Source organism: Mauremys reevesii, linkage group 7 (genome assembly GCF_016161935.1).
Source record: "Mauremys reevesii isolate NIE-2019 linkage group 7, ASM1616193v1, whole genome shotgun sequence".
NCBI lineage: Eukaryota > Metazoa > Chordata > Testudines > Geoemydidae > Mauremys > Mauremys reevesii.
The window spans coordinates 23,790,752-23,934,930 of record NC_052629.1 but is presented as its reverse complement, the minus strand read 5'-3'; the positions used below and the strand labels follow the sequence as shown (position 1 = coordinate 23,934,930).

General features: G+C 40.0%; 2 long non-coding RNA genes across 2 annotated transcripts; one reads left to right on the top strand and one right to left on the bottom strand.

Moving 5' to 3' along the window:
* Window positions 1-51,699: 51,699 nt before the first annotated feature.
* Window positions 51,700-124,646, bottom strand: LOC120368732. Its single transcript, XR_005582750.1, has 3 exons — window positions 124,588-124,646; window positions 108,916-109,066; window positions 51,700-51,784 (listed from the first exon to the last, which is right to left on the bottom strand). It is a non-coding gene; the product is annotated as an uncharacterized LOC120368732 (long non-coding RNA).
* On the top strand, window positions 124,454-131,063 carry LOC120368730. The gene is made up of 3 exons (XR_005582748.1): window positions 124,454-124,555; window positions 128,634-128,800; window positions 130,808-131,063. It is a non-coding gene; the product is annotated as an uncharacterized LOC120368730 (long non-coding RNA).
* Window positions 131,064-144,179: the final 13,116 nt, after the last annotated feature.

Below are 144,179 nucleotides of genomic sequence, written 5' to 3'. Positions count from 1 at the left end.
CAAAACCCCTATATAAATATAAGTATATACTGTTACTTTTGGGTTTGAAGGGCATTTCTGTGTCTGAGTTGAACATCACCACAGCAAAAAAACACTACACAGCTGTGATTGCAAAGCACTGTCTATTATCTGCACAATCTCTTCCTAAGATGGGCAGGAATTCTTCATTTCATGCATCATTTAAAACTTGCTACAGTGATCCCACAAAGTCAGTAGATATGCTAAACACAAAGTTTAATAGAGTTGCTATCTAGGCACATAGGGCACTAATTTCATTTCACTACATGCTCCAGCATTGGCAGATACAGTAACCTGAAATGTTGTAATCAATGCAACAAATCTATTCCAACCAAGAGCTACAAATGCAGCCTTGTAGTTTCACGTTTGCACACTTTTGTGTGATTTATATCTTGATGAAGTCTCATCTCCCAAGCCTACTGCCATAGGCTAATAGTCTGTAACAATGCTCAGTCTCAAAAATGTCAAACATAATGAAAAAGAGAAAATCACAGAAGAGAAAGTTGGCTACAGTCATTCCTAAGGGTCCCTGTCTCAAAGGCTCTGCACCTTCTTCTGGTTCACAAACTAAACCCAGGTAAGTGGTATACTACCATACTGTATCTACTGACTAGTAGCGCTGAAGGAGCTGCCACCAAAAGAATGCAGGTTTAAAACGAGAAGAGAGCTACTGCTATCTGTCTATCCCAGGAAAACAGTGCTCCTTTTCTTGAGGCAAAAGCAGTTAAAGGAAAACGGCTACAGAATCTACAACAGGTTGTACTATCTTGAAGGTAGTAGAGATTCTGATAGCGCCTCAGAGCCAGGGAAGAGAAGACAATGAAACCTGTCCAGGTTCTCATATTGGCTTTCCTCATTGTAGCATATGAACATCTATAAAAAGTCTGTGGCACAGGGAAGAGTTCAACCTAAATTCCTGCTTTAACCTCAAGACCATTGTTCTCTACCCCATGGCTAGAGGAAGTAGTCTAGAATTATTGATGGATACCTGGGTTAAAGTGTTGGATTAGGTCACAAGTAAAAAATGAAAAAAATTGTCATTCTTGCTTACAAAGGGTTTTGTTTTATATAATACTTTCAGGTGGAACTCAGAACATGGCATGGCACTTATTTGAAACCTCTATTTACTTCTGTCTCATGCAAACATCATGTTGTTTCACTGTTAATTTATTTACTGATATAAAAAATCAAACTCTTGAAATTAAGATTACAGTAAACTTTATACCTGATAAAAAAAATTAGCCCACATTGTTTCCAGCTTCTTCTTTTTGGCCTCTGTACCGCATTTTGAGTCTTTGTCACACATTAGGGAGAAAGTGTAGCTTAGCAGTTGGAGAAAGGGATGGGAGTTGGGACATTTAGGGTTTGATTACAAGATCTATCTCTAATTCATTGTCTGATCTTGTACAAGTCACTTAATCTGTCTTTGACTCAATTTTCTCATATGTCAAATGCGTGCAACACTAATACTTGCCAGCTCCCCTAGGACGTTTTGTTGTAAAGTGATTGACATTGCCAGATGAAAGACGATATTAAGTGCAAAGTATTATTAATTATTATTATTATTTATTATTCAGAAGAGAAAGTGTCACACACTTGGATCTTGGAGGGTTCTACTTGTTTGGCATCGCCAATCAAGAAAAGTTCTTGGGTCAAGAACCAGTGCAGGTATGGGAAGGGTCCTTTTGAGAAAGGTCTACAGGGTTTCCATTCACTGTGTCTGGTGGCTGCCAGTGGTATAGTCCTTTGTTCTAATGAGCAACAAATCCATGTTAATATTACATAGAAAAATACTATATTATAAGAACATGTTTATGGTTACAAAGTCAAGCACTCAGACATTAGGAAATGCCAGCATTAAGGTTGCCTGTGCTATCCGACTCGCCTATAATAACAAGGAAGACTGAGGTCCAGATTCCCTGTCCCTTTATAATGCTTTTGGGGGCGTAGAGGGTCTAGATTCTGACCACAGATTGCCAGCAGAGAATTCCTTTGGTGTAGGGGAATTCTGTGCTGGGATACCTGAGCTGGATTCATGCCCTGGACCTCTGCCTGGTGTAGGAAGTCGGGAAGAGGCATGGCAGAGAGGAACTCCACCAAAGCAGTCCTCTACTGGGGTAGGGTCTATTGGAGGATCTTATCCCAGTGATGGATCTTAAAGCTGCCCAAAAGCGGCTCTATATATTGTCAGACCCAGGCTGGCCCTGAAGATTAGGAAATGAGAACTGGTTCCCTGGTGTACCCCTGCCCTATCCTGAGCCAAAAAGAACCGTGGTGCAGTAAAGAACCTTCCCCAATGGCTGTTAAGCAAGAATTACATTATTGAAATGAATGTCAGTGGAAATGGAAAATATACACAAAACGTCATCTTTTGCTATTTGAAACAATGCTGGCTGATATCATCCTCCTCTCCCCTCCCTCTACCCACCTCACACCAAAAAAAGTCTAGTTTCTGATGGGTTAAGATAACAAATTTTAATTCTCTTCCAACAAACTCTGTGTATATGTACCACTGCTGAACCATGTGCACAGTTGCCAACTACTTGTACTAAGATTGGGAGGGAATTCACAAAAGAAAGAAAGGGATTCATACCTGCATTTTTGTGTCAATGATCTGTGATTTTCCCATCTGATCAGGTTTGCTGTGTTCTTTCCTTCTGGTCATTGTAGCATTGATGCTGATGAGACAAGACTTGCTACAACAGAAGACACTGTGGACTAATGATTAGAACAGAGCACCAGGTGGCTCTCTCAACCTATGGGGTTAATCGCTTCATTTCTCTGTGCCACAGTTTATCCATCTGTAAAAGGGGTGTAATAATACCAAGAAGGTTGTGCTTATTTTATTGTGAGCTGTAGTTAATTAATGCTTATAAAGTGCTTTTAGGTCCTTGATGATATATGTTATATAATTACATATTTATGGCTATTGACTTCGAAGATGCTGTGTATGGTCTACACTATCCAGTTTCAGTATTGGGGGCTAATTATTATCCTGGGCATTCTGTTATATGTATTATATGTTTTAAATTTAATATTCTATGGCTGCATATAATTATCAGCAGTTTCACATACCATGGCTATGTAGTTTCAAGGCTGTAATTGGGGATAGAATTTAGAACCTAAAACAAATAAAACCATAGACTCCTTTTGCTGAGGTAAGTAGAGTGTTTGGAGTGAGCATGGACCCAGTTTTGAGCAAAGACGCCCTTGTATTGAAAAGCGCACCTTGAAAGTGCCTACAAGCAAATAAATAACATTTTCTGTTTTTGCATATTTTTTATGTAAACAGCCATTTTGCCAAAAACGTCACCTAAAAGGACATTTTCAGGGTGTGAATTTGCACAGAACAAAATGGCAAAAATGGGTACACACAATTCCGCAAAATAATGTTGGATGTCTCACAGCTCTGGATTAGCCTAAATCTGTGAGATGTGAAGCTTGGCCCACTCAACAGCTCACAAAAGACACTTTATACTATGTAGGATTAGGTCCTTTGAAAGCCAACCATTAAATCATGATATAATTAATAAATAACATGGAAGCAGCTCTAGCATTCCATCAGCTAGAGGATGGTAATACTATTACATACTAGTCAATACATGTCAGTAAAACCCATGCAGAACCCCCCCACACCACAAAAAATACCTGCTGGTTACTATATTTTCAGCACTAATTATTTCTTTTTAAATTCTATCTTTTTACATTCTTATTGCACAAGAAAGGCCAAACAGATTTTTTCCTCCACTAATTTTAATAAAAATTGGCTCCCAGGCTGCAATGTTGCATGCCAAATTTCAACCTGAAAATGCTGGCATACTCATCATCAGAGCGGTGCCAACAGTGGTGCTACAATTATCCGTTGATCCTCTGTTTAAATATAACCCAGCATGTGAGATGAATACAAACAGATTGAAAAAACTGTGAACAGGCAAGATTCCTTAACAAATCTAAAATGAGCTTAGGTCACAGCATACAACTTGTTTGCTAAATTAAAACATGCAAAACCAAAACAAATTAAATGCAGAGAGTAAATGAGATCAAAAAGATGCAAATTCTTTCACTGTGTAGGAGTAAGAAATCATTAAAACAAACTTATATTTGTGTTTTAAGAATCTGTGCACCTTTGATCTTTCTAGAAAGATGGTAAGGTGATTTTTTCCCTTCCTTGGAAAGAAAGGAGAAAATGGATCTTCTGAGTTATACACTAATATGTTAGACTTTTAGAGCCAGCTTTTTGGCTTCTCTGTACTCAGTAGTGGCTAAGTGCAGGGCAGAAGTGCCATCAAGTGAATTTAACCAGCTTTCTAGGCACAGAGGGAAATGGCAGTGCAGAAATGCTTAACCAGCTTCCTAAGCATAGAGTGAATCACCTAGTGGCATACAGCCAACATAACATCTCTGCCCTGTTCCCTCTTGGTGCCTGCCATAGAGGGCATGGCCAGAGTGCTACTATATTCAACCATCCCTGGTTGCTGGATTGGTGCCGTGAGCGACTCAGAGCCACCCTAAAGCTGCTTTAACTTTTATCAGATGGCAAACCAATCTCTAGCCCAGGGGTCTCAAACTCCTGGCCTGTGGGCCGTGGCCTGCAGAACTCCAGCAGTTATGGGGTGGGTTTCTCCCTTGGCCCCACCTGCCGCCCCCAGGCACTCCTCCCTCTCCCCCCCCCCCCCAGGGCTACAGCATCTGCCTTCTTGCTCCAGTGGCTGCCGGCCCCTCCTTGCGGCCCAGGGGCAGGGTGGGGCTGTGCCTCTGTGCGCTGCCCTTGCCTCAAATGCCCCTGCAGCCAATGGGACGCTGTGGGGGCAGTGCCTGGGGACAGAAGCATGCAGAGGCCCCCCCGGCCTGCTCCGCCTTGTAGCCCCAGGTATGTGCTGCACTCCCGACCCCCTCCCAGAGCCTACACCCCCACCTCCTCCCCACCCATATCCCCTCCCGTGCCCAAACTCCCTCCCCGAGCCTGCACCCCCTCCCTCCAAACATCCTCCTTCCTCCAAACAGTGGAGATATACCTATCTCATAGAACTGGAAGGGACCCTGAAAGGTCAAGTCCAGCCCCCTGCCTTCACTAGCAGGACCAAGTACTGATTTTGCCCCCAGATCCCTAAGTGTCCCCCTCAAAGATTGAACTCACAACCCTGGGTTTAGCAGGCCAATGCTCAAACCACTGAGCTATCCCTCTCCCAAACTCCCTCCCAGAGCCTGCACCCGCTTCCACATCCCCCCAGCCTCCAAACTCCATCCCAGAGCCTGCATCCCAGACCCCCTCCCCCACCCAACTTCCGTCCCAGAGCCCAACCTCTCACCCCTTCTGCACCCAAACTCCCTCCCAGAGCCTTAGGCACGTGGGAGGCAGAGTTTTTTGGGGGGGCAGAGTTTTGGGGGGTGGGTTCTGGGCGGCATGAGTGACATTGCCTGATGGGAGGATTTGACGACTGGCACTGGCCCTAAGGTTAATTGAGTTTGAGACCCCTGCTCTACGCAGTCCCATCATTGGAGACCTACAAAAATGGCATAAAGCCATTTTGTCCCCAGTTCCCGCTCTGGAACTGCATTAAATGCAGCTCAGCCAGACCAGAGAATCTGAGCCATAGCATGGTATGTTATATCAATCCTTATACCAATGTTAGAACATGTGGTCCTTGATTTTTCTAGTGCCATGTAGGGTCATAGATAAATAATAACAGAAGAGCCTCAAAAAAGCTTATAAATTGGAAGTATCTCTGTATACAGTATACAAATCCCACACTGACCTGGGGGTTAATGTAGGGTTCTCAGGGGTCTGGTTTTGGACCGTAACACCCAGTCAAAAAGGGACCCTGATGACTCCGGTCAGCACCACTGACTGGGCCATTAAAAGTCTGGTCAGCGGCACAGCGGGGGTCCAGGGCTAAGGCAGATTCCCTGCCTGCTCTAGCTCCATGCAGCTCCTGGAAGTGGCAGCTAGCTCCTAGGCACATGGATGCCAGAGAGGCTCCACGCACTGCCCCTGCCCTGAGGGCCGGCTTCGCAGCTCCCATTGGCTGGGAACCGTGAGGGTGTGAGGCCAACGTGCGGAGCCTCCCTGGCCACCCATGCATCTAGGGGCTGCAGGGACCTGGTAGCTGTGGTAAGCGGTGCCGGGACCCCCAACCCCCTCCCGCACCCCAACCCTCTGCCCAGCCCGGAGCCCCCTCCCGCACCCAAACTCCCTCCTGGAGCCTGCACCCACCCCAACACCTCAGTCCACCACAGGGCCACAGCAGATGTTGACAGGACATGCCAAAAGGCTCCACCATGCCCAGCCATGAAAGGGTGCACCAGTGGTGAGCAGACTTTTCCATTTTCTCCTTAATAGAGAGTGATAAAGTAAATAATCTGGTAAAATGCTGTTGAGGCATCCCAGCCAGCCTTGGCCGGCACAAAAGAGTGAGCAGTAGTGAACTATGGTGATTCTGACCCCTTTAAAATATCAGAAAAACCCTGCTCCATGTACCATCCACAACATGAAGACCTAATGGGCATAAAAGTCTACGAGTTTATGTTTTCACATGTGTATGGTCACTGAATGGCAAGAACTGCTATCCATAATTATTCTTTTGTTACATTAGTGGGAAGGGATGGAAGGGGGTTATTCATAGTCAGAAGATAGGAACTCACAAATGTTGATTTTTGCATTGTATATTTTGTACTTCGGAGGTGAAGTCTTTCTCTGCATAAGACTTATCCAGTTTCCCTGCATAAGCCAGATTGGGCCCAAAGGTTGGTATTGTGTAGCTGGCTGCCCTGTGATAATAGCAGTCAGCTCCATTGTCATGGTATTATTGTCTGATCTTTTTTATAATGTGCTTTCCCCCCTCAAGCCCAAAACAAACCAGTAGTGCTGAAGTGTAACAAAATACACAATAGAGGATATGTGAGTGGATATAGGTTTCCAACTTCCCTGGAAAACATGCTGATCTCCAAACTGTGCTAGGAGAATCCAACACATCATGCCAAGAAATGTATCCAAAAAAACTCAGATGCCTTTGGTGTTTTATTACATACAATGCTGAACAGCTAAATGGTTCTTACGGTAGTATGCAGTAATGTTGGGAAATTGCAGACACATACATACACACAATATGCAGGTTCTGCCACTTTAGGATCAGTCTCCATAGGCCTTACCAACTGAGTTTAATAACTGTTGTCACACTGTTAGAACTGGGTGAAAAATGCTTTTCAGCCTCATAGCCAGGTTATATAAGGTATCATATGGACTCCCTTAGAACCACACATACTCACTTACTGATGTATAAAGGAGCCAAGTTAGGGGAAATTCATGCCCAAAGGGCCAAAAGCTAAAATAGGGGGTGATCTAGTATAACATATACTTGCACACCCCCTTAAGGTCAGACATCATGAAATTGCATGTGCTTGTTAGGGCCTTGGGAGTAAATGGGCTTGTTACAATTAGGCTTTTCTGGATTGAGTATAGAAAGGGGTGACAAGCTGGTGAAAGTTCAGGGCAGCTGTTGCATTCCCTCTTCACTGATGCCAGGATAAGTTACTTTGTTTTGTTATCTTAAATTGTTTTAAAGTTGCAGCCTCTTGGGCAAATGTATTTTTGTTGCATTGATCCTCAGTGGCCCCCAATGACCACAAAAGTATCAAGTTTCCCCATTTTCCTCTATTATATGTGCAGTGTATAATTATCAGATCTGATATTTTTCAAAAAATATAATTCATTCCAAAAATACTGTAAGTAAAATGAGTCAAGGGCTTTCTCTGCCTTTGTATCAGGATCCAGTCTTTGTTCAAAGTATTATAGTTTCATAGATTATAACCGTCTCAAGGATACCAACATGAAGAGCTAACTTTGTTGGAGGTTTGTGTCCTACACTAAGGAGCATGTCCCTTCCTGCCCATAGCAAAATCAGGACCTTTTCACCTCTATAACCACCTCATATAAAAGATGACAAGAAAAGGAAACGATTTTACAGCGAAGTACTATCACTGCAAGATGAAGATGTACCCTGCTATTACCACGTCCCATTGATTATCCTCATTCCACCAGCTTTCCATGATGCCTATTATATCAATATCCTCATTTAATGCCAGGCATTCTAGTTTACCCATTTTAGTATTTAGACTTCTAGCATTTGTATAAAAATACTTTTACATTTTGTCAATATTCAGTTGTGTGCCTTCATGTGTTATATTCAAATGGCACTCTTACGTTTGACTGTTCCTCATTAGCTCGTACTTTACCGACTTCTTTCCTATCCTCTTTTCTAGGATATAGGGTGGCCCCTTTAATAAATTTGTCCCTAAGGGATGTCTCCACCAAATTATGTGCTCCTCTGCACCTGTTGGATTTTCCTGCACCCTTAGTTTAAAAAATCTTCTACAACCTTTTTAATTTTATGTGCCAGCAATGTGGTTCCATTTTGGGTTAGGTGTTGCTCATCCTTCCTCTATAGGCACCTTCTTTACTAAAAAGATTCCCCAATTCCTGATAAACTTAAACCCTTCCTCCATATACCAATGTGTCATTCACACATTGAGACCCTGAAGTTCCGCCTATCTTTCTGGCCCTGCATGTGGAACTGGAAGCATTTCAGAGAAAGCAACCATGGAGGTCCTGGACTTTAATTTCTTACCTGGAAGCCTGAATGTGGCCTCCAGGACCCCTCTTCTAACTTTCCCAATGTCATTGGTACCTACATGTACCATGACCACCAGCCCTGCACATAAGTCTATCTAGATGTCTCGTGCGATATGCAGTCTTTTCACCTGGCAGCCAGTTTACTATGTAGTTCTCCTGGTCATCACAACTCAACTCTGTATTTATAATAATCAAATCCCCCATTACTATTACCTGACTCTTCTTAGTAACTGGGGTTCCCTCCTCAGAATGGGTATCCTCAGTGTGAGAGGATACCAGGACATCATCTGGAAGCAGGATCCCAGCTATGGGACTGTTTCCCTCCACTCCATCTTGATGTTCTCCTTCTTGGAGATTTTCATCCTCCTTAAAAGCACAGAGGTGGTCAGATTGAGAGTGGAACCACTCTTTTGTGTTCCTGAAAGTCTCATCTATGTACCTCTCTGTCTTGGTTCATGCACTCTGGCCTCAAGCACCAGTACTGTGTGTCTGAGGGCCATGAGCTGCTTGCGCTCTGTGCACACCCATCCCACCCGCCCATGAGGCAGGTAATCGTACATGCTGCATTCAGAACAATAAACTGTATAGCCACCACTCTGCTGCTGGACTTCTGACTGCATTTTTTTTTACTCTTGCAGTTTTATTTTTTATAACTACTATAAAATGGGGGTGGTCACTAAAGACATCAAATTCTGTGCTGAAAAGGACAAACGTGTCTTCCCTTGCAAGTGGAAACAGCAAGATTAATCTTTAATTGCTTACCAGATGAAATGTTCAGCCCATCTCCAGATATTTTATTGACCAACACAATAATTAGGTAAAACTTAGTTAACTGGAGAAATGAAAAGTGCAGCTGACCATGAGCAGCCAGAATATATGTTCTTTCCTTTTTAACTACATTTTTTAAATGTAATATCTTTATCTAGGTGTGTGCCTCACTATATGATTGTTCAGTCCATCAAGTGGTTAACAGAACTCTCCACTTATACATGTCTTTACAAGTTCCAGTAATATTTATTTCTTTGGTAAACCCTGTAGAAATGATAGGTTTTCATGAGTTACACCTTCAACATACTCATCAAGTTATGCCCTAGTCTTTTAAAAAAGAACTGAGGGATCTTTCAAATTAATGGCATCTACAGATAAGACAAAGGATCTCAGTTTAATGTTCTGTCTAAGATATAACTTTTAACTGGTCAGCACATTCAAATATCAGTCATGTAAACATTAGATTAGAGCCCAAAATACAGGTGTAGGATATTAGCATGCAGCATTCTGGCCATAGATAAGTGCTACATTCTGCAATGTGCTCATATTCTTCTGGATTTCCTGTACTGTTGTTCTTGGCTTGCATAGTAGCCTTCTTTCTCTGAGAATTTCTTGATAAGCCTCTCCATAACTTTCCATCACGACTGTGCAATCAATGAGAGGAGTCACTGCAGCATGATGTGCTCCCATTACCTATTTCCTTCTGTGAGCCTGGGCAGCTGTAGGACCAAAACTAGGAATCTGACCCAGGATAGTGCAGAACATGGATACTAAGCACCGTAATACGGTAAAAGGATATATTCAGAAGGCGAGTGCTTACCAATTTCTGAAAATCAAGTACATTTAAAGTGTCAAGTTGAGCATCCATATATCAAGGAACCCCAAAGTAGTGTGAAAATCTTGGACATCTTATTTAAGAGTCTGTTCCAGTTCCGTTAAAGACCGCTAAAGACTTCAGTGGGCATTGGACTAGGCCCTAAGTCCTTGTGTGGTCTCTAACACAAAAGTCCCAAAGATTTGTTCAAATAATTGTTGAACAACTTAAAATATATATAGTTCCTAACACTTATATATGTTTGGCTTGATACCAGGTTCAGTTTTTAAGTTACTTCAAAACTGTCTAAAATATGTTTAATTGTTCATCATCGGCCTAATGCAGTGTCCTTTGGCAGCAATGGAAAGATCCCCATTGGGCTTTTTATAAGGTCCTAAACCATAGATACATATTTATAGGTATCCATTGTGTTCAAAAGTTTTGAGTTTCCAGACACAAAAAAATAAAGACTTTCCTTTATCTTTGTTTCAATATATAAACCAATGAATATAATTTATATGACTTAGTTTTGGACATTTATTTTTCTGTATCATAGTATATCAGGCAGATGCATTTATCTTTAGCTATTATTTGTCTGAGTGGTTTTTTTAGAACTGCTTGTTCTAGTAAAACTTTGAAAATCACATTAATTAGATCTTCTTCAAAGCCACTTTAACTCTACTCATGTAAAGAACACTCCTGTAAATAAATGGCAGGATTTTGAATGGATTTAATCAGAAATAGAGATCAGAACCAAAGTGAACCACTTGAGGTTAACTATCTGTAAATAAAAGCACATATAATATTATGGTTTTATTGGCAAGGTATTCATGCATCTTAGAAAACTCTGTCTTCGTTTTTTCCATTATAGCTTTCTTTTAATGTTCAAAACTCCTTTCTTTTTTATAATCAGTATTCTAATGTCTTTGCATCTTGTCGTCTGACCTCTGCAGTTGAAAATGATATAATGGTATATCACTGGTAAATGTCACAAATGCTGAAGAGATGTCAGCAGACCACAGTTGAGGGGTCTGGAATTCAAATCAAGAGAGGCTGATCTTTATCTCAAATGATGTGTTGTAAGATTCCTAACCAACTCCAAACATGTTCAGTCTTATGCACACTTTTTTAAGGCTACTATAGCATTTTCTCTACCCATAAAGACTGTAAACTATCAGTAATTGAATCCAATTAGGATGAGAATGTCTTACTTTAAATGAATAGAGAACTAGGAGAGCATTCTCTTGTGAGCTGCAAATTTTATGAGTTGGTACTTTCAAATATTGTTCAAATCTAATGCATATCTAACTTCAGGCCAAATATACTAAAGCTCTGCACCAATTTAAAGGTGGATGAAAACTGCACTAAAAAGGACAGTTAGTGCTATTTTAGGACCAAACAACTTGAAAATACCAGCTCACTACACAGGGTATAGTATAGTCAGATACTCAGCTAATGGATCAATATTGACCGGGCCTGTTTGCCTAAGTGGGGGAAGATAAAGCAGTGTTCAATGAAGAGAGCTTCTAATTAATGAACAGGAGACAAGATAAATTTTTACATTATATTTTTTCATTTGTTTTTGTATGTTAACGCAAAAATGTTTCCATGGAAACTGTAAATGCTTTTAATATGTATGGAATTACTTATTATAGCTTCTCTGAACTCAAATTGTTCAGATTTACAGTTGGTATGAATTGTCATAGTGTAATCTCCACTGATTTTAATAAAACTACCTTTCTCCAGGTGAGAATCTGGCCCAAATTGTTAATTTTCTATACCAGAAATTTCAATTGTGTTGCCCCTTTCATTTTGCTGTCCAATGCCCAAGCACATGCGCATTGCCAGGTGCTGAGCCTTTGGCTGGGCTGTATTGTCTGCCCAGGGCCGGCTCTAGACCCCAGCGTGCCAAGCGCGCGCTTGGGGCGGCATTTTGCCGGGAGGGCGGCAGCCGGCTCCGGCGGACCTTCCGCAGTCATGCCTACGGTAGGTCCACTGGAGCCGCGGGACCAGCAGACCTCCCGCAGGCATGACTGCCGAGGGTCCGGGGGTCCCGCGGCTCTGATGGACCTCCCGCAGGCATGACTGCGGAGAGTCTGCTGGTCCCACGGCTCGGGTGGACCTCCCGCAGGCATGACTGCGGAGGGTCCGCTGGTCCCACGGCTCGGGTGGACCTCCCGCAGGCATGCCTGCGGATGCTCCGCCGGAGCCGTGGGACCAGCGGAACCTCCGCAGCCACGTCTGCAAGAGGTCCCCCAGAGCCGCGGGACCGGCGACCGGCAGCACGCCCCCTGCGGCATGCCGCTGTGCTTGGGGCGGCAAAATTCCTAGAGCCGCCCCTGTGTCTGCCTTCACTTTTTCTCTGATATCCTCACTTTTTGTTGGAAGTCCTTGCAGGACTCAGGTGGGAGAGCCAAATGAGTGGCATCCCCTGACTCCGCTATCATTGCTTCTTCACAAATTAGCTAACAGATGGAAAAAGCTACAAAAGCAGCATGGAGAGAAACCTTCCTGGAGATAATGCACATTATTGGCTATTGACGAAGTACATTTGAAGATGTACTTGGTCACCACCACAAATCCTGAAGTCTTTCTATAACAGTATTGAATTGGCTATAGGTCATCTGTGATAGAGACTTTTTTGTTTGCTAACTTTCTTAAAGGTGAATTTGGAGTTTCCAAGTCAGGAAAAGAATACTTGAATTAAGGCACTGAAGATGGTCCTGAAAAGAAAATATTTAGGATCAGATCCTCAGCTGGTGTAAATTAGCATAGCTCCCTTGACATCAATACTGCTTTCCTGAACCAGATCTAGTGCTGTGCTGGTAGTAAAAACCACTTAACCTTTCTAAAAGGCAATTTTTGGGGTAATTTGAAACTTTAAAATATTTGCATAACCTTAATCTTCTGGTGAACATTTGCAGATCCTACACTATTGCTTTTAGCCACCAGATAGCTAACAAAGTCCTTTTAACTATGTACTTTGTGATTAACCAGTAGTAGCTGGAATAATAATTGGTCATGGCCATCCATCCTAGGGGGTTGATTAACTGGGAATAAGCTGAGCATTCTATTTTTTTTTCTGAAAGCTTTTCTGTGGTAATTCCACCATTCATTAGCATGGAAAAAACTGGCATTAAACCAAGTACTTCTGCCAAAGCCATTATTTCCATCATCAGCCTCTGCATCAGTCTGCACTGCAGCCTTGTGGGAAGACAATATTCTGTCCCCTTGTGGTTCTTAAGTTATGGGTAAGGAGCTTACATATATTAAAAGGAGGGTCTTCAGCTAGTCTCTTAATCTTTATGAGCACTAATAATAGTCAACTATGTTTCCAAAATTTAGAAACACATGCTTTCAACATAGAAAGGTTGCATAGGTTAGAAGATAAGTCACAGTCCAATAAAGTTCAAAGGTACATAGTTGTTTTTTTCAAATGTCCACACTTTTTTTTTAGTTTTAAAAAGAGGTCCTGTAGCTTTAATGCATATGCTTTTCTTCCTATATTTATATTCTGTATCTTTAAAAGGATAATTGCTGAATTGAAATTTGAGAGTGTTATCTTAATAACCAATTACTCAAATAACTTTGAAATTGGCTTAAATTGGCTCGTCATGCTACATTTACCTGAATCTTTTTATGGGAAAGTTAGGGGGAAAAAATCTTGGCAGTCTGATTTGTTTAGTATTGCTGAAGGTTCCTGTTTGCAGCAGGGAAAGTGGCCCAGTCTAACCTTTCCTTGGACCCCCTGCCTCGCCACCTCCTGTAATACATTGGAATGTAGTGATAGGGCAGATCTATTGAACTTTGTCAGACATAGTAACAGTACAGCAATACAGGGACCGTTCTCTGGAGTTTTTACAAAAATAAAGCACACTGACTTTTAACCCACTGTATGTAGAGGAGGAGTATTTATATATGCTATGACTACAAAAGAATTTTTCATCCCTTTGCAACACATTTGTATTTAGCAGTTCCTCAATTTGTAAGGAAAAATATGTATTTGTTCAGAGATCAGTTTAAATGTATCATTACAATGCTTATGAAAACTTAGAAGTGAAAAATCAGTATCTTTTTATTTAAAGATTTCACACATTTATTAATATTTTTGGTAGATGAATAGATGGCTGCCTGTACCACATATCTTTTTTATATAGCTGTAAAGCTGTGTAATAGAATACTAGATCTTATTCTGCAATATATACTTATGTTCTTTCATCTTTTTCATGGTATAAAATAGCAGTTGTGTTAAATGCTGTTCATGAAAATACAGCCTTTAGTTTGTACTAATAAAACTGTTACATTTTATAAATATTTTAAAGCACATTTTAAAGACCCCTCATTTACTTTATTAGGGATATTTGTCTGAGGATCTCAGCTTGTCATTTATTTTTCTCCTTCAAGAATGACAGGTAGGGTAGGATTCAGAGTACAGGTTCAAGGGCAAATTCAAACTTAGATTTGGAATTCAGCTGTACTGAAATCTCAAACTGTTCTTGTGAAATTTTGTACCCTAAATCAACTGTTCTGAAAAAAAACAGGAGTACTTGTGGCACCTTCTTAAATAAATTTGTTAGTCTTTAAGGTGCCACAAGTACTCCTGTTTTTTTTGCGGATACAGACTAACACGGCTGCTACTCTGAAACCTGTTCTGAAAAAAATTCCCACAATTTTTGGATTAAACAGATATGCATATGGAGTAGATCTTGAAAAGAGTCTTCTTCAAGTTTTGGATTCAGTCTGGAAATGAAACTTATGGAGCATCTTCAGGAGTGCTGGAACAATACGTATTGTGGAGGGGCTGAGAGTCACTGAACCAGACTGTAAACTATGTATATGACGGAAACCACTTCGGGTTAGGGAGTGCGGCACCACCCCTACTTCCACAACCTATGGGCATGTTCAGATGTGGGGATTTGAATCCACACCTCATATTACTGCCCCAAGTTCAATGGGATTTAGATTCAAAACTTCATTTTGGTGCATCTATAATGTTTTGATGTTTACTTCCAAGTGTTGATTACAAAATCTCATTCTTTAAAACACAACAGGACTGATATCAGTGAGCCTTATGCTCCCATGACTTGGCTGCCACAGAATGAAGAAAAGTGTTGGAGTTTAATATGTCTAACTAGAATATCCCAAACTAAATTTGAAACCTCCTTCATGGTTTGCTGCCATACCAAATTACCCCTTAAAATGGTTCCATGCTGAAGATCTGCAAAAGAACCACAAATTACAAAAGTGAGCCCGAGGAAATGTAGGAGTGTGTAGAAATGTAGAAAACACAACATAAAAGAGCAAGGTAATTTACTACAGGAAACAAAAAGAAATGTATTGGTTCTTGCAAGAGCAGTAACTTGTTATGCACAAACATTGGTATAGCATAATACAGCATACACCTTGCAGCTAATTATTGAGCTATTATTGTATCTTCAAAAAGTACTTGTATGTGAAATAAATATAGTCTGTGACTGCAGAGGGCTCAGAAAGGCCAACTGCAATCTGTATACACGTACTCTAGCATCTGCTGTATGTGGAATAGTGCATGCAACTGCCTTAACAAGATATATACAATTCCTAGTGGGTTCTGTCTTAGCGGTTGTAAGTATCTGCAGGATCAGTCCCTTAAATAAGAATTAGTATGGAATGCAGTGCAACTGTTCCTCCATGGATGAAAATTAATAATACACTGGTTGTCCATATTTCATTTATCATTTATGTACATGAATATGTACTCACCTAAATTCTATACACATGTCCTTAAATGCCGACAGAAATCTTTGATTTTTCCTCTTCAACTACAGGTACAATATGAAGTCTGCTTTCTAGGCAGGCTTCATAAAAAAAAAAAGAAATTAGAGAAAAATATGGACTTTCTCAATCCTTAGGACATTCTGGTGATGCAGAAAATCAATAGAGAAGTGCACTGTGCTCAGCCAAACCCAGTTTTCTAGTGTCCACATGGGAATGTACCATAGGCAAGTATGACATGGAGAATACAGAGTGTGAAGGGGGCAAATAGAGGAGCAGATGTGCCTTAAGAATGGGTGGAGGGATGATTGGCCTATAAAAGTAGGGTAGGTAGAGAGAGCTGCTGCCATGGGCTAGCCTGTAAGGATGGACAATGGGACCCTGACAAGAGAAAACAAAAACCAGAGAAGAACCAAAGGATCCAAGGCTAGGTGATCTGTCCAGCTTTAAGTGTACGAGTTCAGGCATTTTATGCCACACAATTTAAAGGAATTTATTATTCAGATTAAAAAATCCCCACATGGACATATTTTGTTGCATTCTGAGCAACTGTCCGCACAAGAATAGATTAGCCTATTTTTGTAATATAGTGAAGTTTCAGTGTTGCTAAATCTTGTAGTTTCATTGTTGAGACTCATACTATTTTGGATGAAATCCTGGCCCCAATGAAGTCAGGGACAGGATTTCATCCATGGAGTTAAATGGTCACATGAGAATCTAAGCTTTCATTTTAAACAAGTATGTTTCCACCCCTCATGATTGCACAGAAAAACTTGAAAATAGGAATCCTAAAGCTCAAATACCAGAATGTGAATAACCCAAGGGATGTAGAAAAATGTAGGACACCTCCCCTGGGCTTCCTTAATGGCCCCCATGATAGCCAATCACATGCAAATCAAAATTGTATCCAATTTAGAGCCCTAAAATTAGAAGCCACTGGTGAAAATGTTGGTTTACATGGCTCTATTGTACAAGGATAAAACTATTTAGAAATGTGTCTCTTCATTGAAATGTTTGCTGGCCTTTAAGGGCTTAAGCCAAAGTTAATTGAAGTCAATGAGATTTTTTTCCATTGAATTCAATAGGTTTGGGATCAGGGCTCAAGATATATAACCAATTGCATTAGTGCTTTACGTAGTATGAATGGAGTTCTTCGTGAGATTTTTCTTCTGCGGTTCATGAAAAAGAAAATTCTCATTCATCTCAATTGATAGCATCACTGAAGGAAAGTTGCTATACCATCTTTCCCCACTGCTGTTTTTACACATTACAAAGCTCAGATTCTTCTCAGACTCCATGGGGTCAACCAATGGAAATCAAAATGAAGTAATTGTAGTTATGTTGTCTGAGATACTTTGGGAATGGTCACAAGAGCAGAAAGGGTCAGGAAAAGCTACCCCTCTGCTAGTTGATAGCATTCAGAATAATTGTGATTATACATCAGCAGAATAAAATCCAACACCAATATGACATTGGAAAAATTTCCATTTTAAGACAATGAGTGACTACAACAGACTATATACTCCCTCATTGCAGTAAAAGAGCATGCAAAGGTCACATATTCCCAGAAATCTAATTAGAAAAATTAGATGCCCAGGTTAATAGTATAATATGATATCCATCCAGGAGACAAAAAAATAAATAAATCTTTGCAGTAACTGCCAGTATGCATGATTTAAAAAAAACAACATGCAAGAGTGATAAAACTATTAGTTACAATGAGTGGTTTGTAGAGTGAGAGAATTCTCAGTTTATCTCCTATCCTAGGACATGTTCAAACAAATCCCATTTTAGAGTGGGAGACCTGCTATATTTAATACAGATGCAACCATCACAGTCACACCACCTCTCTAGCCCCCATGTCCTGTAACTCATGCTGAACCAAATTCCCACCAGAGAGTCAGCTAATAATAGTCCTGTAATATTATCCAATACAATACATGCAAAGCCAAGAACCTGATCCATGATCAAATCACAGATGGTGGTAAGTACACTTGCTAATCACTAAGGATGGAATCCACAAAGGTACTTAGGTGCGTAAATCCCATTTTTAGGCACCACTGTGATCCATAAAACTCCTGCTCAGCTGCCACCTAGCTTTTTAGGTGCCTAAAGTCACTTGGTGCCTAATTTTTTGCAGTAAAAGTTCCCTAGGTGCCTACCTTTCTGCCTCTGAGCATAAGCACTGCTGCCCCATTCTAGGCATCTGGGCACCTATCTCCTGCCTAAGACCTTGAGTGACTGGGGGGAAGATAAGCATTCAGCTGCCTAAATCGTGTCTTGGGCCCAATCCAGTAGGCATGCTCAGCAAACAGCCGGGGAAGGTGAGGAGGAGAATTTCTGTTATGACCCTTAACCCCATAGTTAGGGTACTTACCCAGGATGTAAGTCTTTCTGTTGCCTGATGAGGAGAAGGGAGTTGGACAGGGAATCTGCCTCCTCTCAGGTGAGATCCCTAACCACTGGACTATGGAATATTCTGATGTGAGTCTCCCTCAGTCTCTCCTATTGAAGTTGTTCTGCTTTAATTAAATAATTGAATAATTAAGTATTGATTGGGTCAGTGTGTAGGAATGACTCTGTAGCCTAGTGATAAATCCCTGTTTAAACCCCTTCTCATGAGCTAGTGCGGGGACTTGAAACAGGAGCCTTCCACATCTCAGGTGAGTATCGTAAACATTAGACTAAAGATTATAAGAGAGGCCTTTCTCCTGTTCAGCTGTTTTGTGGAGTTAGTTAGCCTCTGTGCATGGCTACCCAATTGGACCCCTCATACGACTTAGGTGGAGGAGTGCCTTATCTTCCACCAGATAGTTAACAGAGATAGGCAACTCCTGGCAGCCCGGACTTAGGCACTGAACTCTGAGAGAGGGGTGGGGCTTAGGACATACTTTTCTCCCGTTGGCCAGTTTAGGCAGTTCCCTGCCTAGTATTCTGGCTTTGTGGATCACAGTGGGTTATAAGGAGCCTCTCTCTGCCTATTCACTGTATAGGGGACCAGGCATCCAGTTCAGGGTTTGTGTATCACAGTGTTGTTCCTGTAATTTTTCTAGATGCCTGAAAACAATGTTCAGTGTTGCAATGCCTAAGTCCCTTTTCTGGATCTGGGCCTAACTGTACTTTAAACTGGAGAGTAAGACCCCGTCATCAGCACCCTGCACACCTAAAAAGAGACTCTAGACAAGACCAAAGGGACAGATATTAAATACCAGACACCCGGTTCACCCCTTAAGTGGTTGCATCTTCTTGTCTAGTCTCCCTTTGACACTCTTGACACAAGTTTCCACAACTAATCTCTTCACAGACCTCTATATCTTCAATTCGTGATAGTTCTACTTAGTCCTGATAGTCCTCTTATGCTTATGAAGGATGCAGCTGCCACAGCTGTGTTAATGAATAACGATCTCTGGGGCAGGCTGAAAACACCGTCTAAAGATAATAAAGCTCCCAGCATAATTGCAACATGAAGTCCTCCCCACAGCAAAGCCTCTTGATGGGAAGAAGGGTCTCTAACTCTCACAAGAGATTAGGTAGTTACCATCTCTTCCTATTCTCTAGCCACCCAACAATTCCAAAACTGAAACAATCCCTCTAGCTCCATCACTGAGGCAAGGTGTATGGGTCAGGATATGTAAGAAAATAAAAGAAATATATTCTACAAATGCACACACGCATAAGAACCCTCCCCTCACCAAACAGAGAGAAGCCTTACCCTATTTAGTAGTGTAATCTACCACATCTCCCCTAAACAACATAAGTCACCCCTATTAGCTAACTAATCCTCTCTCCTTCCCTTCAATCACCCTTTCTCTGACTCTCCCTATATCAGAGCAGAAAGTACAGAACCTCAAAACCCCGCTTCATTCCTCTCCCTCCAAACGAATAGTCTATTGTGGGAATAGGGGCATGTTTCAAAGAGTTTTGTCCCTTCCCATCTCACCTGCCAGAAGAGCATGTGGCCAGGTATGGGGCCTGGGCCTCAATACTGTGAGAGAGGCCGTTCTTACATTATTTAAGGCACAATTAGAAGCAGGAAATACTGGAAATCTTACAAGAAAGCCATTTTTCTAAGATTTTCCATCCCAGCTTTCCAGCCCCCTGAGGCTGAGATAGCTGAGATAAGATAAGCATCTGAACTTTGGGTTCTCATCCAAACTGAATTGAACCTCAAAACTTTTTTTTGCTGGGATCCCCTTTGAAAATATTTCAGTCTTTGACAGACTCTCCTCAAAAGTGATGACTCCTCCATACCATGCCATCTTTACTTCTGTGCTGTTGATGGCAGTGCTGACTTTAGAGTTGGGCATCTGCCAGCAGCTGCCACTCTTACTACCCCCCCCCCCAATAATCTTGTGACTCCCTTTGGTTCTGGACTCCTAGTTTGAGAAACGCTGTTCTAAACCAACTGAGGTTCTTCCATCTCATTCACAGATAGGAGACACTCCCTCCCTGTTTTTAATTGTATGTTAGCCCTTTAATAGATTTTCACTGGCTACCTTGGATGGAAATTTGACTATCCATGCAGTTGTAGGAGACAAATGGTTAAAGAACCCTAATAATCTGACTGGCCTGGAAAAAATACAGTGTGCACCAGTTTCCCATAAATGTGCAAAAATTTAGTTGTATGCCATATTGTTATAGCCATGTTGGTTCCAGGATCTGAGGGAGACAAGACAGAAGAAGTAATATCTTTTCTTGGAACAACTTCTGTTGGCTGAAGGGACAAATTTCTGAGCTTCACAGAGCTGAAGAACAACTCCAAGAATCTCAAAAGCTTGTCCTTTCCATCAAGTTGGTTCAAGACAAGGTATAACCTTGCCTACCTTTTCTCTCTCAAAGATTTTATTATTTATAAGGAAAATGAGGGTAGATGTGGTTGCTGTCATTTTTATTCATAATGGTGGCTAATAATTAGGAGTGGAATGCCAGACCATGAACATAAAGCAGTTTATGCTTACCATGGCCTTTGTTTCTGTTTTTTTCATTGGATTAACTTCCTTTTTAACCAATAAAGCATTCACTCCATATTCTTTACATAAAACACTCCATGGCGATAAGAAAACATAATTGGATATGCACTGTACAGTTTGAGCTTCATAAATATTAAGTCCAACAACATGGTATAAATAATACTGATACAAAAGATTAGCTCTATTAACCTCTTAACTGAGCTGGAAGCAGTACCCTTTTCAAAAAGAACTACTACTACAATTATGCACACACACAGTCATAGTGCCTACATTTAATTTCCATACAGCCTGTGGTGCTGTATGATTGAAATATGACCATTTATATCATTAATATTGCCACTGTTAGACAATTGTAGCAAAACTGGTACAAAGTATATCATGTAAGGTGTCAATGGAAACGTTATGATTCGATAAAGATGATTATCCTGTTTAAATCCATGTCTCATCAGGGAATCTGAAGTCAAGAATATTGGCTATAGATCTGTATCCCAAATGTGTTTGTTCCTGGGGTAACACCCACCAGGTAAGATCTACATTGAAGACAGACAGTTTTGTGTTGATGGCCTATCAAAGGCAATTAACTTTCTGAATGGGCCATAGAAGAAACTCATTCTGCCCAGCTGGCTCTTCCTGCAGATGCCTTAGTTTCCAACTGGCCAATGACTGCCCCTGTGAGTCAGCAAGACATGTAAGGGCATGTGACATGCTTATGTGACCCTGGACTCCATCTTGTGCCAGTACTTTTCCACAAATTATTCCATGGACTTTGTTTGGGACAGTAAAATTCCATCCGCAAGGTCGATTTATATAAAAGACCCTTGGAACCTCTCCATGTTGCCTCTTTCCTGCCCTGATTCTCTGGACTAAGGATTTACAACTAAAAGGAGCATTCAGATCTATGGACTGAAGACCTTCCAATCTTCTGGAATTACCAGAGACTTTACAAGCCAGCAGTCTATAACATCACTGCTACAAACCTAATATAAGAGTTTTGCAGTTATTGTATGTATATGATCTATTAACCATTTTAACTTCTTTTCTTTATCAATAAACCTTTAGATTTTAGTTGCTAAAGGCAGGGCCGCCCAGAGGATTCCGGGGGCCCGGGGTCTTCGGCGGCGGGGGGCCCTTCCGTCCCGGGACCCGCCGCCAAAGTGCCCCGAAGACCCGCGGCGGGAGCCCCCCGCCGCCGAATTACCGCCGAAGCGGGACCCGCTGCTGAAGTGCAGCCCGGTCTTTGGCGGTAATTCGGCGGGGGGGAGGGGTCCCCGCCGCGGGTCTTCGGGGCACTTCAGCGGCGGGTCCCGGAACGGAAGGGGCCCCCCCGCCGCCGAAGACCGGACTGCGCTTCGGCGGCGGGTCCCGCTTCCCCCCCGCCCCAGCCCCAGCCTCAGCCTCTTACCCCGGTTCCCTCCTCATGCGCAGTCTCAGCGCCTCGCCGGAACAGCCGCAGCGTGTGGCCGGCGGGGCCTGAGCTCCGTCCCGCTCCAAGCTGCGTGGTGAAGGGGCGGGGCTGGGAGCTCCACGCCGAGCGGAGGGAGCTGAGCTCAGCCAGGAGCTCCCAGCCCCGCCCCCTCCCCACGCGGCTCTGAGCGGGGCGGGGCTCAGGGGCCCCGGCGGAGACTCGGCGCTTGGTGCGCTGAGGCTCCAGGAGAGGGGCGGAGGCGGGAGCCTCCGCTGTTCTCTTGGGGGCCCCTGCAGAGCCCGGGGCAAATTGCCCCCTTTGCCCCCCCCCTCTGGGCGGCCCTGGCTAAAGGATTGGTAACAGCATAATTATTGGGTAAGATCTGAATGATATATTGACCTGGTTATGTGGCTGATTTCATGAGAACAGAAGAACCCTTTGTTTGATTAAATTGTTTTTCAATAACCGCTCATCATAAAGTCTAGTGTCTGGGTGATGAAATAAGTGCTGGAATGCCTAAGGAGACTGCATTTGTGACTTGTTAACCAGAATGGTGAGACAGAAGTTTGCTTTTGTTATTGGCTTGGTATATCTAATGTTAGAATAACCACAAGTTTGTGGTGAATCTGCCCTATTTCTCAGCAGTTTGTCCTGAGTCTGGTATTCTCAGCTTTTACCCACTGAAGCACAGTGTCGTTGCCATTTTCACATCACCGCTATAAAGCTTCCATGCTCCTGATCCCTCCCATGTGAAAAATGCACAGTGGCAGATTGACATATTGAGCTATTATTAATAATTTGTTATATGTGTTGTGGATGTTGCATAAAGGAATAGTGTTCTATCTCTATTTTTTTTACATTGGGGCTCTTGGAGTGGCAGGCTAAGACCCAGATCTGTCTGCAACCTGCCCTGTTCTAGCAAGAGAATTGCCCCTTATTGCAGAATCACATTCTAACTCGCGTAGTCAATTTTTCAGATGTTCTTGCTTTCCTTTTTCTTGTTGCTGCACTCAGACTTCTTATGGCCACAATGATGTGATGCAATTTTTTATTCTATACTTGACACTCTTATGGAAGGCAATGTGGTTCATTGATTCCAAACTCCACAAAGGTCAGGGAACTAGAAAGAAAGATTTTTTGGAAGCAGCCCAGGAAAACTTTAAACTTGGACTGCATATACCCAGGAAAACAGAACTGTTAATTGTTATCCCTTCTGTTGCTATTAAGCTTCATCTGAACATTGAGCATATGTTCCATGATCATGTACTTTTATATTAAAACATTATTGAGTCACCAGGTGAAATGTGTATCAAGTGCACAGCTGAAAATAGACAGTAGGTTTAAATTTTGACAGCAAACAGCTGTAAGATTTCAAAAACTTAATTCAAATAATGTAATCAATAGGTTATGCTACAGTTTCAAGTTTCCCCAAACAAATTTATATGAAAAATGATATTAATTTATTTGAGATTAGTTCGGCTAAAGATAGATTTTTCTCTATCACCTCTGAAACATAGATAGAAAACAGAATTTGACATGTTATAAGAAGTGTAGCACATATTTTTTTAGTTTAGCACACCACAAAATTATGCGTATCTCTCTCCACTGTAGATTAATAATGATTACTCACTGTGCTATTTACTCATTCTGCAGCTGTACAGGTTTGAAATACTAATATGTGAATTATGTTCCTATTTTATCATAAAGTTGGAGAATGGTTCAAATCCAAACATAATACATATGCAGGCAGAGAGCCTGAAACTTTTCATGTACACATAAAACATACCACATAGCAGTTTAACCCACTACTGAACAACATCGGTAAGAGTAAAATCTGAAAATTTGTGATCCAAATTTAAGTTAAATTATTAAAATAAAACTCAGTGTGAGACTTAGTTCAAATTTATACTGGATTTCAGTCCAGTTTTCTGCTGTCCAGTCAGGCGGTTTTATAATGTTACTGACAGAGCAAACATAAATAGTAGCAACTTTTTTTTATTAGTCACTGTTCTGAAAGTATCAAGGAGGACTGAAAAATGCTGAGTATAGTTTGATATCCAACTCTTACCTTGCCTGCCTACTTTATCCATGTTCTTGAAGTTGTACAGTTTTTGCCATCATGCATCAGCATTAGTCCATGTTGTAGGACCATTTATGAACCCCAGGTGAGATTCTTGTGACATAGATGACTTGTATTAAGTTTATTGGTGATTTTTAACAGCTAACATTTATCATCTGTAGGTGCATCTATATGAAAAATATAATTTTCATAAATGTGAATAAGACCTATTACTGGCTAATTGATCTAGATACATTTTTAGCTTTTCTTTTTGGAGGTAAAATCCATTTTTTCCCTGGTAGCTATGAGGCCTCTAATTTCATGCTTTAATTTTGTTATGTCTATTTAAATTCTTTTATAGCCTACTAGGAATTAAACTCCACATTCCAACAAGAGGGGAAATCATGCACTTGGGAAACCCCAGAGACATTTTGTGTGTGTGCTTGTGTGTGAGAGAGAGAGCAGGAGAGAATATGTGTTTGTGAGTGCATAAAGTGGGCCAGATTTTCAGATGGTTAAAATCAACATAACTCCACTGAAATCAATGGAACTAAGTTTACATTAGCTGAGGGTCTGGCCCACAGTATTGTCAAGTTTAATTGCTTAGGGACCCTGAGTACGAAACTACCAGGAAAAGGAGGATCCAAGCTTCTTCTCCTTACTGTGCTATGCTAAGGCCATTTGTCTTGGCAATATGTACTGCTGATAAATACTGGGAGCCTAAAAAAGACAAAAGGGAAAGAACCACCTTGTGGATCTTCACATGAATGATGAGCATATGAGTTCTATTTTTTTTCTTGAGTTGGACAGTCCATTTCATTGTTTTCTATCTGAATTTGCTATGAAGGATTGCATCTGACCTGCCAGCCCTTTGGCTAAGGTGGATGAATGCTTTTTTTTTTTAAATTTCAATTTAACAAGAATAGGCTCAAAATAAAATAAAAATCTGTGTCTGATTTCTCCTTAAAATACAAAACTAAGGTGCAGGAGTTTTAACTCCCTATATCAAAGTTAAGCATATTTCATTTTCATTCTCTCTGTTCCATATAGAGAATGTAATAGGAATAAAACAAAACAGATTGAATAGAAATTTGAGAAACCTTTAAAAAGATATTAATAAAATCTCAAAAATCAAAAAACCCTACTCCAAGTTGATATTGTACTCCAAAAAGGGACTCATGCCAGAGATGCTGTGAAGTCCAGTAGAGACTATTGATTTTACATGGAAGGCCCTTGGCTGGCAGTATATAACCCTTAGATAGATGGACAGATAGATAGCAGAGCTGAAGTGGCTTTGCTATGCTAAAAGACCAAATTTCTATTTTTAAAATTTATTTTAGCTGAATAAATGGATATTTTATTCATTTCCCCTACATCGCTTGCTTAGATATGTTCTGCTGAATAAAAAATTAGAAAGCACTGAGCCAAATTCTCAGTTGGTGTAAATCAACGTAGTTGCATTAAAGTTAATGGAGCTGTGTCGATCTATACCAGCTGAGAATCTGTCCTGATTTTTTTAGAGGCAAAACCTATTGGGAATTTAGAGCTGGCTATAAAGCATATCCTCAAAGAAGAACATTGACATTGATCTCTAGGTAGTGAACAATTCCAATATTAAGTTAAGTGGATGATTACCTACTGTTCTGTTAGCCAGTTTTCTGTATGTAAATTCAAGAGTGAACCTTGCAGCCTATAATAAGTACATTGTACTTTCCTAGTTGCTGTTTTATATTTATTTATACAATTTTTCTTTCCTGTGTCCTTTCCCCCCTTACATTGTTTCATTTGTATCCAGTAAAAGTGGTTGATTCTCTGAGAGGTCTTAATTTTGTTTCTTTTTGTTTGTTTGTTTTTTGGCCAGGAGTTCTGTGACTCATCACAGTCACTGGTTGTCTAGAATTAAGTTGAAGTTGCCAGGTTTCTTTAAAACATAATTATTTCTGGTACACTTTTGCTTCTAAGTTAAAATAAATCTGATGGAAATTTCCTCCAGATCTGTGCAAATCATCATAATTTCCGAGGGTATGTTTCTCTTATACTTTAACACTACCTTTAGACTGTAAATTATTATTATTGTTTAGCAAGTGTCCCAGTGCATGCAGCACTTCACAGAACAAGACAGGTCTTTGCCTGAGGAATTTGGAGCTTGATTCAATGCCCACTTGAGAAAGTCCACTGATTTCAATGAAGGCTCAGGCTATTGCAATGTAAGGTCCCAATCCAGCAACTGATTACATGTGGGTGGACTACTGTGCCTATATGGAGACTAATCAACTTTAATTATTAATTATTATTACCGTATATACTCGTTCATAAGCTGATTTTTTTTAGTAAAAAAGGGAAGCACCAGAGAAGGGGATCGGCTTATGAATGGGTATAGAGCGGGAGAGGTGGGACACAGCCCCTCCCCCCAACAGAGGGAGCAAGGAGAGGCAGCAGAGCCAGAAGAGAAGAGGCGGGGCCAGAGTCTCTCCACTTCTGGCCTCGCTGCTCTCCCCCCAGCCTCCGAAGCAGCTCAGCTCTGGGGCTGGCAGGCTGCAGCTGTGCTGCTCGGCCTCACCCCCCAGAGCAGACTGTGGCCGTACCGCCCAGCCTGCCGGAGCACGCTGCGACCATGCCGCCCAGCCCAGCCCGCTGGAATATGCTGCCGCCACGCCGCCCGGTCTGGCCCGCTGGAGCAGGATGCAGCCGCGCTGCCTAGTCTGCCAGAGCAGCTCCAGCCAGGCCAGAGACATCCTCCCTCGGCCCTCCCCAGATAAGGTGGGAAGGGAAGGGATGGGATGGGGAGAACGTGGGAGTCCTGGGCTAGGGGTGGGGTCATGTGGGGGGTGTCACGGGGTTACTCCCCTGACCCCCAGCTTCTCCCCCCACAAAACATTTCCCCACCAGTTGCTGTCCCGGCCCATCAGGGGAAGCAGCTGGCGCGCCAGAACACTTTGTTTACTTAGGTTTACCTCTGTGCCTGTGGACACTTGAGGTAAACAAACCATCTCGGCCCACCAGTGGCTTATCCTGATGGCCAGGGAGCCAAAGTTTTCTGACCCCTGAATTATAGGGTCAGCTTATGAAAGGGTCATAAAAATTTTCCATTTTTACTTATCCATCTTGGGGTGGCGGGGCGGGGGCGCTTATAAACTAACCGGCTTTTGATCAAGTATATACAGTAATTTATTTATTTATATTTAACAACAACTGTATCATCATTAGAACTGTACATGCAATTTTTATGTTGTATAATTCGGCCATTTACTTCAAGTTCAGTTTTCGCTGAGTTTTTCTTTGGAAGCCTTTGCATTACCATATTGGGGAGAACACAGATTTTCTGCTGCCATATCTCCATTGACTTTCCTGGAATGATGCTAGCAAAGAATTTCAGCCAATATATTTTTCTTGGGCCTATTTAAAAGCTCTCACTGTGGGATGAGGATGTCAAAAGCACATTCCTATCATCCTAAATGTTCACTGGATATTATCCCGTAACACACAGGTCATAAGAACATAAGAATGGCCATACTGGGTCAGACCAAAGGTCAATGCCTGGTGCCCCAGAGGGAATGAACAGAACAGGTAATCACCAAGTGATCCATCCCCTGTAGCCCATTCCCAGCTTCTGGCAAACTGAGGCTAGGGATACCATCCCTGCCCATCCTGGCTAATAGCCATTGACAGACCTATCCTCCATGAATTTATCTAGTTCTTTTTTTGAACCCTGTTATAGTCTTGGTCTTCACAACATCCTCTGGCAAGGAGTTCCAGAGGTTGACTGTGCATTGTGTGAAAAAAATACTTCCTTTTGTTTGTTTTAAATCTGCTGTCTATTAATTTCATTTGGTGGTCCCTAGTTCTTCTGTTATGAGATGGAGTAAATAACACTTCCTTATTTACTTTCTCCACACCGGTCATGATTTTATAGGACTTTATCATTTCCCCCCTTAGTTGTCTCTTTTCCAAGCTGAAAAGTTCCAGCCTTAATAATCTCTCCTCATACAGCAGCCGTTCCATACCACCAATCATTTTTGTTGCCCTTTTCTGAACCTTTTCCAACTCCAATATATCTTTTTTGAGATGGGATGACCACATCTGCACACAGTATTCAAGATGTGGGCGTACCATGGATTTATATAGAGGCAATATGATATTTTCTGTCTTATTATCTATCTGTTTCCTAAAGATTCCCAACATTCTGTTTGCTTTTTTGACTGCCACTGCACATTGAGTGGATGTTTTCAGAGAATTATCCACAATGATTCTAAGATCTCTTTCTTGAGTGGTAACAGCTAATTTAGACCCCATCATTTTATATGTATAGTTGGGATTATGTTTTCCAATGTGCATTACTTTGCATTCATCTGCTATGTTGTTCTCCAGTCACCCAGTTTTGATCCTTTTGTAGCTCTTCGCAGTCTGCCTGGGCCTTAACTTCTTGAGTAGTTTTGTATCATCTACAAATTTTGCCACCTCACTGTTTACCCCTCTTCCCAGATCATTTATGAATATGTTAAATAGGACTGGGCCCAGTACAGACCCCTGGGGGACACCACTATTTACCTTTCTCCATTCTGAAAACTGAACATTTATTCCTACCCTTTGTTTTCTATCTTTTAACAACTTTTTAACCATTTAAAGTGTCAATACACTTTATCTCTGCATCCCTTCGTGAGGTGATATGTGCCCAGTCAATATGGGGATAGTTGAAATCCCCCATTATTATTGATTTTTTTAATTTTAATGGCCTCTCTAATCTACCTGAGCATTTCACAGTCACTATCACCATCCTAGTCAGATGGTCTGTAATATATCCCTCTTGCTATATTATTATTATTCAAGCATGGCAATACTATCCATAGGGATTCTATGGTACAGTTTGGTTCATTTAAAAATTTTACTTCATTTCATTCTATGCTTTCTTTCACATATAGTGCTACTCCCTCAGCAGCCTGACCTGTTCTGTCCTCCTGATATATTTTGTACCCTGGTATTACTATCTCCCATTGATTATCCTTATTCCACCAACTTTCTGTGATGCCTATTATATCAATATCCGCATTTAATTCAAGGCCTTCTGGTTCACCCATCTTATTATTTAGACTTCTAGCATTGGTATATAAGCACTTTAAAAACTTGTCACTTTTTAGCTGCCTCCAGTACATGATGTAATGGAATGGTACTTTTTTTCATTTGACTGTTTCTCATCAGATCCTACCTGTATGTTATCTTCCATCTGTATTGTATCTTCCTACCTGTATTTTATCTTCCATCCTCTCCTCCTTATTAGGACATAGGGAATCTCCATTTATAGATCCTCCCCAAAGGGATGTCGGAACCACATGCTCCTCTGCACCTTTCAGCTTTCCCCCAGCCCTTAGTTTAAAAACTGCTTTACCACCTTTTTAATGTTAAGCAACAGCAATCATTATTATTATTAAAGTCATCATTAGAGGGACTTAATCAATTTAAAAGCATACAACTCCAAGTCTAGGGATCACTCTTAAAACGATCAACACTGTAACTCAGTGACGAGCTGCCAAAATGCTAACAACCGGTTCCCTCCTCCTCACCCCATGAGGGGTCATGCCCCCCCGACTCCTGCCCCATCCAACCCCCCCCCATGTTCCTTGACAGCCCCCACCCCGGGACCCATGCCCTATCCACCCCCTTCCCTGTCCCCTGACTGCCCCTTGCCACCCCATCGACCCCTTCTCTGATTCCTGATGGCACCCCAGGACCCCTACCCCATCCAACCACCCCTTCTCTCTGTCCCCTGACTGTCCTTGGAATCCCTACCCCTGACTGCCCCCCACCACCCCATCCAACCCCTGCTCCTTTCTGACTGCCCCCCCCAGGACCCTTGCCCCCGTTCAATGCCCCTGTTCCCTGCCCTCTGACCGCTCCCACACTAATCCACCCCCCCAACTGCCCTGCCCTCTTCCAACACGCCCTCCCTGTTCCCTTACCGTCCTGCCTGGAGATGGGGGCTCAGCTGGGCTAGGGCTGGGACCTGAGCCCCCGGGCTGGACCCGGGGCCGGGCAGGCAGGAGCCGCGCCACCTGGCTGGACCTGGGGGCTGGGCAGGAGCCACTCCGCGCTGCCCGGCAAGGTCACAGCTGGACCTGGGAAGCAGGAGCCGCGCTGCCCAGCCCCAGGGTCCGGCCGCGACCTCGCCGGGGGGCGCAGCGCCTGGAGCCCTCCTCCCGCTGGCGCCCCCGCTCCCCACCCCAGCTCAAGCTCACCTGGTGGAAGCCGCTGCTTTCTTCTCAGCCCTCCCAGGCTTCCCGCGCGAACAGCTGATTCGCGGGAAGCCTGGGAGGGGGAGGAGAAGCCGGAGGAGCTTCTGAAGAGGAGGCGGAGTGAGGTGAGCTGGGGCTGGGGGAAGGGCAGGGAGCTGCTACAGCTTTTCTTAAATTTAAAAGCCCTTTTGGAACTAGTTGTCCCCCCAGGAACAACCGGTTCTAAAGGGGCTTCTAAATTTAACAACCAGTTCGTGCGATCCGGTGTGAACCGGCTGCAGCTCACCACTGCTGTAACTCTTGTAGAACACATCATGGTGCTCTGGGAAATTCTCTTCTCAAGTATTAACTAGATCAGATGTAGCAATTATTTTGAAATGATATATTCTTATTACCAAACTACCTGCATATTTGGTCTATCAGTCCAAGTTTTCTCCCTTTCTGTTTTCATTCTTCAAACCCCAATTCATTTTCTGTCATTTCCCTATTAAGGGGAAGTGCTAAGGAATGACTGAAAGCTAGCAGAACTGGTGTAGGGGTATCTTGCCAAGGAGAGGCTGCACAGGAGGACTCCACTCTCTCTACACACTGTAAAGCAGTGAGCTATTGATTGTCTGGGACAGGAGTAGTCAATAGGTGGACCACGGGCCAAATCCAGACTCCTCAATGCTTTTGAACGGACCCCAAAATCTTTTTGTTTACTTATCATTATTGTTGTTTTTTAGTTATTTTCTCTGGAGTATGTACCTTGACTATACCTTGATAAAGAAATTGAAACCTTGACAAAAAAGAATTGACTACCCCTGTTCTGGGATATGCACCATTATGGACAAGGAGGTCTAGATCAGGGTGTGGGTAAACCAATGAAAGGATAGGGTGTGACCAGTGGAACATGGACCAAAGTTCCTTTTACCTATAGAGGGAAAGTGCAGTTCTATGGATTTTAATACAGACGTTAGGCTTTGCTGGTGCTCCACTGCCTGGAGACAGAATTTCACCTGCATGATTGTTTCTCTAAGAATCTGTGCAAAATCTGTTTATTTGGGCTTTCCATAGGATTTGGGATTTGGATTTTAATTTGAGATGTTTTTTTTTCTTTACAAAATCCAGATCCTGTTCTCAGGTACATGTGCACGCTGCCCAGTGAAGTCATTGGGAAGTGCACACCTGTATATGAGAGCAAAATTTGTCCCAAAATATGATACTATATGGTCCAATCCTGCAAATCCCCATTACTACTGAGCACAGTGCTTACTTACCCAGAATATTTTCATGCTCAGTGTTAAACTGGACCTTTATGTTATATTTTAATCATATCATACCACATGCTCAGTAATACAGTATCTTAGACATGTTATTTGAATATTGACTGAAAAATTCTACAAACACAAATAATAACTAGAGCAGGGCAACAACAAGCATTTAGAAATTTGAGACTAAAACAGCACCAATGGGAGGACCATGCCCAGTATTTGTAGGATGGTCAATGAGTTATGTGTTAGCTTCTAGCAGAGTTCTTATCAAAAAGATAAACCAGAAATATTTATGGATAGAGAGAAACTACAAAACCCACAAAACTATGGCAATATTTACTCTACTGCCCACTGCTTTCCAGTCTAATTGAGACTTAATCAAATAAAATGGAGCACCCAGTGTGTCTTCCAAACATGCCAAGTGCAGTACATCTATGACAAAAGAATTGACTTGACATATGAAGCTGCCTATTGAAGGTTATGGAGCTGAATCTGCGTATTTGTTCAGACAAAGTTCCCATTGTAGTGAGAGGATGTTTAGGAGGAAGGGCTGCAGGACTGGGCTGTGTCACCTGGTGAGTCCTTAAATGAATTATAATAGGTCGGGAAGAGGCAATATTGAATTACATCTCATTTTCCTTAATTTACAACACTGATTCAGAATGACATTTGGTATATTCTGATCAGAATTGTTACTGTGGCTTTCTTATATGGTTTGTTAAAAAGGGTTACCTTTTTAAAACACTCCTAAAAGAGAAGTCTGACTTTTTGCCAAAGTCCACATGGACATTTCTTAGGAAAGTTTAACAAGAAAGTAAACTGGGATGTAAATGACTTCATGATAAAGGGAGTTTTTCCAAACACCCTTCATATTTCCTTTGGTCTTCTACTGTCCTACTGTGAATGTTTATTAACAATATGCCAAGAAATTATAACTTGTCTCTTATAGACAGGCTCTGGACAGTTTAGTGCACTCTCCAACAGACAAAGGATTGCCTCTGGTTGTGATGGAATCTGTGCTGCTGATCTGCAAATATACAGCATCCCTTTTTAGTTGATAAACAGAACAAATATTGAAATTGTCTGTGGATAGAACTACTCCCTTGCAGCTGCCATAACATCAACCACTGACTGGGCAAGGAGATTAAAGCAGAAAAAGGAGAATAAAAATAGCAGACCTGGGAATATATTCCATTAAGCATTCTATTGTACTTGCCTAAAAATGATATTCCTGGGAATTTACTCAGCTTTTTATTACTTGCTGTATTTAAAAATATACACTTCATCCAACACTTCTTTACATGGTAGTACTGCTAAACATTTAGCATATTTTATATGATCAAATAAAATTGGGAGTGTGGTTTGCAATGTTAAAGTAAAGGTAGCAATTTACTCATAGAACTAGATTTCATGCTTACAACATTTACCCAAATGGCATCAGAGCCTTGCTATCTTTCACATCTCTAATTGCAAACCTAATAATTCTCCCAAAGAACATGGCAGCCTTACTCTGTGCCTGAACAAATATTTAAACTAAAATCTTGTGTTGAGGTCTCATTTTAGTAAAAGCAGAGAGTGATGTGTGGTGTGACGGTCTGGCTGGAAGTCAAGAACTCCCAACGTCTAATACTGGTTTTGAGAGTGAAAATGGGAAAGTCACTTATTCACTCTGCCATTGTAGCCTATAGAAGTTTTGACTTGGAATGCACTGAATAAGTCCTTCAGGATTTAGTTCCAATATTTACATTATTCTTCATGATAGCTTTGTAATTGAAGTATTCTGATTGCATTTCCTCTCCCCTAAAATTATCATCCTATAGTGGAAAAAATATTGTAAAGCAGGCAAGTCAGCCTATAAAAAGTGGTTTTTTCCCTTTAATTTTTTTTGTTAATGGGTATATATTGCAGATTGTTTCTTAAGTAAGTAGGGGAAAGAATATTTCCTTCCCCAAAAAGCTGATGATTACTTACTTGGATAAAGATTTAGGTTGTCATAATTTTAAATGAGGCACCCCGTTTCCAGTTCTGCCAATATGGTAAAATATTTACTTGGTGACAGGTGTTGATTGAACAAAACTATGCATGACACAATATTTTAAGAAGACCAAGTTGACCACTTCCATTTCACATTCGCTCTGCCTAAGTCTGGGAATGAGGAATCCAGAGGTCAATGTTGAGACTCAGTCCTGTGCAAACAGATCAGTCAAACTAATTTCTTCAGAGGGTAAACTCAGCCCACAGACTGCTACATCTGAGCCAAACCAAAACATTTAAACTTGCTGGGACCTCAGAATCAGAACATTGAATATACTCTTTGGCTAGGAGCTCAGCTCCCCACAATGTCATGGAACAGTTTCATTTTCCCATAGGAAAATGTTTTGTACTTCCAGCAAAGTTTGGTAAGGAATTATTTTGTTTGCTTTTGCAATTTTATCAACAAACCAAAATGTGCAAGTTTGACTTTAATTGCGAAAGTTTTCCTACCAGTGTTTTTGCAAGGCAGTTTAGCTACTAGATGACATATTAGCATTTGAAAGCTTTGTCCTTTTCAATAGTTTAAAAGAAGATCTGAATAGACATTTTAACCTGGCATGAGAGGAAGGCATCTAATAGCAACCATTGCTGTAATTCATTATAGGCCTAATTCAAAACCCTTTGAAGTGAATGAGAGTCTTTCCATTGACTTTACTTGGTTTTGGATCTGCACCATATACAGAGGAGACATAGAGTTAACATATAAAATGCAAAAAGTAAGAAAAAGAGAGAGAGAGATTGGAAGGTAGATACAGAATAACAAAAGGTTCTCTAATGGGTGCAAAAGCAATATTATAAAGCACAATAGTTTGATATGTTTCTTGCACATGCAGAATCAGTGCAAGAAATATTGCTGCCACATTATTTAGTTTTGTAGTAAAATAAGCTTTATTCCTAGAGCTAATGTAATAACAAATTTTAGTTGAAACAGAGTTTACCCCAGTACTGAAAAATACAGGAAGTAATGGTATGCATTTCATAGCTTCCTGGAAAACTAGAATGATGTGTATCATTATGTGGGAAGTGTATTGAAAGAGAGCTACTGTAAGGCAGATGATGTGCCAGCCTATAAATCATGTCAAATTGATAGAGGTGGCCTTTGGTTGAATTTTCCCAAATTCTTGTGAAGGCTAATGTAGATCTTGATAATGCTTGATCTTCCACACTGTTTCCTGCTCTAACTTCTCATATTATTACATCCACATTATAGTAAGTACTATCCACATTGTTTATGGCTCAGTCTCATCTTCTGATTTAGTATTTGTATCTCTTTCACATATTTGGTTTGGAACATATTTGCTGTTACTGACTGGGTGTAAATGTGAGAATTATAAGGGAGTGGTTTCCATAGCAACAATAACCTCATAGAAGGTTTCAAAAGTTCTACCTCCTACTCATAGAGTACGGTAGAAATTCTGAAAGCATAAGGAATAAAAATAAGTGCTAATTACCTGACCCAAATTTGCTGTGGTGGGCAGAACAAAGACAATTGCTATAAAATGGCAGGCATCATTCAGCAAATACTTAAATTACTTTACTAAAAGTGACTCATGCAAGTATTATTACTTTGTGTGTATATAAATCGATAGGTAAATAATACATTTTTATATTAGGTGGTTAAGAGCAAAAAATCATAAGCATCATACTATAGGTTGCTTTCTATTTACTTTGTATACTCTTTTTAGTCCTCTGACGGAGTTTTGGTACAGTAAGTACCTTTTTGGTACAGTATGTACCTGGTCAAGAGGTTGGAAAATGAAACATACTCTGAGGACACTTAATGATGCTCTGTGAATCAGCCTCAAAATTATTTTAAAGAACAGTGTAACCAGCATTTGCCTTCACAAAGACATCTTAGCAAATTGTTTATTCCACCATGACTTCAGAAGTGAGTGTCTCATTGTTCCTCAGTCCAAATCTCCTGCATCACAGCACTGACTCTGATCGAAACAGATGCAGTAAGGCAGAATATAGCAAACATGAAAACCCTTATTTTTTATTTCTAATCAAACAACAGTATTTTATCACCTTAATTTGTAAATAATATTGTACTGTATATCTTAGTATTACCATAAACCACATAATATGCTTTTCAAAAACTCATCCAACAATTGACATCAGTTACCTCAGAGGCAGCAATACAATTAGCTATGAAGGTAGGTGGGAGACAGTAGTAGAGAAAAGATATGGAAAGTTCATAATAGGATGTGCTGATTTAGGGAGCTGGTTAACAGGTTACTGGTTATGCGTAGATATTTGCTTCTAAAAGTGGTGGAGAAATCACTGAAGTTGGCATACTACTGTAGTGGCAACTACAGGTACAGTAAGAGAAAGTATTTACATGATATTTCAAGATAACTTTAACTGAATTAATCCATTAATGTATCTTTCAAAATCAGCTACCAACCATCAATGGGTTAGTGCATTTATTGATTTCACAGAGTGAGGTAGCAAAAGGGTGCAAATATATTTAATGCAAAAGCAAGCCATTAGCTTTGTTTAAACAAGCAACAAAATTATTTATATTAGGAGTCTGATAAGAATTTGTGAAGCATTCAGAGGGGAACATATGTTAAGATAATAATAAAGAACCAAAATAAAGCAAGCCATCAAAAGAGTAACTCATTTTACCAATTATATTACTGTGCAGAGCTAACAAATTATGATCCAGAAAACTCTCTATTATTAGGTCCTAACCTTTCAGGGTTGACACTAAAGTTGAAGAAATTGCTCATGTTAGAAATAATTACTGCTGATAATGAATACAATTAAGCATAAAAGAATCTTTATAACCCTAGCACCAGTTGTACATTTAGCAAGAGGTACATATATTTTTCTTCACAGATGTTACAATAATGGTGTCAACACTTTTATTTCTTTGTCCATAAGTTGAAAATTATGACTGTTTCATAAATTGCTAACGTGCTTAGAAGATGTAGGCCCAGCTGCAGTGCACATGAGTTCAGGCTCCTGCCCAGGCCTCATGTTTCAGAGTGACCTCAGTTTCCTGTGCTCAATGGGAACCAATACGAGTAAGTACTTGTAAAACTGTTTTTGAAGAGTGAAGTTATGAAGAGGTGCTGCAGTGTCAAACATCTGCTTCATCCATTACACTCAAATAGCAGCAGTGAATGTACAGTAGGGCAAGAGCCATCAATAAATTAAAATTCTCTTGTGACACACTTTCCTAGCTCACTTGAGCAGCCTGATTTTTGTGCCAATTTTAGCCATGAAATAAAAATGCTAAAAAGACAATGGAAACTTTTTTCTTAATCTGAGAGATTATTTTTTCTTCCTTTTTTTTTGGTAGCAGTAATTAGCATTAGCTTTTCTTAAATAGTTGCAGGATTTTTTGTATAATTATAAGCAACTTCTGACTTTAATAATCAATTAATATTTGTTAATGGGTACATTTGATCATGGAATCTCAATACTAACTTGAATATAATTATGATTTTAGATTTCAGCCATCCATTTTTACTTAATAGACAAATGAAAATAAATAATGTCATTTTAGCTAAGTATGAAGTTTGCAGATGGAATAAATACTGAAATACTATATTTATGATTTCTGGAATCCAATACAGTTAATTACATTAGGAGATGCACTGTAATAGCAACAGAATCTCCTTTGTCAAAACTGACTTGTACATTAATTATCTAAAGGAAAAATACGTGATAGTTTAATAGGACAGTTGTTCCTCGTGATAAAGTATAAACTGTATTCCAGACAAGATGCAATACACAAGCAAAATTTTAAAAACAGAGATCTATTTATAGGCAGAGGGAATCTGGGAACTGGAACACCAAATTCAGACACTGTGTGGTCTGGGAAATAATTAAGCTATGAAGATGCTCACCTCTAGGTTACTGGTGCATATCTTGTCCAGACCAGTTATATTAACCAGAAGTCATTACCTCCTGACAGCTGTTAGGTAGCCTGTGTAAAATGAGTAGGTGGTTCCTTGCAGTCCATTTTCCACGAAAAACACCCCTAGGGTTTGCACACTTATTGGCAGGCTCTGCAGAGAACAAGGACTGAATGGTCATGGAGCGTGAACTACCTTCTCTCACAAGTGGGATAGAATTTGGAGATCATAACTGAGGCACACTGAAGGAGCGGGATGTGGAAAGCTCTGTTTAGAGCTAACTAATGCCAAACAATTTCTTTGTGTCACTGTGGATAGTTCTCTGAAAACATCCACTCAATGTGCAGCAGCAGTTAAAAAAACAAAACCATCAGAATGTTAGGAACTATTAGAAAAGGGATAGCTAATAAGACAGAGAATATCATAATGCCACTATATAAATCCATGGTTCGCCCACACCTTGAATACTTTGTGCAGTTCTGGTCACCCCATCTCTAAAAAGATATATTAGAATTGGAAAAGATGCAGAGAAGAGCAACAAAAATGATTAGGGGTATGGAATAGCTTCCATACAAGAAGAGATTAAAAGGCTGGGACTGTTCAGCTTTGAAAAGAGATGACTGAGGGGGAATATGATAGACGTCTATAAATTCATTAATGGTGTGAAGAAAGTGAATAAGGAAGTGTTATTTACTCCTTCACATAACACACAAACCAGGAGTCACCAGGCAGCAGGTTTACAACAATCATAAGGAAGTAGTTCTTCAGACTACACACAGTCCACCTGTGGAACTCATTGCCAGGGGACGTTGCGAAGGCCAAAAGTATAATTGGGTTAAAAAAAGAGTTACATGAATTCATGGAGGACAGGTCCTTAAATGGCTGTTATTCAAGATTGTCAGGGACGCAACCCCACGCTCTGGTTGGCCCTAAATCTTTGACTGCTAGAAGCTGGGCGTGGTTTGCCTTGTTCTTTTCACTTGCTCTGAAGTATCTGGCACAGGCCACTGTTGGAAGACGGGATACTGGGCTAGATGGACCATTGGTCTGACTCTTATGTTCTTATCAGTATTTGCTCACATTCTTAAATGAATTTGCTTAGACTATGAATGCATCTTTTGTGCATTTGTTTTATATTTTATATTAATATATTTTATATTAATATTCTAGCAAATAAAGGTAAGATTTCCAAAGGAGACTAATGGAATTCGGCAGCAAAATCACACGACATTTCTGTGGGATGGTTAAGTGTCTGACTCCTGTAGACTTCTTTGAAAATCCCAGCCAAAGTTTATTGAAGGAATATTTGCCAGAATAGTGAATTTCAAACAATTATCATAGATTGTTCATGAAAAGTGACTCTTGAATTCATAATCACAAATATCTGTACCACAAACCTGATTATAAGAGGTATGCTTATTCCATCAGGAAAAAATAACATCTGATCTACAGTACTTGGACAATCAAATCAGCTTGAATTTCACACATCAGATACAATAAACTGCTGGCAAACTACCTATATTATTTGGTTCACAGAAAGTATTTAGCAAATAATTTTGAAAAATGGAGAAGGGCTACATTCTGATACTCTTATTCATGCTTATGAATAGTTTACTCCTGAAGTAATTTTCAAATTTTAGTGTGCAGGTACTACAGTCTTTACTCACACTGAGTAATATGCTACTCCATGAACAGTCCTATTGATTTCAATAGGACTGCCTGTGGAGGAAGGCGCTACCTAATCTGAATATGGATGGCAGGATCTGGCCCATAGGAATCAATGCAATCAATTCATACAATTAAAGAACATAAAAAGAAACAAAATTCCTCAAATAAAATTATTTGTTACAGATTATTAACTAATTCTTCTTGTGCTGTTTCTGTAGCTGTCCCATGAGTAAATAGGGACTCCTGGGTTCTATTGTTATCAGTCCAGTGCCTTTCATCAATGTACTAAAAAAAAGGAATTAAAATTACATTTACCCCATATTTCTTGGCATTCAGAAAATGTCAGCTGTTTGATAATACAAAAATCTACTACAGAATAATTGCTTATGGTTAGAACAAGTAACACGTTGTTATTTTCAGTATCACTGCCATGTCATGAAGGAAAAATGCATACATGAGAAGTACAGTGGATAAAATACATACAATTATAATGAGGTCCACATAGGTACCATAGATAGAAAAACAACTTGTTGCCTCTGTATCTTGTTAATGGCCCATTTGGGGAGGCTGAGAAACATGTTCCTGAAGATTTTTGCATCCTCAGATTTGTGGTTTGAGATCTATTTCTACGATCTAACGGGTAGCACTTGACCGTCATTTGGATTGTTAATATTTTATAAAACACATTAAACAGATAGTTTACCTTTAGTTTAGGGCTGTCGATTAATCTCCGTGAACTCACGCGATTAACTCAAAAAAATTAATTGTGATTTAAAAAATTAAATGTATACATTTATAAATTGAGCACTGTACACTTTGTATTCTGTGTTGTAATTGAAAACAATATATTTGAAAATGAAGAAAACATACAAAAATATTTAAATAAATGGTATTCTATTGTTTAATAGTGCGATTAATTGCAATTAATTTTTTTAATCGCTTGACGGCCCTACTTTAGTTATCTCCACAACTGCTCTTGGTGGTTTAATGTTTTGTCAGTGGAGAAGGAATAATAGGAAGGTATAATAATCTGCTAATGCTGTAGTTCTAACCAGCTGGTAGCCAGTAGTATTGATGTTTTTCCGGAAATGTACTTTTAATTGAAAATAGTCAACTCAAGTGATTCTAAAATGAACAGAAGCAAAGATGGCAGCATGCCCTTCTGCTAAGAGCTGTATGATTAACTATAGGAGGTCCTTGCCTGAAAGGCACTATGGAGGTGAAAAGTATTATTACTATTAGTATAGAAGAAACCACAGAGTCTATATTAAATACCTCAAACTCTCTTAAACTCTATGGGTGATAGGATTACCAATATTGGTTTTACATATTCCTGAGGTTTCATCACATGACGTAGTTTTTAATTAAAGATGAATCATTAATTCCTGAAGACTCCAGGACAATCCTGAAGAGTTGGCAATCCTAATGGGTGAAAGTGTACCCTTGTGTTTACTGGTACTCAAACTTTTCCAAAATAGCTTAATACATTTCTATATTAAAGTACAACACCCCATATTAATCCCAGACATAATAAAATAAAAATGTACATTAATCACAGGTCAAATCTTGATTTTCCTTCTCAGTTTTCATTAGTCCACATCCAGGCAAAATCCCAGTGGGAATTTGTCTGAGCAAAGGCTAAGTACCAACTGAGCACATACCTCAGGATTTGGCAATTAATAATGCTTTACATCTCCATTACACCTTTCATTCAATGATGTCAAAGCACTTTAACCAACTAAGTCTTCCAACACTCCTCTAAGGCAAATACAAATATTTTCATCCAAGCCTGAAATGTGGCCACATCTATGGGTAGAATTCTGGCATTTATTTAACAGAACATAGAACTTTCTGAATCTGAATCATGATCATGAGACAGCGGTGTAAAACAGCAGATATTTTTTCCTTGAACTTTTAGGAATGGATGAAGTCTGCAGCAAAACTTAATGGACCAGATTTTCAGTGGGTGTAAACTGGTATAGCTCCATTGACTTCTTTGACCGGGAATTCTGATTTTCTTAAAGTGTCCACATCAATCAAAAAATAACCATGAGACAAATATAAAAACAAAACAAAACTGGAAAGTCTAGACACTTGGGGATTTCTGTTGACCAAATCATGAACTGAATCCCAGTATTTCAATTTGGGAAGGCACTGAAGTCATTGTTCAAGTGTACAAATGAACTGGATCTAGTGGGGATAATATTAAAAAAATTACACAGTTCAGTCTCATAAAACTGTCAATTACATGGTATTTTTCTTCATTTTTGTAAACTTTCAGTACAATAAATGTTTTTACTTAGTTCTGGGTAGACAGTGGAGCTGGCATAAATACTGGTATGCTAATATAAACAGTAGGCTAGGAATCTGGTTAGCAAACATATTGTGGGTTTTATTCACAGAGCAGCGCTATCACAAGGAAAACAAATGCAGGCACTACACAATGTCTATGGATCAAGAGTTTTCAAAACCACCTGCCCTTTTTGTTTTTCCCAAATAAATCCTGTTGCCTTTGTTTATAGATGCTATTCTGCATGAAAGGAAACTGGATTACTTGCTTTTTGTACACATATTAGATAGATTAGCTAGGTAGATAGATCTAACAGATAGATTAGATATCTTGGTTACAATTATATCATTTACATTTTCAGAACGTCCTTACATACATAGCATAATGAGAGGTATTCAAAATAGACTTTTAATAAACCAATATATTAAACAGGTAATATAATTTGAGAACGGGGCCTTCTTTTTGTGGTTATTGTGTCCATGATTTGGAGGATGTAGTAATGGGTGAACCTCAAAAGGTACAGAGGTTTGACTGGACTAGCGAATGCACCTAAAAAAATCGGATGCTTATTCAAAGACCGTACAACTATCTGAACTTCTGGAGTTTGCCAAATTGCACTGGAAAACACACGAGAATAGGCTTTCTTGTGAGATTTCTTGCATTCTCTGCTTCTGGTCAGATTAGAAATGCGAAGAGAAGAGTCTTTCATATGGTATTTCAATACCTCTATTGCTGTTCACAGACAGAATTCAGAAGTACAGAGATGTAGAAAAACACAAAATAATGGAAAATCTATTGACTTGTTTTAATTTTTGACCTCCAAACATAGGTTTAATTTGTATTTTCACTAAAGTCAATTTTATTTTATCCAAGTTGGGTTGCCTATCCCTACTAGAAAGTCCCATAGCTGAAAAGTCACCTTTACTTCTTTTTGTTTTGGTTTTTTGGAGAAGGGTGCACTTTCCTTGGGAATATTTGCAGGACACTGAACTCAGCAAAAACATGTAGAGGATTAGAGTAATGGATTTGGCCTTTGAGTGGGGAACTGCAGGCCAGTCCTGCTGACTATGAAGGGGTGTAATGGTGATGGAAATCAGCCTAGATCACTTCTTTACCACACCAATGGGAGACTAATTATTTGGACTCAGTCTGCAAGAAAAAATAAGGCAGAACAATCTATTTCTATCCTCAAGGATCCAGATGCCTGAAGCATCTTAGGGCAATCCACTGGTGGCAAAGAACCACTTTAGTGTCTTGTTTTCAAGAAAGGATCAGTTCCCTTTGACTCTCACTCTAGCATCTTTGGTGAATTACTCTCTTTTGATATTTTCCTTCAGGTGGCTGGTGGGCAGGCAGGCAGGCAATTACCCTACCCCTTCAAGAACAGATGGTCTTTGATTGGTTGAACAACAATCATGATTTGTCTTCACCCCCAAACTGTAGCAGAGAGCTGCTTCCTGTTGCTGTCAGCAATTGTTTTTGGACTGTTTTTGAGATAAAGAATATTCCCAGAAGAGCTAAAACACCTTCTTCTAATCCTCCTTATTACATAGAGCAAACTCAGCTAATCAGGAAATGGAACTGATACCATGTGACTTAAGTGACCAATCACAACAGGAAAGTTTGTTGGAAAATTTTTGTAAACATCTTAATACCAAAAAAGGAGGAGGAAAAGTACTGAAATTTCACAAATTTATTAATAAAATATCCAGAATTTTTTGACATCTTCCAACATACTTTAGACATTTTTAATGCATCACAACTATCTTCAACCATGGAAAACACCAGTTTGGGGATCACCCACCCCCCAAAAAAATAAAATAAAATAAACCCGCAAAATCTCAAAACTGGGAATCACAAAGGAGGAAAGGTCCTACTCATTTGGGTAGATGGCCTTCAAAACTAAAAGGGTTAGTAACATGTCAGGTTAAATAAACCTCTCACAGTTTCCCATTTGTTATTCGAAGACTGGTCAAGTTATGGAAAAGGATTTTAATTCATAGTTCACAGATTTTAAAATAAAAATCAATAAAGCACATATTTTTCTATGAGTAATGTCCAGAGTTTTCCTCCTAAGTTACAGGTTGACAGTTTTCCATTAATTATATTGTCTTGAGATTATGTGATTGTGTTTTAATATGAAGAATTAATAAAAGGTATATGAACTTTTATTTATATAACCCCATAAGAAAGGATCAATGTTTTTTCCCCTCTAACTTTCTTCAGTATTTAGATTTATAATGAATTTAATTCTGCAAGGAAGAGCATAATGACATGAAGAGATTACCCCTACCCTTTTTACCTCCCACCCCAGCAAAAAGAAAGGGAGGGGGGATACCCCCCCTTAGAATATCTTAATTTATATTGGCTTCATTATTCTCTAGATAAAAGGCTACTCAACATAAAATGAGGACTCTGAGTTCAAACTTTTAAAGAATTCACATATTTACATCAATTTTTAAAAGGTTTTATAACTAATGAACTCGGATTTCTTTTGGCATGGCATAAAATCCATTTGTACAGTTTTTAATTAAAAATGCAGCCTATGCAATTAAAATTAAGGGTAGAGACTTCATCAGATGTCCTGTGAGAACCCCAGTCGAAAAAATTATGTTAATGCTGTATGTCCTAAAAGCATTCTCTGAATGTTGGAAACACTTTATGAGAAATTATTTCTGCCATACAATAAGGATTTATTTAAAGTTGATAATTAGAAGCTTTTAATTTTGGAGTGTAAGGACCTTGTTTATCACTAATCACTTTGGCATTTGCTATGTGTTTGCAAATCAGCAGTAGGAGCATTTAAACTGAGTTAAAAAAAAAAAAAAGAAAGAGACCATACACTGAGTCATGCCCACAATCTATAATGCAAATAATGCAATGCATACGTAGACAGGGGAATTCCTAATGTGAATTTTAATATTTAAAGTAACCTGTGCTATTATTGAAAATATTAAGACACTTTTATGTTGAACTGATTAAAATTACATTTGAAATAACGAATGAAATGCATATGCAAAAAATATAAATAACCCCACTTAATATTTTGCCCTATATTTTATGGAAAAGTGAAGTTTAATGTATTCAAAAGGTGCCAGATTGATAGCCTTAGGGAATGGACTTCGTTTTTTATCTATATAACATGCAAAATGTGGTCAATGGTGGGACAGGCTTCCCCACAGCCATGGTCTCTGAATTGAAACCTGGAGGGCAGTCCTATAGTGATGATGATGATTTTTATTTATATAGTGCTGTAGAACTTTACAGTTTTCTTTCTGTAGTTGTACTTTTTAATCTTTTATTCTATATTTTGCTATCTTCCTGCATGGAACTTTACATAGATGTAATAAAATACTGCGTGTTCCCTACCCTGAAGAGTGAACAAGTTAAATGATATACAGACAAAATCAAAAGGGAGGGGAAAATGGGGTGTGATACACAATCATGTAATTTTGTGTTCAAGTTAGGCTTACTTCATGCTGGGTCCAGGGATTTTCTCTTTTCTTTTTATATAGTTTAACATAAGATAGTGTTTTATATTTAGAATGGCAACAGGGGACCTGAGGTTTAGCAGTAAAAGGCAGGCCAATTTTAGTAGGAACTTAAAAGGGAAGAGTGGGAAAGTTTTGGTGATTTCGAAGTCTATTGGTTGGCATGGAGAAAGGGACAGAGACATGAATGGCAGGAAGAGAGAAAGGGGTTGGTGGAGTGGGAGCAATTGGGAAAGCATGAATGAGGGAAAAGGACAGCACTATGTGAAGGTGCAGAGTTGCATGGGGCATAGAATGTGAGGGTGAGGGAGTTGGACCTTGATGAAGAGTGAGGTTGGAAGCCAGTGAAGGGTCTCGGGAAGTTGGGAATGTGAACAGAGGTGAAGAGATATAATCAGAGCAGCAGGCAATGAAGATAATTTTAGCAGCAGTAGGCTCTATATTTTGGAGAGGTGGGAAGATCAGACGGGGGAAGGCTGCACAGTCCTGGCGATGTATAAACAGGGCATAGATGGGAGTTTTGGCAACGCTAGCATGACGTGGCAGGGATATAGTTCAGTCTGCTTGCAAAAGAATCTCCTGAGACTGCCAACAAGGGCACAGCAATTGTAAAAGTAGATTCTTCTGTGATGTGGACACACATGTAGAATTAGACTGTGTCCACCAATTCACTAAACATAGGCTAGTGAACAGATCTCTTTAAAAGGGAGTGACCAGTGCTATAACCCATCTTTTGTATCATTTATATTAAGTAGTATTACATTACATTAAGTGGAAATGTAATTGATTAAAATACCTTTCACTCAGACAATGAGCTTTCTGCAAGTGTTCTTTCTTCTCAGAAACATGAGTTTGGTACTTTCAGCTCTGTTACTAGTAGACAGTAGGACTCATAACCAGCAGTTTGAAGCTTTGGTACGGCTAGCCATCATTAGTCAGAAAAGAAACCCAGAGCTGAGTTATAGTAGCTCTTATCTTTAGAGAGGATAGTCAACAGCTCTGAGTTAAATTATAAACAGGGAAGTGCCTGCAGTGCACCAGCTAGTATGCACCAGAACTGTTACCTAGGGTTCTGCATGCAAGCTGATACTTATATCCAGTTTTTGACTAATGGTCTAAAATTTGGATAGAAACACAACTAATGGTCCTTATTCTGATCCTACTTTACACTGGTTTTACAGCAGAAGAATTCCATCTCTATCAATGCAACCATTCCTGATTTACACCAATATAAATCAGATCAGGGTCAGGTCCCAAAACTACAAATGTATCCAAAGACAACATTTTGCCCACAAACCTCATTTTTGTCCCTCCCTGCACCCACAAGCCCAAAGAACGACATCAGGCCCAGACCTGAGAGGCCGCACAGTCTGGGCCAAAAATAAATAGAAAAACATAATAAAATTTTAATGTGGGGCCTCACACAATATATAGTGCAATATTTAACTGAATGTACAAAAGATGAAAAGGCAGCCAAGATATACATTTTGCCTATAACTCAAGAGAAGAACATAGAGAGGAAGTAAACCAAGTAGAAAAGAGAGTGAAAACCATTTTGTAAAATAATAATGCTCAGGAACTTCAAAATATCCATAAAATTACAGTACTAAATTACTGGTGCTCTGTTGTATACATTCTTTGAGTTCATCAGGATCACCTGGTGAAAGGCAGTGAAGGAAACTGAGAGGAAGAAAGTGAGGCCAGCATGAAAGAAGCAACCACAGGAATATTGGAAACAATGGTCCAGATTCATTAGTGTTGATGCTGGGAAGTGTAAATTAGGGCCTTCTTGTGCCCAGGTGGAATTCATCCCAAAGGGAGGATGGCAGCAGTGTTAGAAAGTTTTGACTGTACTTAGTGGAGGCAGTTTTAATTTATAGCTGGTGCCCCATATAAGCTCTTGTCAGCAAAGGCTGGTGAAGGGGATTTGTGGAATCAGTGCATTCAGCCTTTGCTATGCCTCTTCTCCAACACCACATACTTTTAGAAGACTACTAATGCTCTATGCCTTAGCCTTCTCACTGCAGAATTTGTTCTGCCTGGGCCCAGCACCAGTTTGTATTTTGATTCATGCACTGCACTGCACTGAATCTGACCCAATACCTGAAAAAAAAATCTTACACAGCAATAAATCTAACTGAAAGAGAAATAGGTGTGCTTTTCTTTCTGTAGTTGTACTTTTTAATCTTTTATTCTATATTTTGCTATCTTCCTGTTTAGTCTCTCTCCTCAGTCTTTGAGAAGGGCAACAATCCCTCTTTCACAGTCGACATCCCCCAACCCCCTCAATCTAACCCATAAAACCAAAGGAAAATCCAGTTATAAACCAACAGAGTGCACCTGAAACTGCAACCTACAAGTTTTGCTTGGTTTCTCCACAAACCTTGCCACCTTTGAGCAAAACTATCTAAAAAAGAAAATACAATGCTTCAAAATTTCTGATCCCATTTGTTTTTCTGGCCATTTGGGGAGGTGAAGAATGATACTTGGTTTCCAGGAAATTAACACGCACAAATTAAATCAAGGAAAATAGAAGGAGTTCCTTATAATATTTGTCAGAAAACATTTTCAGAGCCTTTGCTTACTTCAGCTGAAATTTTTGAAACCTATAATGCAAACCTAAGACTGTCATCATGGTAACACCCATGACACTATATGTTTTTCATTTGTTTGTTTGTTTTTAAACCAACAGTGCTTTCTAGATATTAATTTACATTTTATTATTTTCTTCTTAACATATAGTAGCTTCAGCTTTAAAGTTTCTTTTTTTTAATAATATCCATCCTAATTACATAGTGAAAGTGAATCAAGTTGGTTCCAGTATCCTCTTCCTACACAGCAGCCAATACCAGCTGCTTCAAAGGAAGATGTGAGAAACCCTGCAATAGGTAGCTCTGGAATAATTTGCCTTTAGGGAAAGTTTCCTACTAACTGCAATAGATAGAGCTTGAATTATGCCCCTAACATGGGGTATATATCCCTTCCACAACTTCTATTTTTTGAAAAAAAAATCTATTAATTTATATTCTTGTTAGCAATATAAATAGCTATTTGAATCCTGCTAAGATCTTGGATTCTGATCCAGCAAAGGATCCATATGCTTAACTTCAATGGGATTTTAAATCAGAACTTTGGCGATGGAGGAACTTCAGACTATTCAGGTTCAGTTCAGAAAACTTCAAATGTTAATATGTTTACCTCTTTAGTTGCAAAGTTGGACCAAAAATCTTAGAAGTAAAGGCATTTTTGCACAATGACTGGTATTTTCTACTTTTGTTCCTGACAGAAATGCTATATAAATAACCCCTCTGAGGGAACTTTGGAAATCCTGTTTCCAGTATCAAAATGTATCTAAGAGTTTATATTGTGTACCAATTATAATGAATGCCACAGTACTAAAGTAGAACAATGTGGCCTAGTGGATGGACCCCTGGGAATTAGGAGAATTGAGTTTTAATCCCAGCTCTGCCACTAGTCTGCTGTGTGACCTTGGGCAAGTCACTTATCTTTTCTGTGCCTCAGTGTCCCTATCAGTAAAATGGGGATAATTGCACTGGCCTCCTTTCTAAAGCATTTTGAGAGCTACTGATGAAGAGTGTTATAAGAGCTACATATTATTATTATAATTAGTGGTAGTATTGAAGAAATAATTTACTAGGTTACCCCCAAATATAATTTCCTTAGGAATATTAGTTAATTGATAATCCTCAAATATAAATATAACATGGACACATTAAGAGGCAGATATAATTTTTCTGTGCTGCCATTCCTATACTTACCATGCATGAAAGTAATGTACTGTCAAAATATAGAGGAATGGAATGCAGTGTATACTAATAGTGACTATATATTCATGAAGCAGATATAGTGCAGACTAAGCTTTTGCCCTACATTTTCTATCACTCTTTGCCCCCCTCCCCCCCCCAAAAAAAACCTTGACCTGGAGAAATCACCTTCTGGCTGACGGGGGGTTAGGCAATATTTCAAAATCTGGTCAAGATTTTACAACACCAGATACTGTTTCATTCTCTGTGCTTTTTCTGAGCAAAGAATTTTTAACTAGGGCAAACTGTCAAGTATGCAGTGGTTTTGTAGGGAGGCTGCAAGCCAAGGAAAACTCTACTTAGAACACCACATTTATTGATAAAGACCCATACAGCAATAATTAGATGGACAAATTCTATAAAAATGGCTGGTCTGTAAAGAAAAAAAAGGAATGGCTTGTTACTGTACACTCACAGTGATATGGCACAAACTTTCCAATGAGCATTCATACTGGGTTTGTAAAGTCTTTTATGGTCTTTAGAAAAACGATACATTAACGTGATGTTGCTTTGCCACATATTGCATATTTATGTAAAATGTAAATTAACAAGGATGCATGTTCTCTTGAAGATTTTTCCCATGCTAGAATGTTTTCAGTTTTCCTGCCAAGAACAGTGTTGCAATTTCTGGCATGCAAGTGTTGTAAGGTTGGTTTTTGTTTGTTTTTTTAAACTTTGTGAAAATTAGGAGCCATATTATTGCAATCTTATGGAACTTCAATTTCAGTCGTCTAACAAAAGTTAACCTTTTTCTTAATTGTTTCTGACATTTCACCCATTATTCCTTGAGCCTTCTCAAAATATATCTATATATCCAGTAATTCTCTTGCAAAAGATAGCGTGAGCTGCAGAAATGTAAACACCACACTATGTGCTGTTAGAGCAATCAGAGTTCTAAAATATGGATTTAAGGCTCCAAAATGATGCAATCAAGAAAGATAAAGAAGCTGATACAGTTGGTGTGGCAACTAAAAGAGTTCAGTTGATTTCTTTCAGATATCCAGAACAAAACATCAGGAGCAATTAAAAAATTGTGGTCTTTTGTAAATTACTCCCAGAAGAAATCTTGGAAATCTTTCATTTTAGTCATTTCGGTCCACTGAACCATAAAGCTATTATGAACGAACAAAAATACTAGAGAGAAAATTGAAATACAACAGTAATTAACAATATGAATATATCAAAATAAAAATGAATTGGCAGGGTACGGTCATCAAATGTTTTGAAGCTGAATTGATTGACATACAAGTAAGGCATCTTTAAATTGATACTTCACAACTTACAAGTGGACAGAAGAGTCACTAGTATTATCTTTTTAAATGTACGCTAACAGTTCATTTTGATGGTTTTTGCCTTTTTTTAAAAATTCAGTAGCTATATGCAACTTGACTATTTTGTTTATCTTAGAAAAATAATAACTCTCATTTTAGGATCTTACTTTCTGTTACCATATGCTAAATGTCAACAAAGGATTATAGAAAAAAATCATTGAAAATGTGCAGCTATCACAAATACAGATTTCCCTATGGGTTCTCTAATACTTTACAGACAAATGTTAAAGATTTATTGCACATGAACATCAAACATGGTTTTACTACAGTTCTCATTTGGATCAAATTGACACATTTTACATTCATTTTAGCCTAATGAGATTCTTTCACTACACATTATATTCCAAGTGACCTCGTGCATTAAATTTGTGGCATGGAACAAACCCACTGATATAACAAAGCCCTTTTCTTACCAAGTTTCTAATAAAAAGAAAAAGAAAAAAAACAATTTAACAAAATAGTAAATCTTGAACATGCACATTTATTAATTGGTACTCAACAGAGAAAGAAATATTGTGTAGATTATCATATTATGCCCAATTTTAATTTTCACTGTTTATAGTTTAGAACTCTTTTGAACTTGGATTAGAACCTGAATATTTAGCAGTTCATACATATTTTCTGATTGTTAAACTGAGTCCTTCCTCTTTAATAAAGGGCCTACTCCTGCATTTCTTACTCAGGCAAAACTGCCAGTGAAATTTTGCTTCAGGACTACAGAATCAGACCCCAAATGACCAGCTGAACCCACTAGGCCTTTCATTGCAATTTAATATGGAATCCTTGCCAACAGTTCTATATAATACAATATTTCCTTTTGCATATAGTGATTTTTTACAAAAAATCTTGCCTGGAAAATAATTTTTTGGATTATGAAAGCTATTAGTAATGGAATGTAAGTTTTTACCATTGTGCTGTAATATTGTGCTAGAAGAAGGTAGCAGATGACCTTGAAAGGAGGTGAAAGGAAACTAGAAAACGTTAATTAAAATTATTAGTGCTGTTTGAGGTGCTTATCTTGTTTATTGCTAAGGTGTTGCTCCCTTCTGCATAATTAGGGGTAATTTTACTTACTTTCAAGTCTGTAATTTTAAATATCACAAAGTTTTATCTTCCAACAAGAAGTAATTCATTATTGGTTTGTATGTAACCACTTGATGTTTTAATCAATATATGCAACTTCCACAAAGTCTGTTATATTTGTCAAGAGGTTTTATACATCTTTTATAGTCCAGGATTAGGCATGGTATATGAAGTTGAAATCCCATTTGGTAATGAAATTTAAACATAATTCTGTGTTTATCATGTGGAGATATATATTTTACTTCATCTGTCCCTTTACATTTCCCTTTATCCATGATTACTGGAGGACAATGATATCTGGAAAACAAACCACAGTGAAGTTAAATCCATTTGAACACAAAGAGTTACTGTCAGTTAATCCTAATAGAGACAATACAGATTTTTTAACTAAACTGCTTAAGAAATGAATATGTCTTGCATGCTTTCAATTTGTTTTAAATCCTAGTATGCTGAGCTCTTTGCTGTTGTCTAATATTTGCATAAAATATTTAATCTCACACTTTAAATTAATGATATTAAAGGTCTAAATGTTTGAAAATTGTTGTTGTCAGAACAATGTAATCTTTTCTCTCCAGACTTCTTCACATAATTATGGTGCCCTTATCCTAACATACTTATAACCTTCTTCAATATTGTCCTGCACTGAATGTACTCTGACAGTACTTCTCTTAATTCGGAGCCTTCTGCACTTTTGAGGTATGGAGACAGTAAGGGGAATGGGAAGGAAAAGCCTTTTATTGGTCAGGACATGCAGAAGAATGAAACAGGGAGATGGGCATACAGAGGGATGGATTGCAGGGGGATGGATTGCAGGGGGATGGAATGTAATAGGATGGCCGCCAATTTATTAACTTTTGGTTTAATGGGAGAAACATACTCCCCATATCAGGCATGTATTTGAGATCCAGTGCAGTGTCCATCTTGCCCTGAAGGAAAAAATCCTTTCTGATCCCAAAAACTAACCATTGGTCAGACCCACAACATCTTGGAAATGCAGTTCACACTATACCTCCGCTATAGAGCATGCAGTTGGGGCAGCAACCACAGCAGAATGGCTGCTGCTTGCCCTCAGGGATTCACAGACAAGAAGGGGAGGGTCATGAGAGACTATGAGCTTTCCTTCCCCCCTAGCCACAGACTGGCCAATGGCTAAAAAAGAGAAACAGAGAATTTTCTCCTTCTCTTTGGTTTTCCTCCTCATTCAGGCATACACAATCTCCACCTCCATTTTGGACAAAGAAGGAGAGGGGAAGATCTCAGTGCAGCCAGCCCTCTCCATACCTCCCATTTTCCTCTGAGGAGCCATGGGGTTGTCATTTCTCTGCTAGTCTGTTGAAACATTCCACTCCCCTGAGACGGGAAGGGGGGGTATTTTTCTCTGTGCAATATTTATAATAAAATATCACTATTCTTTTATCTTGAACAGAACAATTAATGATATACAGGGTATGTGAAACCCCATAATTTTTCTGACCACTGGCATAGTGATAAGAAAGAAACATACTATTGCCATGAGATTTTAATTAAACCATAAAAAACTGTAAAATGTCTACAGAGCACATATTAAAATAGATGAGTAGCTTCAATTCATTTTCTTAAATTTACTGAACACTGAGCATCTGAATGTTTGCTGGTTTAAGGGATGGCATACTCCGCAATCCAGATGCTACAGTATATAAATGAACATATGTCTTTAATGTGCATGCTACATAAGAACAGTCAAAGCTTTAGTAGACATAGCCCATGTTCAGAGAATAGGCTGATAATGAATATGAATAATAATCAAGCTCAAATCAGTAATATTTTGCCATATGTCCCTAGAATTTGATCATTTGAAAATGTAATTCACATTGCATATATTCAGTATATAAGGTAACATTTAAATATAATATATGCAGAGCGATATAGTCTGACCTCACATCATATGTCATGTTTATTTACTGATGTAATTTCTCTCTCTCTCACTTTTCTGTATATGTCTCAGTGATAATACGTGTAGACCCTTTCATCATTTACTTTACAAACTTTGGGTCAAATCCTGTATGCTTCACTAGCTGAGTATTCCCATTGACTTCAGTGAGACTACAGGCAAAATCTGATTTTATACAGATTCCAAGGAAGTTCTGAAACATTCGTAAAATTGGACTTCTAGAAAAACAGATCTCAATTTTGATACAAACTTTGGATACAATATAGAAATATGGGTAATGTAAGTTTCACATATTCATTTGCACTTGAACTTGCATGGGTAAGGTGGATGGAATTTGTCCTTAGGTAACAGATATATGTGAATTGCCTAAGTCATCACTAAACTCAACCTCTCAGGGGAGTATGGCAGATCTTTAACAACCTATAGCAACACTACTCACAACCTGCTGTATTATACAGTGGATAAACCCTTCAGTTATTTTCCCAGGTCTCCCAGTTTATGTGGCAGAGCTGCAATGAATTATGTGGCAGACAAGGAATTATGTAATAATTAATGGGAGCAGAGTTTTGGTCTGGCCACATTGTCTCCTGAAAACATCTCCCTCTCTTCTTAATTACTGTGGCTCCTTATGCTGCTGACTCCCCCTGTTACCGCACATTTCCAGCCAAGTACTGTCTTACCTCCTACAGGCTTCCTCAGATCCACAGGAGGGTTGCTGATAAGAAGCTGCCACATGCCTTCCTTGTCTTCAGTATGGATAGTAAAACTAAACTCAGCTCCAGCTTAACTCAAAAACCCCCAATGACTTCTAAGAATTAGTGCTGGCAGGTTGGTAATTGTTCTTTTCATAGCTGCTTTCCTAACTCTAGAAGGGTCTCCCTTTCGCTGCTGTCCTTTGAAAAGCAACAGCAGAGGAACAGGCCCAGGAAATTGTTACTTCACCTGGAGAAACCACAGGACAAAGGAAAACAATGGAGGAGGAAGGTAAAGAGGCAAATGAAATTCAAGTGCTGAAGATAGCAGTATTTTGAAGGATTTATTTGGCACTAAAAGGGATGTAGGTGGTAAGCTGGTGAAAAGACATATTACGTTGTCATATTCTACACATGGCCACATAATCTCAGCACACTGAATTTTGGACAGGAATTGAAGAACTTTTCTGTAGCCTATTGGAGGATTTAGGCAGTCAATATTTGCTAGTAATCCAACTAGGAATTGAATTTACTGTATGACACTTGGGTTAACACCTCTACTCTTGAAAGAAGAAAAGCTATAGATTATTTAATGACTATAGGTTGTCAGGATTTCAGTTTTATGTCAAATTGAAAAACTGGTACATTTTTGCAGCACAGTATCTCCAACACTGTCCTGAGACACTGAGTCACTGCTGATTCAGAAAGAAGAGTGCAGCACACTGAATCACCAAAACCACTTTCTACAGCATCCTGTTCTTCCCATCCAAACAATAACCATGCCTATGCAAACATTTTCTCCAGTCCCATTTTGGTTCCCCAAATGAAGCCAAAATCTCAAAGCAAAAGTTATCTGAAATTACTGAGTTTCATCTACCTTGACCTCAAAAACATGCCAAGCCATGTTTTTTGTATGATTTTGACACAAAGGCATTAATCAGTGCAGTTCCCTTCAAAGGTCTCAGAACAAAAGCAGACCTTTTAAGAAAACCTGGTCCAAGTTCTGAATTTGTAACAAAACTCAAAACTAGGGGAATTTTGTGTTGTTTGTTGTAAACATTTCACACAGCTGTAGTGACATCTAGTGGAGAATAAAACCTCTGTTAAATGGCTTCAGCATTAAGGAAAATCCCATTAGCCTTTATTTTTTTAACCCACTGGGCAATAGTTTTCCACTGAAAACTTCAACTGTCGTCTGTGTGCCACTCATAGTGATTGAAAAAGAGTTTCATAGTCCACAGAGGATTGTTCATGTCTAGAAATTTTTCATATCTGAAGGACCATTTGGAGTTTTCTTCAAGATATCCCACTATATCTGAAATAAACCAACAGAGAGTCGAAATGCTCAGGGGGAAAAATCTCTAACATCTAAATAACCCTGAAGACAACATGGTAGAATCCATTCTAATATCAATTACATCAGTGAATATCAGAAGTAACTCCCACTGAAATCAATATAGCTAAATTGATGTAAGTTAGATCATTACCAGATCATCCTTCTTCTGTACTGTCTCCCTAGGCACCAGGTGGTTACCCTCTTCTTTTTCAAATCCCTACTCAGACCTCACTAAAGGAAGTGAAGCCCACAAACACTAACCAGAGTGGGGCTACTCACATGAAAGATTTTTAATTTGAGTGGATAAAAGGCCCTTTAGAGAGACCTCACCTCTGGATTCCCCAGTGTACTTTACATTGTCCATCTTTGGAGTTTTGCACAGTGCCAAGCATGCTATTAATACTTAAATAATGTTTTAAATTATTTTGTATAATGTATTAAATATGTGCTGGAATAGAAGCTGATAATGAAAAATGTTATTCTGCAGATTTAAAGTGACTGTTAACTGTCATGGCTGAACCATGGCAAGCTTAGGAGAAGCTCCTTCCCCACCTGACCAGATGGTTTGATTAGGTCTCTCACTGAACTTGGGTGTGGCCACAAGGTGCAGTGTACACTTTTAAATGATGGAAATACACTGGATGATTTTTAAATTATTTACTTTATTTTTTACTAGCAATTAGAAGTTTTGTGATAAAAAATAAGGTGAACATGCTTCTCAGGCCACAAAGAGCTATAGCTAACCAGTTTTTCCTTAGTAGAGACAATGCAACAGAGAGATTCAACAGAAGATCACTAATATTAAAAACACTTTTACTTTCCATTTATTAAATAAACTGAACTGGGAGCATGAAACAAATCTTGATATACTGTTGTTATTATTATTTATTTATTTTATTTATTAAGAATAAGGTGTCAAGGGAAGAAATCTACTACGCTGCAGTTTTACAGTGATGTAAATTATGATCTTTACAGTACTAAATTTTTGTTCTATAGTGATATTACTATTGTTGAAGGGCCTTCATAATGTTCACATAAACCAAACCTCTTACTGCAGGTGCTTATTCTGGAGTTCATCCAAACAACAATCTGGGACATTTGGGTTTGTAAAATTGGGCTGAAAATATACAATAACATCATTTCTCACAAAGTTCCAGCACTACTTCTGATCCTGGACAGAGCCTGGAAGCACAGAGGCGCAAAACATCAAAAATAAACAAGAAAAAAAATTGGACCTTAAAAAACTTCAGTTTTAATTTGCTTTGAATTTTGGGAGAAGGTTCAAGGAGTCACCCAACCTGCTACAGGGGCAGCTGTGAGGCAGCTGCTATTCTATGATTCGGTTCAGAAGCCAAATGCTGCAAAGCTATTCTATTCTGTTCTATTCTGTATAGGTTTTTATACTATTATCAATGTTGTATTTTGGTACACAGTGGTACCAGATGACAGAACAAGGAGTAATGGTCTCAAGTTGCAGTGGGGGAGGTTTAGGTTGGATATTAGGAAAAACTTTTTCATTAGGAGGGTGGTGAAGCACTGGAATGAGTTACCTAGGGAGGTGGGGGAATCTCCTTCCTTAGAGCCTGGGATGATTTAGTTGGGGATTGGTCCTGCTTTGAGCAGGGGATTGGACTAGAAGACCTCCTGAGGTCCCTTCCAACCCTGATATTCTATGATTCTATATTCTATGTGAATGCCTTCCAAAAATGCTTTCAGCAAGGCGACTACACGTCTGTCATATGTTTGTTCTGTCATGCTCCTCCAGAGGGAGAAGTGTGTGCAGTGAAATGTCTTGTTTTGGTAGGCATTTTTGTTATTATTTATTTATTTATTAAATGTCCTTGTTGCTGTGTTTTTATATTAGAGAAGGCACTTGCAAAGGAAAGTAGTGAGATTTGTGATGGTTTTTAGTTCCTGGAGGAGTTATGCCACAATGTTGGATCACCCCTGCGGAAAGTTCTATTCCCTGCACAGGTGAGCTTTACTCTTATTGTTGAGAGTTCTTATCATCATAGAATCGTAGGACTGGAAGGGACCTCGAGAGGTCATGTAGGCCAGTCCCCTATACTCATGGCAGGACTAAGTATTACCTAGACCATCCCTGAAAGGTGTTTGTCTAACCTGCTCTTAAAAATCTCCAATGTTGGAGATTCCACAGCCCTCCTAAGCAATTTATTCCAGTGCTTAACCACCCTAACAGTTAGGAGGTTTTTCCTAATGTCCAATCTAACCTGACCTTGCTACAATTTAAGCCCATTGCTTCTTGCCCTATCCTCAGAGGTTAACAAGAACAATTTTTCTTCCTCTTTTTTTGTAACAATCTTTTATATACTTAAAGACTGTTGTCATGTCCCCCCTCAGTCTTCTCTTCTCCAGACTAAACAAACACATTTTTTTTCAATCTTCCCTCATAGGTCATGTTTTCTAGACCTTGAATCCTTTTTGTTCCTCTTTTCTAGACTTTCTCCAATTTGTCCACATCCTTCCTGAAATGTCGCACCCTGAACTGGGCACAATACCTCAGCTGAGGCTAATCACCGTGGAGTACAGCAGAAGAATTACTTCTTGTGTCTTGCTCACAACATTCCTGCTAATACATCCGAGAATGATGTTTGGGTTTTTTTTTGCAATGTTCTTACACTGTTGACTCATCTTTAGCTTGTGATCCACTCTGACCTCCAGATCCCTTTCTGCAGTACTCCTTTCTAGGCAGTAATGTCCCGTTTTCTACGTGTGTAACTGATTGTTCCTTCCTAAGCAGAGTACGTCGCATTTGTCCTTATTGAATTTCATCCTCTTTACTTCAGACCATTACTCCAGTTTGTCCAGATCATTTTGAATGTTAATCCTTTCCTCCAAAGCACTTGCAACCCCTCCCAGCTTGGTATCATTCACAAATTTTATAAGTGTACTCTCTATGCCATTATCTAAATCATTGATGAAGATATGGAACCGAACTGGACCCAGAACTCATCCCTGGGGGGGCCCACTTGATATACCCTTCCAGCTTGACTGGCAACCACTGATAACTACTCTCTGGGAACAGTTTTCTAACCAATTATGCACCCATCTTATAGTAGCTCCATCTAGATCGTATTTCCCTGGTTAGTTTATGAGAAGGTCATGTTTATGTTTGTTGTGCCAGAGGACCGAAATTGTTGACCGTGGACTTCATCCTGGAGCTTTATAGTGAATCCCTTATGTTCTCTCTCTCTTGCTTTCTTGTTTTTATTTTTCTTAATGTGGGGGGAGAAAAAAAGTTTATTCTGACAAATGCCTACTTTGCTCATTGTAGATGGGGAAACCAAACAAATTATTTTCCCAGCTGTGCCACAGTCTTTCTATGTGACCATGGGCAAGTCATTTTAGCTCTGTCCTTCAGTTTCTGCATTTGTAAATATGGCTAAACATTGACCATGGATCACTGATGGCCTGCGAAGTACATGTTTGTGATCCAAGAAGAGCTATGTGGTTATATTATGCTGGATCCTCTTGCTTTTTTCCAGCTACCAAATGACATTAAAAGACATCTAAACATGCATTAAATACTCTTCCATGAAGACAATTGTTTTAGTTACCACAGGGATGTCATACCCTCGTGAATGGGAGAGAATGTGGTCTGAAGACAATCTCCACACTAAAATATCATCCACACTAAGAAAAAGTTTGAGAACATTTGGGATAAATAATAGCCAACCTCAGAGGAGTGTTGTGGGCCTAAATTCATTAAAGTTTGTAAAGCACTTTGAGATCTTTGGAGGGAAATGAAAAGTATTATATTCCTATTTGATTTCCTCCAGAAATGTTTGGAAAAGGCTTGCAGTTTTGTACATACTCTGTATTGAAATCACAATTTATTTTTGCTGCTTAGTGAAATAGTGAAAAATACCTCATCTTCATAGCTATAATTTGCCACAGTTTTTGCCAATGAAAATGCATTCCATTTAGCAAAGACACCACTTGAGCTTCATAGTGCATGTGAAGGCATTAAAGTCAAAGGGTACATTTCACTTAGTTGCAGTCTATTTTCATGGGCTGCATCTTACATGATTAGCAGTGTCTGGCTGCAGTTCGGAGACACTGGAGAGAAAGGGAAGTCAGGTGGGTGTCTTGGGAAAAAATCAGACAAATACTATAAAATATGTGCAGTTAAGTGAGGAAATCAGCATCTGCTAGCTCTTTGTTTTCTTTCTTGTTTTTGGAACTGGAGGAAATATTATGAGCACATTGTTTTCGGTTTTATTATAATTCTGAATGGAGAAACTGATGAGGATGAAGATGGAAGCTTAGGGAATATGAGTATGAAGCTACTAGTGACAACAAAATCTATAACAATTTAGTGATTACTATAACCACAGGGAGGATTAACTAGTTAAGGGAGAAAAAGTACCAGCTTTGACTTTTTACCATCAACAGCTACAAAGCTCCCCCAGTAAGAGTCCTTTGGTTTCAAAAAGGAAGTAGACGCAGGAGTAATAACGATTGGTATATACATTAGTGACAGCTGTAGTAGGCTTGTGATTTCTCCTTCTTTCACTAATAACAGACAGTTATTAGTACAGAGGAAGTATTACTCAACTCTCATGTCATCTTGGCAAAGATTTTTCTCTTTCCAGCAGCACACAAACAGCTGGTACTCACCTGTATTCTGAACTGGCATCTCTCTGAAGCTGTTACCTACTTCTCCAGAATATCAGCTTTTGTATTTTTTTTAAAGTAAGTCTCTACCTGTGATCGTTGCAAAGAAACCCTCAAAAATGGGAACTGAATGTAACCAATGCAGAAATGTCTACATGAGTCTGCAGAGAACCTGGAACAAAAGCACTGAGAATTTTGAACTGCTCCATTTATCTCTGTGAGGTGTTAACTAAGATGACTAGTGATGATGATTTAAATCTCAGTGTGAACTATTTAACTCTTTCATGTAAAAGGAGAGGGAGGATCACAGATCTGCATAGTTTACTGTGAGTGACATCTCATATTGGGGACCCAAGTGGGTGACATTTGGGAAATACCAGCACTTTTTTTTTTACCAGTCACAGAGCCAAGCCCAATGAGCCTAGGGGAGCCCCACCAACTGGGAGCCAAGCAGAGCTCTGATTTGTTTAACATCTTGTTTGTGTGGCATCTCATTTTGGTGATTCACATGGGTAGAGTTTGGAAGAATACTACTACATCCCCACTCCCCCAGTTCTGACCCTTCCTTTCTGTCAAGCCATCTAAAGAGACTGTGAATTGATTTGGGGCATTTTGAATTAAATTTATAGAATGGCAGGAGCCATCTTCAGTGTATCTCTGTAAAAAAACCAACAACAAGCCAACAAAGAAGAGTTTGTTGATTCCTTGTAGTTGGTATGTTCTTTTATTTATGTGAGAGCCCATTTAAACCCAAAGCTATCCTCTCCAGTGATGCCTGAACCTCCAAAAGGGTCAAGCTTCTCTTTCCTCTTTGGACATTTCTGCTTTGCATCCTGCCAGTACAGCCATCGCAGATCTGGTCTGATCTGGCCTCGTTCAGCTTCCCTGTTACTATAGCCATTCTAACTCTTTAAAAATTTCTTCTGTGACCTACAATTAATATTGGGAATACAGCGAGAACTAATCATCACTTAAACTAGGAGAAACTTTTCACTTTACAGGAGTGTGGTTAGAATAATTACGTAATGAAAAAATGCTTTGTTATCATCAGTGATGGCACTATATATATGTAATATAGCTTTACATCTGCTTTAGAGAGCTCACTTGATATATTGTTCTCAATTTCTTGATGTTTATACATAAGAATCTAAAGCCAAGACATTTCCTTTAATATTTGTCATATCTGCTGCTGTGGGAATCCAGGGCACAATGTCAATTTGAAAAGTTTGTGTGTGATTTAGGCCACCACAGAATTACTGTACATTTGAATTTGCTAAGTGGGAAAGTCCAGTTTCCCTTCTCACTGGTAGTGTCTCAGCTCAAGTGGGAACTTGTCCCAACCAGGCAGTAGGGAGTAAGGGGAAACAAGGTCAGACATTGGTAATGCTTACATTGTGAAGGTATGTGCTGTTCTATTAGGTGCCTATTCTGGAAGACACTTAACAATGTGCTTAACTTTAAGCTTAAGTCCTTTTGACTTCAATAAGACCTAAATGTGTTTATGTGCTGTCCAGATTGGTGTCCTTATTATGAAATAGACTGCTGAAAAGAATACTATGCTGTGTGAACTAAGTGAGCAAAAAGCAGATTATGAAACACAGGAGTTTGTATAGAAGCGTCCTGAAGATCTGGAGCTGTCTGAACCTTGTGTCAAAAATATTTCACGTGTGTTTATAAGCAGGTGTAACATTTACATCATTCTTTTAGGCAGTAAGCTATTCATGTTACCTGTGCTTTTTACACCTAAATGTACTGAACTCAGGCACTCTGCATTCAGGCAAAATGATGTCAAAGAGGGTAAGCAATAGGTACTGTAGGAATAAAACAAAGCATATTGTGCTTGGCCTATCTTGTAAAAAGATATGCATTGAAAAAGAATACCATTGAACTAGCATAAGTAGAGAAGGCATAGTTGAGTGTCTTGTTGTTTTGTTGATAGAAAGGTAGAAAAAAATCATTGCCAGCAATTTGTTCTGCTAGAAAATCATGCTTGTGACTATTTGCGGCAGGGTGGCAGAAATATCCTAGGCACATTCCTGACCTATATACTATCAAATTATTTCTGCTTTATGTTAGCCTCATTATCAGTAATCTGTAAAATGCCTAGTATCTTAACAAAATGAAAGCATATTGCAACCTGGAATCCATTGTGTTTCATCTTTTGGTTTATCTCCTTTAGCAGGGTTGTTATTTAGACTGAGTTAATATTGGTATTCTCTATGAGCATATTCACTTCCATGAACCTGATATCATCACTGTGAGCTAGCACCCATAGGACACCATGACACCAATCATATGACATATGGTCATGGGTTGAGGTATAGCTGTAGGCTATATGAAAGGTAGTGAGGAATTACCAGCTTGTACTATTTTGTTCCACAGGGAAGTGTGGTGGACTTTTTTTTGTTACTTAATCAGCCTTATGTCCCATGGTTGCTGAGACAGGGAAATTTCATAGAAAGCCTTCTTGAAACTTCATAGTAAACGAATTGTGATGAAAGTAGCCCTTAGTTTAAAGGGTTTGTACAGTAAAATTAATAGGTTCAGGCTAAATCTCATGCTATCTTAGCTTCTTAATATATGGGCCCTATCCTTTGTCAATACACACAAAGCATTCCCATTGTTTTTATTGGAAGTTTGATGACAGGAGCAAAAGGCCTATATTTTCAAAAGTGACTACTCACTGTGGATGCTTCCGTGCCTGAATGCCCAACTTGAGACATCCAGGGCATTGATTTGGAAGTAATTGGGAAATGAGAGTGCTTAGAATCATACAGGAGCTACCCAGTAAGTTTCAGGATTGAGCCCAAGATGAGCTTCTTATGGAATTGTAAGCATGCATCCAAGTCATTATGGCCCAGATCCCAAAAGGTATTTAGGTGCCTATCTTCCACTGGAGTTAGGTGCCTAAATACCTTTGGTATATGGGCATATTAGTTGAAATTCACAATATTGATTTTCCCAGTGCATTCAAATACTTTAGTCCATGATGATTAATATCAATATCCTAAATCAGTGGTTCTCAACCAGGGGCCTTGGGCCCACTGTGGGGCCCCAAGCAGGTTTCAAGGGGTCCACCAAGCAGGGCCGGCATTAGACTTGCTGTGGCCCAGGGCAGAAAGCCCCACTGCATGTGGCTGAAGCTTGGGGTTCCAAGCCCCGCCACCCAGAGCTGAAGCCGAAGCCTAAGCAACTTAATTTCACAGGACCCCCTGTGGCATGGAGTCCAGGCAATTGCCCTGCTTGCTACCCCCTAGTGCTAGCCTGGCCTTTTATATGCAAAAAAAACAGTCGTCGTGGAACAGGTGGGCCTCAGAAAGAAAAAGGTTGAGAACCTCTGCCCTAAATAATGTTGAAAAAACTTAAATTTACTAAATAAATGGTATGGATGTAAATTTAGGGCCCAAATCTGCCACAAGGAGTAAGGAATTATTATTTATGTATAAGGACGACAGAATTGAGCCCTTAGATGTCATGACCTTTAACCTGATTTAGGTTAGTTTATCCACTTTTGTATTGCTGTTTTTTTAAATGAAAGAGTACATGCTGTAGTACTATCAATAGTAACAGCTGCACATAATATATGACTGTAACAATTCTTAGGCTGAAATATAGTTGTAGCATTTGTGTGTGTGTGTGTGGGGGGGAATTATTACTCCAAAATTGGTAAAACAATTCTAGCCAGTATAAGATCTTTAAAAGCCAGAACACTTCTAAAACTGTTTTACAAGTACACATGGTGAAACTGAAGCAAATATTACTGTTTGTGAATGAAATAGAAATTAGTGCTTTTGTGTTCACCTGTAAGTTTTTCTTTAAAGCCAGTGATTGCATTTGAAACCTGCAATTCTCAACAAAAAGAGAAAAGTTCAGTGCTGATTGCTGGATATTTGGACCTCCCAGTGCAAACATTAACTGGCTGAGAGGCACTCTGGAATGTAATGAAGGAAACAATACTGGGAAAGGAGCCAAAAGCAGAAACACTGGCGCCTGGAACCTAGGGATTTGCCTCCTAGTAATAGGAGCTGAACGAGGCCCAACACTTCTGTTAGGCTGGAAATGACATACTGTGATCCTTGACTTAGCCAAAGGGATTTTAAATGGAGGAAAGAGCTGGCAAGACAAAATCTCCTGCACTTTTCACAGTATTTTCTAAAACAAGCAAAGGAAATAAAGAGAAAAGACTGAAGTCTATTACATTTGATCCAGTTAAGGCAAGAGTGGAAGCTTTTTAACTGCTGTTATTATTTTTTGTACTTTCTCATCATGTCACACCACCCAGAAAGCACCGACATAAAGCAGAAACTTGAAACTGCTTTCATTCAAGAAGAAGGGCACCCCAACATTGCTTTATTGACAGGAGGTCTGAAAAAACTGACAGCTGCAGAAATTGTACAGTTGAAGTTCAATTCCCAGGAGCAGGAACAATATACCGATGGTATTAATTCCGTTTGGAATTGTTAAAATAAGAAAAGGTTATGGGCTGAGGAAGGGACCTGATTTTTTTTTTCTTGCAACAAAGGCGAACCTTCCTTCTTCCCTTGTGTCCTTGGACTGTCATCTCCAACCTTTTGAAACTGTATCTGATTATCCATGTGGCAATTAATCATAATTAAGCAGGCTTGAGATTTGGAAAGGTACAAAGAAGGTGGCTATAGATCTGGCTTTTGTCCTGAGTAACCTCTTTTTTTTCTTTTTGGCTGCTGAACCTCTTGTTTGGAGCCATAAGTGAGAAACTTTAAAAAAAAAAAAAAGAGAGAGAATGAGAGAAACAAATACCTTTTCTCTCTCTCTCTCTCTCTCTTTTTTTTTTTTTTTAAAGATCATAGCAACAAATGTCCTAGTTGTTCCTTTCTTTCTCTTTTTGGACATTATAACCCCTGCTAAGTTCCAGCAAACTTGGAATCAGTTAGTTTCCAAGAGGAAGCTAGGTAACAAATTACCTTTCTAATGCCAAGTGATTTGGATCCATTCTTACAAACCAGATTTTTTCAATTTATTACAGGAAAACATTCAATCATTATATGCTGGCACTCTAGCCGGGGCACATGGAATACCATTCTACCCACTCCACCCACATTGAGCTTTTTAAAGGCTTAGTAAGCCCAGACTGTCTTCTTATTAAATGTTTTATATATTTATAATTAAAATACTGAGCTGGCATTAGAATCATTTTAACAGATGTAACCTGACACACGGCTTTCTCTACCCAGGGTCAGGCTAGAAAACAATGGGTTCTTTAACTCCTGCATTCTGCTCAGATTTCTGTTTGCACATGGGTCCAATTTGTCCCATTTATGATTAGGTTTAAGTAAGTTGATGTGCTATTTATTTAGGAGAATTGCCATTTCAGACTATTACCATATTTCCCTACAATATACATTACAGTGTGGTCTATGGCTGCACTGTCCATTATTGGATTATTACAGAAAAAACTGTGGTCTCAATTCACCAAAACAACAACTAACTTGATGCAGGCATTAAGTGATTTATTACAGAGCTTTACATTGGCGTTAATGTGCATATGGCACACATAAGCAAATCAAAACAAAAAACAAACAAACAAAAAACAGCCTAAAGGATTACAGGACCATGTGGTGGCATGTGAAAGGGACTTACATGTCTGTGTAATTGGTTTAAACTTCAAATATGAACACTACCCTGGGAAACCCGAAGGGGCAGGTTCTGTCACCCTTACTCACTAATTTCAAAGGGACTACTGCTCAGCATGAGTAAGGGTGGCAAAATCAGGCTCATAGTTAGAAGAACTCAGAAACACCCCATCAGTTAACAACCTCACCTTCATTCCAGAAAACCCAGATACTTAATTTTTCTCTGTTATTAATAAAATATCCTTGCTTCATCTTTGACATAGCACTGAACCAGGAGTGGGTGTAATTTATAAGGATTGGTCTAAAATATATGGCTGTTTCTTTGCACGCCCCCTTGCCTGACACAAATGTCTACCCCTCATTTAGTTGAACACATTTATTGAAAATCAAAAATACAGTTGAGTAGCTCTCCAGCTGTGGAATTCAATTCTGATCCCTTGCATCCACAGCACCTCGCATGTCATAAAGTCCCATACACTTTCCATACATGGCCAACTGCCACTCCTACTCCTCTTGCTCACCCCAGCTGGATAAATGACAGCTAAACTTTGAGTTTAGAGAGACTTGGACACTGAAGTTTGAAATTCATTTAAGCAGTTATTGCAGCCCTAGAATGCATCTGTTTGTTGAATTGTTGGGGGGGTTGTTTTGTTTTGTTTCTGTGTGTGTCTTCATAGCTGGAAACACATGACCAACAGCTGGAATTCACATAATAATAATTTAATAACCACAATTCTGATGCATGCCAAAAGCTACAATAAAATGGTGGCAAAGGAGAAACAGCCATATCACAAATGCTGTCTTTCTGGAACATACAAGGTTCTATTTTCTCACATGTAATTAAAAAAACAGTCACTCTTTCTTCAGTTTAGACATTGGTGATAGGGGATGCTATCAGGTTACAAATAATATTTTTTTTAAAAAGTCTTTAAATTGGTCTGTTACTAATAATGCCCATGATATGCCACTGAGATGAAAATGCTTTTTTGCAAATTGAATGTGGTTTATTCCAAGTTTGCAACTTGTTTTATGCTCATTTATATGCAAATGGTGCAATTTGGCTGAGTATTCTGGAACTTGCTGGCCCTGTGAACCAGCATGGTGACCACAACATGCTCATGCAGTGTTCTGAAAACCTACATGGTGTTACCAGGAGAAGCATGTGAGATGAGATTCAGGTGTCCTGCAGCGTTGTATAAGGAGCCTAAGTAGCCTTCATCAGGTGGATAGAATGTAAGTCATAATGAGATGCTTTATAGAAACAGAAGGAGTGTTGAGGAAAAAAGGCAACAAGGGAAGTGATGCTTAAGGAAGTATAAAACAAGTGATACAAAGGAAGGTAGCTGTCAGGAATCAGGACCTGCAGCAAAGCCAACTACCTGATTGGCTTCAGTGCCTGATTGCCTGGAAGGATCAGCAGACCAGCTCTTAAGCCCAGTAACAGCCACAGTTCAGTGGGTATACAAAGCATTTCCCCACGGCTGTGCCTGCTTGTTACCAGCCTTGCTCTGCTGCAGGCCCTAGTTCCTGACATTAGCTTTCTCAGCCCTGTGATGAATTTTAATCACAGCAGCCATCAGAAGGCCATCTAGGATACCCAGGTAGCAGGATAGAAAAGAACAGGAAATACTGGAACATTCCAAACACCACCTAATTTACTGCATTCCAAATGCTGGCTATTGAAGAAATTCACCATGTAGATCAAGGTTATGCCCATGGAAGGACCACAAAAGCATCCCAACTGCTTCTACAAGTAAAGGTCTCAGGGTGACAGGCAGCACTGCACACCACGCAACCACCACCCTAACAGATTGTCAGGAAAAAAAAACAAACAGCTGGAGGTATGAATATGCTGCATAGTGGACACCAACTGCAGCTCATATATACTATGTTAAGATAAAAGTTGTCAAGAAAAATCATCATTCCTAGTGGGAATCAAACTCAAAAACACACCCCACAACTAGCTACAGTTTGCACAGTGTTCTGTGCCACCATCATAGCCATGGCATGATATGAGATATCAAAGATTTGTCTGCAATTTCCCTCACTGCAGATGCTTCCTATTATTTCTTATGGTATTTCGTATGTACTTTCTGTAGCCATTGTCAGTCTGCTACATATGAGTAAACCACATTTTTTGACTATCTTGGTTGAAAGCCACTCATCTACCAAGTCACTTCTAAGCCTGGTTCAATTTACACTTACACTCCACACGATCTCTTTAATAAATTATACTGGGACCCAAAATGGATAAGGGAATGAATTTGGGGCTATGTCATGGCTGGATTCCATGGGGCACATGCTCCTTTTCATATTTGACATCTCTCCTCCCTAGCTCCCCCAAACCACAGATCTTGGGCCATCCACAGTGAGCACAGCTGGTTTCCCTTCTTCTGTTAAACACAGTTCCTGAAGAGATACCACATAGGTTTTGCCAGTTCCTGCCCTGAAGCCCCACCTCAGAGAGAGTGGGGTTAAATGTATGGAGGGGAAATTAGTGCTGGTTGAAGCAGCAGCATCTTACAACTAGATTTGTGTATGAAAATCCATTCAGTCCCCTGAAGAGCATGCTTTGTAAAGCAGCAGCTCCCTGCTCTGTTTTTCCAAAGCCACAGTGCCCCTTCCCCAATGAGGGGCTTCCCTAATGCCAGCCACTTTGCATCACCTTCCTGGAGGTTAGATGCCTGTTCGCTACATTTTGCTACCTACCAAACTATGTTGCAATGGGTCACATGTGGCTCAATGGCAAAGGTAGTTATGATTTGAAATGATAGATGAAAATCAAAAGAGATTCTAGTCCTGTGTTTAATAGTCTATATTTCAGAGGGAGCTAATAAGACAAGGTCTGGTAATTGTGCTTATGTTTAATGTGGGTTTTAAGCTGAATAGTAGATAGACCTCTCCAGCAAAACATAGTGGCCTGAAGCCACACTATCTCAGCTTGTGATCTTGTCAGATTTCATAAATTAAACAGGATGAGCTTAAGTACTTTGGTGCGAGACTTCCAAGAGTATCAGAAGTGCATTAGAACAAGGGTGCTAATGATTCACTAAGTGTCATTCTTCCCTCTGAATCAGTAATGAACAAATGCATCTGTGTGGTGAGTACAGTGTTGATGATATTAGTCTTGCAGAAGAGATATAAAACCAAGGACCTCTTGGTGCCTGATTCTGATCTCAAAGACAAACTTGAGTGATTCTCCTGAGTCAGTCATTGGAGCCAAGAATTTGGTCCATTGTCATTATAAGATTCCAGTGCACTTTCCACAAGAGCAGAGGGATTAACTCTGGTGTGTTGGCCAAATTCAGGTGCATTTATTACATCTACCTACACAAACATCTCACGTAATTTTGAAAGGAAAAATTATTCTTTACTTTCCCTTCTAAATATTGTTTTATAATGTTGGTGGGGAAGAATAGCTGCCATCTTCCACCACAAATTTGAACTGTGAATGTATAAACTCTACATAAAACTTTGGAAAGCTGTTTTAGATCATCTAGATAAATTGAGATGTTGTTATATTTTGTCATATTACTGCTACATATAGGAGCATTTTTTCAATATTCACTAAGAATGAAAAATGCCATTTACTGAAACACTGACATCTAAGAACCTAATCCCATGAACCAATATACAATTGTTGTTCAGATAATTGTCTGTTTATTCTTGGCTTGCAGTAAGGTTGTGTCGGCTAGCACCTCTGGAGGCAAAGACTTCCAGACATTGATGGCCCTGTGACAAACCCCTCTTCGGAGATTTGTCCTGTGTAATTCGATCACTGGGACGAGAAAGTGGACTCAGCAATATCTTTATAAAATACTTGGCATGAGAAAAAAGGACTGAATAAGATATTCAGAAACCTATTTGTACCCTATACAGATGTATGTAAGTAAAAACATGTCTGTGTACAGTACGTCACTTACTTCCCTCTAAAATGCCACTTATTTGTGCTACCTGAAATGCTTTGAGGATTTGAACAGACTCACCATATTAGGTAGCATAAATGTGGAAGCCTTTTTGGTCATTCAAACAACTGTAGATCTCAGTCCTTGGCCTAATTCTGAATGCCTAATTGTCTCCTTTAGTTTTTCTGCCTTATTCTTGTCACTATCACTGGAGCTGAAGCCTTGAATGCCTGCATCCACATTAGTTTAGGATTCCTTCCAGGTCGTTTGGAATTCAAGCTTGGAACTTGGTCCAGACAGAGAGCCACATAATGTAGAGCTAGGAGAACTTGGGAAAACCTTCTTGGCAAGCTAACCCTCACCCTTCCTCGCTTTAAAAAAAAATCATATTTATATATAAAAGAATCCTAAATTCACCAAGCTTCTGAATCTCACATGAGTTTGATTAAAGTAAATGAGGAATTTTAAACTAAAGAGGAAAAAAATCAGGGCAGCAAGAAAAAACGTTGTTTTTTTAATTTTGCTATGGACTTGTTCTCTAATGGATTCCCCCCCCCACTCCCAGCTCACCCTGAGCACAGCAACTGGCATGTGGTGTGTTCTGCAGATGGATCAGAAGTGGCACAGATAGACCCCTACATTGCTGGCACACAGATATTTGAGCTTGCGCTTGCCAGCTAGACTGATTTTCAGGGAGATCACATACAGTTGCTGAGTGGGAAAAGGGAGGAAAGAAGTCCATTGGCACTAGTAATCCTTCACAACAGGCTCAGAGCTTCAGCCAGAGAGACTATACTCATTTCATGTTTCTTTTTCAACATGGTAGCAGGCTCACTGCCTCAGGAGGAGCTTGCTTGCAGTGTTTGTTGTAGCCCTGTTGGTCCCAGGATATTAGAGAGACTAGGTGGGTGAGGTAATATATTTTATTGGACCAACAGTAGTCTCTCAGGACAAGCTTGTGTTTTATGCTCTCAGTAAATTTTATCTGTTTAATTTTGTCTGTGTAGCGTTTCTCACAATAGGGAAGACATAGGACTCAGCAGTAGACAACGTTAAGGAGACTCTTTATGTAGGCTGCTGGGCACACCCAGGCCCTGCAATTCCCTGGCTCACTAGCTCATTGAGGGCCTGATCTAGAAAGATCCTGTGGACCTCAATGGAAGCAGAAGGGGCTTAGCATCTTGTTATATCCGGTCCACACTGAGGAACACAACTTGTGGTACATAGTGCAACACAGTCTATTTCTAAGTCCTGTCCCATTGCTGACTACACTACAGATCAGCTTCTTTTTTTCAGGTCTGTTACCATTTTTATCTTGGTATGTCTGATAGTTTTGTTGGTTGGTTGTTTTCTGTTTGTTTGTTTCTTTGACGGGGGGGATTTAAATGATGTCTAAGGTCTGGGATCAGAACTGTGTTCGTTGTGTTGAATCATGGCTTCCTGCCAGCAGCTTTCCCTGAGTGATGTGCACAGACATTTTCGCACTTGATTAAAATGAGTCCTCTAGTTGGTCTGAGGAACTTGAGCACAAGGGAGTGGTCAAATTACCTGACTGCCGAATCTGGATAACTTGCATGTTGAGAGGCGAGCAAGGCAGAGTTGTATTAGGAAAAGCAATCAGAAGGAAAGTGTAAGCTACCTCAACTTTCCAATGTGTCATGTACACCATATTTAAGTTACTCTACCAAGCATCCAGCATTCCATCGTCTCCTTCCAGTTCTCAGATTCTGCCTGCCTAGGCTCACAGGTTCCAACTCAGGACTTCCCAGAGGCCTTTCTATGCTGGTGGATCAGGTATAGAGGGGCATATCTCTCCACTGGGGATTAACTGTGGAGGGGGCATGCTAGGGTGGTGAGCAACTGGAGTTAGGTTGGACTGTGCTCCAGTTATGCTGGTCTGCTGCCATAGTTCAGAGAAGGTCATTGCAGAAAAGTTTAAATTAGAGAAGCCCCTGGGACTCTGCCAAGGACTGCAATCCACTATCTGGTAGTCCCTAAACCCAAGAGGAGCAAAGGTAGCGGAAAGCCACCATTCTCTTCAGCCTCCCTGAGTGTAAGAATGGTGAAAGTGAAAAGTGGGACCATAGTCTTGAACATCTGCTTGAGATTCATTATGGGAACTGCCACTGGCACTACCATGTGTAATATGTGCTGCAAGTTCTTGTTATAGTTACAATAGTTACTGTTATTCTTTTTTTCATTGGAAAAGAAAAGGATACATGTTAGTTTTGTGCAATAATTTTACTAATTCAGCACAACACAGTGAAATCCTAAGTATTGCTCTCTCTTTTGTGGGTTTTAGGTATGCCAAACACAACACACATAGCCTTAGATATGCCTGCTGAATCAAAGTAGAAAAGGGGCCACGCATACCAATATTTAGGAGTACTGCCAATAGTTGGGTGTGGTGTTTTATTTTGTTTCCTATGCTGATTCAGTGCTTTTCTTCAGCAAGCATCCTGCTGAGTAGTTCCCAAGCACCACTAAATATAACAACATGCAAGGGCTGAACTGGAATAGCTATGGGTGACTTAGTGAGCTGGTACTTTTATCTGGATGCAGATCCTTATCAAACTCTAACCTCCAGAGTCTAAAACAGTGGTAGGCAACCTGCAGACCACGGGCCGCACGCAGCCCTTCAGTGCAATCTGCTAGCGGGCCACCAGACAGTTTGATTACATTTGCACAGCTGCCCGCAGTTCCCAGTGGCCGCAGTTCACTGTTCCTGGCCAATGGGAGGTGCGGGAAGTGGTGGCCAGCACGTCTCTGCTGGCAGCCCGCCAGCAAACTGTCTGGTGGCCCACCAGCGGATCCCGTGGGCCACAAGTTGCCCACCACTGGTCTAAGAATTCATGTAAAATAAATTAATCCTCTTGTCCCTATGGATGCAAAGACAATCTTTAAAAGGTGAAATAAGCATTAACTGATGCTGTCTACCTAAGTCTGCTGATTGCTTGTAACAAGAGCCCCATCCATCTTAATGGGCCATTAACCCTTAAACCTAATGATCATTTAAAATGACAACATTGTTAGCTATTTCACTGCAAGAAAAAGGGGGATTAGCACATCATAAAGATTTCTGGTGAGTGGTGTTTCTTATAGGTGTCTCAGGTAGGTAGAGCTTGGAAGACCATTGCTATATTTTTTTCCCAATTTAATCCCTGTAGTAAAGCAGCCATGTCATGCTCATCTCATTTAGATTTAGTTCCAGTTACATAGAATGAAATAAGAAGTGAGCTTAGACCCAAAGCATTTTTTCTTTAGTACACTTTTTAATATTTATGTTTCCTTTCTGAGTGCCTTTGCTCCTTCTGGTGTGGTTCTATCCAGGACAGGAAATGGAAGTGACAAAATACTGTTTGAAAATCTCTTCTAGTGGGTCCTAACCAAAGATTAAATCCTGCCCTTACATCCTGGAGCCAAATGGAAGGCAGAGCAGTGCACAGCTCATTTGGTTAATCAGAGCTATCCTGACAGTGAAGGGGATGATGGCTCATGACAGGCAGGCATGGGGTTGGAAAATAATTGGTGTGGCACACATTACTATTCCTTTAAAAAGCAGCAGGACAAACCCCTAGCTAGCATGTGCTGGTGACTTGGAGCAATGGGATGCTAATAGGCATATTAACCAGCTACCTCCACCCTCTGCTTTCCTAAGTGCTAGGTAGTAATCATGCTTTGATCTGTAGATGCACAGGTCCGGGGAAGAGAAGAGACTCCTTCCTTCCCCAGGGCATCTGTGCTACAGAAAGCAGGATTTAGCCACAAGTAGAGATGCAAGTGGCTCAGATAAGTATCCAAACATCTGAGTATTTGTAGGAACCAAACCAAGTCTCTGAATCTTTCAAGGTTTGTCCGTTACTAAATCACAGCATCACTTTTGTGTCTTGTGATTTTTCATTTGCTTTATGTTTAGCCTTTTCTTGAACCACTTAGCTTTGCTCCAGGCACCAAATCAAGTGGCTTTCTCCTGTTCATAACTGATCTCAGATATAACAAATCAAATCCTCAAAAAGTGGCATATCAGTGCCTCCAATACTTTTTTAAAAACAAAACATAAACTTTAAATGCTAGGGGCAAACACTCTCTCCTCTGTCTCTTGGGAAAGTTTGGGGAAGTATTTTTTTAAAGTAAATGTCCATTAGATATGAAGATAAAGAGAAACAGATGCACTCAAGCTGTGTAAGATAGTGGGGTATAAATGTGACAGCTAACAGGTAAGAATTCTAGCAATGGAAGTGCCTGGTCTACTGTATGAAAAGAACTTTAAAATATTGATTTGGAGTCTCAATTCCATGCTCCCTCTAGTCTCTGAAATACTTTCAGAAAAAAATTATTTAAAAGTCCATATGGGTTTCATCCACTTTTGTACACTCTTTCTTCCTCGCTTAGAACCTGATTCAGAGTCCATTAAAATCAATCGGAGTCTTTCCACTGATTTCAATGGGCTCTAGGTCAGGCCCTTTAGTGTATGGGTGTGGCTACGCTGCAGCTGGGAGCATGCCTCCGAGCCCAGGTAGATAGACTTGTGCCACTTCAGCTAGTGTGCTGAAAGTACCAGTGTTGACATTGTGGCATGGGTGGTAGCAAAAGCTCAGACCCTAAGGGCTCAAGTAGGCTTGGACTTGAAAGGCTAGTTGAAGGCACTGCCCGTGTCACAAAGTTCATTCTGCTATTTCTAGCATGCTAGCTTGAGCAGAGCTAGAGTGAATCTGTCTATCCAGGCTCAGATGCTTACTTCTAGCTGCAGGGTAGAGGTCCCTGTGAGACAGTGAACTGTATGACTCTAAGTTGGCCTCACACAACCTGGCCACAGCCACTCTCCATCCCCAGAATGAGATCAAGACACAGTGATCTCACTGTGAACATTAACTTGCATTGCAAAAGCTCAATTGGCTCTTGGTTTTGGTCAAATCAGAATTGGTTTTGTGCATTCAGATTGCTGGATTGGTTTTAGGCATTCAGATTTTTTTTTGTAGGTTAGCTCTTTGCACCCCATAAAGCTAGGCATGTTGAAGACAATGCAGAGGAAGGTGAATCTTGGAGTTCACAAGTCTTGAGAGTTTGTTTACCTCTTTCATGAGGAGTCAGCCTGCTACTCCAGATATAATTGTAGGAAATACTCTCACTCTTTTGGTTGCAGATTTAACTCCTCTGTGGTATCCCACAGCAAAATGTCATCTTTACACTTTGTTATATTTTTACCAGCTCTGCTTAATGATACTAGTGTCTTCTTGCAAAAAGAAACATTCTGGGCCAGACCCTCAGATTATGTAAAGTGGTGTTGATCCACTGATTTCAGTAGAGCTACATCAATTTATACCAATTGAAGATCTGGCCCTGAATTTAGTAATTAAAATGGTGGCGAAGCCTATAATAAACTCTACATGTGTAAGCCCTTACGGCTCAATTGGGCCTCAAAATAGGGAGAGAAGCATGTAAAGGGTGTAATCTCCCTCTACGTCCCCTGTGCACCAGACCTGGGGCCAGACACGGTGCCATTGCCTGGGTTCCCCTCAGTGCATGACTAAGTCCTGTTGCCAGTACTGCCTTCCTTACAGGGGGTAGCAGTGATCAAGGAGAGGGTGGGAATATAACTCCCCATAGGTGCTGGAACTAAGGGTCCTGTGGGTGTTGTTGCACCCCCTGGCTTGAAGTGGTTTCCGTTATATACAGTGTTTTACAGTTTGGTTCAGTGGCTTTCAGCATCCCCACTATAAAAATTATTCCGGCATCCCTGTAACTCCCATCCTCCTGAGATTTTTACCATATGGAGTGAATGGGTGTATGTGTGTGAGTGGCTGGCTGGCCCTTTAAGGAGAGGTGTTCTCATTGTCTTTAATCTAGTAGCTAACCCACACCTGATACAGAGCCAGTGACTCAATTAGAGTTAGTGATCCCAGCTGTGAAAGGGTCAGGGAGGACTACATAGGCAGGGGGAAGAGAACTCCATGAGTGAGGAAACATGGAGGGATAAACAAAAGGGGTTTACCCCCTTTCTCTGAGAAGGGCCTGGTGAAAGTAGGATGGAGAGAACCACAAGGTAGTGCAGATTAGGCCCTGAGGCAGGGTCTGTTTGAAGAAAGGAAGTTCCTAGAAGAAGCTACCAGAGTAGCTGGAGAAAGGAGTCAGTCAGAAAACCTGCTAGGAAGAAGAGACTCTAGGAAAAAAACCTGCCAGGCAGTGCTCAGACAAGGATGGAACTCTGCAGTTTGTGGTAGTTGGGGTGAAGAGCAGGGAACTTCACTGTAGTTCCAGAGGGACTTGGATCTTCTGTTTGGATTCTCTAGTTAGACTTTTGTTATCTTGGAAGGGAACAGAACTAGAAAGAGGTGACCAAGCTAGAGGGTGGGACCACAGAAGATGTAGCCAGATATAGACCATCATAGAGCCAAAAAATGGTCAACAGGGCATACTAGAGACAAAGAACCTTGGAATGACCCACAGATACTAGAGGTATTATGGTGGTGAGTAGAATTGCTTATAACGTAGGTGTGAAGAGTACGTTAGGTGGAGATATTATGTCTTCAGACATATAAAGCAGAGGAGCATGGCTTCTGCACCAGTCTTTGAGTTTGGCACAGTGGCCATGCATGTGAAGTATCTGCCTGAGATGTAATCCCTCTGGGAGCTCTCACTGGTTTGCTGTGCCTCTGCATTGCCACCTACTGCTGACCGTGGTCTAATGCCACAAGTGTGCCTGTGACAATTAATATTAAGTCAATAATATCTGAGACACCCATAAAGACTGCTTCTGCCCCCAAAAGCTTACAGTCTAGAAGAAAGGCACATATACTAGCGGGGTGGGTGCCAGTACAACATCCTAGAACCTAGACAAGAAAAGATACACTGGGAAATCTAGAGGAGTTGTGAATCAGTGATAAAGGATTAGATGCCAGGAAGGAACTGGCTGGATCCCTTACCTGTTCAAGTCTGGATTTTCTAAACCTTGCTTTATTTTCTTCATCTTCTCCGCCAATCCAGAGGAAATGTACTTGAGGGACATCAAAGGAGCTCTGCCTTTTCTTACATGTCATATTGCTAAATGGGGATATACATCAGTTCTAGCAAGTAAAATGTTGCTGGAAAAGTGATAGTCCCCTCGACCTTCATTTAAGTCTATTCACACTTAGTTTTACTATCTGATTTGGGTGATTTCTTTTGAGCATAAAAATAAGAATTAGTATCATTCATTAAGCTGCCATTTTGTCTTTTTAGTAAACTTTATTTTTCATATTCGTTGTAAGCACTTTTGTGGTAGAGACCATTATTTGGTTTATATTTGTTATTACAAGGTCACATAATGTATTCATGGCATGAGATACATTTTTTTTTCATTCACATAATCAAAGAGGGGGATTCTCAATGATATTTGATATATCTCATCTCCCATCTTTTAATGTATACAGTGAAGTATACCGCTTCTTTAAACAAAATTCTTAGCTTTGACTGTTAATTTAACCTCCTACATATGACTATATAGTCTCATTTACTGTTATCTATTTTTATTCTCACTGGGGATTAGGTAAGCAGCTAGCAGTATTTCCAGCTGTCCTTTTTGCATCACTATTTTAAAACTATGAACATAATTACAAAAACAAATTGCTGGTACAACTGTTCTGTTAATAAGGAGGGACCTGTTGTAAGTTCTGAAACTTAAAAAGGCCATTTCATTCTTCAGTTTTCATTAAACTGTAGTTGCAGACAGTACATATAATTGCATTTTTTCTTTTTTTAAAGGCTTCAGGTTACCTGAAGTAATTTGTATATTACTCTTTTCACTGTGAGGCCAAATCATTTCTCTTAAAGGAAAACATTACATATGGGGGGTAACTCTAGAAATGTTTTGCATTAGTGCAAAAATTGCATTCATGTACTAAGATGTTTAAGATCCTACAAAGTTGTCGCCAACCATCTGCACTGCTGGTAGCACTAAATCAGTGGGTTGCATAGGCAAAGCCAATGTAATTTATCTGTCAGGCAGTATTTCATTTAAAACATATTTCTGTAAAAAATGAAATACTTAAAGGCACCCACTTTCCTACTTGAATTTGATGTTTTCCATTGCTACATGGGTAAAATTGTCTTTTTAATGGAGCAAGAAACTGTGCACAGGGGCTTGCATTAGGAAAGCGGTTTCAATTTGCATTATGTAAATAATCAATTATCAGTGTTTGAAAGACAAGGATCTTGTTTTGTTATGATGCTTCCCCTAGCCCTTCTCTAAAGTACATATGGACTAAGAGTGAAGATAAAGTGAGACTTTCCACTGCAATTCTGTGACAAACATGAGCATATTATCCAAATGAAGTACTTAGAAGCTAGGGTATTGTTTCATAGCCTCATACGGAGAGCTAGGAGAGCTTTATGAAGCTTGAGTTTAATCTTTGGTTCAGATTTATGTTATGAAGCCCTCTAAGTCTGGAAATACCTTGTACTATTTTTTGCTGTTCTCCATGATCTGGTAGAATTATGCTAATACAGAGTATGGCAGCAGCATACACACTGTAAATGTGCATGGGCCCAATTGCTTAAGCAGAAAAGCTGAGCTGGAGTTGGAGGGAGAAATAAGATTATTTTGTCCTTCTTCTAACATTTTGTAAAGGGCAGTGTTGTTAAAAACAAAAATTCAATAAACCAGCTAACCAGCCATACGTTGCTGCATTTAATATAAGAAGCTAAGTCCCTATGTGATTTCTCCAGATTCTGGACCTGATTAATGTCATACCACTTTGACTAAATTTATGTTCAGGGAAAGTGCAGAGTGTACTTCCTTCCCAAACAGAAACAATATGTGCAGGCTCCTTCCCCTACCTGTAGCATATGCCACAGGGATGAAGAAGAATAACAGGGGAACAGAGGTTGGCTTGAGAGACAGAGCTAGTGAAGACTAGGGTTATTCCTCTTCAGAGAATTTTTTTCCACTCTTCTAGGTAGAATGGCTAAATATTTAGGACCTGATTTTGATTTCACTTGTTCCAGTTTCATACTGGTTTAACTCCATTACTTTTGGGGGAGGGGGATTGATCCTGATTTACACTAGCAGATGTGAGATCAGACTCCGACCTTTCATGTCTTTTAAGGTATAAAGTAGCCTTAGCTGGAACAAAGATCTGGCTCTTTGTTTCCATATAATCCTTGAAGTACATTTTGCATCATAACATTTATATTATGTTGGAATTAGAAAACAACACATGAAAATAAGAAAAAAACTGATAGCACCCTCACTACATATTATTATAAGTAAATCTGCTCTGATATGGATTAATTCAATGCAAAATACGCAAAATGTAATATAAATAATACAAGCAGTTGGGGAAATAGAATATCCATTTACTGATAAGAGGGCTAAAGTCACATGATCTGGCCACATCTTTTTACATCAAATACTTGCTGTCAAATTGACCTGACCATAATACAATGGATTACATAATCACATGCAACAGGGATTCAAAGAAATATAATTTTTCAAATAGGCTAATTACCTAAGAACAATTCTTTTTCAGAGATGGAAAAATATTTATATTTGTTGTGAGTTTGATAAACACAATTGCCTATAAATGTGTAATATAGGCATTGTATGTACTATGGATAAAATCCTGGCCTTGCTGAAGTTAACGCAGTCAGAATTTCACTTTATAAGATTAAAATATTACAAAACTCACCATTTTCTATAACTCAAGAATTTAATATGCACCAACAACAAATTTTATTAGAATAAACAATGATTGTGACTTATGTATGTAGAGTACCTTTCGTCCAAAAAAATACCAAATCACTTTAGAAGGTATTAATATATGGGAATGTGGTCTTCTCTGGGGATTATTTTTATCTGTCTTCTGCTATACATAGAAAATCAGCACATCACAAAATTATATAGCCATAAATCAATATTCTGGCCTCTTCCAATGTTGATGACTGATGCTAGCTCCAACAAACCATGTAATCCTCCACAATATGTCATCACAATATCTGCTCAGTGTTTGTGGGGTGGAGCACTGCAGATCTCGTAATTTTGCATGACAATACTACAAAGCAGTTTAGGATGCAAACAGGAGTATACATACCGTACCCATTGAAAGTGCTAGCAGAAAGTGATAGAGGCAGATTACAATTACCAGATTTGGGCTGGTCCCTGAAACACCAGCTCTGAACCACACAGAACTCTGGTCTAATTTGATCCGGATCTGAATTTGTAATCTGGGCCTTTAGGTATAATAAGCAAAATTGCATAACACTGAATCTGAACATCCCAAAACTTTAAGGAAGTTTTGATTCTGAGCTGATTACAAATCTGAACTTTCCAACTCAAATAAATGCCCAAATAAAAGTTTGGCTAGGACACCACATCTAATGGCCCTCTTCCCACAGCTAATCGGGACCTTCATTTTACATTTGATCCAAAATACCTCACCTCCAACAACACAGTGTTCTCTACATGTATTCTGTGGCATAGGTACACTACTGACTCAGAGAGAAAGTATATTACTTGTTGAATCACAAACACCAGTTCCTGTGGCATTTAGCTTTTCCTTGGAGGTCTCATATCAGAGTACTGACCAGAACCAACTTTGTTTATCTCATAAAACCAGATGTGATGACAGCCCAAGGTGGCATGGCTAACGGCAATATTCTGAGTTTTTTCTTTCTCCATCGAATTCCCAGGTTATACACCCCATGCATGGGGGTTTCTTTTTTAGTCTTCAGAGTTCTGCATATATTGGATGCTACATTTATTATATATCACCAAAAGAGACAGAAATCAGTGCATGGATATATTAGTTAAGCAGTGTAGAAACTTGTGTGGGTTTAAAATTACCATTTCATTCCAAAAGGCATTCCCTCCTGGTCAGGGTTGAGGCACATGCTAGAGTTGTCTCCACTAATACTGCACCTGTCCTATGAATAGATGGGCCAGATCCTCAGTTAATGTAAATCAGCACAGCTTCATTGAAATCATTGTAGCTGTGATAATTTGCACCATCTGGGAATCTCAGCTAAATGACTTTGGTTTCAAGGGTTTTTCTAGCATTTTTCATTACAAGGAGGAGGAAGAAAAAATTGTTTTTCTTAACGTCTGAGGATAGGACAAGAAGCAATGGGCTTAAATTGCAGAAAGGGGGGGTTAGGTTGGACATTAGGAAAAACTTCCTAACTGGAATAAGCACTGGAATAAATTGCCTAGGGAGGTTGTGGAATCTCCATCATTGGAGATTTTTAAGAGCAGGTTAGACAAACACCTGTCAGGGATGGTTTAGATAATAGTCCTGCCATGAGTGCAGGGGACTGGACTAGATGACCTCTCGAAGTCCCTTCCAGTCCTATGATTCTATGATTACTTCAAAAAAATTTTAACTAAAACCAAACATATGAAGCAATTTTTTGTGTATGACATCCACAATCCATTAATCTATTTCTATATCTTCTGCCATACTGATGGGGCAGCAGATACATAGCAACCTGCCTTATTATTAAAGTAGGTTGCACCCAATCGCACAAACTAGAATTCAGCCTATCATAAACACAGATGGCTTCGTCCCTAGTACAAAGACATTAATGGAAAGAAAGTTCAATGTGAAGAAGAGTGATGGAGGGCACTCTGTATTTGCCATCTGTTCTACAGTGTCTCAATTTAACAAAACTCTGTATATCATCCTGCTCCTGTGTCTTTTTGAGAAGGCCATGCAAAAGATGAGAAGTGATGATGCTGGACCCAGCCAGATCAACCCTCTTATTTGCTTGCTGAAGAATAAAATGTGACTTATAAAAGAGTACTCTGAACCTCTCATCTGAGGGCATTAGGGGAACAGCATCATGACCTTGATGAAAGAAGACCCTTGTATAAAAATGTACACTGAGGGATAAGGGTATTGTACTGCTACATTTTTTTTAGATCCCTGATTCAAAGACACTATGCCTCATTTTTTTCCCTGGGGTGAGGCTGACCTAGAACACAACAGAAAGATTCTCAGGGAAAAGACTGCCAACTGCATGTCAGAAATAATTATTCAGAAAGATAAAGTCCATCAACAATAAAGAACAAATAGAAGAGAGTGTGAAAAGAGCTACACGTCTGGGAAAACTCTAAAGTCCAAAAGGGAGGGTAGAAATAAATGCCTACCTACCCCCTTGATCTTAATTATTAAATCAGTTTTTAAATTACATTACCCCCCACACCTCTTTTCCTCATATTTCTCTGTCACCCTCATCACCTTAGCATCTGAGCACCTTATTAATAAAAGCTTTTTTTGGAAAATAAAACACCATTGGAGGATTAACACTATATATAGACCACAATGGCTTCAAAGAGATTGTTATGGTCTGTTGTGCAAATACATATTTACAGAGCTTTTGAAATACAGATCATGCAAATATGTATTCAGAGACTTTTAAAAATGCACATTATTGACCTGACAGATCATAAAGGCTCCTTTGAAACTATTATGGGCTACAGTATCATGTAAATACTTATTTAGACAATTTTTTAAAAAATCTGTATTGGTATGCTCTGTGAAAATTCTCAGGGAAGTACATATTGTGCTTACATGCCCCTCCCATGTATACAAAAATTGGCTGAATCCTATCTGGGGTGATTAATGCTTTATTTTGCTATGTATAAATATTATGGAAGTAGTCATTTAATTCGACGGTTTACATTTAATTACCTAGGGTTTTGATAGTGAATATTATTTGATCTGACTACAGCAGTGACACTCTAGGAGGTGCCTTGTAATTTCCAGCTCGAGGCAATGTACCTGCACTAGTTCTTATTGAGCTAGAATGCTAAAAATAGAGCGTAGCTGCAATGGTGCAAGCAGCAGAAGGGTCTAGCCACCCCCAAGTACAGCTTAACATCTCAGACAGGTAACTACTGGAGGTAGCTCACTGCTCCTGCCACCTCAGCTCCACTCTATTTTTAGCTCATGAGCTCAGTCAGAGCTAGCGAGGCTATATCCTTGAGCTGGGATTTACATACCCAGCTCAAAGTGTAGGCATACCCTAAGACTTCGATCCTGCAAAGAGAATCCCGGTAATTGAAGTCACGAGGGCTCTGTTCAAGCACAAAAGTGTGCCTCATTGCTTTCTTTGCAGGATCAGGGCTTGAGCAAGCCATGTGTTCATTCGAGGCGGTACGTGTCAGGTTTTGGAACTATGCTTCTCCAGTGTGTCCAGACGTTGCATGTATTTGCATTTCATTGATTGGAATAGATGTTATCTTTTAACTGTTTCTAGAATATTCTGTAGACAATCCTATGAACTCTTTCTACAAAATATATCCCATGGGGGAAAAAAAAATCTCCCTGACCTTGACAGAATACAGTTCTTGTACCGTTTTCATAATCAATGGGGATTTTTTGAAGCCGCCTAGGAGAAGGGCACATAGTAAGTTGGGAGCTCAGGCACCGATCACTGGAATAGGTGACGTACAGACAGAATCCATCCAAGCATCTCTTCATTGCTTCACCTATGTTCATCAAGCCCACTCATGAAGTACCACCTAGTTTAAACCCTTATCTATCCATATAGGCAAGGACAAAGGTTCATCTAACCATGCTTAAACACAGCATAAACTCATCTGCTTAACAATACTTGGTGCTGGTTCAGCTAAACTGATGGCTGATAACCACGGTTCAATTTTGTAATTCAGACAATGCCTATGAGAGGAGCATTAAGTCTCCCTGCTTCAATCTTTGGCTTCTTTGCTGAGAAAGCCAATAAGGTGTCTGCTTTGATGGTGATTTTTGTAATATGGATAGAAAATGGACTGAGACCATGAACTCATTTCACATAGGCCACTGACAAGCAATTAGATGGCAATGAATTTCAAAAATTAAAAGGTTAGTGTGGATTTCCATTGGTCACGTAGCATTGAAAAGATCTATATCTTGTTACTAATCCTCTGAGTCAACTACTTCTCTAGTTTTTACACATGTTCAATATTATTCAATCTTAAACCAAAAGGACAATGGCCTTTCACTAATTTATAAACATATTTGTCATCTTTCTAACATTTCTCAGACTGGTCTTATGTTACAAAGGTGTTATATTTTGTCATGTGCTATAATCACATAGTCTTCCTAGAGTTTGTGTATGTGTGTTAAACTGATTGTGCCAGGTGATTGCAATATTCCTGGAGCACAGACACTGCCTTGATGAATAGTGGTGTAAATGCTCCAGCAATTTTGCACATAAATGTGTCAGCTCAGTTCTACATAATGTAGAGAGGTCCTTTCATGGACTGGATAAAAGGGGGTTTATGAATCATGGAAAAACATGCTTCCCATGGAAAAAAAGCATGTTATATGAATTTTCTTCGGAAAGTCATCAAAAAACCACATGGAATCTGGCCAAAATATTTTTAGGCTCTTTTATCATTCTGATGGTTGAGAAGAGCTGTTTACGACGGTTAACAAGATTTAAAAATAAATAAATAAACACCACTACAAAAGACAGGTCGTTTATTTAATTTTTATTTGGGTAAAGTTACTGTTCTTTTACTACAGGCAAGAATCTACATTAAGGAAAGCTCTTGTCACTTCTTCTCCGCTAGATCTGGCTTCTATTTTCCTCAGCTATAGGAAGGTTTGACTTAACATTCACTATCCAACAAGGCATCATAAAATCTCCAGCAAGACAATTTACATTAGGTGTACAGTAAATCGCATAAGGGATATACGGGTTCATTTACAATGCAGAGAGTCATTCCAGTGTACTAGTAACACATAAGGGGACATACTTTACAGAATTCAAATATTTAAAAATTATTTATTGGCATTTACGAAAACCATTAAAAAAATCTCATGGTGAGATCTTCATAGGCACATATCTAGGAAAATACTAGGCAAACGGCAGAGCGGACATATGTTTGTCAGCTTTGTCTCATATATTTAGAGTATTGTGTAAATTACACTAGTATAAGGGCTTGTTTACATGGTGATTTAGTGTATAGCAAGCCAGGGTGTAAATCTACAACACTCTATCTTGTCACACTCACCTACCATGTACTAAAAGTTTCATAGTGCTCTTTAATGTAGTCCCATTTCAAATACGTACTCCCATTTCAAACAACAGCAGGTCAAAGCACACTACGTAATTTTTTAGTGCACAGTATTAGGGTCCACGCAGGCTGTTAGTGCACAGCAAGCTAGCGTGCTGTAGAGTCACACCCTGACTTGCTGAGCACTAAATCGCTGTATAGACAAGCCCTAAGCTAGGGGCTCTAGGGTGTAAGCAATTCACTAGTAGTGTAAATTTACTTTCTACCCCTCTAGTTCCTGAGCCCTATTTGGAAAGTGAAGTCTAAGGGGGGCAAATGAAAACAGGAGCATCTAGTGCTAAATAGCATCTAGTGGTATAAACAGACCTGGGGCAACTAGCAGAGGAATACAGGTTAAACCACCTTCACCATATTTTATGATGTATCTGAGGGATAAAGCCTGCTCTTTACTGATATCAATGACAAAATTCCCCCTTGAATGAGACCTTGCTTGAAATGTAATACTCTAAAGAGCTAGCCACCCTTTTCAAATTCTGCTGGACCATATACCTTGCATCAAACTATTTGCAATTACAGTATTGGAAACTGTTTTGTTTGTTTAATTTCTCCAGTTTACACCTTTATGGTGAAGGAAATTTATAACTAAAGGGGACAAAAAGACAATAAAAGGTTATTATTTTTCTGTTTGTTCTGTATTACTTATAGCACAGGCAGGGTGAGGGGAGCAGAAAAAGACTTGTAGTGTGCCTTACTGCTTGTCCCCAAATGAATGCTGACAACCACACCCAGACACCCAGACGCACACACGCATACACACTATTCCCTTATTGGAAGTGAAGGGAGTATTGTTTCATGGCTAGAACTGGTGGACCCAAATTGAGGACCCCTGGATTTAATCTTTGTATCATGCAAACATGCAGTCTTCCTTTGGTATAGGACTAAACAAAGGCAACCTGATTCCAACCACTGGACCACACTTCCCTGGCCCTGCAACTGGAAGTACTATGCTTCAGAGGAAACTATGATTCCTAAAGGGTTATAAACAAAAGAGGAACTGTGCTGAGGAGAGCACCTGAAGTAGCCCATTAACCCCCTGAGAGTGCTGAGGGAAGTGGGAAGCTGGTAACTGCTAAGATAAGTGGCTGTGAAATCCTGTTTTATTCTTCCTGTAGTAAAGCCTGTTAGTTCTTCACTGTTTCTATTGGTGTGTCACTTTTCTGAGTGCTATATACAGAAGCAAACTAACAGTAGGGTTACTAGAATCACATGTGCTAAGACTTAAGTTTGCTTAAGAAAAAAATACTTTTAAGATGTCTCAGATAATTTCATAAAATGGAAACACATTTTTTAACAACAGGGAGACTCACACTTTGTGGCTCAGGAAGCCACGTTGGTTATTTACCACAATCCTTGTGGCCACACTTAATTTCGAGATCGATTCACATTTATAGTAAAATGAAATATACTCAGTCATGCTCTGTGTTACACTCACATCTTCATGGATGGATTGCCAGGAAATGTGTGGTACTTCTGTTTACCAGCAGTATTATTAAATTAGTTAGAATATAACTTGTGTATTTGGTTATTGAAAAATAAATAAAGACCTGCAATTGATCAGATTTGAGCTCCTCACTGGATAGCTGTGGGAGGATGTTGGCAATGGACCAAGTTTCATGACTCAATAGTCATACCTGGGCACCCCAGAGTACCTCATGCAGGCTCTTTTGTCATGCTTTCTTTATTTGGATGATAGACTATATTCCTGTTGTGCTACCCAAATGGCTAACTACATTCTAATTTAATTGGACAACATGCTAAGTAACAATACAACACCACTGCTACTATGTCATCTCTTGAAAATGTGGTTAAAAAACTCTCAGACATTACTGTATTTTATTTAGGGTCTGATCATGTTCCAACTGAATTTAAAAGCTAAACTCCCCATCTCCCCTTAACTTCTGTGGTGCAGGATCAGACCTTTAACACTTAAATAAGAACACCTGCCTCACCCACTCTCCCTTCCAAGCAGTAGCAGGGCCTGGTCCTGCACATGAATAATCCTTACTCCTGTGAGAAAGGAATGGAATTACTCTTGATGGGTCTAATAAGGTATTTAAGGAAGACCCACAAGAGTGAGGTCCTGTTTGTACTGGCAAAAATAGAACCTGTAGTTCATTACTAGTGCAACTTAGCCAGAGGTACCATGGTAGAAGCTGCAGTGTAGAGTTTTATACCACCATACCATCTCATGCTGCTCAGCCTCTGAGTCCTAGCTGCTGTAGACTGCCACTACACCAGTGCTGCATCAGTGGTGAAACATGGGTTTCATTTTTGTTAATGGAAATGCTGTCAAAGGGTTTGCAGGACTGAGCACTTAATTTGTACTCACAACAGTTGAGCACATGCTTTTGCTACTGAGTATTTTTGTGATTTGTTTACACAGATACTAGAGATGACTGAAGTGTTTTGGATACTATCAGAAATGGTTCAAATCTCCGAACACTATGAGATTCACCCCTTGCTGACAGATACCTTCCAACATTCTTTCTTGCCACTAGCCAAACAAACACAGGGTCACTGAAAATATAATACAACCAGAAATGACTGAAAACAAACTGGTGTGTAAACTGCAGCTTTTAACTCATAAGACAAGCACAATTTTTGGAAAATGCCATTTATTCTTCAACTGTGCCCATTTCCTTTACATTCCTGATCTCAAAAAACCTTGGAGTTTGCATACAATGCAGAGGAACCCCAGAAAATAATAAAGGTATTTTGTGAAAAACTCCTTAGTCTCTTGGATAAACCTGCAGCACTGACTTGTATAGCTGGAGGCTTATTTTCAGATCCTCCAGAGAGTATGAGTGAAAAAAGAGAGAAAGGAAGAGCAATTTAAATAATCATAACTTCATGAAACAGACTTTTCTTGTAATATTCTTTGGTAATGTGTAGTCAAAAATAGATTTACAATCAAAGTGGGTTTAATCTGATATTAAAGCCTTTGCCTTAAAAAAAAAATGGTGTTGTTTGTTTTTGTGTTAGCTCATCCAAGAGGCCAAGAATGTAAAAAATCTTAATAAATGTGTCTGTGTTAATTAAATTGCGGAAGGAAGGTCATTCTAGATTAAGATTCTCTTTTTTCTCTAGAAACTAGAAAGGTTTCAGGAGGAGAATGTTTGAAAGGGTATATCCACCAAACTGTGAGCAGACTCTCAGCTGGGTAACAGGAAGAGAATGCGAGGCATTCCTAATTTGGATTAGGGACCTTAATAAAATGAGATTATTACAGTAGATAAGAAAATATGGACTGGTTTAGTACTTCTCCTCTGGGGAAATAAAAAGAGAAACAAAAAGACAACGTCTAGTCCAAGATCACCAGAAAAAGCTCCAAATGGCATGACCGCATAGAAGAGGGACAGGAACCAAATATCATCCTGGAGCAGATGGTGCCAGATCAACAGGCCAGTCTGTTAGACCAGTGGTTTTCAACCTGTGCTCCACAGACCCTGGGGGCCCACAGACTATGTCTAAGGTGTCCAAGAAAGGTTGTCATTACCATAGGAGAGTGGTTTTCAACCTGTGGTCCGTGGACCCCTGGGGATCTGCAGACTATGTCTAAGATTGGACAAAAGAGTCTGCACCTCCATTCAAAATTTTTTAGGAATTCACAAATGAAAAAAAGTTGAAAACCACTGTGTTAAACAATGGAAGGACCTAAACCAAGAACATGTGGAAGGATTGGGAAATGGGCAACTTGTAAAAAAAAATACACTGTTCAATGGTGAAATACGGCATACCAACATCTCAGCTCCAGTTGGATAAAGAGAGGGGAATAAAATAAAACAAACCGGAGCATTGTTATTATGATGCTGGTAAATTATAATTTCTTTTTTTTTTGCTTTCTACAGCGAGGAGAGGCCATTTTAGAAGGGCAGGAAGAGCAGGTTGGGTGGGAGAGGAAATATATTTCACAGCACTTTCATTACTCTACTTGATGAGAGCTAATAAAAATTCTTAATTGAAAATAACTACCTTAATGACAATATCATAATGAGGAGTTATATTTCCTATTTATTTGCATATAAAATATCTTGCTTTCTGAACAAATCATAGCAAATTACTCTGAACAGTTTTACTCATTGGCCGTTATAATGAAAAGATAGTTAATATGATTTTAAGTAGAATCACCTGTGATAGGTTCTCTGTACACTTTCTGTTCTGTGGCTAAACACAGTATTAGATAATCTCCTAATTGTTATTGAAACATATATGATCGCTTTCCCAAAGCTTTAGCTGGCTTTTCAGCTGTGGAGTCAGCATTTAATCCAACCATTTGTGACATGGTTAACACCCACAGTCATTTCCTGTTATGCCTGACACTGACTATAGTGGGCTGCTGTATATTTTCCAACGCCCACTCTGCTGTCTTTACAATCAGATTATGCCATTAGACATAGACAATGAATCACTTTAATTGTTGTAATATGACCAAACTGCTAGCAAGCCTTAACCCTTTCACAGTACTTTATTGTTAATTATGTACAGACCTGCAGTTACACGTTGTTAAAAACAACAAATAAAATAAAAGAGTAAAGCAAAACAATACTGTAAAAAATAAACAGCCCTGAATCAGTATATATTAGCATTCAGCACGAATACAGAGCCAAACCCTACAGTCCTGACTCATGCAAGTAGCTCTTACTCGTGTGAGAAGTATGGATTATTCTCATAAGTAAGGGTTAACAGGGACAGGCCCATAGCTTTCATGGTAGGGTTGCCACATATTGCTGTGCTTGCTGAAGACTTCAGAATTCTTTTACATAAAGAATAACATCCAAAAAGCCTGCTTCAGTTGCTTAAAAATGTAATCAAATGTTCAGCAGCACACATGACTGACAAGTCTAAAGAGAAGAGAAGAGAAGGAGGCACAAGGTAGTAAAAATAAGCGTGTTACTCTTTTTTAACCACAGTAATTTCTTGCAGAAAACCATGACTGGCTTCTTCTGTAAACCAACTTCAGGAAATGAGGATTCTTTTTAGTTTTTAATAGATCATACTAGAGAATCATTCTGTTTGACTTTGATAATTTTCTTTGGAATGCCATGAAGGTAGAGTGAGAGTGTGTGTGTGTGCGTGTACGTGATGCAGCTTCCCACTAGCCCTTTGTTGGAATGCTTACGCTAAGCCAGTAGGTCAGCCGCTGTTCTAAGGAAAAACAAGTATGTTGGAAAGAGGGCAACTCAATGTATGAGGGTAGAACTAAAAGGATGGAGGAAAGCTGACTAACCTTGGAGTGCCATTCACTAGGTGCATGGTGATTTTTCCTAAATATGTGCTTATAGAGCTCAATCCAACCACCACTGAGGTTGTTTACATTGAAGACTTTACACTGGGGCCATTTGGCATTAGTATGGGCCAGCAGAATGCAAGATTGGGTTTCAATATAAAATTGCAATTGTGTAATCAGATCTCACTGTTTAAGTTGAAATTTTCTGTTTAAATTGGACACAGGGAGTCAGATCACTCTCTCTAATGGAAAACTGATGGGATTGGATCTAAAACAGAGGGCGGAGAATGTTGTATTGTTTCCCTCATGGAATTTTTTTTGAATCAACCCTTCTGATGTGAAGATATTGGAGGCCATGGATTCTGTGGCCCACGTCCACTCCAAAATCCATAGTTGTCTAGAAGTTGTAAGGGAGGGACATAAAAGTTACCATTATCACCTCAAAGCCCAGTGTATGGATTCAAAAAAGCTCCTTTGGTTTAGGTGTTCCTTAAAAATGAGGTATCAGAGGAGGTTTTTAAAGCCAGAAAACTTGGTGTGGGTAAATTCAGGGGGAAATGGAAAAAGTCCCAAGGTAAAGATAGCATGATTCCAGGGAAAAACAAACCACACAAAGAAGTGAAAAGCCATTAATAAAACACAGAGAAAGGCAAAAAATCTTACAAACAAGGAAAATCTCTGGGAAAATATAAAAGAACAAAGGCAAAACACGTGAACATGGAAAAACACGAAAATCAAGTCTGTATAATAATTATGGGAAGCACTCATTTGGCAAAATGAACATTCTTAAATGCCAGAGAAGTTCTAGGAAAAATAATATAATAGTGGAAGCTTAAAAAACTGAATTCAAGTAAAAATGCTGAAGATAGGAAAGAGAAACACATTAGGGAAAATGCTGTATTATAAGACATAAAAACATCAGTTGAACCAGTTTTTAGACTGATGATTCTGTAATGCATGCTTGTACACACCTGCAACTTTTAGTAGCCAGGACTTGAGACAGTGATGGAGAAGACTTTGAACCTTTGTTTACAATCTACACTTAGCCAATGTTCTAATGGCAGAGCAGATACATGTGCAGTTGAAAAATTGTCAGGTTCCACCCCAAAAGCATTTCAGAGGTGGGTGGAGTGACTCCTGTATATAGATTATTAAGGCCCAGTCTTGCAGTCTCTGCTGAGAAAACTTGCAATGAAGCCAAAGTCTGGATCCTGTTCCATTGAAATCAGTGGCACTTTTGCCATTAACATCAGTGAAAGTTAAGAACAGGCTCCAAATGAGTTTTTTCTGACCACGAACTGCAGGATTCCATATACTTTGATGAAGGTTTTGCATGAATAAGGACTTAAGAATTTGGCCTAAAATTTGCAATGTGCTTTGGGATCCTTTGGGATGAAAGCACTGTATAAATGCCAGATATGGTATCATCACTTTCACTTCAGCTTTTATAACTTTGGCAAAAATGTTTCCCTTCAGGCTCAAACTTGGCCTGTTCTCAGTCTGGGAGGGAACATTTTGCCAAATCTCAAGGAATTTGGTTTGGCTGATTTTCAGTCTATTTAATGGGGTGAAAAAAAGAAAACATTTGATGGTAAGATCATTTCTGAAATGAATTCAAGACAGCTTTATCTTTTAATACCAAATTTGGCAAGCCATTGGTAGGCCTGTTTTGAATAACTTCCATAAAAACCCTCTTCCTTCTCTTCTTAATAACATATGTCCCAGAGGCCAACAGACCAAATTTCCTTAATTTTATGTATTTAAATCCCACTTTTGCCCTAACACAATTGTTTTGCAGTGAATATAGAATTTTAAATGGCACTTTTTTATACAGTAGATATCCAACAGCATTTTATAAAGCAATAAATTAGCTACTGGTTGTGCAGTAAATGTAGAATAACACAGCAGCTGTTATACAGTACACTCGGTATAGCTACTGAGGTAGTGATGATGATAAGTCATGGTAATTGTGACTTGGTGAACACTTTGAAATTTTGCTATGGTGAATGTGTATGTGAACAATGGAGTTAATTGATACAATACTGAACACCGTTTGTCAGTCTTCAACATCATGTCATTTAACTCAGTTGTCAATTACATTCAGCCACCATAAAATTTCATAGTATGTCTTCTCTGACTCCAGCCTTTCTGTGATAGAACTGTGTGATTTATTAAATTGATGGGCTATTTGTACCTCCTGCTTCTATTGTAGAATTAAACAAATTGAGTCATGTCTATTTTAGTGTCAAAAATGAGTTTTCACTGTTTTTTCCTCCGTTTAGCCCTGAAGAACCAACACAGCTATGGGAGAGTGAACTGCATGCTTTGCCTTCTTCTACATTACCGACTGAGTTGTTGATTGCTTTCCAATTTTGGCCAATCAGGTTTGCCTGTGCGGAAACTGGATAAGGCAATTGGAGATTACAGGTAAAATTGTAAGGGCAGTGTTTGAAGACAGGGTTGTTGCACAAGTGTAACTGGAAGCCTTAATTTACTTTGAAGAACCTTTATTACTTATGATGAATGAGAGAGAAAAAACTCAGTTTGACTTTAAGAGCCCAGGCTGGGTTTGCAGGGCTGGCAGAAGAAAAATAAACTTTTTACTGGTTAACTGAGTACTTCTCACATAGGAATTATTAAGAGACAAAAAACAAACCAACCAACCAACCGGGGGGGGGGTCCATGCTGCCATTTATATAGAGTCACTTATCAGAGTAGAACTACACTTCGAGCCATTCTTGCAGAGGACACTCAATAGCAGAGACAGCTGCCTGGCTCACTCTCCATGTGCAGGGGCCCCTGAGAAAGGCAAAAGGTATTAGCATGCTATCAATGTGCATGCTACCAACCCACTGGAAAAATGGCTCTTGCTGGGTCTCTTCTTATGCCTCTGACAACAACACCTCACCTGTTCTGTGGTTAGCACTACTTCCTTGGCTATGCTGATGGTAAATATATGAATATGTAGATCAGACATGGGTGTATGGATCACATGTGGTAGGCTATGAATAGGAGCAAGGGGCCCACAACTTTCTAATGTTTACTGAGCCTAAAATACTTTTGTGACTCTGTCGCTCATGCATAGACCTGGACTTTCACATTTGTTTACTGAAATAGAAAAAATGGTCCAGGTAGCTGAGGGATTATAGATATTCCTTTTCTTCTTGATTTAGTATTGACTATGTAGGATCACCTCAGCAAACTTGTGAATGATTTACGACATGGATAGTCACAGACAAGTGTAGAGAGTGAAGGCAGGACATAATTGTGCAGTCACTGCTGTGCTGTTTTCTGCAATATGCAGCTTGGCTAGATGAATAAAATCTCTGGAACACTGAAGCTAGGAAGGTTGAATGTCTTTTTAACATCATTTTTCCCTGTCGCAGTCTCTTAGAAAATGTCTTCCCTTTTATTGTGTATGTGAGCTGAATCTATGGGCCAGATATTCAGCTGGTAAAAATAGACATTGTACCAGGGGAGTTTTGTGAAGGAGTTCTCCAGGTGAAGGAGGAGCGATTACATTACCCTTTGTTGTCTTAATGTGTGTGTTTGTGTCAGGGGCGGCTCTACATATTCCGCCGCCCCAAACAGTCATGCGCGGGACTGTTTGGAGCCCCGGGAGCAGCGGACCTTCCGCGGGCTTGACTGGTGAGGGTCCGCTAGTCGCGCGGCTCAGCTGGACCTCCCGCAGCTGCGGGCGGTTCGCTGGTCCGGAGACTGCGTTTGAGCTGCCGCAGTCATGCCTGCGGGAGGTCCAGCCGACCCGCGCGACCAGCGAACCGTCCGCAGTCATGCCTGCGGCAGGTCCGGTCGTCCCGGGGCTTCGGTGGACCTCCTGCAGGCGTAACTGTGGCACGTCCGCCGGCCCAATCTGCCGCCCCTGCCGGCAAGTGCCGCCCCACGCGCGTGCTTGTCGCGCTGGGGTCTGGAGCCGGCCCTGGTTTGTGTTGTTGTGCTTGCTGCTTGATTGAAATACACCATGTGCTCTGTTTGTTTGGGGACCCTGTTCTGAGCCTAGCAGCCTGCTAAGCAAGGCTGAGAGCTACTTAACCAGGCCATGTTCCCTAAGCCCTTTAGCACCCATCAACCCTTAACCAGGGGGCAGGGCTACTCAGGAAGACCAGGGCTTTAAAAAGCCCACTCCTAAGTGACCAGAGGAGCTAGCAAACAGGAGCAGCTAACAGGGGAGTTTTGTGAGGGAGTTGAGAGGGTGAGTGTGAGGGCGGGCTATCCAGTTTATTGCACCCAATGCAGCAGGTATGATTAGGTGGCATATGTGTGCATTCGGTGCAAGGAGCTCCTAACCCTCAGAGACCGTATACGGGCTTTGGAGACCAGAATGGCTGAACAGGAGGAGCTAAGGGAGACAGAGAGAGATGAGACTTTCTGGGAAACAGTAGAAAAGTCCCACCTCCAGTCTGACAGCCTCTGTGCTGTTGAGGAGGATGAAAGTCTAAGGGAAGGAGAACATCCAACTGGAGCAGAGGGAAATGATCTCATAGTTGGGACCCTCTTTCCAGAGGTATCCCTCATACTCAGGGTACCTTTCTAGGGGATAACCTTTCTAGTTATTAGGAAGAGACAGGTAATAGTTATAGGGAATTCAATCATTAGAAACGTAGATAGCTGGGTTTGCGAAGACCTGGAGAATCACATGGTGACTTGCCTGCCTGGTGCAAAGGTTGCAGATCTCTCAAGACATCTAGATAGACTTATGTGTATTGCCGGTGGTTGTGGTACATGTAGTTACCGATGACATAGGGAATGAAAGGAGACATGTCCTGGGGGCCAAATGTAGGCTATTAGGTAAGAGATTGAAGTCCAGGATCTCCATGGTAGGATTCTCTGAAATGCTTCCAGTTCCACGCATAGGGCCAGTTAGACAGGCAGAACTGCAGGGTCTCAATGCATGGATGAGACAATCATAGAATATCATGGTTGGAAGGAACCTCAGGAGGTCATCTAGTCCAACTCCCTGCTCAGAACAGGACCAATCCCCAACTAAATCATCCCAGCTAGGGTTTTGTCAAGCCTGACCTTAAAAACCTCTAAGGAAGGAGATTCCACCACCTCCCTCGGTAACCCATTCCAGTGCTTCACCACCCTCCTAGTGAAAAAGTTTTTCCTAATATCCAACCTAAACCTCCCCCACTACAACTTGAGACCATTACTTCTTGTTCTGTCATCCGCTACCACTGAGAACAGTCTAGATCCATCCTCTTTGGAACCTCCTTTCAGGTAGTTCAACTGCAGTTATCAAATCCCCCCTCATTCTTCTCTTCTGCAGACTAAACAATTCCAGTTCCCTCAGCCTCTCTTCATAAGTCATGTGCTCCAGCCCACTAATCATTTTTGTTGCCCTCCGCTGGATTCGTCCCAATTTTTCCACATCGTTCTTGTAGTGTGGGGCCCAAAACTGGACACAGTACTCCAGATAAGGCCTTATCAGTGCCGAATAGAGAGGAATGATCACGTCCCTCAATCTGCTGGCAATGCTCCTACTTATACAGCCCAGAATGCCATTAGCTTTGTTGGCAACAAGGGCACACTGCTGACTCACATCCAGCTTCTCGTCCACTGTAACCCCTAGGTCCTTTTCTGCAGAACTGCTGCCTAGCCTCTTGGTCCCTAGTCTGTAGCAGTGCATGGGATTCTTCCATCCTAAGTGCAGGACTCTGCACTTGTCCTTGTTGAACCTCATCAGATTTATTTTGGCCCAATCCTCTAATATGTCTAGGTCCCTCTGTATCCTATCCCTACCCTCCAGCATATCTACCACTCCTCCCAGTTTAGTGTCATCTACAAACTTACTGAGGGTGCAATCCACACCATCCTCCAGATCATTAATGAAGATATTGAACAAAACCGGCCCCAGGATGGCCCATTGGGGCATTCTGCTTGATACTGGCTGCTAACTAGACATGGAGCCATTGATCACTACCTGTTGAGCCTGATGATCTAGCCAGCTTTCTATCCACCTTGTAGTCCATTCATCCAGCCCATACTTCTTTAACTTGTTGTCAAGAATACTGTGGGAGACTGTATCAAAACAGATACAGTTAAAGACAAAGAATAACATGTCCACTGCTTTCCCCTCATCCACAGAGCCAGTTATCTCATCATAGAAGACAATTTGCCATTATTTAGTATTATATAGTACATTAACAGTAAGAAAGACAAGGTCTGACAACAAGCACATGCACTAGAAAGGGGACAACTTTCTTTCTAGAGTTGTTCACTCTTGAGAATTTTGGCCTCCCTTCTGACCACTGTTTCAAGCATCTGGAGTGGGTATAAAATACTTCACATTCACACACACAAATGGTAACATTTCAGAAGTGTTCCCAGTACTGGTATGATTGCACTACCTACAAACAAGTCTTCTCAATGCCTCTGCATGCATTGGTTCCCAACTAGTATGGAAATCACAGGTGTCTCCACTGCACTAGTTCAGTGCTTCTGTGGGATCCTTTCAGTGACATCTCTGACAAAGGATACTGGCCCTACCAACTGAACCTTCAGGCACAGACAGGCTCTGTGCCAAGGTGGGGAACATATACTCATGTACATCATACATATACATCAGACATACATATGCCAACCTGGCATATTTCTATTTGCCCACTTATCTGGTTATCCAAAAAAAGTATCATTTTTCCATTAACAGTGTCATGGTAACAGGCAGGTGAGTAATTTTTGTTCCTGGGCTTCTAAATGCTTAGGTCCAATTTGTAGGGGTGATGAATGCATAGTACTTATAATCATATACTGCAATGGCTGCACCTGCTACCGTGATATGCACCTGCTCCAGGAAGCCCTTCCTAGAATTATGGGATAAATGCCACAATGCACAGGTACAGTATTTGTCAAAGGGAGTGTTGCATGAGTGCATGCTGAAGCAGTTTGCAAGCTGATTGAAACCACACAAAGACATTGCAGAATCAGAGAGTGCAATCACACTATGATATTTGTTATCTATTGTCAGCAACAGTGCAGCTTCCCCATTGCTACCAATAATGTAAAACCTAAAATAGACCAGTATGAGTAAAACTGAACTACAGCCTTTTAACCTTGGAACAGTTAAGTTCTTCTGTGTAGATGGGCTTTATGTAGTAGGAGGAGGTGTATTGATGGAAGGATGTGTTTTAACAGGGAGGAAATGAGTAAACTTCTCAGGCAGAATCAATGACAAACAGGAATGGGAACCAGCTGTAAAACATGTTGGGTGTTAACAACCAAGTACAATAGAAATCTACAGAGAATTGTGTAAATCTGTGCCAGTGTGTTAGAGCTTGTCCCCAAATCTATGGATTCTGTAGGGAAGGGTGAGTATGGTCTCTTTGGTTCTATTTTGCTTGGACCAACCTATTTTATGCCAATTACCATTGTAAATTAGAAAGAGACAGATGTACAAAATACCTGTTTGCTTATTAAACTGAAAAGGAAACATATTCAGGGATGTTAACAATCTCCATAGAATAAGTGGCAAAATCCATAAGGCTATGGTTCCAGTGCAGGTGGGTCAAAGTAATAATATTTGAACTTTTACAGCATATTGCACCCAAGAATCTCAAAGCCTGCTTGTGCTGACCTAATCTGCTGAGGGACCACTTTAAAAGATTAAAGGATACCAGGCAAGACACTGCCTTGCACTGCATTGTAGGTGACATCTGGTGCCACCATAGAATCGTAGAATTGTAGGGCTGTAATGGACCTTGAGAAATCATCAAGTGCAGCCCTCTGCACTGAGGCAGGACCAAGAAATCTTGATAGGTGTTTGTCCAACCTGTTCTTAAAAAACTCCGATGATGGGGATTCCACAACCTCCCTTGGAAGCCTATTCCAGTGCTTAACTGCCCGTATGGGCGAGAGAAAATACGTGGCTTAGGCATGATGAACAGTGAGGTGAAGAAAGGCAGGGCAGCCAGCCAGGGAATGACAAATAGGGCATAATCCTATAGTTAGAAATGTTGACTCCGTAGTGCTGGTACCACTTCTTTGCATGGCTACCCATACCTGATAGCATAAGAAGCACAAAGGGAAGTCTGTTCTAGCAATGTAATAAAGCTCATTTTAGATAGCAATCAGAGCTATATAAAAGGGCTTGTGTATTGAGTAACAGTCACATTTTGCCTTTCTGAACAAGAAAAATCAGTTGGTGTCCATGCTTGGTTGTGGATTTACCATTTAAACAGGGAAAAGTAAAACAGCAAGGGTTAATAATGAAAGAAATAAAAAAGAAACAAAGCAACTCATTTAAAGCATAAAGACAATTTGTTCCTTATATCTGCCTCTGCTTTATGCTGTCTACTTTATTTTATTTAGATTATTACCAACTCTTCAGGACAGGGACGTTTTTCCTGTAAAGGACTTTTGAGTGCTCCATAAATTAAAAAAGACAACCACCAACACTACCAATTGAAACATCAGAAATCTATGATCTCCAAATCTGCTGAGTTTGTGTGTGTATGTGTTATGAGGTGGTCAGGTGGGGGATGGGGGTGTAATTTTTAATTTTTATTATTCTTTGTTTCACTCATATTTTAATCATAGAAGTCATTGCAAAACTCAGCTAGGGCTATTCAAAATTATTTATAGTCTTATTAATCTGAACTAGTGTCTCTGCTATTGGACCTGATATTTTATTTAGGAAAAAACATGCTCTCTCAAAACCACTAGTCACAATGAAATATTCTGTAACTACATCTCATTGTGGGATTCTATGGTTTCATGAAACTCCTCCAAATCCCGAGTCCCAGCTCTGAAACCCATATTTCGATATTGGAGATAACACTCATCCCCTCCAAAATCTCAATTTTTTAAAATGGCCCCATTTGACTGGACCATTTATTGATAGTGATATTTACCAGTCACAAACCCAGTTGCTCACATTTTCACTGCTGTACATCAACTAGCTTTCCCTCGGCTGGTGATTATCCAATGGCACCACCACAATGACAAACTTGTGCTTCTGCTAAACAACAGGAAAATTTCCCCCTGAGCTCCTGCTTGTTCTGGAGCCTCTTTTGTACCCCCTGCATCAAGAACTGCATGAACCCCTAACCCAGATGTTATATAAATATTGCTTTTTAAAGGAAACATTAATACAGTTCAGGCTTCTATTGCCCTCCTCACAGTAGTGTCTCAGTACCTTTCAGAATTGCATTAAATGACATGACTGTCATCTATCATGTTTGGTTTTTTCTTTCTTGTCCTTTAGCTGCATTTACCAACAGGTATTTTACACCCCATTTCCCATTACCTGTGAATTTGGTCCATTTAGTGTTGAGAGCACCACCAGCAACTTTGGATAGTGTGAAGTAGCTTTGGCTTCTTATTTCGCCATTATACTTAGACAAATATATAGTGGCCAAACCCTTTTAAAAGATGCTACAGGTTTTCCAAGCAGTGGCTCCAAACATTATAGTCTACAATGCAATACAATAAAGTTTATTTTGATTACCTCATTCATACATTCTACCTCACAGTACTTTACAGACTTTATGTAAATAACATAACAAAAGAACTCTTATTAGCAGCAAGCGCTAGAAATGAAATAATACAGGGATGCTAGAAAAATGATACCAGACAACACGTGAGAGAATGAGTGGCAATAGAAAAGATATATGAAAGCTGTGCTACTCCTGTATGATACAACATTGCTTTGCAAGGGAGTTGTGTGAAAGCCATTGGAAAAAAAAATAAGGAAAAGATTAATGCTTGACTGAGTTATTTTATTTAATTCCCCATAGATTTTGTCTTAGACTTAAGGCATGATACGGTCAGAGCAGATTGCCTTGGGTAATATTCCACTCTGAAGTTGTCCATATATCTGACATTGGTCATGACATATTTAATTTGAACTGGAAGTTCAGATTTAATGGTTGAATTCAAGTGAAACAAGGAGGCACATAATGAAGTCAGGGACTTACTGTCTATGACTATTGCAGCCAAAACCTTTCATAGGTCATTAGAGTTTCTTGAACCTAGGGAGAATCCTCGCACTATTTGATATAGGCCAGGGGTAGTGACCAAAGAATAGGATGCGAACTGGTCTCCCAATAGATACACAGCTAAGGTCCTGATCATTTCACGGCATTTGCAAAAATAGGGGTGAAATCTTGGCCGTACTGAAGTCAATTAGAGTGTATAGACTTCAGTATAGCCAGGATTTCACCCTAGATGTATGCTCCCTAACCACATTTTAGCTGGGATAATTACAGTCTTTGTAAATATATTCCCCTTGGATACAATACTTTTCTTCACTTCTGAACCTAAACTGATTTTTTCTTGCTGTATGCTATTAAATGATTTCTGAGTTCCACCCCAGAAGTAGCTGTTTTTCAACAGCTAATTGTTAGGGTTAATTGTTTAGGTCCTTTTGAAAATTCCACTAAGTGCCTGAATGTAACTTTATGTGCTAAATACTTTTGAAATGTGGCCCTTAGTGTCTGTGGCACTTTTGAAAATTGAAATTTAGAGCTTGCCTACATGACTTGGCAAATGCACCAGAAGGGTGTGATTTGTAAAGTGCTCTAGTACTTTGCAGTCTAACTGCCCCATGTAGATCCTGCTGGTGTGCTCTAAAAGGTACCTAGGACTATGTTAACAAGGACTAGGTACCTTTTAAAGTGTACCAGCAGGGTCTACCCTCTACTGCCTTTTGCTGGTGCTGTGTAGATAAGTCCTTAGATTCCTAAGTCACGTAGTGCTCTTGAAAATTGTATTCCTTGTCAAAATTTAAATGAAAGAGAGAATGGTTATTTCTCAAAAATATAATTAACAACAGAACAGGTCTGTGTGACTGGTTACTTCTCAATGGATGATTTATTTTTGCACTGTCCACCAGAAAAAATAAGAGTCAGCTCAAGTCTTAAACAAGACATCTTATTGCATTGGCCTTCCTACAAAGAAGAGGTTGAGAAACATGGCTGTGCCAACTTTCTTCACAGAGAAAGAAGGTCCCACAAACTCGGACACACAGGTGCAGATGCTTTAAGTAATAGCAGCCTTCAAAGCATTGTGCAGAGTTCTCTGGTTGGCGTTCTCTTCTGTCCCTATATTTCCTATACTGACACCTCGATCCCATGCAGACTGGTGCATTATATGTGATGTAGAAGGAGATTCTGAGAAATGTCTTAGTGAACGTCAGGAACTCTGCAGGGCTTCCTTTAATTAGCAACATATGCAGGTAATAAGAGATAACTGCAGTAAACATGCTTCAGGGTGAAATTGTTACATTTCAGCAGAGCCTGGAGTGGTCGGCGCAGAGGAGGCAGCAGGTGCTCCTGGAGGTATTATGCCTCAGTAAGGTGCCATACCTCAGGGAGCAAAGAAATGTTGCCATTTTTGAAGAGAATGCCGCATGTACTCCCTGACTGGGACCAGCCCTGTTGGTAAGTGGGAAGGGGAGAAAATGGGGCATGGTGCTGGCTCTGGCCAAGCTTACCCTCTCACTTTGAAGAAGGAATTCCTCTGTATGTACTGACTGGAAACAGTCTTTGCATTCCTTGAATTCATTTGCGCCCAATTCTTGCACAGGGCTGCTAAAGACCTGTCCTTCGTAGGGGACGTCTGCGCTTTCCAGCTTGTATACTTGTATGCACACTAGCTTTGATAAAACTCATATGCTGAAATGGAAGTGTAACCGTCGTGGTGCAGGTGGTAGGACAGGCTAGCTGCTCCGAGTACAAGCCTGTCTGAGACCCTAGCTACTTACTCAGGCAGCTTGCTCCTCCTGCTGATCAGGCCACCATGGCCACCCTTCTATTTTTTATTCACTAGCTTGATCAGAGCATAGGTGCTGGAACTAGGGGTGCTGCCGCACTGCCTGACTTGAAGTGGTTTCCATCACATGCAGTGTTTGCAGTTTGGCTCAATGTCTCCCAGCACCCTGTAGACGGGCCGACTCACCCCTGCGGCGCCTCCTGCTGGTGACTCCGGGAATTAGCTCAGTTCCAGTCCAGAGCGCCCTCTGCAGGCTGGTGATCCACCTGTCCTCAGGCCCCCAGTGTCCCTCCCTGGACCCGGTGCCCTTTTATTGGGGGTGCTGCCCCCTAGCAGTAACCCCTTTCTCTCTGGGTTTCCCCTCCTTGGGGAACCCCCACCCTCTAGCCCCACCTTGCCTCAGTATTGGCTACTGCCAGTCATTGTCTAGCCCCACATTTTGGGGCAGACTGCAGTATCAGCCTACTCATCACAGGCAAAGGGGTTTGGACCTGCTGCCTTGGCCTACCCCTGGGCTGCCCTCTGCAACCCCTAGTACCTGGTAGCCCAATGCTAGGCCGCAGCCTGGGGCTTTCCAGGCTGGAGCTCCCCAGCCTTTCCCCAGCCCTGCTTCACTCAGGTATCCAGTCTCAGAAATGCCCCGGAAAATTTGAATTCCTTTTCCTGTCTGGACAGTTTGAATCCCATTTAGGTCTCCAAAGCCATGAGAGACAGAGGATACAGCCGGATGCTGCATGCCATTCTCGGTGGGTCTGCCACCACTGCCCACAGTGTGTCGTGGACGAGGATGTGCTTTAAACAAGTTAACATTTATTTATTAAAAGCAGCTAAGACCAACGAGTTAACATTTTTTTTAACTAAAAACAGGAGAGACATTAGGAGAACAGAAGGTCTACATACAGGGGATGGACTTTTTTTATTCATAGATCTCTCCAGGAAACTCTCCTGGAGAGTAATCTGAAAATGCAGGCATTGCCCTCACGAGCATGGCAGAGTAGGCCCCTGGGTTGTTGTTCCTTTGCATAACAAGAGCCTCACTTAACAGCCACGTGCTGCAGTCTACAGAGTGGCAGCATACATCTTTCCCAGTGAACAGTTTATGCTTTCAGGATTGCCTGCATCAAGAGGACAGAGCTGTACATTCACTTCTATGAATCCAAAAGTGTTTGGCTTACCATGCCTTGCTGCTATTCTTCTTTCCTGCAAAGGTTCTCTGATCTGCAGCCCAATACACCAGGCAATGAAAGCAATTCAGAAGAAAAACTTCTTCCATTAGTGAGTGCATGAGACAGGTGCTGTGCATACTCTTGTTCACAGACACCGAGTAGACTATGTTTCTTTGTTTAAAAAATGTATCATTGTAAGAAATTCACTATCTTTTTGACATCACACAGGTGCAACTGTATCACGACCTGATCCACCATACCCTCACAGATGATAAAGACAAGGGACGAGATGTTTGCTGAACTTATGGGCTGCTCCAGAGCCGAGGGGACCAGCAGAGCCAGTGGAGGAGAACCTCACTCAGCAGCACCGCGGAGGACAGGTGGCGTCAGGAGGACCAGCAGGCGACTCAAACGCTGCTTGGACTAATGACGGACATGCTCAGGCGCCTTGTCGATGTTCTGCAGGACTGCAGGCAGGAAGACAGAGCCCCTGCACTGTATCTGCAACCCACCTCAAACTCCAATCCCCCTCATCAAAAATAACAAGAAGGAGGGTCACCAGGGGCTGTGAAAACTGTCACTGCACCACAGGACAGTGTTAAATTACCCAAAAGCTATCAGTCACTACATTTTGAAAAGTCCTTCCCTTACTGTGTTGTTGATTATTAAAAGTAGTTTTCTGTTACTTACTTTTCCGTCATGGTTTTTACACAACGCTGTGTTAGATGTCTTGGGTGGGTCGTTGGGTGGTTGAGACAGTCACCTTTAGCAGGGTACAGAGACGGGGCTGGATCAGCAGCATGTCACACACACAGTGCAGTCAGTAGGCGGTTAGCTGGTATGGGAGGTGGTTTGCAGGTTTTCTGTCGTTGAGCATTTGTAGCGGGGAGGAGGTTACAGATGTCATGCAACGGTCCCTGTAATGGAAGGCCACATAAAAAGGAGGGATGGCAGGATCCGTTGAAACAACCAGTCCGGCACTGCTGACCGGTCTGGGGTGGGAGCATGTCAAACCTCGACCTTTACATGACCACACCCTACCCAGCACAGTGTGCTTCCCAGTTTCAACAGTCATCAATAAAGACACCGTTGTAAAGCTACATTTTAAATGTGTGTTAGAAGTTAGAGGCTAGTCAACAGTAACTTGGTAAAGAACAGGGCAGGTTCAGCTTCTCTGTGAAGAAACTGAACAGTCACAGTTCATGCTGCTCGCTGCTCTCTGGTACTTGAAGAATTCCTTGTCGCTGTGCAAGGTGCCTGCATAGTAGGCTGGGTCCCTAAGATCAGTATGGGCATCTGCACATCCCAAGCGTTATTTTGTGGTCCGGGAAGAAACTACCTTCCTGCAGGCATCTAAGCAGACCAGAGTTCCAGAAAACAATGAACTTTGCCAGGCCACCCGATGTTGATGTTGGTAAAACGTCCCATGGTCCACCACTGCTCGCAGCACACATTGAAAATTAGCCATTTCTCAGCAGCTGACTGCGGAAGAGGTGGGCGCTGTCACTGAGAAGAAAAGTGCATGAACAGATTGCCAGCTGGCGCTTTAGGGGGAGGGCTGGGGTGTGTGATTGCGGTTCAATGATGACAGTTACCCAAAACCACCCTCCACACAATTCCCAGCATGCATTGGTGGGAAATCCCAGCATTCAGTGCACCGCTTCAAATATGTGGACTCACACAGTCGAATTAGTGTATTTATTGTGGATACACAACTTCGACTTCATTAGGTCGATTCCAGAAATTCGAATTAAGATGAATCGAAATAGTCTTGTAGTGTAGACTACCCTCAGTTCCCTGCAGTCAGGCCCTTCTCCCTCTGAAGGCAGAGAGAGACTGTCTGGGCTTTTGGCTTCCAGCTTCTTATAGGGGCCAGCTGGGCCTGATTGAGGCGTGGCCCCAGCTGCAGCCACTTCCCCAATCAACCCAGCCTAAAAGCTGCTTTCTCAAGCCTTGGCCCCTTCCCAGGGCTGTTTTTAAACCCCTTCAGGGCCAGAGCAGGGGTCCACTCTGCCACACACCCCCACTATACAAATTGTTCCAGCACCCCTAGATCAGAGTTAGCATTGTATGTCTACCTGAGATGGAAATTGCACCTCCAGCTTGTCGTGTACCTTACCCTCTTCTCTCTGCCAAGGTCTGTCTTATCTATTTAGATTGTAAGCAGTTTCGGACAGGGATCATCTGCTACTCTGTGTTTGTGCAGTGCCTAGTGCAATGGGGCCCCACTCTTTGTTAGTCCTTAAGCTCAACTGTAATAAACATGATTAATAATAAGGGCCGTAAGGTGGAGGGAAGGTTGCTTGCACCCTTCTTCTCTCCTCCGCCAACAGGCAGCACCTCAAGGACAGGCACAATATGGATCTTAATCTTTCATTTACCAGGCTATGGTTTGGTTCCTTGCTATGAGAAATACCTTGGTGTTCTTTTCTTAAATGTTACAGGGAGTTTTGTACAGTAACATTAATCTGAAAGGCACTTATGGTGATATATTGATATCTACCTGATCATTTAGATCATCTCCTCATCCCATATGATTCATCAGGAGGGAATTAGAGTAAAATGTAAAAAGTATGCTGATGTAATGGTGTGGTTTTCAGGAGCACATTCATTGTCTTCACCTTGAGCTTTCAGATGGGATAAAGTTTTGAAGAAAACAACAGGAAAGCTGTCTTTAAAATCTTGTGGGGAAAAAAGCCTCTTTCTCTATAGCATATCTCAGTTCTGACTTATCAAATGTAAGGTGTTTGTTAGATGCAACAAGTTCCTTCCTACGAAGCAGTGTTCTTACATTCCTCACACCCCCTGTAGGCTTTGAAATCAGTGTTCAAAGTGGACTTTCTGAATTCATGAAAACCCACAGGTCTATAATACATCCCTAATGGAAGTCAAACATGACACCCTAGAGATAAAACACAGTGGCCTTATCCTCTGTTCACAGTAGGTGTCTGTGTATAATAAATATTTTATTTTACTACAAAAACAAATAACTAAACATACCCCCTGTGTTTGTTCTGAACTCTACAGTAGCTTTTGTGAGTTTACTATATTTCAAAGCTGAGAGACGAAACCACAAAGTCATGCCAGTTACATTGCATGCTTGCACAATAGAGAACCAAAGCTGCTTTCATTTTGTGTAAACTATGTTGCTAGCTATTGCCCTTCTAGTAAAAGGCTCTATTGGCATTCCTATGGGAAACCCCAATTTTTGGGGGGTTGACAACTCATCCTATAAGGTTCCAGCTTAGGAACAACTTTATATATAGCCTGTCTTTTTAAAGTAGTAAGTACTTGATTCAGCATTTTCCCTGCACTTAAGCATATGCTTAACTTCAAGCACATGTATCATCTTGCTGAAGAAAATGAGAAAAACCCTTGAGAGAGGCATGTGCTTAAATACTTTGATGAAATGGTACCTAAAAGGGGGAAAATTAGGGGTTTCCAGTGACGGTTCTGTCTCATGTGGAATTAAAAAGAGTAGTATATACAATTTTTTTCGGCCTCTGTTCATAATATTAGCACATTTCCCTGGGTATTACGGTTGAAAAATGGCTACTGCTTAAACAGGAGCTCCTTTTTCAGAAAGGGTTTTAATCCTGATCCTGTGTCCGTGGAGAGCCGCATAAATGTCAGTGGGACTCTGTGAACTTGATCTTTTATGCTCACATGGAGTCCCACTGAATTCAGAGGGACTCTGCAGAGAAGCTAGGGTCCATCCATGTAGATAAGACCTAAGCATGCATTATATTATGCTTTAAAAAGAGAGACGATCCAGACCCCCAACACTACCTCAGTTGTGCATGTGCAGTACAATATGTGGTCGGTGAAAGCATACGGGTGATACTCTGCCCTGACACATACTCATGCAACCCCACTGAGTTCAGTGATGACGTAAACTAGGGCAGAATCTAGCCTATTTGCTTCCTCCACAGGCTATCGACACATGCACAGATATGGCCACCTTGTCTCAGACGTATCTCATATTGTAATCCATGCTGCTGTGTTTGAAGGATGGCTTGAAAAGTGCCAGTGTAATTCAACTAGTCTCAAAGTATCTCAGGCACTCTCTGACACTTTTCCATCAAGGGCCTAATGTCTGCTAATGACAGAGCAGTGACAGTTCCACTGAAATTGTATTGAGTAACAAGACAATTACTCTTATTTCAAGGGCAGTGTCTCACCACCCAGCTTTTAAATCTAAAAGATAAAAATGGAAACAGAGGAAAAGCTATATTAAAAATATGATCCCTAATTAATCACTGCACTCTCCCAGCTTTACACTGATGTAACTTCATTGGGCGAGATTCTCAAATGGTGTAAATTGCCATAGCTCCGTGGACTTCTATTAAGCTATGCCAATTTATGCCATTTTAGGATCTGGTCCATTGAATTCAAGTGAATTACATTGGGATAAGACTGGAATAGCAAAAGAAGAGAACCAGGCTCACACTGTTTGTCCTCAGACCAAATTGTCAGAAAATTCAGCATTAGGGTTTCAGTATCTCATGCTATTATGTCTAGGTATCAGAAAATTGTGTATTTCTAAGTATCATACGGTAAGTGTGCCATTCCCTAGGAACAGTGGTAAGTGCTCCAGACACTGTAAGGTGCCTACATTTTTACTTGCTTTGCATTGTGGGTTTAAATAAGCTATTAAATGTTATTTTAACATAGAATTTGCTGTGTGCTTTTATATGTTTCAGTTGCTTATATCATCATTCTTACTGTACTAACATTTACATGTCCTTTTTCTTACAAAAAATTTACACAAGGATATTATTTAAGCTCTAGGTTTATTTTATCACCCATAAACTTAGACCATATATTAAAATGGTGGAGGAATTTAATATCAGTAGCAGATTATCTTTAAAAAAAAGCTAATTTCTCTGTGTTATAGAGACAGGCATATCAAGTATGTTAAAAGGTTTAATAGCTGTTAGTAAATTTTACTGCAACTGTCAATAACTTCATAATATATTGGGCCAATTAATAGGTCAGCAGCATATATTTATATTTTGCTATAAGCTGTTTACCCAAGAACATACTAATTTCTAATGATAATGAAATATGAAGGCAATAAATATTAATTTTAACCTTTTTTTCCTAATTTGAATACAATTTTTAATACTTGCAATAAATGTTGACTCTGCAGAATTAAAAGTGAAGTCCTGTTTTCTTGGACTCCAGGCAAAATTACTTATGTGTGTTGTGGTTTTTAAATAGTGAAGTATCATCAGTGACATGAGTTTACACAGTCTTAGTAGAACAAAGTACTGCACAGTCCCAAGCTATAATCTTATATGCAGCAGGGGAGTGTGCCTTACACATTACTTGTACCACTTCTGTTTGGCTGAAATGTAGTTATAGTAAGTTACGCATCTAAACAATTTTTTAAAAACTCTAAAGCTCATATTTTCTTTGTTCAATTGTTATTCTAATTTAAAGTGAGCCTTCAATGTGCTGAGTGCCATAAGCTAAGGTGCCTAAATGACAGGCAGATTGCAAGGCGCCTATCACCTAAGGGTTTGATCACGCATCAACGGCAAAAAATCATGAACTTTGATGCTGCAGATTTGAATCCTTTCCACAAGGATATCAGACACACTCAGCTCCTTGCAGGACTGGGCCCCAAGTTACTGGCCAAATTGGGAACAGCTTCTGCTCCCTTAGGGCCAGATTCTAACACCCTTATTCACACTGAGACCGTGTCTACACTTACTGGTAAATGAGCACTGCTGCAATTGATGCAGGAGGTGTTGATTTAGCAGATCTAGTGAAGACATGCTAAATCGATGGTAGAGCGCTCTCCCATTGATTTGGGTACTCCACCTCCCCGAGAAGAGTAAGGAAAGTCGGCGGGGGACTGTCTCCCATAGACACAGTGCGGTGTAGACAGTGCAGCAAGTCAACCTAAGCTACACTGACTTCAGTTATGTTATTCATATGTTAGTAACTGAAATAGCATAACTTGGGTTGACTTACAGCGGTAGTATAGACCAGCCCTGAGTATTGGCTTGCTTCACTAGGAGTCCCACTGAAGTCAATAGGACTCTGAGACAACTAAAACAGTACCTGGTGTGAGCAAGGATGGTAGGATCTGGCCCATAGAAATAAATGATACAGGATTAGGCTCTTACCTGTCCATTCCTTCTCTTTTCATTTTCCAGTCACAGAATTCATGACCAGACTTTCTCTTTCTCTATCAGCCTCTGCCATCCTACGGCAAGCCACGTGAGTTTACAGAGGACTTGGTCACTTGCTTCAGCTTCAAGTTACAAAATGGGTGAACTGCAACCAATTAAATTTTTATATTTAATATTAGGTTTTATTAATCTAGTATTTTATTAATAGAATTTTTAAATATTTAATGCCAATTTTTATATGTAATATTAAGTCTTATTAATCTAGTAAATTTTATTAATAGAATTATTGTAACTTTTTTCCGTTATTTTTTTTACAGTCAGATTAATTACATACATTTAAAAAAAACATTGTGGTCCTAGATGGAAAATAAAGTAAGACATCCCCTAAAACCTGAATTGGGTTGTGAAGAAGTGATATTTACCCAGCCTGCCTTCCCCTCCCCCCTACTAGTATTTTTCATCTTTATTTTTCCTCATCTTACTCCTACTGTGGTGTCTGCAGACTGATCTATGCTCCAGTAGCCCTAGTTCCCTTCCTAATGTGTCCTAATTATCCAGTGTTTGTGTGTTGCAAGTCATCCAGCTACTCTTCAGCTGCACTTTCCTTACGTACCTTATGGGATGCTATTCTATGTATAATCTGAATTTTTCCCCTTCCAGATTAGTAACACAGTCACATAGCAAATTGGAATATGCATGTAGTTTCAGCACTGATATAGTATTGCCTTCTCCTCTTGCTGACACTTTTGATGTTGTTCCCTTTCATCGTCGTCATCGTCCTGCTCCTACAGCAGACTTAACATCTGAGGCCTTATACAGGGCATAATTAGAAGCTGCAAGACCCAGACATTAAGGTTGGATCCTATTTTTCAAAAGGCAGCTTCTGGAATTGTGGCTGCCTCCATGGCTATAGCTGTGTGGATACATACGCTACCATCTATGGAGCTGTATCTGGGCTATCTTGGAATTAGCCTCCTAATGGTTGTTTTTGGCTACTTTGTCACCATCAGGACAGATTATCTGGTCCTTAAAGCACCCAGAGATGGCCAGGGGAATATTATCCTCTTCAGGGGCCCTCTCCTCTAGTGTAGCCGATACCTGAGCCAGCGACACTCAGTGTAACGTGGAGAAGGGGGCATGCCAGGGGCTGGGCCACATCCAATCCTCCATTGGCCCAAGTCCCTAGGACACCTTATCCAAGTGGTGTAAGTTACAGCAGCTCCTTTGCATCTCTAACTTGTACCAGAACCAAGTGGCTTTGGGTCATGGATCAGCAACCAGTTCCCAACTCCACACAGCTGGGGCTGAGAACTGAGCCCCAGTGGTCCTTGACTGTGGGGAAAGGGAATTGTCTTACTCTTGCAAGGTTGTGAAGAAGGTCTCACACACTTTCCGCATCACATTCATGTACAAAGTCTTTGTGCTGTTGCACTCAAGAGCCTTTACGTGTAACGTCTATATGTATTACACCATCTTGGTATGTGTTCTATTTATAAACTTCACAGCTTCTGTGCTGTGCAACAAAACCAGACAGTTTTCAGTTCACTGTTACATAAGAGCATCTTAATATCCAAGGCTCTTAAATGAGAATTAACATGAGTCTTGGAAAAGTGCTGAACAAACAGGATTTATTGGGATTGCTATAATGCAGCTGTCAGATCAAATTGTTTTTGGTTTTAGAAATAGTCAGGATATGAAAAACAAAGTTCCTACATAAAATATACATGGTGACTTAAAAGGTGCGGGTTTTTGTTTGTTTGTGCATCCAAAATAGGAAGAGGTTGGGTTTCCCAATCACCCATTCATCCCTTCCGGAGTAGACTCTTAGGGCAGGACACCCCAAAAGAGCCACTGGCCATTTCAAGGTGTAACAAGATGGGTAGCTCTGTTAGGGGGCTAGGAGTAGGTAGAGCTGCAGTGGCCCTGAACATCAGTTATTTCCTGGCTGCCACATAGCCCATTGGAGGCCTGGGAAGTTAGGGTAGCCTTAAGGCTGAATTAGCTCCTGCACTCCTACTTTGGCCCAGCTCAGAGATGATTTCCACCTCTTGTGCCTCAGTTTCCCCAGGTGTACAATGGAGATAGTAATACCCATCTACCTCGCAAAGGATTTGTGATGCTTCATTCATGTTTGTAAAGTATTTTAGGGCCTTTAGAGGAAGGGGGCACTATGGAATTGCAATGCATTATAATTACAAATGCTTTAACTGGTCATAAAATTATCTAGCCCCAGCATTTGACTTGAGACACCTTGCAGCAAGGAATTCCACAGAGTGTCTACATGCTGTAGAAGTACTTCCTTGCCTTTATGCTAAGACCACTGGCTATCAGTTTCTCTGGGTGACTCCTTTCCACCACAACATGGGACATCATCACAAAAAAATGGGTTGAACAGCTTTCTCTAGACATCTCATATGTTTCTGTCTCAAGGGTGCTTCCTCATAATACTCTGCATTTCCACATCCTGTATCACAGGGCAGAGCAGTGTCAGAATCTATCACCATTTTTAATCTGTTTTACAAATGGTGATTTGACACACTGGACTGACTTTTGACACAATTGCGTGAGAAACTTCTTTTTATATTTTTAAGAGCAAAAAATAATACTGTTGAAAGAAAATGAAGACACAAACTTTGAGTTTACTCAAACACTAGTTATAAAACAAAATCTTGAAACTAAAGGCTAATATTTCAGCCTGCTCTCACCCCAGTGTGCTTCAGTACTGATGGGCTCTCAGACAAGCATGTCATTGGGTTTTATTTATTTTTTTAACAATGCCACATATTCCGCTAAACTAGGCATACTCAATATGTTAAGGAAGAAGCGTCAGCTCACACTTAGCTTTGAATTTCTTTGCTTTTGTCAGCCTCATTATTACAGTCAGAATGTTATTAAAATGCTGCTCTTTGTCTGTTAATAATCATTTCACTTCTCTATTTCTGCCACATGAACTTTAGAACACTGTGAAATGTTTTTGTAGTTGCATGTTTTTTTCAAGTTCATTGATCAAGCATTTGTACATTTTAATGTTATAAATAATTGAAGAGCCTTCATTTTTCAGTGTTAAAATTAAGTTTTCTGTTCTGTCTTTTAAAACTAGAACAAGGGAAAATATAATTTAAGTCATAAAAAGGCTGCAAAATATGTGGAACTCACTCTAACCCTTTTCTGTGCGACTCTTCTCATTTTACTTTGATTCTTACAAAGAGCAAAGCATTCACAATCAGCCTTGACAAAATCCTCCAGTTGGTGACGAGCCAGAGGAATTCACCTACTTCCTGCCAGTGCTTAAAGTGTAAGGTGGGTACAAGGAGGATTCTTGAAGCCACCCAGAAGGGTTTAGTGTATAGCAGTTTTGAGGGGTGAAACTGAGCCAGGCAGAGAAGTTAAGAACTGATAACCCATTGAAATGAACAGAGGCAGTGCACATCATTTTTAAGTGTAAACTATGCGTCTGTCTCTGTGCGGAACTCTGATTTAGAATTAATGCAGTGCTGCTGTGTAAGGGATGGGGCAGGGTTTTGGGAGCTCTGTTTAGGGGCTGCAAACTCTCTAAACAGAACCCAGCTCTGCAGGAGCTCCTTGTGTCCATTGCACAGTAGGGATTTGGGGGGAGGGAGATCTTGCCCTACACAGTTTCTGTGAATGTTCCCCTCCACATAGGGGCAGTGCCAGTATCATGGAGCCGTTAGAGAGAAGAAGTGATTACTGCTGGATAGGAAGAGAGGGGCCTGGAACATAAGGAGCAGTTACTCCTCTGGCAGCTGAGGATGTCAGTCCCTGAAGAGAAGCCACATTTGCAGCACAATATGAAACTAGCGTGTCCTGCATAAGGTTGCCTGGCTGACGGGGGGGACCGTTGTTACATGATACAGCATTGTTACATGATCCTGCCCAAAGAATGCATGAAAACGTCCTTTTATTGGTGCGGTTAGGCCTCTCCTCTGTGCAATGGACTTAATCTGAACTCCTTTCCTACACTTATACTAATATCAGAACAGGAAGAAAGGGGGAATCTAAATTCAAACCTGCCTCTGAACCTGCCTTTATGGTTTCAGGTTAAGTTGGATCCAAAATTGGACAGCTGTGTATTTTCATTCTGGTTCAGATGAGACTCAAGTTGGTGGAAAACTAGCAAAATCAGCTAATATTGCACCCTTTTAGGGCCATATTTGTTTTCCAATTTGGTGAAGTCAAATATGAATCCTAGCCTTCAGCTGGAACTCTGAGTCCTAGCCTACATTTAATCTGGAGCCACAGGCTTCCTCTTGAGCCTGACAGTTACCAGTTTTACCATAGGTGTTGCTGCTGGATCAGCTGATGAAATGAACCAGCATTATAGATAGTGTTGAGCAAACCTCATGATTCCAGTTTTTGGATGAGTTTTGCAAGCAGGGTCTCTACAAAGCTTATCAGAACACATTCTAACCTCTTTGATTGAGAAACTGTGCTGGGAATTTCATGAGAACAGATTCCCATGGGAGATTTCTGGTAGTTCCTAGCTCAGTCCGAGCTGTAAATACTGTGAGAACAGCACATCAGAAATGCTAATTTAATTAACTCTGTTGGCAGCCACGGCCTCCCGACTGCCTCCTGTCTGCCCTTCAGAGGAAATGCTCCCTCTGATGAACACAAACCACATGAAAAGTACTTGTTGCGCATTATGTATATGTTTGTTCAGCAGAAAAATCACCGGGATAAGGTTCCATAAAAGCTAGGATGAAAACTATGAATCTTTACATTAAAAGAGGTAACCCATGCAGACTGGATGTTTCTCCTTCTGACTGTCGTTTCACTCACTATGAATTTTATGAAAATTGCATCAAGTAAAATGGAGATTTACTGAAAGCACTAAAAACTGTGTTGATGGAACAAACAACCTTGAGTGAGCACTTTGCTGCCTGTATTCATTTCAAAGCGAGTATTACCATAATTCTGCTGATGCTGAGACTTGGTATCTATAGATACTTATAGCCATGGCTCCACCCTGCAACAGAAGTTAAATCTAAGTAGGCTTATCATTAAATAGAGATTGACCTGAGCAGCAAAGTTTGGAGCTGGATTCAGATACAAATTTAAAGGGATTATTTCAGACATGTAAATAGCAGTAAATCTCATCAGCTTTAATTTTTGTTTTAATTTAACTGAGTTTTTTGTTCTGGTGTGAAATACAAAAATAAAAAGCTATCTAGACTGACACACTCTGCACTTGGTGTAAAGGCAGAAACAAGGCACAGTTTGATCAGGTAGCACTTCTATCAGTATGCAGCACAACTGCATCACAAACTTAGCAGACATTATCCCAATCCACTCTAATGAAAGAAAGTGTCTTGTGGGGTGTACTGCCGCTAGATCACATAATACAGGGTATGCACATTTGTTATGCCTCTTCCTCCAATGAATTCTTTGTGAATAAGTCCCTTCACCAACACAGAACCCAGTTAAAATGTGTACAGCTCATTGTAGGATCGGGACATAGTGAGTATGAGTATGAGATATATACTAGCCAATAATAGCCCATCAGCCAGATCACTGAGTGGAATCTCTTGGATTTATTTCTTAGTGAGGTTATCCAGTGGTGCTAAACATTTTCCCCCACTCTGAGAAGCATTTGAAATATTGCCATTCACCTCATTCCTGTCCATACCATCCAAGTCTCTGTTCATATTAAAATTTCCTTTTATCCCTAAATATTGAGTGGCAGATTGTTTGGGCTGGATTGAGTACTGCATGGTAAATTACCATTATTACTCTCTGCAAAATATCTCCAGTCTGTGTGTTCCATTCTGTGTATCTGAAGAAGTGAGCTGTAGCTCACGAAAGCTCATGCTGAAATAAATTTGTTAGTCTCTAAGGTGCCACAAGTACTCCTGTTTATTTTGGAACTATTATTATAGGATTGAGTAAAATGTGGGTCCCATGTTCCAAAGTACCTGAACTTTTCCAGACCAGTTTGGCTCATCTGTGAACAGTTCAGCTGCTGATAATCACTTATTTTATTCTTTGCCAAACATGCAGAATCTCTGACAACCATTTGTTTAAATTACTTACGCAACTTGCTGTTTTAATCTTCTTTTTCCTATTAATCTGTGACAAGCCATGAAATTTAATATTTTTACCATGACTAATGTATGAAATTTGTTAGCTTTGTCTGTAATTTACAAAAAGCATTGAATAATCGAGCCTTAAAGTTTAAAGGCTTAAATTTTGCTATTGTAGGCGTGATTGTTTTTTAATGATTTAAGGCATCCAAAGCGCTTTGGCGATGGGTGCTATTATAAAGCACCATTGCTAACCTACACCCCTCTTCAATGTCCTGGGTCTGCAACCAAATATTAATATATAAACTAATCCAAAAAAGGGAGGGATGGTGAAGAAAGGAGAGCAGAGGGGGAAAGGAACATGAAGCTTGTATAAAAGTAAGATGTTTTCATTATCTTCACTACCCTGTGCCTCTTCTGCTACCCATTGTTTATTATCTTCCCTATGCCTAAGTTAAGTTATCAGAACTCCGTGGGGCATGGTCCTCAGCTTTTTATCACATGCCATGAACACCTCTGGTTCTATAGAAATAATAATAATTTCTAAGCAAAGAATTAGTTCTGCCTTAGAATGAAGGACTCACAAACCCTAATGCTAACAGATATATACTGTATGTTTGATATATACTACAAATCTCTCTTTCTCATCCACACCTCACCCCACAAAATAATGCATATAGTAAGCATGGGCCACAGATGCAGTGTACAGATGTAGAAATGAACAAACCAGGACTAGGGTGAGAATGAGGAAAGAATGACGCTAAAATCTTACAAGCTGTTCTCATGAGAATTTTGGTCCAGAGTTGGAAATCTTGCAGGATCAGCAACTCTCATAAGATTTCTGCCATCTTGGACTGTCCAGTAACAAAGCCATAGGTGAAAGCTCAGATCTTAACACTACCTTGAAAGTGTTAGGTGGAGAAGTTGGATCTGAGGTTTTGGTTTGAGCCCATCCTCTATACTGTGTGGATATCTGGCATATGCAGAGACAGTCACAACTTGAAGAGACTTTTTCAATAAGATAGAGTTAACCTTTATTTAGATGTTTATGTTACAGCCCAGACCTAAACAGTTTTAAATATTTTAAAAAGTTACATGCACACACGATTTGTATTCCAAGGATGGTTGTTATCAGTTCAAACAACGCAACAAACTTGAGTCTGTACCAAAATTTGAATAAAAAGTGTTCGAGCAGCTATACATTTTGTTTAGTTTTTGTTACTGTTTTCGCTAAACTACTGCCAGGGTAAATTGAGTCTAATCCAGAATCTGGAGCCACCAGAATTTCAGAGTTCACAAGGCATTGTCAGCTCTTCACCCAGCCAGCTGGACCCACTCCATCAAGAGCTTACTGAACTCTCGATTTCCTCTCCATGAGGCAGCCAAAGTCCACCTCAGAAGGCAGTCATCAGTTGTGTACTGTAATATGGCCTGTCTTTCCTGGAGGCCTGCCTACATTGGGGAAACATCTATTGGTATAAAGAACAGGAGTACTTGTGTCACCTTAGACACCTAACAAATTTATTTGAGCATAAGCTTTCATGAGCTACAGCCCACTTCTTTGTTAGTCTCTAAGGTGCCACAAGTACTCCTGTTCTTTTTGCAGATACAGACTAACACGGCTGCTACTCTGAAACCTGTCATCTATTGGCATAGTTGCACTAGTACAAACGCCTGAAATACTGAAGTAATTTACACTGGTCCAAGCCCCATCAGGGGACTATACCAGCATAGCTACATCACTGTGACAAATTTCCAGTGCATATTTCTCTGATGTAGATAGGCCATTGGACTCACTGCTGTTTCAAAAGGTTATCTGACCATGGTGCTCAGATTTTGCAGAAGCTGCTCTAACCTACCTTTGAATGCCACGAAGAAGGTTGGTTTTTGCCATGTTTTCATTCTAACAGCAAGCAGGATGTACCAGAAATCTCATCAGGAAACCTACCAGTGTTGTAGGTGCAGGAGGCCTGGGCAGTTTGAAAGGTTTAGTTGTTTATCCAAGTAAAACCAAAATGCCAAACCTTTTCATGTTTGGTTATCACTAGTGTAGACAACTACAGAGCTAATCCTATCACATTGTCATCCTAACTGGAGGAGATGTACCTGAACCAAAACCCCAGAACAGAAGACGTGACACTTTGTAGCACAGCAGAAATCTATTGTTTTTATAGGAACAATATATAGATCCTTACAGTTAAGGTTTTAGCCCTTGCCCAGCTAAAGAATTGGTACTTCATTCTCTCACAAAGTTGATCCAGAAACTGCCTTTTCCTGGACCAAAGAGGACCAAGTAGTTGCTATCATGACAACCTTAAGGGCAATGCTGTAGCATCTAGTTCCAATCAGGCAGAAGGACTGAATCTGGGGGAGGGGAAAAGGGAGCATAATGGTAGCAACCAATGTAAGAAGTGAGCCAGAGCTCGCACTCTGTCTGCTTTTGCTCAAGAAAATGTGTTCTTAGAAGGAAACAGATTACAAGTGATCTAATGGTACATTAGCTTTAAACCAGAAAGAGTTGCGTAGTACTAAATCCCTTCGAACGAGGATGTTATGTATTCCTCAGGTCATGTTATTTTTTTTAAATATTAATCAGAAAAATTGGAAAGCTTTATTATAAAGATGACAAATGCTACTATGCCTCAAGGAAAGGTTGTGCACAGGATGTGCAAGCTCATACTTATTGATTCAACATGGTGACTGTGAGCTGCACTTTTAATGAGGGAAATAAAACATCCTCTTAATTGGCTATAAAAGGATGTACAACACAGACTTACTGAAACATTAGGATGCCTAGTTAGGATCTACTTTGTGACAATGCCCCTTTTTATTAATATTATTTTATTGGTTGCAAAATCTATGAGTTTATCCATGTTTCTGGTACAAAAGACACATTTTGGTTTAAAGTAGAGAGCAAAAGAAAAAAAAATCTGCACAAGACAAATTGAAAACATCAGTGTACCCTATAGAGTAATAGTACTTTATAATGATTTATACATGGGAATGCAAGTGTTGCCAAAAAAATAGGTGACCTCTCTACCCTATATTAATAATTACACTATGGAGATGGAAGCCTGATATGCAGAGCACTCCTGTATGCAACAAAAATTTTCCTTAAAGAAAAAAAAAAACGTTTTAGAAACGAAGGTAAAAAGGAGGTGACTCCAGTTAAGTGTTGACAAGCATTTCATCTCATGTAATGGACAACAAAATATTGGAATTCCTCCAAAACTATTTCTAATTGTTCTAGTTTATTTCATAACATCAAGTAAGAACAGGCTCTATTGGCGTACCCTTCCACTCCAGTGAATGCAGGTCACCTTTCCAAACTCCCCGCTTAAATATACAACATGAAAGCCAACCAAGACAGAACTGAACTGTGGATAGTTGGATGTCTCCTTATCAAACCAGGATTGTTCCAAGGATAAAGGGAATTAGTTGACCTTCTGTTTCAGTTCCAGGGCCTTTCCAAACACTTGCTTGTTCCAGGTTAAAACTAACTTTAGGGTTTTATTACGGACTCAAGTCTCAGCCCAGGCACTCCAAAATAACTGAAACTTTTGATTGACTCAAGGATAAGTTTTGAACAACTCCCTTCTATCAGTCGAAAGTACTGTACTGATATGTCCTTCAGTACAGTAGCATTGAGTGCCTCACAATCTTTAATTTATTTATCCTTCCCTCCTCAGAATATGAAATGGGTCAGTTTCAAATTATTTTTACTTGAAAGTAGGTAAAACTTTCAGTTTTCAATTTTGTTGAATTATTCCCTTTTAGTGTTGGGAACCCAAATCCAATAGCATTGTGTTAATGTAGCAGTTCTCCAACTTTTTCTTTCACTGACCCTGTTCCCTCACTAAAGTCCAGTCCCCTACCACTTTGGTTTTCAGAGTATTTCTTTCTCCAAACCATTCAGGAATGACTCTGCAGACCACTAATAGCCCATGGACCCCCAGTACAAGAACCATTCTGTGAGTGCATGAGACACAAAGCGAAAATGACATGTTAGAGTTTCTTCATCTTCGCTGACTGAAATTATAAACATACCAAGAAAGAAAGAATGGTTATTCTGTTTTTATAATCTAAGGTGTTACTACTATATTTTTATATAGAGAACATCCATTTAAAGTAATGACAAAAACGTTTTCAATATAAAGTAAAATATGAAATGAACCTTTATGATTTAAGAGCAGTTCTGTAACCAGTCCAAGTAAAAAAAAAAACCCCAGTAATGAAGTTCACCATTTTTATTCATTAAAATTGCATTTTTATTACAAAAACATGTAAAATGAAAAGCTGAGAGTGCATTTCATGTTACAATTGATCTTTAAATATTGCACAGAGTGTTTTATGTTTTCCCTGTTTAAAGGCTTATCTGAAAATGTTCTTAGAAATTATTAAAGATATGACACCAAATTACCTGAGATAGTATAGTCAAATATTTGACCAGCTTGCCTGCTTATGCTATTGTTGTCAGCTATTCAAGATGGCCCCGTTTCCCAGGGCAACACGTTGGTATAAACCCCGCAATCCCTGAAACCAAAACCAAAAACAACAACAAAAAACAATCTAGTGCAGAACTCTAGAACACAGAAGGCAGGAGAAATTCCACAATGTACCACATAGGGCTAATTTTTTTTTAATTTGGTTTTTCCCCAATCTGTACAAAATCTGTTAAATTTTCTGTCCATAATAATTTATCTTATAAAATATAGAATGGAGCTTTACGGATTAAGTATCACTACTGCTTTTTCCTTACAGCTAAGGTACGAAGAGGAAGATGTAATTCTTCCTACTCTAAGATCCACAGCTCCATTAGGAGACTTTCATGTCTTTTGAGTTTGTTAGATGATGATTGATAACCGCTGTTCCCTGTGCTGCAACTAACCACTCCTATGTGAACGATGGAATGCATTCATCTTAGGGCTGGGGTGTGGCAGCTGCTTCAAATAGGACAAGATGTGAGGAAGAGTACTGTATCCAACTGAAACACGTCTTCACTGGCCACGTTAAAGCACTGCCCCGGCAACGCTTTAACATGGTTTGTCTAGTCGCGGTGTAGCACTGGGAGAGAGCTCTCCTAGTGCTCTAAAAAAACCCACCTCCATGAGGTGAATAGCTCCCAGCGCTATTCTACCAGTGCACTGTCTACACTGGCACTTTAAAGCTGAAACTTGCAGCACTCAGGGGGTGTTTTATAGTTAAGAAGAATACAATTATTATCCCAAGTGGAATCTGGCTGAGATGCCAGGGTTAACATTCCCATTATTGCACAAAAGGCCATACGATTTTCAGAGACCACAAATGATCATGCCCTTGTTTTTTTAATCTCATCCCACAGACAGCAACTCTAACAGCACAGAGCACCCTCACCCCATTCTAAGGCATTAAGTATTGACTCAAGCGAGCCACCTACTAAATCAATAGCCTTGCTTCCTGCAGAACCCTCAACCTTGTAGCGTTTTCCTATCCAAATACTGGACAGATTTGATCCCGTTTGGTTTGTGAGACCGGTGACAATAGAGACTGGAACCGGTTTCTACACTTCTATCTGTTCAATAAGTAACTATATATTTTTGCTGCAGATATCAGTTGTAATCATTCTCAGACATTTCTGCCTGTGCATTTCTGTTGGGGTGTCCTTAAAAACGGAGCAACCTGTATATAGAGTCTATACTTTGACACACACATACACATACAACATCAGAAGAAAATATCTGTTTTATGTCATTAGCTTTTTTAAAACTCAGGGGGAGTAGGTGCTGTTTGTACAATCCAACATCCCTGCTTCCAAATCCTGTCCGGAGTGCATTGATTAAGCTAGCATGAAAATGGATTACATTGATCTTAATTGCTTAATTTATCTTTTACAAAGGTGATGTAAAAGTTGAATTTTGCTTCTCGCTGAGCATTGCTTCTCGCTGAGGAAAATGTAAAACCAAGACAGGAAGCATGGATTTAAATAATGTGTCAGATAACAGCAAATGCTGTCTGAAGGTGTTTCACTGAGGGGTTTATTGTAACGTGGACTTGGGGATGTTTAGGGTAAGAACATAAGAACAGCCATACTGGGTCAAACCAAAGGTCCATCTAGCCCAGTATCCTGTCTTCCAACAGCGGCCAATGCCAGGTGCCCCAGAGGGAATGAACAGAACAGGTAATCATCAAGTGATCCATTCCCTGTCACCCATTCCCAGCTTCTGGCAAACAGAGGCTAGGGATACCATCCCTGCCCATCCTAGCTAATAGCCATTGATGGACCTATCCTCCATGAACTTATTTAGTCATTTTTTTTAACCCCGTGATAGTCTTGGCCTTCACAACATCCTCTGGCAAGGAGTTCCACAGGTTGACGGTGCATTGTGTGAAAAAATACTTCCTTTTGTTTGTTTTAAATCTGCTGCCTATTAATTTCTTTTGTTGGCCCCTAGTTCTTGTGTTCTGAGAAGGAGGAAATAACATTTCCTTATTTACTTTCTCCACGCCAGTCATGATTTTATAGACCTCTATCATATCCCCCCCCCCACCCCATAGTTGTCTCTTTTCCAAGATGAAAAGTCCCAGTCTTATTAATTTCTCCTCATACGGAAGCCGTTCCATACCCTTTGTCACTTTTGTTGCCCTTTTCTGAACCTTTTCCAATTCCAATATATCTTTTTTGAGATGCGGCGACTACATCTGCAAGCAGTATTCAAGATGTTGGTGTACCATGGATTTATATAGAGGCTGTCGGAGAAAAACTCAGTTCTCGCTTTTTTGTTTGGGTGCAGCAAAATCAAATACTTTATTATTTCTCCAGTAATTACAATGGAGGGAGAGAGTGCCATAGGAGACAGGGTTGCCCCAGTCCCAGACAGGTCTCTCAACTGGTAAACAATTACAGCAAGCCTTTATACCTTTGTTACAGACAATTTCTAGCAATAATACAGATGGTCAAAAGCAACAAATACATTTTGTTTATACATAAGCCTTTCTGCTATCTTATTTGTCTCACGCCTAGAAGACGCCAGCCTGCATATTTGGTTATCAAGTTGCAAGGTCGTAATAACTTTTTACACAGTTCTTTTCCTCTGCCTCACACTATCCTTGCTTCTATAAGTCTCACGTCATTAGGGTCACAGCTAGCCTAACGCTTGCTAAGTGACTGACATGCATTAAAATTCCCTTCAAATCCTTATTAATTCTTTTGATATTTTCTGTAATATTTATCCTTTTCTAATGATTCCCAACATTCTGTTTGCTTTTTTGACTGTGGCTTCACATTGAGTGGATGTTTTCAGAGAACTAACCACAATGACTCCAAGGCCTCTTTCTTGAGAGGTAACAGCTAATTTAGACCCCATCTTTTTATAGGTACAGTTGGGATTATGTTTTCCAATGTGCATTACTTTGCATTTATCAACATTGAATTTCATCTGCCATTTTGTTGCCCAGTGACCCCGTTTTGAGAGATCCTTTTGTAGCTCTTCACAGTCTGCCTAGGATTTAACTATCTTGAGTAGTTTTGTATCATCTGCAAATTTTGACATCTCACTGTCTACAGCTTTTGGGTAGTTTGGGGTTACTGGTGAGCAGAAAGCAGGACTTGGGCAAAAAGGTTAAGAAAATAATTAATGATGGTTTGGAGTTCATATTATTTTATTGTTTGCTAATCTGTCATGCCCCAAGCACAATGCCTTCTTCCCTAATGAGCTAAGAACCTAAGAACATGACATTGTGTCTGACTAGTGGTCCATCTAGTCCAATATCTTGTCTCTGACAGTAGTCAGTATCAGAGATTCAGGGGGGCGTATACAGAAAAGGGCAGTTGGAGTGATCCATCCCTGTCTTCTCCTTTCGGCCTTCAGTAGTCAGAGATGTAGGGTCATCCTCAGCATAGGGTGGCATCCCAAACCATCTTCGCTAATAACCATGGATGAACCTATCCTCCATGAACTTATCCAATTGTTTTTTGAATGCAGTTATACTTTTGGCCATCACAACGTGCCATGGCAATGAATTCCACAGGTTAATTATGTGTTTGTGTGAAAAAGTACTTTCTCTTGTTTGTATTAAATCTGTTGCCTATTGATTTCATCAGGTGATCCTCATTTTGGTCGTGTGGGAAAGGGTGAATAACCCTTTTCTAGTCACTTTCTCCACACCATTCATGATTTTGTAGACCTCTCTCATATACCCCCTTAGTTATCTCTTTTCTAAGCTGAACAGCCCTAGTTGATAGTCACCACCTAGTTAATAGTCATCTTAGTTACAATAAAAGTTTGTGCAAATATTAGTAAATAGTAACATATTTTTTCACCACACAGTGAAATCTATATGTCTGGGAAAAGTGTTGCAGTTTCCTAAAAAGATAATTTGCAGAAAAAAAACCACACTTCCCAGAATTTCTGTCTTACAATGGTGCTAGTGTCAAGAAGAAGAAATATCACAGCTATTTCACATCCCTAGTTATATATGAGACTTAGGGGTGTCAGGTTTTGCACACCCAATTCCAGCAGAAGTTATTTTGATTTTAGCCCATCACTAAAATCAACACTTCAGTCCATTCATCCTATTATTGCCAGCAATTAAAACTACTTTCAAAGAGGGAATTTTAATTCGAGAAGTATAATAAATGTCAGTCCTATAATATGTACATTAGTGTAATCTAATGTGAGTAGGAAGTCACTTGAGATGGAAAGAAGCAACAGCTCCTCCAGGGCTAGTGCCATAGCACAAGCAACAAAAGGGAAACCCTTGTTAATCCTTTGGAAATATCATGTTAATAAATGAAAATGAGATAATGACTTTTGTGGCTAGCTGAATCTTGTCAAAAGCCTCTTATGAGCTTCATGAGTCTCAGTTAGGGACTGTGTTACATGATAAAAAAAACACACACATAAAAAAGTTCAGCTGCAGGCTGCACACAATAAAAAAACAAAGTTAAATAAGAATATGTGCTTGGTATTATTATTGCTACCCTCCTGCGTGACCTAGAAGGTTTTCATTTTAGGGACTCCATCCCAAGATCTCATTACAGGATTTTAATTGGTATTTCAAAATCTCCCCAGAATTAAAGAAAAGTCTTGCTGCAGTTCACCTTTCTTATTTTTTTTTTCACACTAAAGGTCGATGAGCAAAAGTAAATGTATCCTTTCTGATTGCAAATCACACACATCCATACAGATCCCATAAATTGTGGCCAATATTTCAGATCTGTTTCAACACCACAGGCAAAACTAGATCTGCTTGAATGAACAGTAATGTCAATCCAGACTTCACACTACAAAAGCAAGAAATAAAAGTGAGCTGAACTTCAGAGTCCAAATTTGGTACTGAACTCTTCTGAAGTTTGAAGTTGTTCAGACTGGAAGGTTTGGCTCCATCTTTAGGCAGCTGCTAAAAGTAGCTGTGGTGCATTATTAGCTAAAATGCCTCACAAGTTCAGTTTGTGATGGAAGCAGACATATATGATATGAAAATACCGTGTTCTACTGCATACGTTGTGTGACCTTATATCATAGACATAAGATGTGAAGGTACCTTGGATACAGGTGATCATTAATTTTTACACTCAGATGGGCAACAGGACCAAAATTTAAAGTTATTCTCAGGTCAGTTATTTTCAGGTCAAATATACATTTACCTGGATGCAGCAACTGAGCAACCAAAGCACTCTCCATCTACGTTAGCCACTATTTAGCATTTGAAACAGATTCTACCAAACTACGAGAAATGTGAGATGGTATCAAAATGTCAGTGGACGCATCACAAATAACTGGAATCTTGTTCAGATTCTATGTCTAATTATGACTTATTCAGAATGTAGTGAAGTTAATTTTCCCATTATTTCTGGCATTTTTTTTTTCAGTAAAATAGTAACTCTTTAAGAGCCCAGTCATTATAAGTTCATTTGGTATTCATGGAAATAGCAGTGATTATAATGAATTCATTTGGTATTCATGTGAATGTCACATGTACTTCCATAGAGGTACTGTTGTAATTCAGTTTTAGTTAGCTAACTTTCTTCTTTGACAGTGACTATTTCTTTCGGTTGTGCTTTACAGACGGAAAGGGTGGTCTGGGCTAAACCACAAGACTAGCAGTAAGGAGCTCTGTGTTTAATTCCTGTTTCTGTTCTGGGTTTCTTATTTGGTCTTGGCCAAGTCACTTAACCTCTCCTTATCCACAGTTTGTCCCATGGGTAATGGGAATATAATTTATCTCACAGCACTGTTGGGCAATTTAACCCGTTAATGTTCGTAAAATGCCTTGAGACACTCTCTCCCCCTCTGATGGAAGACACTGAAGACATGCAGAGTATTAATTATTATTATTAAAGCCTTAATGGGAGGTTTTCTAGGTTTTCTTTAGCCTTTGTTTTTAAATCAGCACAGGTAGCTTCTAAAACCATCCCAGTGGCTATGATTTTCAAAAATGACAAGTGATTATTGGTTGCTCAACTTGAGACATTTTAGAGGGACATTTTCAGAAAGATTTCAGCACATGCCCTCTGAAAATCAGGTCCCTTTAAGTTATCACATATTGGGCATCCATAAATCGAGGCACCTCAGTTCCTTTTGATGATCTTGAACTGTTTGACTAAACACATAGGCTCTTTTAAAAATCTCAGCCTAAGGGAACAAGGTGCTCATATTCCACTGATATTCACTGGGACTCATGTACTTAAATCCTTTAAAGCTCTTTTTAAAATTCCTGTTTCAGTATTCAGGCATTTCATCCATTTAGCCATGTTGGAGGCAAACCATCCAAGTAGGAGCTCCAAGATCCCTGTGCTCTGGGAGCCACTGTGATTGCTTAAAGCACAAGATAAGGGTGGTTGCTGCAACAACTTTTTGAAAGAGTCCAATATATGTCCCCTACAGATGAGGCCACCCCTGCTCACCCTGGCCCTGCTCTAACAAGATACACTTACTCACAAGAGTAGTCCCAGTGAAATCAAAACAAACGCATTAAGTTGAGCACATGCATAAACACCTTCCTGGGCTCCTATGTCTTTCACGAGGGCACAGTCTGGCCTTTATATCTAACCTGTTGGAAATTCATAGATTCAACGAGTCCAGGGCCATAAAGGACCATTGTGATCATCTAGTCCCGAGGTGAGCAAACTACAGCTCGCGGGCCACATCCAGCCCGCGGGACCATCCTGCTGGTCCCTGAGCTCCTGGCCCGGGAGGCTAGCCCCCAGCCCCTCCCCTGCTGTTCTCCGTCCCCCGGAGCCTCAGCTCTCTCTGCCACCGGCACAATGCTCTGGGTGGCAGGGCTGCGAGCTTTTGGGCAGGGCCGGCTCCAGGCACCAGCCCAGCAAGCAGCTGCTTGGGGAGGCCAACGGTGAGGGGCGGCACATCCGGGTCTTCGGCGGCAATTTGGCAGCGAGTCCCTCACTCCCTCTTGGAGCAAGGACCTGCCACCGAATTGCCGCTGAAGACTGAAGTGGTGGCGGTAGAGCTGCAGATCGTGATCACGGCTTTTTTTTTTCTTTTTGCTGCTTGGGGGTGGCAAAAACCCTGGAGCCAGCCCTGCTTCTGGGGCAGTGCAGCTGCAGAGCCCGGCCTAACCCAGTGCTCTGTGCTGCACAGTGGAGACAGCATGGCCACCGGTGCTCCAGGCAGCGCGGTAAGGGGGCAGGGAGCGGGGGAGGGTCCGGTGGTGGGGGTGTGGATAGGGGTCAGGGCAGTCAGAGGGTGAAGAACAGGGGGGTTGAATGGGGGCAAGGATCACGGAGGGGCAGTCAGGAATGAGAGGGGGATTGGATGGGGCAGCGGGGGGCAATCAGGGGCAGAGGTTCCAGGAGCAGTCAGAGGACAGGGAGGGGGGGATGGATGTAGGGTGACCAGATGTCCCGATTTTATAGAGACAGTCCCAATGTTTTGGTCTTTTTCTTATATAGGCTCCTATTACCCCCCACCCCCTGTCCCTGTCCCGATTTTCACGCTTGCTGTCTGGTCACCCTAGGTGGATAATCATGCTCACCATTAAGAATTTATGCCTGATTTCCACTCTGAATTTGTCTAGCTTCAACGTTCAGTCATTGGATCATGTTATACTTCAGTTGGCTAGATTGAGGAGACCATTATTAAATTTTTGTTTCCCATGTAGATGATAATAGACTGTCCTCAAGTTACCGCTTAATCTTCTCTTTGTTAAGCTACATAGATTGAGCTCTTTGAGTCATCACTATAAAGGCATGTTTTCTAATCCTTTAATCTTTCTCATGGCTCTTCTCTGAACTCTTTCCTATTTGTCAACATCCTTTTTGAATTGTGGGCACTAGAACTGGACCCAATATTCCAGCAGCAGGCACACCTGTGCGAAATACAGAAGTAAAATATCCTCTTTGCTCCTACTTGTGATTCCTTTGTGTATGCTTTAGACCTTTTAGCCACAGCGTTGTACTGACCTTAAATCTCTTTCAGACAATAGAAACCCCCATCCTGTCAGTATGACCTACATTCTTTGTTCCTAGAGGTATACCTTTTCTACATTTAGCTATATTAAAATGTGTGTTGTTTGTTTGCACCCAGTTTACCAAGCAATTTAGATCACTCTAACCTCCTTCTCATTCACCACCCCCAAATTGTTGCATCATCTGCAAACTTTATGTGTTGATGATTTTATGTGTTCTTCCAAGTTGTTGATAAAAATGCTAAAGAGCATAGGCCAAAGACGGGATCCCTGTGGGATCCCAATGGAAACACACCTGCTTGATGATGAAATAGTTATTAAAGTATTAAATATGTAACCTACCAATATGTGACCTACACTGATCCCAACATAGTCCACTATGACTCCTGAACTAGTGCCAACACTAGCCTTCAAGAGGAAGTGTCTCAGCATTGTCTTAAGACAGCATGAGGAAATTCAAAAGTAATCCTGACCCCAGCTTGCAATGGATCAGTGGTTCACATAGTACTGAGTTCCAAATTCAAGAAAGGCTTCACCTCCAACCACCCTCCCACCCATTTCTTAAAGCTCTGCACGCCAGCAAAATACAAACTGGTTTGGAAGAATAAGTAGAAAAGATTTCATTTCTTTGTTACATAAATCAGTTATTTAAAGATTCCCTTTGCACATTAAAAATAATACAAACATGAGAACTACAACTTTATCCTGAACAGATAAAAGGCAGGCAGTTTCAGTTAAAATTAAAAATGAGCCAGAACAGAAATATCTTATTCAGTACGTACTACAGCCCCCAATACTTTCTTCAGCTGCAAAGTGGAGGTGGTAGAGTAACACAATGTTTCTTACATTATTCCCAGAAGCTTTTCTCAAGTGTTGCTTCCAGGAATTATATGGCAACATTAGAGTTGGACCAATGCAGGTTACATAATGGAAGTATGATGTTTGTGCATTGTACTTTCAGGAGGAACTGGAGTGTTTGGAAGTGTCTGATGTTCTTCAAACTAATCCAGCCTAGTTATACAGTCACTAAAACAGACTTTAGTGTTTGTTTCCTCTTGGTTAGCTAGTTTCACTAAGAAAAAACAGAACAAAAAATGTGTCTCCTGCCACATGAGATAACAGAAGGCTTTTTAATCTGGACAGTGGAGAACATTGGTGATGGCCTAGCTAGGTGGTTGTATGAAGCAGTCACTCAGGACATTAGCTGCACTGAAGTAGGGTAACTTTCACCTGGATTCTAATAGTGCGGATGCACTCACTTTACAGCACAAAGGAAGGACTGACAAATCCTTGATCCAGAAAGAGGAACCCAGTTGAAGTCACGCCTTGCCTGCCTCCAGCAATGCTTCTATGGCCACCTCCTAGTCCGGCCATCCAAGACACCAATATTCCTAAAACTGGATTTCCTGTACAGCCGTGTATGAACCTATTACGTAAGTTTGGAGAACACTTCCTCCACACACACACCTTTTAAAACTGGGGGTTGATTCCTTAGCTGGTAATATAGAATGAAATCCTTTTGCTTGGGGATACGCCCACTGAAACTAATGGGAATTATGCTGCAGTCAGAACTGCAAGGTTTGTCTCTGTGCTGAAAGATCACTATGCTCCTGCCCTAGAATAAGATTTGCTAATGGACCAAAGATGTAGTAGTCTGCCTTTTTATTATCAATTTTTTTCTGAAGAATTGTTCCTTTTTCTAAAGAATTAATCATGAATGTTGTAAGTACTTTGTGTATGTTTTACAGTGTCTTTGACTGAAAATGACTTGCTACTGTATTTTCCATATTCATCACAGTACCTCTTCTTATTCTGCACTTAGAATTAAACCCTTCAATGGCCAAATCCTGCTCATTATGCTTGACAGACACCTGCCATTGACAAAAAAAAGGGGATACTTGCACAAGTGAGTGAAACAGGATTCTACCTGAAATGTGCTCAGACCAGGAAATGGACAAAGTCTAACTGTTAAACCAAGGGCTTTTGGTTGTGATCTGTGAACCCCCCAGTGTTCAAAGGTTTGGTGTGAATAATAAATATCCAAAGACCTGATACTCTTTCTTATCCCAAGCTCAACCAAGCTCAGGCTTTGGACTAGTAGGTGAGCCTGAAGTCTCATAAAAAACAGGCATTCACATTGGATAGTTCCTAGTTCCAGCAAGGTGAGAAATAGAGCTAGAGTAGCTTTTCTGGTGGTGTTTTAGTGCTTTTGCTTCTGATTAATGCCAAGGGTGAAAGCACATTTTACTTTATCTGAAACATTTACCCATCCTCAGATTTTAACTCTAGTTAGTTCACATTTCTCTTCAAAGACTTAAATGACTGCTCTTGACTAGTCTGAAAGCAAGATCAACTCAAAGATCAATGTGGTGAGACATGTTTTGAAATACATACATTGCACATATACACAGAAAGCTTCCTTTTGCATTGCACTGTAGTTCACAGTAAGTGCATGGTACAAGTCTGTATTTTACTCACGATGCTTTTCTGCACACATCGATTCAGATTAATAGAATAGGGCTTTTACAAATAAAACAAGTATTGTTGTGTTTGGAAATAGTTCAGGCAGTGAGAACATTTCACAGTCAGGATTGGCAACTCAGCATACTTTTATCTGTAACAAGAGAAAGCATGACAGATTTAAAATATTTTACCAATTTCCATCACATCCTATGGGTTAGAATTGCAGGGCATAACACTCCACGTGACATGATGAGTCACTTTCATAGAGGCTCAGCTAGATGTACCAGGTAACTGAAAAAATAGAGTTACTTACTGTACCTTCTTCCTAAGGCATCCAACACCAATCTAGAACTATAGGGTGAAATTCCATTGACTTCCATGGGGCCTGGATTTGAGCTATAATATTTACAGGAAGATCTAATCAAAGTAGATGCTCTTTATACAAAACTGGTTGTGTATTGGTGCCATATAAAATTATTCTAACCTGATTAGGCACATGAACTGTAGCTTTTCTCACAAACCTATGTCAAAGAGCTGAGATTTGCAGACACATACATGGCCCATGGAAAGGAACTGACCTCTTACTCTAATGGAGCTAATATTGGCTGAGTGCAGTATAGAAAAATGAAAGTTGGAAGAGAATGGTTAAAAAAAAGGAAAATGGCATCATCATCTTCTGAATTGTGGCTTCATGCCACAATGAAGCTATGAAATGCCTGAGGTTTGCGAATGTCTGTATAAGGCTGAGTGGATCTAATGGTCATATGAAGGAATCATTCTAAAATGGGTTAGGAAGTTAGGCACCTCCAAGGTAAGGCAGGGTCATAACATTGCATGTGACATGATGAGGTGCTTGCATAGAGGGTCAGCCACAAATGGTACAGTACATGGTAACCAAACTGAAGTAATTTTTTAAACAATACAGCTCCTGGAGCTCTTAGAACTACATGTAAGCAATATTCCTTTTTTTTTTTTAGGTAAAAATGACAGGAGAGCCATCCATATGAACCTGAATCTTAAGATGTATATTTGAAACTCACTTGAACTATCCATACTTCATGGGTTTGTAAATCGGGCTAAAAATCTCCAGGGAACAGAATTTCTAGCAAGATTTTTGGTATTTCCAGCTTGTGGCCAAGTAACAAATAGGAGAATACACTTCCTATAATATTTTGGAATTACCAGTTCTAACTAAAACCTGAAGAGTAGAGGCATGTGCCATTGAAACAAAAATAAAAAATGATCTGAACAACTTCAGACCTAGAGAAATGTTTGCCTCTCTTGGTTAGGTAAAGGTTTTGTTTGAAGATTCAAGTAGATTCTTATTTTAAGCCACACTAGTTTGCCCATCTTTTGCACAAATCCTAATAAAAGCTGGACAAACAGTGTATATAACAAGTGGTACTGAATCATGTTAAGAAAAATGTGATGTGGTTTGATGTGGTGCTCATAGGATCTAATGGAAACACTGATCTTTAATGCAGATAGGAAAATGTTCTGCCTGCCTGTTCTGGCTCACATCACATCAACAATGTCACTGAGCATGAGGGAACAGTGGTTTTTCTATTTTTGTGCATAAAGTTCAGTACACACTGAGAGAGAGAACATGCATGCAGCTCCTATCACAGAAAAAAAATGTTTCCTCCACTTTTTCTAATGTTGTTTTTTGCATAAATTAGTGCACGAGTAGCAATCTGCCAAACAGACTAATCTGTGAATCATATCCAAAACAAGATTTTTTTGTGTGAATCAACCTAAAATTAATAAGCTCTCAGGAAGATAATTATTATTGATCATAATATATACACATTTCCCTTGCACAGTGAATCACATTTTAGAAGGTATTTTTCACCCCACACCTTCCTTCTCTGTTTGCATCTATTCTTATAAGAGTGTATTTTTACACACTCCTGATGTGGAACAATCTAAATTCATAGTATATTTATTTGTGATATAATCCAGGAAAATTGTGATTATAGAAATTAAAGAAAATCCCTTCATAAATATTAATTAAAATCTTAAGGGCTTTTTTTTTTTTTAATTTTTTTTTCCACCTAACACAACAAATGTGATGTTGTCTTTTTCACAGCTGGGAGACAAAGTACAAATGGCCTCTGGGAATGATGTGGATATGTCAAGCAAGAAAGGCTATGGCTTTTAAACAAAGATAATTCCTTCACCTAGAACTCTTGCCCTTTCCTCCTACCCCTGGTGCAGCTCATTCAAATGACACTACCAACTACTTGACCTACCAGTGGCTATAGAATCAGCAGATAGGAAAATTCCCTGGCCAACCAACATGTCCTAATAACGCCTATAACAGTATGTGATATGGATTAATCCACAAAAGTCCAATGTTCTGTTCAGTATTCCTGTAATTATTTTTCAATGTGGTTGAATTGTGATGCAAGCTGCCTCTTTTGCCCTGTATCAGCAATTCAACAATTCCTCCCTCTCTGCTTGAATAAAATGTGTCTTGATTCTTGTTTCTCCTGCTGTTTTCTTTATATTTAGTTTATGTTCATGCGTTCTGGGAGTTAGTGTTAGTTTAAAGAGTTTATCTACAGTACATCTACTCTCTCTATCCCACTTCAGCATCTTGAAAACTTCAAATTATATCATCTTTTAAACAGTCTGTTTCTCTCTCTAGTGAATAGAATTCCAGGTTTCCCAGCCTTTCTGCACACAGAAAGTTCATGAGCACTTTTATCATTCTTTTTTGCTGTCCTCTGGCCCATTTCAATCCCCAGGATGTCAATTCAATGATATGGTGTCCTCACTTGGGTAAGTTGCCTAAATGTGGTCTGATAAGTACTTTACAATATGCTGGACTAATTTCTTATTTCTTCCAACATCAGTTTTATACCTCTACTATTTTGACAGTGCATAATAGTGCATTGTGGGAAAGGGTTTATGCTTCTGTTTACTATCAATCCTTTGACGTTCCTGTTCTTGGTTATGCAAAACATGTCTGTTTAACATATATCCGTTCTATTTTGAGTTGCAAACTTTGATATCTACCCTTGCCTCAGCAAAAAATCATGAACCATTTGTCCCACTCATTCTCCAGTCTTGTCTGGAAGATCTTTGTTTCTTTACATACAGATTTTTTTAAGGTTTTTAGGCATCGCTGCTCCCAGTATTGCAACACATTAGAATTTAGGAGCCTAAAGGGATTTAATGCCTTGAGCCAAAATCCCATTGACAGTTGATGAGAATTAGGCTCCTAAGTGCTTACATCACTTTTGAAAATGAGACAGGCTCTTAAATCAGCGAGGCCATGTTAGTGATAACGTTCTCCAGGTCATTCATATAGAGAGAGAGATACAATTTGGCCCTCAATATCAATCCTTAGTCCTTATTGCACTTCACTCATTGCCTTTCTTGTCCCTCCTCCATAACCTTACATCATTGCTATCTACCCCCACCTCAGTTACCTGAACTATCCTTTCTCCATTCCAAAGCAGTACCTAGAATTCAAATAGAATTAATGTAGTCCAGTGCCTTACCTGTGTCTGCTTTCTGCATTACCTCCCTAAAAAAATTCCACCCGATTTGTCAAACAGGATTACCCTTTATGAAACCATACTGACTAGTTTATTTCTCCAGATGTTTTGTGACCTCATCCTTTATTAATGTTTCCAGAATCTTGCCTACCACCAAGGCCAGACATACTGGTGTATTATTTCCTGGCTTTCTTTCCTAGTCCTTGTCTTACAGACTGAGGTTGTATTTGCTTCTCTTCAGTCGCTAGGAGTCTTCCCTCTCTCAAAGGAGCCAAGTTAAAATCTCCATTATTGAACCAGTGATCTTGTTAAAGATTCCCCAGTATATAAACCCTATTACCTTGGAGCTTCTAGCCTCCAGTAATTTTAATTTACACAGGACTTATTCTGAAATGAATCTACTGTACCCCAGAAACTTTGCTTCCACTCAATCTCATGAATATTGAGCAGAACATTAGATTTAGGCTGAGATTGTCAAGTTTTTATAGGAAACACAGCAAAAGGAGTGTTTTAAGAAGATATTTGAGAGAGCCTGTTTACGGGGACCTCTTCCCAAGTGTGAGGTGGAGTATGGGAGAAAGCACAAAGATGCTTGTTTGAAAATCTACCACCTCAGCAACTGAACAATTTATCTCAACAAGTTCCTCTGTCTTAGCCACATTTGGTTTTTCTATGTCACTTTCATTATTAAACATTAAGCTCTTCAGGGCAGGTACTGAGCCTTCCTGTGCTTTTGTATAGTGCCTAGCATAGTGAGACACCCAATTCTCATGAGGGTGTATGGGTGTTAGCATTATATAAATGGTAATAAGAATTAATGTTCAAGCCTGCATTTTTTTCTATGTGCAGGAAGGACTACAGAAATGGACCCATATTTTCCACAAATCATAGGTCCCCTTTATTCAGCATTCTTGTGTGTGCTAATACACCACCTCTCTCTTTCTCCTTGTCCTTAATACCTTTTATAAGTTTTGAATTTATCTACATTGACCTTTTATTATTATTCACCATTGTTATCTGTGCTCGCTATTGCCACCGCAAGGCTGGATTACTCTAGTGCACTTTCCCTGGCTTGCCATCCAATGAGCCTCCGGAAGCTCCAGGTAACAGAGAATGAGCCAAACTACCCTCGAACCATGATACGGCACCATGTGCACAGTATGTGTATTCTATTCTCTGTCTACGTTTCTCCTTCCAGGTGAAAATTCAAGGAACATAAGAATGGACATATTGGGTCAGACCAATGGTCCATCTAGCCCAGTGTCCCGTCTTCCAACAGTGGCCAATGCCAGATGTTTCAAGGGAAATGAACAGAACAGGGCAATTATCAAGGGATCCATCTCCTGTGGTCCAGTCCCAACATCTGACAGTCAGGGGCTTGATCAGGAGCTAGTGACAGGCTTCAAAGTTATTTCTTCCCTATATCCTGTCAGTACATATAAGGGCCATTAAGTGCCTCCTCTCTTGGTGCTGGGAGGTCATCTTTTTGGGGTCAAGGATATAGTTCTCAGTTTAAGGCTACAACTTTGGGACTTTCTACCTGATTGTCTATCAGAACACACACTTCAGAGTGAAACCTTTTTGGTTAGTCAGGCTTTCTTTTAAACATTGGTTTATTGAATGTTTTTCATGTGTTCTTTCTGATATTTTAAAACAGACGACTATTTTATAGAGAGGGGGATATTTTGAGTTGATTAGATTCTGTGGGTCAAATTACAAAAGGGCCTTTATCACGCACTCTAATTTTATGCCAGTAACTTTGTACCCACAATCAACCTTTAGAAGTTAAACTACCTGATTTGCAGGCATCAACATCCTTTGCACTTTTAGATCAGACAATTAATCATTTCTGCTCACAACTGATTATACTTGCAAAACAGCAGGTACAAAATGAGTTTGTTTTTTTTAAATGTAATCCTGCATGATTTAAATGCTATTATCTGGTGCTTGGATATTTTCATGGAAGGATCTATGCGATACATTTTAAATAGAGTGAAGAAAAATAGATGACAAATATCCTGTACATAAACAAAATCAAAAGTGGGATACCAGGGACTCTTCCTGCAAAAGTTCTACTTGTCAGCTCCATCTACTACAAAAGAACAATGATCAAGCGGGAACATCAAAAGGGAGGAGTCTGAGACTGAGAAGTTGTGAGAGTGGATCTCGCCATGAAGTTAGCACAGAGTAGTTAGAGAATAGCAACCCTCCCTCAGAACTGAGCACAGCCATTAATGAATTGCTACCCCTCTGAAGCTCACTGCATTCAGCAAGCCCCTTCTCCCCTGGGAATTCAATGGGATCACCAGAGGAGGACCTCACCTCCTTGAAAAACTTCACACCCCAGCTGCTCACCCAAATTAGAACTCCTGTAATTCACACCAGAACCTGGTGAAATTGCATCATTTGCTCCAGTATCTGAAGCTCGACTTGCACACAAGATATGCTGGGAAAGGTACAAATTACAATTTCAAAGCCTTTCAGCCTGAATCTGAATTTAGAATCAAGACTATGCAGCTGCACTCACCACTACTTATTTCAGCCTATTGGGAAAAAAAGAAAAATAAACGAAAAATCTCTAAAAGTCATTATTTTAGTGATCTGAGTTGTTTGTTACAAGGCTGTCTCCAATGACACTGACTCATAGTTAAGAGGCTGCAGGATATTAATATTAACAATGTAAATAACAGACAATTCTTCAGGGGAGAAAGGAACTTGTCTCTAATTTTCAAAGGATAGGCTTTACTTAACTAAGCCTAATTAGCTGTGATTTTCACATAAGCAACAACAACAACAAAAAATCACATTTGTTTTAACATTTTTAAATAGCTGATAAATGGAAAACTATTTTCCAAAACAGACTTTTAGGAATATTATCAAGTTCTTAAATGCACACAAATTATTATGCCCAAGATTATTTTCTCGTTTACTATATTTACACATACTCTCTATTGCAACCAAAAATCCTAAATGTTTATTTATACTAGAGATATCATATAGCTACAATATACTGGTTTAATGTTTCTTTGTAAACCCCTAAAGCTTTCTTTCTGCTGTTATGTAGAAATACTCATTCTAAGAAATACTAAAACGTATCTCATATGTGTGCATACATTTTCTAGAACGAATTATCTTAAAACATTTTATTATGCAACGAGGGTGTCATGAAGGGTTTGTCACTTTAATTGCAGTAACTTATACTACAAAAGAATGGCTGGGTGTGTTAAACATACCACTGTGAAACGTAAGGTATAATATTGGTTTGCTTTTGCATCATGAAGAAAAGAGTATATATTTTTTTCAAATTAGCCTATAGTGCATATTGCATGCTGGCTAGAATTCAGCATGTACATAATGTAAAGCAGCCCACTTGAAATCCATCGTATGGAATTTTTAAAGTGCTAAATGTCCCCTCAGCAACCACTTCCACCTGCTTTTGTCCAACACATGCATAGTTTCTTCTTTTAGTAGGAAGGCTAAACCTTCTCCAAGTCGTTAAAAGTTCACTTTTCACTTTATTAATTGCATACTTCACCTGAAGAGAAGAAAAAAAAGTGATCTCATGCCTTTTTAGTGGCTTAGCCAAGAAGTTACTTGGTTTATAGCCTCACTAAGCCAGGAGGTTCCTGCAGCTCTGGTTACAAGGTTCAGACACTATCAAATCTATTTAATGTTTTATATGCTTTGGAGATATTCTCTCTTTCCTCAATGATTGTTGCTGTAATTACACAAATGATCTGCTCCACTGTCACTTCCAGTCAAAGGTGTCATCTAAAATTAAAAATTCATGTAAAAACTAAAAACTGTTGAAGCAGGCAGTTCGGACCTGATCTGATTTCACAATGTTTTGTTTAACTACTTGTGTGCCTTGTCCCTTTGCACAGTGGGGTCCAGTGTAAACGAGTGGGGTGGAGAGCTATACATGGTAGCTGGGAGCACTAGAAACTAGTGTCCTCTGTCTCTTAAACACTTTTATTTTATTTTATTAAATAAAGGGCCTAATTCCCCTATTGCGGTTATAGTGTAAAATTGCCATGAGCAGAAAATCAGGTCCAGAGTTTCTGAAACAGATAACATTACAGGATGAGGAGCAGACAGTATGGCGACTCAACAACAGGATTAGAACCTGAAGCATATTTTTTTCCAGGCTTCTATAGTATGGACATGAGACAGGAGGTTACAGAAATGGAAGCACAAGACACCATATTGAGGGTAACTGAGAAGACAAGGGACTGAATTGGCCACCATAGATTACAGATAGATTTACATAGATGCTAGTCTTCTCTATATCTACCCCATGTTACATCTTCAGAGACCCTAGTTAGGAATCAGTTAGGCTAATAGTGGCTATAGATAATTACTGTACAATAAAATACTGTGCTTCCATCTAACTAGGGTGCTGTTCAATGGTGAATTTTGTTTCAGATTCTTGCTCCTGGATTCTGATTGTTTTAAAATGAATTCTTGTTTCTGCTGCTGCATAACTACTGTATTTAGATTAGACTGATAGGGGTTGTATAATTGCTGACACAAGGAAGGTTAAAACTGCACTCCTTGTGCCCTGACTGGGGCCTGTCTCCTGAGATTCACCCTAAAAGAAGGCAGGTGATGTCACTACTGCCACCCTCCTATGGTAGCTTAAATCTCCGACATTTTCAAAGTGGGGTGAGAGATTTTGACTGGGTGACTCCCATTAAAGTCATTAGAAGTTGCAGGGTTAAACCCACTAAACAAAGATCTGCAACAAACAGGGACTCGTGTGAACTGATCATTTCAAAGAATTATTTTTGTGACCACTATAATTGAATTGCATGGAAGCCTTTGTTTTGTTATTGAGATTTCCTTAAAGTACAAGATGGGAGAGGAAGAACATCAGCCACTAATTCCCAGAAATTAATCCTGAAGTGTCAGAGAAAGTTTTCAGTTTACTGCATGCCCTACGCTGTCTCATCAAAATCATCAGAATTTAAATAGTATGGTTTTCCTTTGGAGACAGACTTAACAATTGAGCTGAATTTTGAAACTGGATGTGCCCATTGACCCATTACTACTGTGGGTGTTTTCATACCCAACCAGTTAATTGCCCATAAAGATTCATAATGTAACATGACGTGAAGAAGAACCAGATGTGACTCGTTAAAGTCTTATGTATCAAGCTAGGAAATCAAAAAAGGCTTGTTTTTCAAGAACAGACATTTCAAGAACCGCATTTCAGGTTTAAATAAATGCTTTGTACCAACCTCCTACAATTTTTGTTGCATTTTCTTTGGCAAAACTGCCAGGACAAAGCACATCTCACATAAAGATGCCCCAAACCAGTTTTGAAATGTTTCATTATCTCTAAATATCAGGTACTTCTATCTTCTTTCATACAGATATTATGCAGTGCTTGACCTGGAAATATGTTGTATATATTGTATCTGGAAGAATTAAACCTAAAGAAAAAACTCATGTCTTATTTGAAACCACTCTTTCAATGCCATGAGTTTTCTATTTGATTTTCCAGCATAATCAGCAGCCACTTCAGTGTGTGTATGCATCTGGCTGAGAGACTGGCAACATTGCTTCTGTGGGAATGATAAGGAAGACATTTAAAACTTAGAAGTGTAAGCAATTTTGTACTTTAAGGTGATGAGTTTGTTTTTTTTTTAAGGGGGAGGTATGTGTTGGAGTGGGGAACAAAGTAATTTTTTTCCCCAGAGTTCAGAGATAAGTACATCGGGGACCCCAATCTGCCCTCAGAAACATGCACTCAACTCTTTTAAAGCTTGCTGAAATAAACAGGAATTGCATCAGAGGGCAGAAAATGGGCCAAGTCATTAGAGAGAGGAGAAAGAGAAAAACTTGGAAAAGCAATGAAAAATTGTACACCCATATTTTTTCTTTTTATCTGAAATGTGTATGCTCAGTGGAGCTTCTTGGTTAAACAAAACATGATGAACTTACTGTGGATATATATACTGTAACATATACCAAAAAAATCAGTGCACTGGAAAAGGGCTATTTTATGCAGCAATTACAACTTACTGCAGAATATTCTAAAGTTAGATTTGGTATCCACAGCACAAAGAAGAGAGTGAGAATCTGATTTGGTGGATACAATTTTTGAAGTTACTCACATTGGCTAGAACTGCAGTGATTTCATTTTTATTACACTACAACCTAAACACAAGCTTCATTAACTGCAAAGTCGCATTTCTTTAACACAAGGTGAATAAGAAGGGGGAAAGGTGTTTGTTTTTATTTGAAAATTGTTTAATTTTCTGAAGTTTATACCATATGTCAGTATCATTAAGCAATTCCCATGGTTATGCTCAAGATTCAGCTCTACCTCTGCTACCCAACCATTAAAACCAACAAGAGTTTGTGTAGCAGTAACAAGTTCTAAAGAATACAGAACATCTCTCAGACATGACAAAAGTCTCAGCAAGAGTTTAGTGCTAAAAATGTATATTGTCAGAACACTGTTAAATATGGTTTGAGTCTGAGGAGATGGAAAAGGAGATGCTGAAAGAAAAAACACCTCTATAAGATCATGTTCCACTGAAGGCACCTGCCCCTCTAATCATTAAGATGGTCCACAACATCAGAGCTCCTCACTGCTAGGCTCCTCATGATCTAGGCTCCTCATTGCTTCTAGATAGCCAAATAGCTAGGACAGCTAAAAATGTCTCTTTCCAACTGCACCCCAATTCAGATTTGGTGACGGTGACACATTACCTCCAAGCTTCAATACTGCAATGGATTGTTTCTAAGGATAAAACCATTAACCTTTCCTTTATCTAGGAACCAACCCTCGGTTGGTTCCAATACAACAACCTGCTTATGCAGCAACACAAGGCACCAAATGTACATCACACTACTGCCAGGCTTCCTTCTTTGGCTGTTTATTGAATACCAAGTGTTCAAGGGTGTTGGTCTTTATCTTCAAAGCTCACCATGGCACTGACCCAAATTACCCGAGGAACTGTCCCACCCTGGATAATCCTGTCCTTCTGAGCACAGCAGACAGAACTTTCTATGTAACTGGCCCATAACTGAGGAACTTCCTTCTGGACGAGATCAGAATGACTACAAATCTCAGCACCTGCAAAATGAAATATAAAACCATTTCTTCAATCTAGTCTTCCTGAGGAAATCTCACCTAAATAACATCAACAAACAAATAAACCAAAGAAACAAACACAATAACGTTCCTATGGAATGGAACTAGAGAGCGAAGGAGAGCATGCAATACAGAAATCTTCTTAACTTTAATACATTTGTAAGGTGTTCAGGTCCTGTATAGAAGCTGGGCCCAAGAAAAGTAGGTAAATACTCTTTGGCTGAAACCTCCTGCCTTCTGAAAGGCTGAACGTGAACATGCATCTGACGTAATTAATCTAAAATCTGAACGAGGTTAGTTTTCATTGTCAACATCAAAGTTAAAATAGGTTTCTAATCTTTTTACTTATGTCAAGAAAAACCTTTAGCAAGAAGGTCTTCTATCACTACTAATCATGCCATAATCCTGACATCATAAAACTAATTGATGTTGCCACTCTTAAAATGGATCTTAATCTAAGTGATGCAATCATTAAAAAATATCATTGCATCTGACATGACTGATCTGATGTTGACTCACAGGATTGCTATTGCAGGTCTGAGGGACAAGACAGGCTGTATATTTTGCAGAGGGTTCCTGTAGAAGGGTCACAGAGACTCGTCTGGGAGTAAGCAGTCACTTATATACTAAATGGGCTGCTCAATATAAGTATTTTCTCCTTCATACAGGAAAATCCTTCTCAGGACTTCCCTCCTAGTCAGCCCACTTCCTTCTTTAGAAGAGTCAAAATAAACAGCTTTCTCTCCTCTTCCTAGAGGGAAATAATAACGGGGGTCCCAATTTGCAAGACCAAAACCAATCACCACCAAAAAACAAAACCAAGAACATCTCTGCCCATCCTTCTCACCGTCATCTCACCGTCTTCTACTCCTCCTCTCAAAAAATCCTAAAATAGCTCTGGCTTGCCTATTTGGCCAGAAAAGACCAATGTATTCCCTCTTAGCAAAATAACATCACTAAACATCACAGTTTTCAGGACACTAGCAAAAACAAACATAAAATGTATGCCCATTTGGCTTCAGGACAACAGGTTCAAAGTCCTCCCTGGTCAGCAGAAGAAACACAGCCCCTCCCAACCAGTAGCCTCCTGTTCAGTCAACTTCCATTCTCTGAATGAGCCAGCTGAAGGATCTGTCCTCTAGGCCTGGCAGCTCATGGGGGAGAAACTGTACTCTCATTTCTCTCACTGGAGAGCTTTAAACCTTTCCCTCCCCAGTCATGTGGTGGGTATGCTCATCCTATCACAGAACCTCATACTGCAGTAAAATGGACATTCACAAAGGAATTTAAACTATTTAAAAGTTCAGAAGATTATTTGAGTGGTTTTTCAGGGCTTTTTATCTGTCCTGTTCTGGAGCTACCTCCTCATTCCCATATCTGGCTTCAACCAAACTCCAAGGAGCTCAGTATTCAGCACCATATCCATTTAAGAATGAAGCTAGCCTCCTCCCCTGGCAGGCAGTGGAATGGTTGGTGGATTGGCAATAACTACCTGGAGCTTCAAGAACATTTAAATCTGAAACCCAATGCAAAACTGGAGATGTGCAAGAACTTGTGAACTGGAACCACAGATATGGTTTACAGAACTTCAGGGAAACTAAAGCCAGTGAGTTCCAGACAGCGGTAGTGTTACTTTTAGAGTCCACAGGAAGAATTGCTTTTCCTGATACATACCAAGAGTTAACTGCTTTAGCTCAAGTGATAGAGGCCTGTATTTTGGTACTGAAGATCCCTGGCTCTATCCTTGCTGACAAACTGTTGTAAAGTTGTAGAAAAGTGATGGTCTGCAGATTCCTCATTGGCTTCAAATGAACTCCTGTGGATCTCAGATGTTTGGGATGAGCGGTCCCTGATGGGAGAGTATATTGGGTCCCCTTCCAGTGGCCGGTCCACATAAAAGATAAGAGCTTACTATTGCTGCCCAGTTAGTCCATTAGCTCAAGTGGTAGAGGCCAGTGTTTTGGTGCTGAAGGTCGAGGATTCATTCACTGACAGCCTGGGGAAGAAGTCATTACAAAGTCATTACACAAGAATTTGAACATCTGAGGGTTGTTAAAACTGGGAAGAAATTAGAGATAGTCTGGCACCTTCTGTAAGCGTAGGAATTTGCCCTGATGTCCCTGGTCAATACCACTCTCCTACACTGTTGTATGGCTGATGGAGGTTGCCCTCCGCCCCCAGGGCTGGCTGCATTTCAGTCATGCACTCTGTGACTATGGCTGTAATGCATTTCAGGATCCTTCAAGATGAAAAAGACTGTTGGAATTAGTTAAAATACTGTGAAAGGTTCTGCCTTTGAACAAATTTGTAATTCTTACTAAAGTCATTAATTACCTGTTTTTGCACATGAGGAGATGCCTCTTTAAAAGGATATCTTCTGCACAGTCCCAATTGTTGTGTGTTTTAAACATTCATAATATAGTATGTAAGTATCTACGATTGTGCGTTTTGTATTAGAGAGACATTTTAAAGAGCAGTTAGAATTTCTATCTCACATACCTATTAGGTGTATATGCAAAATGGAACTTTGCTGAAATACTTTTATTTTAAAGATATCTGCTGAGTGGGGCAGGCTTTTCGATCCTGGACCTTCTTTAGTATTCGTCACTTCTAAATGAACTGGATATGTTGTGCAGTGGAATTACTAGATTTGTTTTAAATTGTAGCTTTGGGACCTATCTTTGTGCGATGTTATCTATGTTCAACTGGCTTTGTTTATCACAGAGAAGGGAACTGAATTAGCATAAGATACTACAAAGTAGTAAAGGGATTTTAGCACCCTATCTGTTTGACTTACTATTGACCTGGCCTAATTCATATTCTCTCTGGGATGTTGTAACAGGTCATTTTCTATTTGGAAAAAAATTAGGTCAGATTATGGAACTGTATCTCTTGTCTTTTTCTTTTGCAAAAATCATAGAACTCCCTTTCCCCATATACCACACAGTGCAGAATGGCTGTTTTCTTCATTCCTTTAAAGGAAAATGAAGTTTCATTTTTAAATTACAATGCAAGTGAATTTTATTTGTCTTACTTATTGCACTCATGTGACTGCTGCTGTAAGTATGATCATTTGTAATATTGCTGGTGGCAATAACAGAACGGCCCTGAAAATGAGATCATGTATCTAATTGAGCCTACTTCTGTATTGGTATATGTGTGCGCTCTCTCCCTCTCTCTCTGTCACTCACACACACACAGACACACATGCACGCACACACACACACACACAATGGTTTGCTATAAATTACCACAAAATGGCAATTTCAGCTGTATGTAAAATCACAGGTCAAATCTCTGCGGTCCACATTGTTGCTGGCTCTATGCAGGTGTATAGGGGAGAGGGCACAAGGTGCTTTCCCTTTGCACCTCAGCCACAGTCCTGCTATTTGAACTCCTGGGGTTAGATTGAACCATTAGGTACTGCCCTGAGTATGGAATGTTGCAGGTTTACACCACCCAGGGCTAGCTCAGGAAAGGATCATACCACAGAGAGGCCCAATCCCTTTTCAAGCTCCTCAATGTGCAGGTTGCATGATCCTTTATGATAACACAACCTGCACCTTGGTCCATGCCATTAGCAAGTGCTGGGCGCCGAAAGGATCGCTGCCTTTTTGCCTCTTTGTTCCTTTTGGATGTGTGACCCTTGGGGCACATCTGAGGAGGGAAGTGTCATGATACCCAAGGACTTTGTGGTCTTTTGTAAGCAAGGACTGAGTGTCAGCTGCTACCCATGGT